The 117,021-nt window shown below is 44.4% G+C and overlaps 8 protein-coding genes across 12 annotated transcripts; 2 read left to right on the top strand and 6 right to left on the bottom strand.

Moving 5' to 3' along the window:
- Positions 1–17,307: 17,307 nt before the first annotated feature.
- On the bottom strand, positions 17,308–32,557 carry kcnc4 (potassium voltage-gated channel, Shaw-related subfamily, member 4; the record flags this gene model as incomplete). Its single annotated transcript, XM_084461601.1, has 4 exons — positions 17,308–17,375; positions 20,448–20,645; positions 21,077–22,013; positions 31,943–32,557. 4 exons carry the CDS (start codon positions 32,555–32,557, stop codon positions 17,308–17,310), a joined length of 1,818 nt encoding a protein of 605 aa, XP_084317727.1.
- A 1,727-nt stretch (positions 32,558–34,284) lies between these two features.
- Positions 34,285–36,207, bottom strand: hspa1b (heat shock protein family A (Hsp70) member 1B; the record flags this gene model as incomplete). The annotated part of the gene is made up of 1 exon (XM_084436272.1): positions 34,285–36,207. One exon carries the CDS (start codon positions 36,205–36,207, stop codon positions 34,285–34,287), a length of 1,923 nt encoding a protein of 640 aa, XP_084292398.1.
- A 1,833-nt stretch (positions 36,208–38,040) lies between these two features.
- ahcyl1 (adenosylhomocysteinase-like 1) lies at positions 38,041–50,557 on the bottom strand (the record flags this gene model as incomplete). Of its 2 annotated transcripts, XM_084436235.1 has the most annotated exons (16): positions 38,041–38,165; positions 38,457–38,535; positions 39,193–39,261; positions 39,565–39,663; positions 39,823–39,917; positions 40,068–40,138; positions 40,256–40,344; positions 40,434–40,497; positions 40,598–40,714; positions 41,011–41,117; positions 41,227–41,321; positions 41,661–41,763; positions 42,128–42,228; positions 43,285–43,428; positions 43,565–43,679; positions 50,366–50,557. In XM_084436235.1, 16 exons carry the CDS (start codon positions 50,555–50,557, stop codon positions 38,041–38,043), a joined length of 1,665 nt encoding a protein of 554 aa, XP_084292361.1. The 2 variants fall into 2 exon arrangements, with proteins under 2 accessions (XP_084292361.1, XP_084292362.1); XM_084436236.1 differs by lacking the exon at positions 50,366–50,557 and having other exon boundaries at positions 43,285–43,464; positions 43,559–43,574.
- Positions 50,558–53,258: 2,701 nt separating this feature from the next.
- Positions 53,259–60,506, bottom strand: nfyal (nuclear transcription factor Y, alpha, like). 4 transcript variants are annotated; one of them, XM_084436477.1, is made up of 10 exons: positions 60,417–60,506; positions 59,385–59,500; positions 59,094–59,180; positions 58,370–58,516; positions 58,132–58,263; positions 57,870–57,972; positions 57,584–57,732; positions 56,792–56,965; positions 56,181–56,288; positions 53,259–54,294 (listed from the first exon to the last, which is right to left on the bottom strand). In XM_084436477.1, exons 2-10 carry the CDS (start codon positions 59,463–59,465, stop codon positions 54,238–54,240), a joined length of 1,038 nt encoding a protein of 345 aa, XP_084292603.1. In that variant the 5' UTR covers positions 59,466–59,500; positions 60,417–60,506; the 3' UTR covers positions 53,259–54,237. The 4 variants fall into 4 exon arrangements, with proteins under 4 accessions (XP_084292603.1, XP_084292600.1, XP_084292602.1 ...); XM_084436474.1 differs by lacking the exon at positions 59,094–59,180; XM_084436476.1 differs by lacking the exon at positions 59,094–59,180 and having other exon boundaries at positions 53,259–54,288.
- A 407-nt stretch (positions 60,507–60,913) lies between these two features.
- Positions 60,914–65,618, top strand: ngrn (neugrin, neurite outgrowth associated). Its single transcript, XM_084436413.1, has 4 exons — positions 60,914–61,299; positions 61,387–61,497; positions 61,751–62,463; positions 65,487–65,618. Exons 1-3 carry the CDS (start codon positions 61,076–61,078, stop codon positions 62,451–62,453), a joined length of 1,038 nt encoding a protein of 345 aa, XP_084292539.1. The 5' UTR covers positions 60,914–61,075; the 3' UTR covers positions 62,454–62,463; positions 65,487–65,618.
- LOC311307587 (sortilin-like) lies at positions 63,086–78,373 on the bottom strand. The gene is made up of 20 exons (XM_084436412.1): positions 78,214–78,373; positions 76,053–76,112; positions 75,646–75,719; positions 75,432–75,534; positions 74,818–74,979; positions 74,267–74,340; positions 72,736–72,785; positions 72,412–72,539; positions 71,996–72,140; positions 71,502–71,657; positions 70,319–70,425; positions 69,893–69,995; positions 69,440–69,611; positions 69,005–69,195; positions 68,520–68,709; positions 68,179–68,295; positions 67,133–67,241; positions 66,782–66,894; positions 65,860–65,989; positions 63,086–65,389 (listed from the first exon to the last, which is right to left on the bottom strand). The coding sequence occupies exons 1-20, from the start codon at positions 78,307–78,309 to the stop codon at positions 65,375–65,377; spliced, it is 2,295 nt and encodes a 764-aa protein (XP_084292538.1). The 5' UTR covers positions 78,310–78,373; the 3' UTR covers positions 63,086–65,374.
- A 2,750-nt stretch (positions 78,374–81,123) lies between these two features.
- Positions 81,124–85,338, top strand: sypl2b (synaptophysin-like 2b). The gene is made up of 6 exons (XM_084436441.1): positions 81,124–81,262; positions 81,383–81,457; positions 82,637–82,758; positions 82,892–83,096; positions 84,142–84,327; positions 84,446–85,338. The coding sequence occupies exons 1-6, from the start codon at positions 81,245–81,247 to the stop codon at positions 84,566–84,568; spliced, it is 729 nt and encodes a 242-aa protein (XP_084292567.1). The 5' UTR covers positions 81,124–81,244; the 3' UTR covers positions 84,569–85,338.
- Positions 85,339–97,139: 11,801 nt separating this feature from the next.
- Positions 97,140–98,690, bottom strand: amigo1 (adhesion molecule with Ig-like domain 1; the record flags this gene model as incomplete). The annotated part of the gene is made up of 1 exon (XM_084461968.1): positions 97,140–98,690. One exon carries the CDS (start codon positions 98,688–98,690, stop codon positions 97,140–97,142), a length of 1,551 nt encoding a protein of 516 aa, XP_084318094.1.
- Between the last annotated feature and the right edge of the window lie 18,331 nt (positions 98,691–117,021).

Below are 117,021 nucleotides of genomic sequence, written 5' to 3'. Positions count from 1 at the left end.
GGCAGGTATGTAACTACAAGAAATCTAGGCTGGTAGGTGATACAGTACATTATTGGTGAAAGCATGTCAAGCCATTTACAAACCAATAATAAACATGACAAAGTTATTTGAACTTTAATAGTAAACACAACAATTTTTTTTTTTTTTAAACGTCAGTGATGATTCTGGTCACTCTATACATACACACACACACATGATTAGACATGATATTTGGCTCTAATATCTTGAAAGAGGTGACCAAGGACACCCTTGCGTTTTTTTTTTTTTCCAACTAATAATTCCATTGAATGAAGGTAAGGTTCTGCTTGAGCGTCTTCACTGTAAGGTTGCCTCTGTAGTGGTGGACGTCTTGTTTGAAGGATCTTCAAGCTCTCTTGAGATGCTGGGAGTGAGCACCTGTTATTGAGTGAACAAAGAACCTCTGGTGGTTGGGATTTTCCGAAAGATACTGTATAACCATATAATTACACAGAAACAGGTAAAGTTGCATTTTCCAGCTCAGATTCCACATTATTACATAGAAATTTCCACCACTGTTTCCAGATAATAAACCACGAGCTTAATTGGGATGTTAGGAAGGATAATAACCATATAATTACAGTACATAGAAACAGGTAAAGTTGCATTTTCCAGCTCATTTTCCACATTATTACATGGAAACTACAGGTTTCCATGTAAAAATTGTACTTTAAATAGGGATTAGGGGGTAACTATATGGTAACTACTACTAATAACTACCGATAACTAATAGTAATTACTTTCCTAGTAACATTTCCTAGTAATTATGTAGATTATTACATGGTTTATTAGTTGGTAACTACAGTACATGGTAACTACTCCTGGTAACTACTAGTAATTTGTTGGTAATTCCCTAGTAATAATGTAGATATTACCAGGGTATTAATATGTTATTACCGTGCTGTAATGTAAAGTGGTACCTGTTTTTTTTTACAGGACACATACTGTACATGAGCTATGATCACATAAGTTGATACAGTAGCTCAGCAGTCAAGCACCAAAAGTGCTACTAAACACAGCAAACTCTGAACTCTGTGGAATGAAAAAGTTGTAGAAGTTGCAAAGCAGAGGAACAGAGGCGTGCACAGTTACAGTACCTTATCTCTCCATTCACTCCTTACTGTACCAAAATGCAGCTTGTCCATTCTACTCAGACTCCAATTAGATGTTGAGGCATCAGGGGCCCCAGACTCCGACTGTCAAAAATAGTGGTGATGAATCCTTGAACCGTAAGCTGGAGAGCACCATGTGTCAGGTCTTCTTGGTTTCTCAGCAAACTGCCAGAGACAGTTCTTAGGGAAAGATAGGCCTTTTACAGTGTTACTGTAGCTCTCAACCAAAAACATAGGAATCAACTCAGATATATATCATGTAACTTATGGTTAACATGGCCAGCTTTTGCAGATCGAAAATACACTAAGTAATAACAAGAAAGAAAGAAAAATAACAGATCAAGTCAAACATTTTACTGAGTTTTGTTTGTAAAGTCAAGGACACTCTCTTGCACACACACCAGCACGCACACACTTCTCAAAGGTTAGCCTCAATGTCATCCCATTCATCTCAGACTTAAAAAGCGTGTGGCCAGTGGGCTTTGAGGGGCACAGGTAAACAGGATGGAGCATGAAACGCGTCAGGAAGACAGCGGAGGGTGCAGAGGTCAGTGGATGTTGTCCGGGCTGAAATAAACAAAGCTCAGAGACAAACGGTACCCTTTTGTCAGAGACAAACTGTACCCCCTTCCCTTCATTCGTCACTTCTTGGAATTCAGAATGGCTGGAGTTCATACTGTAGTCACAACAGGATAATAAGGAACATTGCCCGTCATAGCTGTGGCAGTGAGCAAGCTGGGTTAGGAGAAGAATAAATTGTGGATGAGTATGGGAGATTACGTGTATAGGGAGAGAACAGGATGTTCTCACACATGGATGTATTTCAAACATACTAATGCACAGTGCAGTGACTGGCTTAGGCTTATATATGATAAGATATTGATCTGACTCAACCAGAAACCTTGATGTAAATACAATATCCTATCAGGTGCAAATGCCAAGATAAATAAGCTGATACTGTAGTATACTGTAGCTCCCTCATCCATGGAGGAAGCCACTTTGAAGATGTCAGGAATTACAGGGTAAGGTTCAGGAAATTCGTTTTCAGCCATGCACCGAAAACACTGATGGACAGATACAGTGACACACTTGTATAGGGTTCAAAGGCTTGGGACCTGGCAAAAAGATGCCGTATTGCTGCTATTGCAGTGTAATTAATGTGACGCTTTCAATTGTTTGGTGAAAGGCAGACCTTAAAGGATAGTCACTGTCAGGAATCTGTACAGTATGGTCGGCTGACCCTGCACAAATGTAGAATAGCTGTATTTATTTGTGGGAAGGACATGGTTTTCATTTACTGCCAGTGTCATTGCGGCTTGATTTAGCTTTTCAGCTTTCTGCTTAACTCTCTGATCTTATTTGACAATCTTGCTAACTCATCTGACCTTCAGAAGTTCCAAGTTCTTCACAGCGCCCTCCAGACCTCCACACCAGTGACACAAAGTCTGCCCCACTCTCAACCAATCACATCACATTATTTCACTATCAGCACAAGAGGACCAACATTGAACACTCCTGATTCTGATTCCCCCAATGGCTGAAAAGAGGAGAGTCAAAGGCACTGCAATTATTCTTGAAAAGCAAGAAGCCTTAATTGTTACCCTGCCCACATGAGGAAGGCCTCATTACTTATGCATAAGCCACTTATTGTGTGTGCAGCCGGTGAAGTCAAATGGGAGTGATTAGACCGATTCGGCCATATTGTCGGAGTGCAGGTCAGACAGGCCTCTATCGACAGCTGCTGAAGAGTAAGAGTGGGCAATGGCACTGATTGGCCAGTTAAGACCGTTGGGAGATGAGATGCGCTCTCTACCTTCTCTATGATTGTAGAGTAGTTTGCATAAGTAATGAGTGACAGTAATCTCAGACAGTACTACTGTAGTGTACAGTGGGCTGAAGAAATTAAACATGAATGGGCTTTCATAATGGTCTTCCATTTGAAGGAAGATACTGTAGCAATGATGTTTCACATGCATTTATAAAGATGATTAGTATTCATGAGTTCTAATTGACCATATCAAGCCACCTTCAATTCATTTTGTATTTCTTTCTGATTTGACTGAAGTGTCTCCCTCTGGACAAATCTAAATGGGCACAGTGGGGCAGATGTACTAACATGTTAGTACCCGTTTCTGGTGTTATTTTGTCGCAACGTGCGCCTGGCAACATGGCATGGTACAGTATGTAGGAACAGACCGCACATGGGTCAAACCGCATTCTGCCTGGCGCAGGACCACAGAAGGGCAAGTTGCGCTTTCCTACTCATGCACATTCATGGGAGGGTCGAGGGAAAGGTGGGTGTGAACGCGCACAAAATGAGGAGGAGATGTGCTAGGAGATTAATATCCGGCTGTATGCACTGTATGAAAACTGCGGGGTAAAGTGCACGCCTGTTTCGGTGAAATTACTTTGCCTTTGAAAAGCAGGTGTAATCCAGGTGCGCATAACCCACCAGCATACACATATCCCTATCTCCTGTTAATAACAGTATAAACATACATTTTTATGAACTGCATACTGTACATGGTGGAGCAATTATAATTAAATATTTTTGATATCAGATATATTCGTGCAACACTGATATTTACGCAGTCACATAGCCTGCTAATCAAATATATGACAAATATATATATACACAGTATGTACGACCTATTACTTTTTTTCAATTAAAGATTAGGATTAAAAGGAGAATCCCCATAATGCCACACCAATTCCACTTCAGAGTGTTATCAGACCATCTCAGGGTGTCACCCAGAGACTTTCAGGACATTCTGGTGTGGCATTTCAAAATAAAGGCCTTCTAAAATGTCTTATACGACCTACTACTTCCTTTCAATTTCAGATTAGGATTAAAAAGAGACCCCCCAGAGTGCCACACTAATTCCACTTCAGAGTGCTAGAATAACACTTTAGGGTATCACCCAGAGACTTTTGCGACATTCTAATCTGGCCTTTCAAAATAAAGGCCTTCTAAAATGTTCTATACGACCTACTATTTTCTTCCAATTTCAGATTAGGATTAACCCCCCATAAGGCCACACTAATTCTACTTCAGAGTGCTAGCAGACACACACAGGGTATCACCCAGAGACATTCAGCACATTCTGATTTGGCATTTCAAAATAAAGGCCTCCTAAAATGCCCTATATGACTTACTACTTAGGCTTGTGGACATCCTAAACTTTAACCTTTTATCCACTATGTGCCCTTACAAGCCGACTATGCAGCTGTAATTATCCTTCATCAAATATAATGTCACATGATAGATTTCAGTAGGAAACAACACATCTAGTATTAAAACGTCTGCTGAGCCTTAAGGACTCAACAGCTAAATTACATCTGGAGTGGACAGAGACATGGAAACAATGGTGCCAATCTGCACTGGGACACGTCTACTCAGACAATGATATTCCAACAAGACCCCCATAATGCCACACCAATTCCACTGGATCACAAATTATCTGAACCTGTAATTCCATAGTCGGTAGTCCCTCTCCAGACTCAAATATTACATTGAATCGCTGCACTCCACATGATACTGTACATAATAGTCTGTGCCACTTCAAAAACCAAGCTGGTTTTATGAGGGCGTATCGATGGGTCAAATTTGAAAGAGTGACAGGTCATAGCAGCAAATGAGAGACGCTAGCCCAGGTTAGATGGGCGGAGCCAGGTTGGGTGGGAGCGCCAGCGATTGGTGTCATCGGCATTCTGGCACTACCAATGAATTGCCCAGATTTGAAAAACCGATGTTTGCATGAAGTGTCCCTGACCCATAGAGAGATCAGCAGCATTCAGTAACATAGTTAGCGTAGCTTACGTAGTTATTAGCGAAAGAGCTCTCATGGGTCTGACGTTGAGACTACAGAGTCGGTAACAATTGTTAAAGAATATTTAAAGGTAATATGTTAGAGTATGCTGAGAATCATCTTTGAGATTTACGCCTTTTGATTTTATAGATTCAGTGTGATAAATGTGACCGATGGTTCCATGTATAGAGCCTGGACATGGATACAGAAGAGCTTGAAAAAGCAAGGACAGCAACTTGTGCTTATAAATCTCATTGTTTCTCTTTGTACCCCTAAATGTGCTTAATATTTTAGTAGTATTAGTGTTAATATTGTTTTATATTATTTATTATTATTAAAGTTTTCTGGGTGATTAATAATATGTTTGTATTGTTTGTAACTGTAGTGCTATTATCAGTACTGTTAGTATTGTTATTATTTTTTTATGATCTCTTTTACTGTTTTACTGTTATTTTTTCCAAATAAATATATAAATGTATGGTATTGGTAAATGGTATTGGTATTGGTATGGTATTTTTCTGTCCTTTTTATATCTAAGTAGAAAATATAAATACATCTCTTCTAACAATGAAGTGGAATTTGTCTTTGTCAAAAAGTTTCCTTTAAATTCCTTTCTTTAATTTTATGAAAAATAATTAATTAAGGAAAATTGAGAGGGTCTTTGTTTTGAAATGCCATACCCTGAGGTGGTCTGTTAGCACTCTGAATTGAATTGGTGTGGCATTATGGGGGTCTCCATTTAATCCTAATCTGAAATTGGAGGAAATAGTAGGTTGTATAGGACATTTTAGAAGGCCTTTATTTTGAAATGCCACATCAGAATGTCCAGGAGGTCTCTGGGTGACACCTTAGTGTTTGCGCAAAGGGGAATAGATGGTGACCCATATGACTTGCATTTCTGAATTGATGGTAACAGCAATGACCAACCTAAAGATAGCCTACCACATCAGTCCTCATGAAGCAGTCAATTACACAGAGGTAGCCTAATTATGGACAAAGCAAGACTGCGTACTGCAAGTCGCTATATTTTCCCAGCGCACATTACGGTTTGAGGGTGGTGACATGCGCTGATTGCGCATTGAGGCACAGGCCTTGTACATCCAACGTTAACTGAAGACACATCGAGTGCACTTTCTGCGGACTTCCCAAGGTGCTATTTACGATAAGCTGGCAAACGTTAGTACATCATACACGTGTGTGTGTGTGTGTGTGTGTGTGTGTGTGTGTGTGTGTGTGTGTGTGTGTGTGTGTTTGTGTGTGTGTGTGGAATGTATAGTACAGTATATACTAATGGAGCCAGTAATGGACTAACTCTCTCACATTCAATAATCCACTCCTTTTGAGAAGTACTGTACCTCTTAAACGATAGTAAACAGCTTTATGAGATGGTCCGGCTATATATACATTAATTATGTTAGTTTGACTCTCTCTCTCTCTCTCTCTCTCTCTCTCATGGATGAAGAAAAAAAATGTATGTAATGTATTTGAAATGTATTTGTTTCAAATGTTGTGAAATAAATAGTAATTTCACCACAGAGATGAGACCAACAATCAATTCAAATCAAACTAGAAAGGGTGCTCAGAGAGCACAGGGCTCCACCCATTAATGCATTTTGTTGGTGTAATCGAGTTGAAATGTTTAAACTCACTGCTCAGTATAAATATAGCACACTTGCACCATTGAAGAGTAAGCTTTTTGGTGGTGTAACTGATTGTGGTGTTTATGAGAGGTGGTCATGTATGAACACGACTTAACATACTTGTGTACTTGTGTATTTTTTTCAATCAGCCATTATAGACAATAACAGAAGACATACGTTACAAAACTATATACAGAAATTAAGTCCAGTGTTCATTCCTCTGGGGGGTAAAAAGGACGGGCACTAGCCCAGTGTCCATGCCTCTGGCAGGGGTAGGGCACTAGCCCAGTGTCCATGCCTTTGGGAGGGGTAGGGCACTAGTCCAGTGTCCATGCCTCTGGGAGGGGTAGGGCACTAGCCCAGTGTCCATGCCTCTGGTAGGAGTAGAGGGGCACTATTCCAGTGTCTATGTCTCTGGGATGGGTTCTAAGTTGGCTTATGCTACACCCCTCCATCGAGTTTCGTGATAATCGTTCTGGTGGTTTTTGTGTAATCCTCAGATATTATTTTGTTTTACATGCATAGAAACATAAGATAATATTGGTTGCTTAAACCGCAAATAAATAAAGTTGATATCTAAGATGATATCTAAAGCTGACTTGATTCCTCATTGTAACAAAGAGCCAACGTTATATAAAGGGAAGGAAGCCGGTCCAATTACGGCATTATGTTGTTTTCTTTTCATTTGTGTATCCGCCCAGTGATTCTGATCTGCACCAAAATTGTATGCGTTCTAACTTGGCCCATGCTACACCCCTCCACCGAGTTCCATGAAAATCGCTCTGGTACTTTTTGTATAATCCTGCTATGTGACCAACCGAACCAACGAACCAACCAACGAACCAACTAAATAAATAACACACACGACCGAAAATATACCCTCCACCAGCGGTCGCTGGGCAGAGCCAACAAATCAAACTTTATTTGTATAGTGCATTTCATACACAGAGGCAACCCAATACGCTTTACAGAGAGCAATGGGGGGCGGGTGGGCATAGGTCCCACCCCTACATATTCCAGAGGGAAGAAAAAAAAAATGGTTTCACCCGGGGGCCAGAAAAGTGAGCTGGAAAAATTATTCCCTTACCTCTCTCAACAAGACGATTGAGCAAGCTCCTGGAAAAATGTTTGTCTATTGGCTAAGAACATATACAGAGCAGTAATCATGGGATAGATACTTCATAAGAGAGACATGACTAACAGGAGAGTGCACAAATAGTTACAGAGAAGTTGCCTACATGGTAGGCCATTATGTGTTAGCTATCCCTGTAGTCTCTAATATGATATTTAAGTGAATCATATAACAAAGCACAGTAAGCACTTAGCAGAACAGGCTCATATAAAATGCCGCAAAGCAGAGGTGTGGAAACAGAAAGCAGAGAGCCAATGGTAAAAAGGGGTGGAGGTGGCTGGATAGGGAAGGATCTAGTCACAAGGAGGCGGGGGGCCTTTCCAGGAGCCATAAGGTGGGGGGGGGGGGGGTTCTCCGGGACCTGCTACAGGGTGAGTCCACAGGACCTGTTTAGAGTAAAAGAGGGGGAGAGACACTAGGGAGGAGGACAGGCTTAGTGGTTGCACTGGACATCCACAGCAGACACAGGGGTATCTATTGCACTCTGCGGGTGGTCTGCGGGTGACATTGGGGCATCCACTGGACCTGGTTAGAAGATAGGAGTGAGAGAGAGAGACACTAGAGAGAGGGGAGGCAGAAAAGCAACACAGATATTAAAACAGAACGTGCCAGTTGCAGGGCAACCAGCATCTGTATTCACATCTAAATATACACACAGTGCATAACAGGATATACACCAATGTATACAGAGGATTCACAAGCAGGCTGGAGGCTGCCTTTCTGTGTCTCTAGGTCCTGGCTAGTGATTGTAGGCTAGACTGAAAAGGTATGTCTTGAGATCTCACTTAAATATTTCCATTGTTTCAGCCCTTCTTAGGTACTCTGGCAAGGTGTTCCAGCGGTTGGAGACATAGAAACTGAAAGCTGCCTCTCCTTGTCTCTTGGTCCTGGCTTTTGGAACTGTTCCGGCTGTTCCAACTGTTCAGAGTTCAGTACCTGGACCTGAGTGGTCTGTTGGGCATGTACCTGACAAGCATGTCTGAAATGTATTCAGGTGTGCGACTGTGGAGTGATCTATAGACTAATAAAAGTATTTTGAAGTCTATTTTAGAATTGACAGGTAACCAGTGTAGTGATTTTAAGGCTGGTGTGATGTGTGCCCTTCGTCTAGTCTTAGTGAGGACTCGTGCTGCAGCATTCTGTATCATTTGTAGTTTAGAGATTGCTTTCTTTGCTAGGCCAGATAGTAGAGCATTGCAGTAGTCCAGCCTGCTTGTGATGAAAGCATGCATTAGTCTTTCAGTGTCAGCCTGAGAGAGAAACGGTTGCGCCTTGGCAATGTTTCTTAAGTTGTAAAAATATGTTTTGGTAATATTCTTGATGTGGGTTATGAAATTAAGATCTGAGTCAAGTATGACACCTAGGATTTTAGCCTGGCATTTGGTGTCAATTGCCAGAGTTTTTAAATGTGCAGATACTGTAGCTTCTCTCTTTTCAGCTTTTTCACCAATGATCAGTACTTCTGTTTTGTCTTGGTTTAGCTGGAGGAAATTATTTGACATCCATACATTTAATCCATTATATACTTGACAAGACAGTCCATCGAGCTGCAATTACTGGGTGTTACAGAAATATAGAGTTGGGTATCATCTGCATAGCTATGGTAGCAAATGTTGTGCCTCCTGATGACATTGCCAAGGGGCAGCATGTACATGCTGAAGAGTAGAGGTCCTAGGATGGATCCTTGAGGCATCCCACAGGTCATGGGAAACTTTTCTGAGCTGTGGTCACCGAGGGCAACAAAGAAATCACGACCGGTTAGATAGGTCCTAAACCAATTTACACACACGCATGCATGCATGCACGCGCACACACACACACACACACACACACACACACACACACACACACACACACACACACACACACACACACACAGACTTGTGTTTTACTAGTGGGGACTGCCTAAACTTTACCCTAGCCCTAAACCCTACACTTAACCTTAAACATAACCCTTTACCCCTAACCATGTACAGTAGTAGTACATTTGTTCCATTTGTTTCAGCAGTCTTTGTTTGCCTGGCAAACAAATTTACTGTAATGTAATGATAAAATTAAGCTAGGGGGGGGTTTTAGGCACTCCGCTTCGCGTCGTGCCTAACAACGCCCCCTAGCTGTTATAAAATCACAATAACACACGGCCTCGAGTGGTTTATTGCTTAATTTTATCATTACATTACAGTCATAAAGTGTCTGCTGCTAAATTACTTTTTTCCGCTAAAGCACAGAATTGAGACATCGGCAAATATAATGACAAGAACTGCTTTCTGGCTTCAAATAATTTCACTGTTATTTACTGCGCACCAAAGCACAGAATAATGATTGGTTACATCAACAAGCGTGAGGATGCTGCTGGCTGACTCATATTTAGATTCAAGGCCTCTTGTTCTGTTAGCGGTGTTGCATGATAATGATGTGGTCGCCACTCAGGCATCAAAGCGTCCTCTGTCTCTTTAGTGCACACCTGGCTTTCGCTCCAGTCACGCATTTGTCACCACCATGAGTGGACCGTACAGAACAACAAGTGACACAGTATTTATTTATTAATCACATCCAACATAGTGCTGTATGCATTTATTTATTTTTTAACACAAACCCTGGCCGATTTGATTGTTTGATATTTGCTGTTGTTGGTGTTGGGGAAAGGAGCTGCTCTGTTTTTCATTATTGATATAACTTCCTTTTCCTCCCCTTCCCTCTGTTGATGTTATGGTTTGGTGGACGAGTGATGGGAGTGGTGGTGGTGATTGGAGGTCTGCTATATTGCCTCCCAACTGATGGACAGCAATGTCATCTCCCTGAACCCATTGTCTTCCCCACTCTCTCTCTCTCTCTCACTCTCTATCTCTCTCTCTCTCTCTCTCTCTCTCTCTCTCTCTCTCGCTTTCTCTCACTGACTCAATCTCTGACTGACTCACTCCCCCTCTCTCCAAGGGGAAGTCACAGAGAGGTAAAAACAAGTCATGTCCATTAGCAACTCCACAGAGACTGCTCTCCTGTTGAACACATAAGGTAGTAATGGCAGGAATTCCCTTTAGGTGTTATAATGTGCTGAAGGGGGCTGGAGAGTTTCACTGGCTAACTCCCAACCTGCTACAAGGCCTGGATATGTTGACTAGGCGCGTATGATCTGACTAAGTAACCCCCAGTGTCCTCCTTCCTGTCAGTGTATAAGAAAACACACATTCGTACCCCTTATGAAGATCTGAGAACAAGGGTAGCCTACCCGAGTCGTAGAGAGACCTGCGTTCTCCATCTCAGCGCCCGCGCTGGTCAGCATCGTCTCGGCCAGCCCTGTCCCTCATTCCTCCATTCTGACCCCATTGACACTCTCTCACTCTCATGGTTCTTCCTTTATCCAGGACTTGTCAGGTAAGAGACCACACCCACTCACAGACTCTTAATGGTACACCCAGCCTTCCACACTCTCTCAGAGGTACCGGCATCCCTCCTAAACCCACTAATAGACAATTAGATACAAATATATGAGATTTTGAAATATATTATTATAAATATATTATTATAAAAATAACTGACTGGCCGGCCTGACACTGCTGTGGCACTCTTAAAGGGGTAGTGTGCTTTTTTTGGACATTTATCCCTATTTGTGGTCTGTCGACCATGAACCTGAAACATAGAGATCATAATTTCACAATCATTCCAGTATTGAGCTAGCTGCAGTTTTTATGCAGGCTCTCATTGGTCTACAATGGATGTCAATGGGGCACCCATAAATGCATTGGAAAAACTATGATACATTTGCTTCTCTGAAACTTTTGAGAGGCCTTTGGAATGGATTGTTGTATTGTTTGTGTTGTACTGTCTAATATGGTCCTGCCGTCTAGAATGTCGTATTGTTGTATAGGACTGTCCACCATGTATTGTCTTGTTGACTTGTTGAATGTTTGTTGTATTTTTTTAATATGCCCCATTCCTTTTCAGAGTTGCAAGAACATCTGCCCAGGGACTGCAGAAAACTAGCCACACTGGCTAACACTGGCACATTTACAAAAATGTCAATTAATGTGCACTGTCCCTGTCATTTTAAACCAAATAAAGTAAAGTAAAGTAAACAGGAAGCACAGGGTGTAATCTTACTAGTCTCAGTATGCTCTCCTGGGAAATGTATCGCAATCCAAATATTTTTTCATGTTTGGCATGACATGGACATAAGCATGTGCAAGTCATTTTTAACACCTAATTGAGGTTTCAGTTATTTCTCTGTCGTCTTCCTTATGATCCATGGGAGATCATTTCTCACAGACCTACAGTGGACAAAGGGTTGGAAAAAAGAACAATGGCATTCAATCCTGGCTTTGCAATTTCCCCCCCGGGGATCAATAAAGTATACTACTACTACTACTACTATTATTACTACTACTACTACCAGCCCTACCAGGCTACTACTAGGCTATACTTTACTTTGTCCAAAAACAAACAGAATGGACCCACTGTGAAGACTTATGTTTGGATATATATTTGAAAACATATTGATTCCATAAAGATGCTACTATATCTCCTTTGTGTTTGATCGAGGTCAGATAGATCTCAAAGGCCTCTCAAAATATCATAAATACTGACTATTGATTGTTGATTTGATAGGATACATGTCAGCGGAGTGACATAGGCTACGATTCGAGAGCCCATGATGTGTTGATGTTGTTGAGGAAATGGTCACATCTCCACTCCAGAGACTAGATAGAGGCTAATAGGGATAGGCTCTCCAGGTGGGGATGATGCTCAGAATAGGGAAATAGAGAAGAAGAAGAAAAAAAAAAACACCCTGAAGCTGGCTCACCATGGCAACGGTGTCACACCTCTATTTTCCCTCCTATGTTTTCGTGTTTAGGAGGCACGGAATTGGTAGACTAGGGACGGGAGAGCATCAGAATACTGATTGGCTGGGGGGCGAACCAATTAAACCTGTGGATACTGACATGTGGCGGTGGCATGCTGTTCACCAGCTCTGTCAGTCATGTTTATTCATGTTATCATTCGCTTGCAATGAATTTACTTTTGTATTGCAGGATTTGAAAAGGGAAAACATTTCTCGGTCTTTTGATGATAAAATAATGGTATGAAAAGCAGTGGGATCTAAGGGTCTTGTTGCCAGCTCATGAACGGTGGTTAGCCTTGCATAGGAAAGGAGAGCTCTGCATTTGTTTGATGTGTAGGCTATTTCATTTCACTTTACAGAACATCCACATACAGATAATTAAAACATGTGGAATACAAGATAGAGGAACCTCATTTCACAGGTAGGCTACTGTAGGCTACATGAAAGGATGACATGGAGGTGCAATGAAATAAAAATAATAATAAAATGTCGACAGAAATAGAAAAACAAACCGCTTCACCTCTGAATGATAAGTATCCCGGAGGTTCCATCTCTGCCAGTGTGCTGTTTTCCCATTAAAACAACCCATGAAGACATGTCACCATGGTTGGCTGAAATCTCCATATCGTGTGTGTATTTGCCAGCTGGACAGCGTGTGGTGCGTGCTGCCAGGGGATCACTCTCTCTCCCTCTAAAACCTCTCCAGTTCTCCAGAGCCTGTTGTTGCTAATGCAGCTGTATAACGGTCCTCACAGTATCTACTCACCATTATCAGCCGTCAACTGTCACAGCGTGATTCTATTCTGCTGTCGTACCGGAGAGACCACGCCATGAGAGTGTGCTGTGATTCTCTCTGAAGGTGCACACTGACTGTTATTTAAAACCTAGGGTCCTACATCAGTCAAATTTTTCAATCAGTCTTTCCTAGTCTACGACATGCTATGCTGTGGTGAAGTGGTGAGGCTATAGAGCCTGATCACTTAGAGTTCAGCGGGCCTGCTGAATATGGAGTCAAGATGGCTGTCCTCTATGGGTTAAATGGCTACTATGTAAGTGGCCCTGCAGGGGACTAGCTACTGGGGGGCTGAGTAGGATGAGCCCATTTCTCTCCATGGAAACTGCGTTCGATATTGCCATGACAACCCTCGTCGGAGGGTAAAAATAAAACAACAAATGAAGAGAAACAATGAATGTGAGTAATCAGGGATGTCGGGCTGAGCTCCGGCGGTGTGGCGATGCCGTGCGTCAACCTCCAGGATGGATACGTTTCCGCCGAGCGCTGAACTTGGTTCATGTGTCCCAGTCCCAGCGGCCGGCCGGCCAGCCGATCAGTCAGTCGAGCATGCTTCCTGGGCCCCAGGGTGATGACCATGATGCTGCAGGTGTTGAGATTGATGTGTTCAGGTAAGCAACAGCATGTTCAGATGCTACTGTAGGCTATGTTGATGACAGTTTAGATTCTACTTTTCCCAGATGCAGCATTGAACCAGAACAGAGGATCAAAGTGGGGTAATTATACTGTAGAGCATTCAAACTAAAATAACCACGAGTCTGAATAGTAGAATGATTGTAATTGTGGAGTCAGTAAACTGTACATTTACTGTACATGATCTACAGTAGGCTTAGCAGGTGTTGAACAACAATAAGATTAACTTCACAATGATAGTAGCAATGAATGATCAAACAACACAAAGGGAGTTCTTGGTGAGTGGCTGAAGCATAAATCCCGATGATGATAATGAAATAGGTTGGCAATATGATGGAATATGAAATACAGGCAGGACATTCACATGCAATCACACTCAACCTGACAGACACATTGATATTCATAAGGCGTCCACACCATGCTGAATTCTTAGGCATTAATCTTTCTTACATACTGTACTACTGTATCCTAATCATAGATGAAGATGTTGACATTTAGCCAAACGTTTTGTCAGGTAAAAACAGTAATTGGCATTCATTTGAACAAAGTCTTGTGCCGAGAGATATGTACAGTAGGCTTACACGCCTCCTGTCTCTGAGACAATACAAAATGCACCCATTTATCAGTCCTTCTGCTGCCATCTGCAATTCTAACCCACCTTTGGTTTACTAAAAGACTATGGGGAACCTGTTTTAATATTCATAAACAGGCTTGATGTCTGTGACTCACTGTCACCCTGTTCTCCCTTCTGTCAGAACGCTGCTCACAGAACACTGTGCTCTTCATCTCCTCACATCAAATTCTGTTCCTCGTGGGCTGTTCCTCATGGGCGACAGCAATAATGACGATCACGCCCTCAGCTACACGATGTGTGTAGGTGTTTGTGTTTATTTGCTTTTGTACATGTACATTGTGTGTGTGTGTGTGTGCAGTGTGTGTGTTTGCATGCATTACATGTGCGAGATGAAGAGACAGGGAGGGGAACACTGAACAGTAATTAGTGTGGCCTGTCATCGCAGATCTCCATGGAGATGCTTGTGTGTTCCATCGACACCTTTAGTATGCTATCATCTAGGCTGAGGGGAATAGGAGACATGGGCATGACTTTCTTTACACAAACCCTACAGTACATGTAATGTTTGTTGGTGTACCAACTTAACAAAGCACGGTATTACTGTATTATGGTCACATTGTGCAGTAAATGGTACAATATGAAGGCTGTCGGCCATGACATACTGTATACAGCTTCAGAATCAGTGAGGGGAAAGCAAAGACTTGCAGAGAAAAGACAATTCCATCCTGTATGATGTAACATGGAGGGGGGGAATCCATTTTATTTGTATTCCTGCATAGAAACACACGTTTACATGGTACAAGATATCACTGCGTTGTTTTTAGACACAAGACGTCTGACAGCTTCACCGAGTTCCATTCCAAAACAGTCACTGCTCCACAAACAACCCGTGACCTCAAACTCTTCAACTGTTCTGTCTTTCCTCTATCAAAACACAACCGTAAAAGTAGGAAAGAAGGTTGTATAATATAGATGGATAAAACTAGAATATCAAAATATCTTATCTTATTATCTGATACATTTCCTTTCTCAGTGTTAGCTGAGCAGCCAATGCAGGGAGTATACTGTAGGTGACAGGGACTGGTGTTTTGTGCCTCAAAGATTTAGAGCGGTTCACACTCATCACAGCCAGGCTATTTTGCTATTAAGAGTATTTTGTGAGGTGGAGTTTTTTATATATTGAGTGACTTCAAAACTTCTAGTTTCCTAATATGTTAAAAAGAAAAAAAAAGAAAAAAAAAATCAAAAAGAGAGGGTTTTTTTATGAGTTTTTCAGCAAGTAGCTGACCCCGACTGGCGTGTTTCACCAGTCCCTGAGGATTCTGGGGTTGGGAATGCTTCAGTATAGTGTGCTACATACTACTGTGCTTTTACAAACAGTATATACAGACATTTTTGTCAGCATAAAAATGAGGGCTGAAAAACTACATAAAATAAAATGAGCTTTCAATTTGTTTATTAAACTTAAGGCAACTATGGTAGACCATGAGGAATATATAGTAGTAGACAGTATATTAAGTCACCTGTGAAAGAAACCATACTTTTCTGTAGTTGTTTTATCCCTAAGGAACACGTGCTGGGGCTGTTCTATCTCAAACCACTGACTGTTAAGGAACAAATCTACATTGCTGCACACACTGAAGCTCCATGACTCAACATTAGGCACAACCGGATTACAGTACAGTACAGTATGTGTCTTTACGATGCATAAAGATGCATTAACTAATGAAGGTTATGATCAACTTACTGGTACCATCCAATAGAGCCTACGTATTGTCCCTTTTCAATCAGAAATGTTGTGTCAATGGTGCACAGATAATGGGACAGTGATACACGGCACGCAATAGCATTTTTAGTCTATTTTGTACAAGACATTGGCAGACATTTTGTTTACTGTACCAGTGACAGTTGGAGCCCCAGTAGTCACATGCTCCCTCCTGACTCTGCATGTTGTCTCTCTGGGATGTACTGGCACGACACATGGTGAAGAACAAGTGCTTTTTACTGTTATGTTCTAATCAAAACAAAGCTGAACTTGGGATCCACTTCATAAGGAGTCCACTTGTAACAATGATTTCAAGTTCTAAGTCTAGTTCACAATAACTTTGTACTTGTACAATGGCATAGCCACACATTTCTGGTGCATTATTCATAATATTCACCACAATTAATGGATAGAGAAAAAAAAAACGGCATCGTAACTGACATCAAATTTTGCCTTCTCAGAATTGCAAAAAGGACTTTGAAGGACTGATCATATACTGTAAAACATCACTGTTCACAAATGCTTTGTAGCGATACCTTGAAAACGTCATTGGAAATATTGCTGCGTAATTGCAACTCATGGTAAGATTGAGAATGTTGGTGACATCAGATGAGTCACTTCAGATGTTCAGTCACTCCACAGGTCAGGTGTGTCTGTACATTATACAGTGATAGATCATGCAATACATGCAATGCTTTCAAACAGATAAATGTGTGTACTGTACAGAACTGAAAGGTTTAATTTCAAAATGCTATGCATTTTGGAATCTCCTAAAGCCACAGGTATTCTACCACGTGATGTGTGTGTGTGTGTGTGTCTGTGTGTGTGTGCGTGCGTGAGTGCGTGTGTGACAAGATGACAGATACAGTAGTGTCCATCTCCAGGAGAAAAATCTTTACGTTTGTGGGAGGGGCCAAGCATGGAGACTCCGCCCCACATATTTCTTTGCTCCGCCCTGGTTTACACCCAGTCGCCCATTCATAACCAATCAGCTTCAGGTCAGAGTGGTTACTTCAGGCTGGGCGTAGTTTCCCGTAGCAGCGAGGACATCTTTACAGCTCTCTATATAAAAGAAATACAGCAGTTGGAAATGAGACAAACATACAAATATGCCAAAGTATTTGGTGAAAAATCTTTTTTCCTAACAATCATCAAAAAACGATACATTTAGTACACACACATTTAGTGTAGGATCTGTGGTGAGGTTGACCCAGCCAGTACACTGTAACACTGTAGAAGGCCCTCAGGCCAAGCTTGCTGTAGATCATAACATGGACAGTCCGCCGGAAGCCTCGGGCCATGATCATGCTTCTAATGGAAACCTATTAGTGGCAATCAAGTTGAAGAGTCATTTGGGAGTAAAAGCTTCCCCTCGCCAACAACCCAGCCTCTGTATCTGCTGATGCTGTTGGCCGCTGTGAGCGCTGCTCGGTGGTGGTTGGGAGGCTCACCACAACGTTATGCTCCCTCCTTAGGAAATGAGCAGGCACTTGTCACATCGTAAAGCCAATGAGGTTTAAACAATGCAACATCTTATCTTGCTAGAACCAAAGGGAGACCGGGGAGGCAGAAACAGTGACAAAAAAAAGAGATTTTTATCAATAGATTAAAATAGATTTATTAGATTAGATTTTATTAAATTAGATTTATCACTAGATTTTTCATTTCAACTCAATGAATATTGGTACCAAAGGCCAGGAGTCAACCAATATCATATCAGCCAATCTTGATATCCTTTGTGGCATTTTTCCCCAGACATTCTGTCTGGCCTTTTCCAACTTCCTGCCTTATTGGCCCCCTGGCATATTATCCTATACACTACATCCCCTGTAATCCAAGAATTAGCCTGGTCCCATCCGCTATGGGGAGCCAGTTGGCCCGAATTCAGTTCCTGGTTTAAATTCAGAAAATGTCTGTCATTACCAAGCCAGTCACTTCCATATTATATACACGAATATTTTGGCTGAAGTGAATTCTGATCTAATTAATTGATTTAATATTGTTATGCAGCAGACAGAGCATATCGCTAGCAGACTCCCTGAGGCCAATGGGCACTAAAACGGGAGCGGACGTGTGATATTCCCCTTTAATAGGATGAGATGTTATTATCCACATACATCCGACACAGGATTGAGGGATTGAATTACCTCTTTTTCTCTTTCTCTCCCCTCTTCTCTCTATCCCTCTCTCTCTCCCTCCCTCCCTTTCTCTCTCTCTCTCTCTCTCCCTCCCTCTCTCTCTCTCTCTCTCTCTCTCTCCCTCTCTCTCCCTTCCTCACCCTCACTGAGTTCTGGGTAGGGTAGGGCAACAATTGTTTGTCTGGGCCTCTGGCTTCCCTATCTTCCCTTGTCTCAAGGAACCAAATGAAGAGGGTTGGCAATTGATCAATGCAACGCAATGTCATTTTGTCCTTTACTTGTTCCCACTTTCAAGGCATTGTTTTTGCTTGTTCAACGGGGTAGATCCAGTGTACGTACTTTGTGCTGGTTGGGTGGTGTGTTTGCAATGTTAGACTGCCATGGTACTGCAAGTCATGGTGCGTTCTTATGACAGAGTGGCAAGACCCTGGCTTAGGCATTCCATGTTATAATAATCACAGCTCATGTTCCCAGGAGTGGACTGACTGGCAGGATTAAAGCCTATCCTATTGATCTGTAGGATGTATCTGTCTTTGGGGTGCCAGGGGGGGATTTCAGGGCTTCTCATTTGACCCAATCATTACTCATCATACACATCCCCTGTTCCCTCTCCTGACTTTGGCTGACCTGGGATTCTTATCAGTTAACAATGGCCCATTTCTAGCTCTCACACATTCCACCATTAAAAATCTGCTAACACTCAGTTCTTCACAAGTCTGAGAGGTATTTTTAGTCAAAATGTTGAATGCTAATTTCCTTAAATGTTGAAACGTGTGTGGAAAATCAACAACAAAGTGGATGGTACATATCAAGGTTGAGCTGTAAGTGACTCACAACTGCTGGCTTTTCTCAGAATCAGCACTCTAATGAGTTTTGGCAAGAATCTTGTCTCAAGACAATATCAATGGTAAACAGCTTCGCTCAAGTTAGGCCATCTGTAGATACGAGTCAGTCAGGATGTCAAGGGGTGGAATGTTTACTCAGGATGTGAGAAATTAATCCATTACTTCCAAATATAGAACATCTTCTCACTCTAGGGCCCAGAGGGCATTGAGAAGCTGAGGTCTGACATTCAGCCATCCATGTGGAGAATGAGCACAGACTGACAGCAAGTAATGAGCTGAATGAGGGTTTGGATGCCAGGTTCTCTCACCAGCTCCCATATCTCCTGTTGCAAATCAAACCCTTATTATGATAAATAGCAATAAACTACACAACATTTGTGGGGTAGCACTGTTAGTGCCTAGTCGGGAAAGTGCCTGGTCGGGAAAATATTTTTTTGAAATTCCCAAAACAATTTCTTCATGTGTGTTAAGAAGTTCTACATTTGTGTGTTAAGCCTTTAATGTTTGTCGTAATGTTTAATTTAATAGGTAATGTGGTCATTTAGTGGTTGCTTTGTAAAGAAATCGTCATTGATCCTTTTTATGCAGGTATAAAAAGTGTACTACAGAGTTCACTTGTAATAATAAATAAATACAATTAATAAATTAATAAATTAAATTTAATATTAATAAAATAAATTTAAAAGGAAAAAAACTCAGGCATGGCAAGAGATAGAGAGAGAGAGAGAGAGAGAGAGAGAGAGAGAGAGAGAGAGAGAGAGAGAGAGAGAGAAAACGAACATGTGTAGTGTCAGGTGCTGTTTTGCACCCGTCTGCTGCCACACCTGGGAGTACTAAGTAAAATAGCTGCCTCATTCATCTAAGGTTGGTCCCTGAGAACACACAGACAGACAGATGATGCAATTACTACTGCAAAGCTCCTCCACTGATTTTCTCTTTGAATCTGCTGGTGAATCGTGATTAAATAATCTGTCTCAGTCACTCAGTTGGGGGTTGTAATGCTGTTGATACATGTATTTATAATGGACAAATTATCACATTCTTTAAGCATAGTGCTTTGAGCATCCAGAAAGGCTCCATATACAGATGACACGAAAAACCCACTTGATATGATTATGTAGTCACATCCCAGTGGTGTGCAGGTCACCTACCGGTGCGGATAGTGGGTTCCCCAGGGCAGGAGAAGTCCCCGGAGGTCAGCAGGAAGCAGGCAGCTTCTTTCTTGGCCTTGTTGTCACGTGCACGAGACCGTCGGAGGGTCCACTTGTCGCTGGGGGACAGGGGCTGGGTCAGGCTGCAACGCTCCTCCTCAGAGAGTGCCACGTTGGCGTCCCCATTCTGCTTGGAGTCTGACAGGAGGACAATACCACACACACAAGCATAAATGCCAAAGCTTTTACTCAACGTCCCCTCAGGTTCAGGGGGGAAAGGTAGAGTCGAGAAAACACAATTTTTCTGCAGGGAAATTCAATTTGACTTGAAACCTCTAAGGGTAATTGGATCAAGCTGTGCTACTGTCTTGGTGGCTTAGAAAGCCTAGTCTGTACGTGAAACATTAATAAGCCTTTAGGCTACACGATTCAGAGGAAAAGAACCCAATCTTAACACGTCTTAAAACCATATTTGAGAGCAAAATCACGGTACTGACCTCCATGAGCCACTGAGGTATAATTGGATTTAGTGAAGGAATGGGGCACATAATAAATCTACAAAGAGAAACACTAAGCATGTATGTAGTGATACTGATGTGGCGTGTGAATGAGAGCACTTCTGTTCTGACCTGAGCGGGTCCTGCCAGTGTTCTCCTCGGCTGCCAGTGGGCAAGTGTCACTCTGGGTGCTGTCCCTGGGAGAGTTACTACCGGACTTCCCAAAGGACACGGAGTCCGTCGGAGCGTCCGGGTTGGGATTGTGCTTCTTCTTCTTCTTGGGGAGCTTCTGCTTGGCCATGGCCAGCGAGTAGTACATCCCAAAGTTGTTGACGATGACCGGCACGGGCATGGCAATGGTCAGCACGCCCGCCAGGGCGCACAGCGCCCCCACCATCATCCCCTGCCACGTCTGCGGGTACATGTCCCCGTAGCCCAGTGTCGTCATGGTGACCACCGCCCACCAGAAGCTGATGGGAATGTTCTTGAAGTGGGTGTGGACGGAGGCGCTCGGGTCGTCGGGCAAGGCGCCGATGCGCTCGGCGTAGTAGATCATGGTGGCGAAGATGAGCACACCCAGGGCCAGGAAGATGATGAGGAGGCAGAACTCGTTGACGCTGGCCCTCAGGGTGTGGCCGAGCACGCGGAGGCCCACAAAGTGCCGAGTCAGCTTGAAGATCCGCAGGATCCTGACGAAGCGCACCACCCGGAGGAAGCCCAGCACGTCGGAGGCGGCTTTGGAGGACAGGCCACTCAGGCCCATCTCCAGGTAGAACGGCAGGATGGCCACAAAGTCAATGACGTTGAGCATGTTCTTGATGAAGAGCAACTTGTTGGGGCAGCAGATGATGCGCACCAGGAACTCAAAGGTGAACCAGACCACACACACACCCTCCACTAGGGTGAGCACGGGCTTGGTCACCACCTCATAGGTGATCACTTCCTTAGTGGTGTTGCCCACCTTCACCTGCTCTGTGTGGTTCACCAGGTCATTGAACGCCTCGTGAGTCTCCAGGCAGAAGTTGGTGATGGAGACCAGGATGAAGAAGAGTGAGGTGAAAGCAACACCCTGTGGGGGCAGGAAAAGACCAGATACGATGAGTAAGACAGCCAAACACAGACAACACGTTCCCTCCGTCCACCATGGTACCTTCACAAACAGTACAACAGGATGATATTAGCTGAGCAAGTGTTATCAGAAGTGGTTAAAGCTCTGTTGACCAGATACCATTAATGAACTATACAACTAATCATTGACAGGCAATGCCAATGGTTAATGTAGGAAGATGAATCTGGCTAGCATTCCCAGGAAACAAGCCACACTTTATACCGTACCGAGAAAATTTGCAAGCCAAGCAAACCGTTAGCGCCTCAGGCAACACAATTGCTTCTCAGCCTCCAGCCACATCCATTGGGCATCATCATCATCATCATCATCTCCAAGCCCTGAGGTGGGGGATGGGAGGGTGTGGGCCTGAGAGCGCGCCCGGGAGAAATGACCATGACAACCACAGCATGCAGCACACCAAGATCTGCAGCTCGGAGCAGGAGGAGGGAGAGATGGCCCCATAAATTCACCACAGAGCTGGGAGACACAGCATGTTTACATTCATCTGCCTGCATTTTGTTGGACTAGCAAGGAGGCACAAATCCACCAGATGCCTGTAAATAGTAATTTGTTGTTTTTGAGGTTTTAACATCACAAATAAGAAGTGCTAGTATAGAGAGCTTCGAGGCAGGTGTATGACCTTAAACTTTTAACCCGACAAAGAGCCTTGGGCCTTCACCTGATTTCCTGCCCATCACACACAATGGCCATGTGCCATGTCTGTGTTTGAGTTAGCTTTGTAGGCCACGATGGTGAACAGATGATCTATCATTAGTGCTACTCTAATATATGCGCGGACAGATTGTATTACATATCTGCTCATCTCCCAGCTGGTCAAATATGTACCTTGACGGTACATGCACTTAGCTGCCTTTTTCAGACCTTCAAGAAATCAGTCAGCACTGAACCAACATTGTTTTGAAAACAAACACAGTGTACAAAGTAGAATGCCCTGCTGTGCCGTTCTGAATGACACTGTATCTTTCTAAGGTTATAACATGACCTCATCCTGTGGTAGACAATAACCAACCATCTATAAACAACACCGGTTTCATAGGGCTATTTCTTTTTATCTTATCAATGAAACCAATTAATGCACAAGACGGCCCTTCTCTGCATGAAAGCAAAGCCATTCTATCATAACAGCAGCCTCCAGTGTGCTTGCGTGTGAGAGAGAGAGTGTGTGTGGGGGGAAGGGGGCTCCAGTCCCCTGTGTGCTAGTCTCTTGCAACCACGAGGCGAGGAGTGCTGCCAGGCCAGGCACCTCCAGGGAACCCAAGTGGCAGGAGACCAGCAGGGGGGGCAGGGAAAGCCTGTCCAGCCTCCCTGGCAGCATGCTACCCCTGGGGAAGCGCAGAGAATCTCTGGTCCCTATAATGATAAATGGTCAATGGTAAATGATCCCTATAGGCCCTTAGGGTTAGTCTAGGCCCAGGGGGCCTCTGTTATCTTCTCCATATTCTTCATTCAAAGAGACAGCGCCAAGAGTTATACTCTACAGTAGATGTAGATTACACTATAAATGGTTTATGGTTTAGCATTGTATATGTTCCCTGTCACTTCATCTGCAACTTGTACTTCAGACAGTGAGCTCATCCACACAAGAAAAAAGACAGAGACAGCGACGCTCCTGATAAACAAGGACATTTCCAGGGTTTTCAATATGCTCTCAGTGTCTGGTCGGGGGGGGCAGTCTGTTGGACCTCTCTCACTGTTCCCTGCATACTGTACCAGTGTCCCGTACCAATCTGGATAGCCTGCTGCCTTCCATAGATGCTGAACCATGTGTTATTGTACATTGTTGAACCAGTGATCTTTTGGTCACTGGTCAGCTGCTCTAACCACTGCGCTACAGTAGCTAGGCTACCTACTGGTTGAAGACTTGTTGCGCATTGAGTATTGACCTCACCTGCTGTTACTCTCCAAATGATCGCAACCGCATGGGGACCTCAACAGAAAGATTCAAGATCAGTTTATTTGACATGTCGTATATGGTTTACACATTATGGGGCGAATTCACTAAAGCGGAATTGCGGCCGTTAATTGCACCATTACATTGCGCGTCAGTTGCTCCAGCTATGTGCTCCGTTTTAAAAACCTATTCACTAAAGACATTGCGCTAATAATATCCCAGCGCAAACACGCCCATTCGGTGTTTGCGGCTGAGTGCAATTTGCTGCTGATATGAAATGACTATAAATACTGCGCATACAGCGCATACAACTCGTATGCATATCATTGGACGATGGCAGACAGAAAAAGAAAGATACGATTTTCAGACAGCGAACTTGAAGGCCTCATGGACGAGGTTCAAAAACATGTCTCACAGCTTTCTGCAAAAAATATCACGACTGCAGCAAAAAATCATATTTGGGGTTTAATTTCCCAATCAGTCAGTTTGTGTGTGTAAACGCGGAAGACTGCAAACGGAGGTGGAATGATTTGAAAAGACGAAAAAAGGAAAAATTGTCATTTTATGTTATGCAAGTTGCAGCACGATGATCTGGCATACTTTTGGGGGAGTGTATAACATTGCCCCACCGGTACGATCTAGGCATCTAAACGGCTTTTCAGGATTCCAAATGTGCACTCAATCACACCGCGCGTCCTGATGTGAGCCCAGTTGTACGCCGCCTCCAACGTTGGAAGGATTACGCACGGGAGTCATCATCCATGGCTGAAGATGATACCTGCCGTCACCTATGATTCAAAAGCAAAATATTTTCAAGACCATTCAAATAAAAAAAATATTGTGTGGGCTATGTTTTTATTTATTTATACCTATATCGGCCCCCAGCCGTTCAATGAACAGCTATAGGGAATGCGCAGTTTCGCGTATAGACTATTATACGCACAGTTTCGCGCTATGTAGGCTATTATAAATAAGTATTATTCATTGGGGGAGCTTGGACTCGCTGGGGACTGGTGAGAGACGCATAGTCAACTGAGCCTCCCCAGACGCGACTTCATCCTCCAGTTGGCTGAAGAGCTGCGCGCTCTGGCGTCCAAACAGCTACCGCGGTGGTTCTAGTGTTAAATCAAAAAGTGACCTTCTTCTAAATATTCTCTCACGAACAACATGCCTGGCGTTGCGATGCCGAATTCGCCTCGGAACAATCACTGCTGCCATGATCAGTGGAAAGGCTGGCCATGACACACCCCTTGCGCTTAAATACCACCACGTCTCTGAAAACGCAATTAATTTCACTTTAACTGCGTGAAGCAATTGGCGCTGATCTTTGTGAATTGGGCGGATTTTGCAATAATGTTCATTTGCATAGAAAGGGGAACATTCTCCGCCCATATTACCTAATTTAAATATCCGCTAATAACACCGGCGCAGAGAAACGCTATGAGGAAGGCAACGCAGTTAACACCGTATTTCACCCTTTGCGAGGGCTTTGTGAATAGCAAAGATTATTTTTGACTTATTTGCACAGGCTTTGCGTCAGGAAAAGCTGCGCAATCCTTTAGTGAATTCGCCCCTATGTGTACTAGGAATTTGACTAGGGTAATGGCATACACTGATTTTCATTTCATTTCATTTCAAACCTTTATTTATACTCATAAAGCACTGAGGTTTCCCTCATTTACAGTGTTGACGGGTTCACACAAATAACAACAGAACAAATACAATATAGCCTACATTACGATGGAGACAACCTAGGAAAGGGTGCAGGACAGGACAGTGCAAAGTCATGACAGTGCAAATACAAAATACAGTGCAAATACAAAATAACCAATAAAAAGAAAGGCACAAATGCAACTTACACAATATATACAGAATGGAGTGTGGTTAGCGTATGTATGTGCAGTGTGTGGCCAGAGAGTAGTATGATAGATGAGCGATGTTTTATATATACAGTACAATGTTTGCAATGTGTGTGCCGTTGAGATACTGCATGTGGTAAAATCAGAGGTCGTGTGCAAGTGGTACAAAGGGTATAGAGTCAGTGTGTGTGTGTGTGTGTGTGTATGTGTGTGTGTGCGTGCGTGCGTGGAGGAGGGGGGACAAGCCTGGTTGAGTCTGATGACCGTAGGAAAGAAGTTGTTGTGCTTCTTCTGACACAGAGCCCAGTCTTGCTAGCAGATGAGGAGCAGTTTTTATTTTAAATTTGATCTCACTTTTATTATTTATTTACCCATTGTAAAAGACCTCACAGTTATTCTTACTGTATCTCCAGCTTAGCAGTGGCTTAATGATGTCTTTTTTGGATGGTGTTCGTACAGTACAGCATAGGTTTGGCAGCTGCTGTTACAGTGCAACACGATCACTGACTACTGTGTGCTCCAAATCCTAATGGGCGGCAATGAGAGGACCAGGGAGTAGTAGCTAACCTAAACACGAGCATGACCTGTTTCTTTTGGACCGCCAGAGATTACATCCATCTCTCAGCTAAAGGTCAATGGGCTATAAAGCAAACGGTTTCTCTGGAGGACTGCGGCTTCATACACACGCACGCACGCACACGCACGCACGCGTTTCTCCCTGGTTTCCACTCCTTGTTGGAGTGGCCTGTGTGAGGAGCCATTGTGCTACTTTCGTTGCTTTTCTATAGTGTGTACACTTTCCGAAGTGTACATAAGTGTTCATGAGATTGAAATCAGAGGGTAGGGTATTCATGTGTGATCTCGTCACCTTAAAGGAAAATGCTCGTTTTTGACAACCTGGACCTTATTTACGACATATTATAAGAAGTTTGACTCACCGAGATCACTTTTGTGTTGTTCGGAGGCCTGTAGAAGAAATTTAAAATCCAGCGCGAGCCAGTATATCCATGTAATGGCGTCGGACGGGGCAACGGAAAGGCAGTTTCTCAAAATCCATTTTCGGCCGCTAAACGGTTGTTTTCATCAATCAGATTGGATGAATCGACAGTTGAGATTCCTCAACGTGAGGCATTGTTTCGGTTTTCAAATACGGGGTCTTTAGCCTCTGTAATATGATCTTTACACGCCTTTCCCCACTTGCTCTAGCACGCATGCGCACAGGCCAGCGCGCAGACTGGCTATTCTCCGGCTCACATTCTCTGCGCTACGATCGTTGTTGGTGCCGAGAATAATGTCGTCGTCATTCGTCAGCAACAATCCGATCGTAGCGCAGACACAGGGTTTGGACTGGCATAAAAATCTTGATCAAACGAATGCAGCAATACCAAATGTGCATGTGCACAGGACCACGAAATGCATTCATGGGCGGAGGTCTTTGCTCTTTGAGCACAATTTATTGTTCTGTTTGCACATGCTGCATGCTCTACACCCAGTTCTTAACAGACAATAACATAACCAGACAGAATAGAATTATAAGGCCTCTAAGTGAGTGAGTCTGTAGGAGGTCCAGACGCCAGGGCCGCAGATGGCATTGCTAGGAGTGGCATGGCAGACCCCCAGAGAGTCAGCGGAGGGCTGGAGTCTCTCTCACGTGGCGTCACCTCCAGCTGTTCAGCATCACACTGGATCATCAGTAGCACGCCGATGTGGTTCCCTACACAACACCAGGCAGACAAGCCTGGGCTTTTAGTCCATTTAACAGCTGCGCACCCTGATGAGAGCAGTTACACTGGTGATTCGGCCACCGGTCTTTCTTCGTTCGAGTGAAACCGGATCATGTCTTTGTGGGGTTACAAGTGAATGTCACTCGTAGTTCCTGGTTCTCTCTCATCACCAGTGAGAGTTTGCATGGCTCCCCAGGGTGTGTTTACAGTGTCACCTCACCTACTGTATACTGTGACCCAGCTGAATCATTAATGGTTACCAACTGTTAAACTGAGAATTAGAATGGTGGGGATAATTACAGTAATGGCAGTACATTGTATTGTGATTTTGAATAGAGCTTGGTCAGTTTGCTGAACTCCAAAGCTGATAAAACCATTTTATAGGGTTACAATAACAAAGAAAATGTGGGGTTTTACTTTGTGCAGAAATCAGGCTTACTCAGTTAGCCAGCTTTGTGGAACACTCTCCATGAGTGTCTGCCTTGGCCAGGGTTAGGCTGTTCCTAAGGAAAGTGTGCTGGAGGGCTGGCTCATTGATGTGTTCCATAACAAATACAACTCACAATCCTGTACGAACCAGTATTGCTTTTGGACTCCAGAGTTTTGTCCACCAGACACTTTGGAACAGTTGATCCCCCCCCAAAGGGGACAAATATAGTGGAAAATAACTGGCCAATAATGTCCAGGTCTGGGAATAGCTGCTCAGATGGTTCAGTAGATAGGGAGCCCCTGTGGTAGATGTATTCCAAGCTCAAACGCATTTCAAATACGTGAGGCGGAAATGTCACGACTGACATGCCTGCCATAACTTTCAGAGAGACATTACGTTGCCTGGGAGCAGGAGCTGCTTTTCCAGTGGGGTAATTTCAGCAACGTCAGTCAAGAGTGTAGTCATACAGACTTTATTCATTCTCGCTCTGGATGCATAGAAAAAACGATTTCACAGCAAGAGGGCCAATTTAGTTCGCTTGTCTGCAAACAGCTGAGAGCATAACAGAATAAACAACAGAAATAATCACACAGAATTATCCATGTAAGTGTGGTGGGGGTTGCTGTACTAAGGTAGCCAGGTCTGCAGGGGTCCTTGTGTAACCCTTATGTTTCGGCATGTCCAGGGTGGGATTTGAATCTGGGTCTCATGCAGGACAGACACCGTTTTAACCAGCTATGCTAATAAAACGCTAGCTCTTCATCGATAAAGATGGACGGTATTTTATAATGGGGGAGTAAGTTTAACCAACAACTCGCTGGTTAACTTGGACTCACGGGGACTCTGTTTCACTCAGTTACACCGTGTGTGTGTGTGGGGGGGGGGGGTAGGACTAAGCTCTTAACTAATGTGTCCAGAACCTTTAACCAACAATTTAACAACAATTAGAGAACGTAATTAACATATTAGATACTACAGCCTCTTGTCCTCACCCTTAAATTGTCTTTCACCAGTGTTAAATTCATATATCATTCCACCTCAGAAAAAACACCTTGCTTTTGTCTCCCTATGTAGGCATGGGAGAGCAGCATGCATGTCTCCCTCAGCCAATTACCAGAGGGGTGATTAATTACATCTAGGCAGGGTTTTTAATGAAATAATGACGAGTAGCCTGCTAAGAGATGTTTTGCAAAAGGTGCAGGGTTGTATTGCCTGATTCAGAAATAAAACACACACCAGTATCTATATTGAGGTTGTGAATGTCGGGCTTTATGGCACATTATTATCGCACATACTCTTTCATAATAATGTATTTTGTGCACCTGTCTGACATACTGAACAAGAGTAATGGTATGATACCTGTTATCTCAACTATTTAATCTTTGGTCGGGTGGCCTTCGTATGCCTCTCATTATGGCTAATGGTTGGAAGTTACAGTTTATGCCTATAAGTTCTGCCTATAGCCCAATCACTAGTTTAGCGTCATACTATATGGTTGAGATCCCTAATGCTTGGATCGGAGTCTGGGTTCAAGGTAATACAATCCTGGATCAGTGTTCAGAGCTTAACATCCATCTCCTGCTCTGGGGCACTCAGCTCTCAGTCAGTCAGAGATGGTAAAGATTGTATAGATGCATCATGAACGCTACCTCCATCAGTGCTCAGCTGCTATGGAAGTTGATGGAGTTTATGGCTCCTGTGATGGACAGATTGACCGCCTCTCAGCTTTTTAGAATTACATTACCTGGGATGGACTAAGGAGCTCTCTGAAAATAAAAAATGCCATAAAGGTACTGTAATGTAAGTCCCTCAATAATGCTGTTTCATTCTAGCATGTATATAGGGAGCATACTGTAGACGTATGCCACGGGAATGAGCCGAGATTTTTTTTAAACAACAACAAAAAACAAACTAGAAATGGTGCTCAGAGAGCACAGACCTCTGCCCCTGAATGCATTTTGTGGCCCCTGTGCACGCCAAAATGTAATGGGTTCTAAATTGGCCCATGCTTCACCCCTCCACCGAGTTTCATGAAAAACAGTCTGGTAGTTTTTGTATAATCCTAGTCCAAAAAGGAGGTGAATGGGTGGCTTTATTTGACCGGCTCTGTCGTTCCCCCCTTGGGTCACAGCCAGTGGGGGGCAATGCGGTGCACTCCAGGCTCTCACCCACACACCCCAGTCCAAACCCTGTGTCTCTAGCACGCCCACACAGGGAGCTGACAAAGTTTTGTTTTCATTCGTTCGTGCATCCGGCCCATGATTCGGATCTGTTCCAAAATGTAATGGATTCTAAGGTGGTGGTGTTTTGGTAGTTTTTGCGTAATCATAGTTTAAAAAATGAATGGAAGTGAATGGGAAGTCCGGCTGTGTTTGGGCAGCCTGTGGACCCAAAACGTGATTCAGATCCACTCCAAAATTGAAGCAGTTGTAAGAGGGCCCATGCTACACCCCTCCACCAAGTTTCATGAAATTCGGTCAGGTAGTTTTTGTATAATCCTGCTTCAAAAAATGAATGGCCGGCTGTGTTTGACCGGCCAGTGGACCCGACCTGTTTTTCAGATCCGCTCCAAAATTTAATGGGTTCTAAGTTGGACTATGCTACACCTTTCCACTGAAAATCAGTCTTGTAGTTTTTGCCTAATCTGGCTTACAAACCCGCACACACACGCCAATGAAAACATAACCTCAACCACTCGCCCAGTGCTGTCACTGGTGAGGAGATAAAAAACCATGAATACTCAGGCCTATGCCTGCCTGTGTTCTGGCTGTGATACTGAATAATTTGTTATCTAGCTACCACAGGTTCCTAAAGGTGAGACCCTCTTCTCTCGAATTATCACCAGTCAAAGGAAGGCCTGATGCCTATTCCCTTGTCAGACATACTGATTCAGAAGGCATCCATCTTAATTAATCAGACAAGCCTCCAGCTGGCAGAGGACAAAAATTATTAACTGACAAGCAGTGGGTTGGTCGGCTTTTAGGTGGCGTCAAGACAAAGGCAGCTGTGGTTCTCCTCTGATGAAGGAAGGCTGCTCTTCAGTGTAACAGCCAGCAAGTGCCACGGGGAACTGCACATGAAGAATGGTATGTTGAAATAACTAGAGCTAAAATAATCATTATATCATATAGATATGGCTCTCACTTTAATTGTGATATTTCCATTACGATAGACAGAAGACATAGCTAAATGGACCCCTATACTACAATATAGACAAATGAATGATCAATCCCAATATAGACACATGAATGATCAATCTAGCAGGTGAATCCAGTTCCAACACAATGCAAGCGCCAGACTAGCTCCCACTGAGGACAGACAGCTGCTGTAACCTGATAGCAACCTTCACATTTGCCTCAATAAGCTCCCTGTTGCTTTTGTTGGACAACCATTAGGTGTGATTGCGAAACAAACTGCTAACTGCCTGCTATCTCCCCAGGCAGTAGCCAGTAGGCCTACATAGAATCCAAAAGCTATCCAAATGGCAATATATGGAAATATGCTTCCTGTTAAAATACATAGTCATTATGAAATTGAAAATATAGACCTAATTCAGCCTGTGGAAACTCAATTATGTAGACAACACACAAAACTATATAGAATAGGCTACTGTAGGCTAGATAACAACTGGCGCCATGATTGGCTGCACGTTTCAAATTAGATGTCTATTGGACTTGGTCAAGGTCATGTGGATTTCATTCACCAAACATTTTGATTAGTGTCTTTTAAATGTACGCTTCTGGTAGTTATCCCATTTCAGTAGCATCGTGTAAAAATGGAAACATTAAGTGGATGGAATCATGGTAGATTGGAGAAGACACCTGTTGTGGGTGCGCAGCGCGCGCCTTTTGCGCGTGAATAGATAAAACACATTATCACATTATCATGTTGATTGATGAATACTTTAAAGAAATCACTTGATGGATTTGAAAAAAAACGAGTTTGACTATAAAATATAAACTTACTCTAGCAGCCCTGGATGAGTATGGGTCTTCAAAGAGGGCCCATATCTTTGGTTGCCAAACTTCGCAGCATCCTCTCGACCTGTCTTGGCAGTCTTCGATGCCGAACCGCCTGGGTATCTCTTTGTCATCATCGGTGTCGTCAGGATCGGGGGGTTCGAATGTATCTAACGCTTCTTCTGCATCTCGATGCTGACGGTATGTCATCCAGCAACACGGCTCCACATCGGTTTCATCTATTCCCCAAAAAGCCAACTCTTCTTCGAAAAGAGGGCCGCACACATCTGCGGGGCAATGTAGCTTACCAGTCCTATAGTAGTTTAACACATAGGCAAATATACCAGGGTGCCTGTCAAAAAACAACTCAACTGTAGATGCGGCCACAGGGTCCGTGTCCGAGTTGACCTGCGTTTCTGGGTCGGCCAGCCATGCTAGGCGGGTACCCGGCAAGGTCCTGAGGGTGCTTTTGTAGGTTTCGTGTCGTGTGCCACCGACATTGATGATTATTTTGTCTGAGTCTTCCCCCCTGGACATCTCTTCTTTTAGACATGTTTTAGACGGAGGTTTGTTGCCTGACTTGCGCCCACGATAAGACGAAACACACACCGAGCTAATCATAGATTTAGATGTAGAGACAATCCTGAATATTCCGTTGGTTGTGTTCACCGATGTCCTTTATTGTCAAATTAAACATACGGAGAGTTAAATGTCGAAGCTAAGCAGGATGTGGGTGAACTGATCCAAAGACGTCCGAAGTGCGCACGGTTGGCCTTAGATGAAACCACCTGTTAAATTAAAACTCCCTGAATGACAGTTCGTGATGCCATACATTTGGCACAGACCTTCAGCTTCATAGATTATTCATTTGATTTTCTATAAGTGTATGATAGCAATATTGCTTTGAAACAAAAAGCTTTGCCACAAAAGCCTCCAATGATTATTTATGATTGTAGTTTCTCTTCAGACAGGGAAGCCTACTTCGCGACCTTCAGAGCCAACAAAATATGGCATTTAGAGGAGCTGCGGTAGATTCTATAATATTGTAGTTTAATTTAATCCCATTTTCCCCTCACCTTTTTTAGTACAAGGTTACCAATATCCAAAATGAACAGTGACAAAATCCATCTGACCAAAATGCAACAAGTTTTTTTTTCTTTCTTTCAAGATTCAAGTTCACCCAACAGTGTGATCCAAACGATTAGGTGCGCGCAACGCATGCATCGAAATATTCCATCCACCTGTTTCTTCGACAACGCAGCTGAAGAGATGAGGTTGTTTTTAAGCGGAGCTGTCGCTTCCACAGATGTATCCTCCCTCACCATAGCCAGACGACACAACCTCACGGCGAGTGCAACCGCCTCGATAAATTAACTCTTACGGTACTGATAGGCTACTGAAGCGCGCTATATTGTTCCAAGGTTTATCTCTGTTCCACTGTTTATTTAAATTGTGTAATCAAATCATAAAGTAGCCTAATTACCAGTGACCAATGCATGGAATATCTATCCGTATCTGTTGTTTGAGCTACATTATAGGGTGTGTCAACTGGATACTACTGTAGAGTAAGTGAACAATCCTATACTGACTATTTTGATGACACTTTTGGTGATATTTGATCATGTGTATTCAAAAATTAGGCTGTTGAATGGTTGTTCTCCATGATATATCCATCTTCAAGAAGGTCCATAAATTCTGTTAAGTCCACATAAAATTATAAACTTTATATAGGACCATTTCTCAGGAGTAGGCTATATAAATGAGTCATAAACCAATAAATGTTACCTAGAAAACAAGGGGCTATAACTCACATTAGTATTAAAGCTCTTTAAATGTTATATACAACTTGGTATATGGCCCAACAGGTTTAACACGCAACAACTGTTTACAGTACAGTTGCTCTCAAGCCTAACCAAGTCATTGGTTACCTAAGATTGCCATCTAGTGTTGTTTTGGGTGCACAACATCTTAAGACAGCCTAGGTTCTGTACCACACAGGTCAACAAATAATCTTGAGAGAATGTGGAGTAAAGCTTTTTATTATAATGAATAAAGATAATAAGTTGAGTGACAGATCATACTGATATAATACATATGTAAACATATTTAATCAAACATGTTCAGCAGGGTTTCAAAGGTATGACCAAAACCATACTATTTGCAAAGCAAGACAGCACTTGAATAAATCTATAGACTCTTCTTTCCAATACAAAAACAGTGTTGCCTTCCCAATTTCTTGTTTTGTTTGATGTGTTGACCTTTTGACTGACATTAAAGTATACAATTTGACATGTGAAAACAAAATGACATAGATCATGCTATGGATGAGGCCATATGTTGTACTGTATTTAGTCCACCTCTTCAATAGTAGGCCCCTGAGACGAGCTGGATCCTGCCCGACCTCCACAGCTTCCTGTGGGGGCACCTCCCTGGTAAAGCTTGGAGACGATTGGGTTACACACTTTCTCCAGCTCTTTCTGGTGGTGTTCGTACTCCTCCTTCTCGGCCAGCTGGTTGTTCTCCAACCAGGAGATCGTCTGGTTGCACTTCTCAATGACCTTCTTCTTGTCATCCTCACTTATCTTCCCTTTCATGTTCTCGTCCTCCACGCTGCTCTTCATGTTGAACGCGTAGGACTCCAGCGAGTTCTTGGCTGCTATTTTATCCCTCTGAATGTCGTCCTCGGCTTTGTACTTCTCTGCGTCTTGCACCATCCTCTCGATCTCCTCCTTGCTCAGACGGCCCTTGTCATTGGTGATGGTGATCTTGTTCTCTTTGCCAGTGCTTTTGTCCACAGCCGACACGTTCAGAATGCCGTTGGCATCAATGTCAAACGTCACCTCCACCTGTGGGACACCTCTTGGGGCCGGAGGAATACCAGTGAGATCGAACTTGCCCAGGAGGTTGTTATCCTTGGTCATGGCCCTCTCCCCCTCAAACACCTGGATTAGAACACCAGGCTGGTTGTCCGAATATGTCGAGAAGACCTGAGTCTGCTTGGTAGGGATGGTGGTGTTGCGTTTGATGAGGGCCGTCATGACTCCTCCTGCAGTCTCGATGCCCAGGGACAGAGGAGCCACGTCCAGCAGTAGCAAGTCCTGGACGTTCTCCGAGGTGTCACCCATGAGGATGGCAGCCTGGACGGCAGCACCGTAGGCGACCGCCTCATCCGGGTTGATGCTCTTGTTCAGCTCCCTGCCGTTGAAGAAGTCCTGCAGGAGCTTCTGGATCTTGGGGATTCGAGTAGAGCCACCGACCAGGACAATGTCATGGATCTGACCCTTGTCCAGCTTGGCATCTCTCAGGGACTTCTCAACTGGTTCTAGGGTTCCCCTGAAGAGTTCAGCGTTCAGCTCCTCAAAGCGTGCCCTGGTTATGGAGGTGTAGAAGTCAATGCCTTCGAACAGAGAGTCGATTTCAATGCTGGCCTGGGAGCTGGAGGACAGGGTTCTCTTGGCCCTCTCGCACGCTGTGCGCAGCCGCCTCACTGCCCTCTTGTTCTGACTGATGTCTTTCTTGTGTTTCCTCTTGAACTCCTCCACAAAGTGGTTGACCATGCGATTGTCAAAGTCCTCCCCGCCCAGGTGAGTGTCCCCTGCCGTGGCCTTCACCTCGAAGATGCCGTCCTCAATGGTCAGGATGGACACATCGAAGGTGCCCCCGCCCAGGTCAAAGATCAGGACGTTGCGCTCCTCTTTCTTGACCTTGTCCAGGCCATAGGCAATGGCCGCTGCTGTGGGCTCATTGATGATCCTCAGGATGTTTAGGCCAGAGATCACTCCAGCATCCTTGGTTGCCTGCCTTTGGGAGTCATTGAAGTAAGCTGGCACTGTGATAACTGCATTGGACACCCTCTGGCCCAGATAGGCTTCAGCTATCTCCTTCATCTTCACCAGAACCATGGAGGAGATTTCCTCTGGGTAGAATGACTTGTTCTCCCCCTTGTACTCCACCTGGACTTTGGGCTTCCCGCCATCACTGACCACATTAAAGGGCCAGAGCTTCATATCAGACTGAACAATGGGGTCGTCATACTTCCTGCCAATCAGGCGTTTGGCATCGAAGACGGTGTTGGTGGGGTTCATGGCCACCTGGTTCTTGGCAGCGTCTCCAATGAGCCTCTCTGTGTCTGTGAAGGCCACATAGCTGGGGGTTGTCCTGTTACCCTGGTCGTTGGCAATAATCTCTACTTTGCCATGCTGGAACACCCCCACACAGGAGTAGGTGGTGCCCAGATCAATTCCAATGGATATTCCCTTTGCTGAAGACATCTGGATTATTTATGTTGAGCCCCTGGGTATAAGGTAAGGAAAATGTGGGAAAAATATATTAATATATTTTAAAAATATATTAATATATTTTACATGGCCATAATAAAGGAGTCTATACAGTAGCATTAAATGTAAAAGTTATAGCACATACCGTAGATGCAGTTTGATGAATAGAAATGTAAAAACATATTTCAGAGACATTTCACTTAACATAAAGATTTGCAACTCACAGCAGCTGAAAGCTTGTTCTCTTCTGTATGAGGAAGAGTCCTTCTTAAAAAGTTTCCCCTGTAGCCTATGTTCAGGTATTGCTCCTGAGTGGGTTTGTTCTCTCGTAAGTCATACCACTACTGACTGAAGCCATTACTTTTATAGGCTAGTGGAAGCTGCTCGTCTACTCCAGTGCTCACGAGCACACTGTTATTATTAGAAGCTGAGGCAGCTGGGGCAGCCCTGGAAAGCGGATGAATATTCTAGAGTGAGGGACGGTCCCGCAATCTCACTACACAGGCATGCTGTGTATACACAGGACGGAGGCCGAACGTGCTGGAGAAAAGGGATTTGGCTGATTCAGGAAGGTACGGGAATGTAGGCTACTGTGTAAAGAAAAGACAGGAGACATGAAAACAATGTTGAATAACAAAGTTGCTCACTCTTGTGCTCTTTCTCGCTCACACCCAGACAGATACAAACGACAGTAGGCTACATTTAGTCATTGTTGTTTATTTGCTTCTGTTATATGGTATTTATTGCTGATTTACATTCATTTACACAGACGTACAGTAGGATAGATGCTTTGTAATCACACTAAGTATGGATCGAAATAAGACAATGAAAGCAAAAATGAATCAAGTGGCAAACGACAACTTCAATATAACTATGAATAACAAAAGCAGAAGTAAGTTTAAACAGGTACATACAGAGGACAAATCACAACACTAGTAGGATTCTAAACTTTGGTATTTCGGACATAAGAAATACCAATTTAACTAACATGGATGTTCCTGATAGGTCAAATGAAGCAGCTCAGAAGGCACAATAATACTGTACCATAACCTTTATGCACACACCAGTCCATGGGCTTCATCCATGCATTATGTGATAAATGCAACACTAGTCAAATACAGTAGCACACACAAAAAGAGCTCATTACTGGGTCAAACCTGGCTCATGGAATGTACAATTTAAAATGTCAGTTGCCTGACAGGAACACATGCAGCGTCTTCTTCAATCGTTTTGCCGTATTTTGGCACCAAGTATAGAATTTAGAGTGAACAGACTAGTGACAAACTGACAACATTGTGATTTACCAAATACACTTAGAGATGTGAACATGCAAGCAGGCCTTTTTTCTCCAACTAAGTGACAGACATTGTAATGATTACTTGGTCACCACTCAAGTCTCTTAATACAAGAATCATTGTTTCTAACACTGACTTGTTGATGTGGTTAAGCTAAAATTGTTAAAAATAAAGAGTTATATTCAGGCAGTAAAATAATTCAGTAAAATAATTCTTATTCCTTTTGGTAACAATTTACAAAATAAAATAATATCTTTATCAATCTCTTGTTCTGTGTTGAGGGTCAAAACACCAGCCACCACCATTAATACCTGCCAACACACACCCATAAAAATGTGATTGTAACAAACATTTGTTGTAAGATTTAACCACTTTTCTTACAAAAGCAACACATTTAACTGCAAGGCAATACCACGCTGCTATAGACAGACATCTGGTTAGAATTACAACATAGCACTAAGTCACTGTTTCATAACAAATCTATGAAACCGTTTCATAACAAAAAAAGGTGAGGAGGGGGTCATAGAATGTCCTACCTGTAGTAGTTGGGTTTAAAGGGGCCATTCTTGTTCAGGCCCATGTACTTAGCTTGCTCGTCAGACAGCTCTGTCAGGTGGGCATCAAAGTTGGGCAGGTGCAAGCTAGCCACATACTCATCTGGAAAAAGCAGACAGATTGACACACACTGTGCATACTCATGGCTTCTCCATTAGCTTGCAATTTAGAAATGCACACCTATGTTTCAAGCACTAGGTGGCAACATCGAGCCATATACTATGCGTGAAGTGAACCAAGCTTTCAACACTTAATCAAATTAATACAGTACATCAAAATCCTGATGTACTGTATTGGTTTATGCCCTATAGGATCACTCATTGCTACAGCACTCATTCACTCATATTAAGACACAGTCAAAGTGAAGTGTGTAGCTGTGTGCCAAATCCTTACCCATCTTCTTGGGTAACAGATAGACGTCCTGTTTATAGCGGCCTTCTGGGGCATTGAAGAGCTCAATCAGGGCCAGAGCCTAGAGAGACACAGATCAGAGTGAAACATCTTCCACAGAATGATCTCTCACAAGGGATTGAACATATTATTATTAGTAGTATTATTATTATCACCATTATTAATAATAATCATTAATATTATTAATCTTATTAATTATTATTATTATTATTGTTGTTGTTATGATTACTATTATTATTAATATTAATAATAATGTGTGATAATTAATAATAATAATAATAATCTTACAGTGCACATTAATCAACATCGATATTACAATATGAATAATAATATGGATAGTAATACAGCATCCATGTAAATGTGCAGGGGTTAGCCAAGAGCTAATTTGTACCCATAGTCCCTGGTAGCCAGAGATATCATAGCTCTACTTTTATTGAACCTCACTACAGTAAGAAGTAAGAATACTATACATGCCCTTAAGCAAATCGTAAGAAGACACTATATTTCATCCTCCTTTTAGAAAGGCACTTTATAAATGAAATGTATTATTATTATTATTATTAATAATAATAATAATAATAACAATAATAACAATAATAATAATAATAATTATAATTATTATTATTTATTAAGTAGTAGTAGTAGTAGGAGTAGTAGTATTATTCTCCTCGATTGCCTTCTCATTCCCACGACTGTCCCCTGAACTATCATGTCTCACCTGCGTTGTGGCAGTGATGGACAGAACAAATGTGGGCACAGTGGAACAGCTCAGGTTCAACAGCCGACCCTGAGAAACAACGACACCGAGTCAAGCAGTCAGACGCTGCGCACGCTGAGTGTAGCGGCGCACTATGAAAACCAATATCACAAGCCTTCAAATCCAAACAGGGAAACAAGGAATAACAGTCGATGAGAGCGATACCGAAGTACACCTAAGAATAACACACAAATGTCTAGCTGTGAGAGTCGACCTGAGGGCTCGCAACAGGAGGGGGGGGGGGGGGGGGGCGTGGTGGAGAAACAATGCCTTGAGTTACAGAGAGACACCGAAGCGTGGGAAGAGTGAAGAGAAGACGCGGCTGCCCGCTACCTCTGCCAGTAGGACCACCCGCTTGCCGTCGGGCCAGATGACGTGGTCCACCTGAGAGCGTACCCTCTCCCAGGTGAGCTCAGGGCTCCTCAGGCTGGCCTGGAGAGACAGCAGATAGGGAGGCCACATCAGCGGTGACACACCGGCACAGACAAACGCATGCACACGTTTTTGAAATGCTACAAATCAAGCGCACACACACACACACCAAGCCTACATTCAGAACACGTGTAAACCTCCATCCACAACATGACTCACCACATCGATCTCAGTGTTGGAATGCCCCATATTGCACACGATGCAGCCATTTTTCATTCTGTCCAGCTGCTCTCTGGTCACAACATTCTTATTACCTGTGAGACACACATCAACTCTCATTCATGTAGGCGCAAATCCAATGAAATATAGAATACAAATAAAAGACAAATAAATATGATTTTGGAGACCGAAGTCATCAGAGATTTTAAAAAGAAAAAAAATATAGAGAGAGAGAGGTTATTTACCTGTGCAGGTTATGACTAAATCCATTTGGCGAATGACCTCGTTCAGCTTGACCACTCTGAATCCATCCATGCTGTGTGGAAAAATAACAATGAATAAACAATGACTATTGATATTCTGGTGGTTTTGGACGTGGCACCGCAGCCATGGCAGCGTATTGGTGTTCTAATTGATCAGTCGGGTCCCTCACCACGCCTGGAGGGCACAGATGGGGTCGATCTCTGTGATGCACACGATGGCTCCCAGGGCCTTCAGGGCTGTGCAGCAGCCCTTCCCCACCTAGTGGAGACACACCAGTATTACACTCAACCCAGAACACACTCTAGCCCAAACAACTACGATGCCTCTGAGATGAGCTGTCGTCTCACCTCTCCATAACCACACACCACCACTTGTTTCCCTCCGAACATCACATCAGTGGTCCTCTTCAAACTACACGGCATCAGGGGAAGTATGTATCCCATTACATTAGATGGAATTTAAATCAGCTTAAAAATGAATTAAATAAATATGCCAGACATGTGATAATCACCCGTCCAGGATAGATTCCCTGCAGCAGTAGAGGTTATCGAACTTCTGCTTGGTGACCGAGTCGTTCACATTCATGGCAGGGACACACAGCTTGCCAGCCTTGGACAGCTGGTACAACCTGAGAACACCAAAACCGCACACCATCACACATAAAAATCCAATGACCAACAAATAAAAAATAATTATAATTCTCTATAACGATCCCCCACAAAAGCACTCAAGCTTAGCCGCAGGATTTTAGAGGATGTATTAAAATAAAACACTGGTATCATTATGTGACTCTTTTTTTTGTTTCCCTGGCTTCTCTGAGTGTTCTATTGTGAGCGGACCACGGATGTATTAATAGAACGGATGCACCCTGAGAGCTGCTGCAGCCCGTCTAAATCGGCGCTCCCAGCAGTGCTCCGGTCCTACCTGTGGACTCCGGTGACGCTCTCCTCCACGATGCCCTGGGCCTTCTTGAACACGCTGGGGTACTTCTTATACACCCAGTGGGTCAGGTCCCCGCCATCGTCCAGGATCTAGCACAGACATAGGACGGGGCTCAGACTGTCCGCGTGGCGCAGAGAGAGACTATCCGGATTGATACAGTGTCAGTGCGGGTCGAATGAGTGACTGAGGTGCTGGTACCATGTTGGCCTGCCAGCCCCCGGTGTTGACGCAGCGGTCGATGCACCACCAGAAGTCGTCCTCCGACTCGCCCTTCCACGCAAACACAGGTACCCCTGAGGAGGTAGAGAGACAGAGAGAGGCGGGGAGGTGAGGAGAGAGAGGTGGCATGAGGGAGAGAGAGAGGAAGAGCACCTTGGACACACAAAACCGTTGTCTGGTCGCTAAGAGTTTTTGTTACAGTTACGCGATGTCCTCTGCATACCTTTCTGAATCCGCATCACACTACTAAACAGAGAGAGAGTGACAGTACGAGAGAGAGACAGAGAGGGACAGAGAGATGAGAGTGAGAGACAGGAAAGAGAGAAATAAGAAGGAGAGTGGGGGGAGAGAGAAAGAAAGAATAGAATGAGAGAGGGAGAGAAAGAAAGAGATAGAGAGACAGAGAGGCTCACCTGTTTCTGCCAGGGCGGCAGCCACCTCATTCTGAGTGGAGTAGATGTTACAGGCAGTCCAGCGGCACTGAGCACCCAGGGCAACCAGAGTCTCAATCAGGACCTGAGGGCAACGGTAGCACGCGCACGCACACACACACACACACACACACACAAATGAATATGCATACAAATATTTACAGAGGTGTAAAAACACAAAGAAACACTAAATTAATACAACGACTGACCCAACTCAATATGATGTACAGATGAGAAGAAATGCAAATCAGTCATGCTTGGAGTTTGTCCTGTGTGTCTGGAACCACTTAAAGCCATACCACGAGCCACAGCTACGTTCACAGAGAGCTGACATTTCTGGCGTGACATGTCGACAAGGTGCTGGGATCATGTCTGACGTGACGTGTAGAAAAGACGGGTGTGATGGCGTCTGACGCGACGTAGACAAGGTGGAGGCCAGGAGAACCTACCGCTGTCTGGGCAGTGATGTGGGTGCAGCCCGCCACCTTGGCCCCCGCCAGAGGCTTCTCACCCTGGGCACGTTTCCTCAGGGAGACCAGCGCGGACATGTCTTGGTGGACAGGAGGGAAGGAGGAGAAGAAAAGGGTAAGAGAGAGAAGGATTCGGAGAAAGAATAAGGCAGAAAAAAGACATGGGTTGTAACGGTCATTATGTGAGGAAGGGACACAAAGGTACCATAGAAATATGAAATAGGAAGGTCCTACCCAAAGTAAGGGGTTAATAATGAGGTATGATTCAGAGGAACATAATTCATTCTGGCTAGCTATTGAAAACGTCTGCAGGCTGGTTGAACAGAGCCGCCGGCAACAGCTGTTGAGGCCCATGCAGAGGCTAGAGGGGCACTTACACAGCACTTACTCAACAGGCAGCAGAGAGAGAGGGAGAGGAGGGAGTGATGGACAGATGGGGAGGGTTAGAGAGAGAGAGAGGGGCAAAGAGATAGAGATAGAAAGAGACTGAGAAAATGAGAGAGAGAGAGAGAGAGAGAGAGAGAGCGAGCACACTGACACAGCCCCAGGTCGCGGTGATCTCTGGGTTCTGGGAGTCAGGAGGACCTCCGTATCAATGGTTAACTCAGACAATGCAGAGCCAGCAGAACAGAGGCCATGTGACGATGTACTGTATGTATCTGGGTACACACTGCAGTGTAGAGGGATCATGTGATAATGTATGTATCTGGGTACACACTGTGGAGAGATCATGTGATCACATCTGGTTACACTGTAGAGGGATCAGGGGACTGTGTTGTTGAAGACCAGGGCACGCTCCAAGCACCCTGACTCAGCCATCTTAGATCAGAGCACTCTGAATCATTCACTGTGAAGTTGGATGACTTTACCCTTCACGGCTCAAGGTCTTTAAAAGATAAGTTACACCAACACCGACCCTGATCAAATCAGTTGGCGCATACTGTGATAACCTAAGTGTAGTCGTTTTGCATGTTAGTATTTTTCTCTAATTTTCCCCTCAGGGATAATACTGTACCTACCTACCTGCCTACAGTACTTACCTACCAAGTATGTGTGTGTGTGTGTGTGTGTGTGTGTGTGTGTGTGTGTGTGTGTGTATGTGTGTTGCAGCAATATTGAAGACGGCGATCCCACACCTTGTTCCGCAATCTCGATCTCCCGTCGTCCGAACTCGGCCTGTTTGATGTTCTTGACGCAGAAGTCGCTGCTGGCGTGGGAGTTCACCTGGGGCTTGTCCCTGGGAGAGGTCTCATCGTCCGAGCTGTCGGAGTACGAGGCAGCTAGGCATTGTGGGGGAAAGAGGGGGCAAAGGGCCACTGTTATGACGCAGCATACAAAGAGACAATTATGAAATGAATACGAAACCTAAAATGGCTTTTGTGAAGGGTATATGTGTGTGGGTGTGCGTACTAGTACCTGAGCTGTAGCTGTCTGTTGAAGACTGGGAGATGGAGCGAGAGAGCGATCGACGGCCAGCCTTAGTGGGGTACTTGCTGAACTCCTGTTTGTCCTCTGTATTGGCAAACTGGATCTGCAGATGCCACAATGTAAAGACCAGATAGAAAATATAATGTTAAATAAAATGGATTTCAATAGCACATCATAACTTTTATACATTACATTTATCTCACGATCTCCGATGTTACATTCGATACGGCTGTTTTGTATGCTTGACAAGGGCATAGACAGTAACTGGACACTGATGGGTCTTGGACTTGGTTGAGTTATTCACCCAAGTCCAAAAGAGGGTTAGGACTTGGTTTAACTGCTGAAATCATAGAAGATATTTAGGCGCCCCTGCTTCAGGGAAGTGTGAAAGCTATTTGAGACGTGCTACCCAGCACAGAACAGGAAATAACCTCAAAGACATGAGCGGAGGCACTGCAGTCTCTGTCACGTACTGTCCTGTCTGCCAACCAAAATGCTGCTCAAACCATTTAACTAGCATCCCCAATTCAGATTGGTCATGGTCACTTTGGACTGCACCAACACCTCACTTCTCACAGACATGAGTGGAGGCACTGCAGTCTCTGTCGCGTACTGTCCTGTCTGCCAACCAAAGTGCTACTCAAACCATTAAACTACAGTAGCATCCCCAATTCGGATTGGTCATGGTCACTTTGGACTGCACCAGAACCTCACTTCTCACACGTCCTCATTAAACACTGGAGCTGAGAGTCCCAGGGGTAGGTTTCACTGGAGTCCGCTAGATTCACGCAGAGTACATAAATCACAAAGCTGCTTTAAAAGAACCTGTGGTTGGGTGGGACTGAAAACTATTTTTAAACGCTCCCCCTGGATAGTGATTTACGCTTTGTTCAAATACAAAGTTCAGCTGCCGGTATGGATCACCGTCACATCAGGGTATCTTCTCAAACGACCCAGGTTTTAAGGGGCTCGCAGGAGAGTGCCAACATACTTCTGCTTTGACCCTTTGCTCGCATGTGTACTGTACACTCAGTATCAAGACTGAAGCAGGACTCAGGAAGGATATCCTGGCTTTACAGCAGCAACAACAACCAAATTGATTCGCATGACAAAAGCTTAGCTCCAAAAATAGACTCGGAACTATTTTCAACAGCAGCGAGTGTAAAATTAGCAGGGCGAGCACTCACTTAGCTAGGTTTAACGCAGAGACCTGCCAAATCTGTAGACGTGCTACAATCAGTCTGGGCATGCTGGAAGCCACAGTCAGGTTATCAACATTGGAGAGATTAAAGAGAGCAAACTGGATGTCCAATGATGCCTCCCGAACTGGGTCACCAGACGCTGAATCAAGCGATACACCCCCGTAGGGACGCTGGTGACGGCAGGGTTGGCATGGAGACGGTGCGATATCTGGTGACCTTAGCGCACTGACACAGGAAGCTCTGGGGGCTGGGGCAGGTGACAGGTCTGGGGCCGCCGATGACATGCAGGGAGAGACCCTTGGCTGTAGTCGGGCTCGGCAAACAGGAGAGTGTAGGATCCAGTCCCCATGAAGGACTGGATCATCCTCAAGGCGCTGATGGTCCTCCAATACTAATGTGATGTAACCGCTGACTGTGATGAATGAGATTAGTCTGGAAACAGACCCAGACAAAGCCACTTGTCTAGTGACTAACGGAGGTGAAAACAGTCATGTGTAAAGATATCACTCAATGATAATGTGGTGATAACGTTCCATCTTTTCATATCTACAGCAACGGTAGCCTTCCACAAGCAGTGCCAGGCCTCCCGGTCCCAGGTAATCCTGGATCTACTATATCCAGTATCATGAAAGGAGAATGTTTGGGTTGGTTGATTATTTGGCTCTCTACTTCTTTGTCCCCCCGGTCATTTAATTTCAAAAGATTCTGTGAGCGTCTTCCAACAGCCACTCCCACAATCCAACAAAGCGGCCCTAGATCAGGTTGTGGTTCTAGCACTGACCCCCAGTAATCCATGAACTACTGTAAACACTTTCATAAAAATGCTATGTCTGCTCTATTCATCATCCATGCAGGATCAGCTGGTCTGATATTTTAGATGTCCATAGATCAGTGTTTGGACTGAAAACGGACGCGTGAGGCCGCAGGGTTGACACAACACACAAGGAAGTGTGGACGTCCAGACAAACAACAGACAGATAACATTTAAGTGCACGGCATCAATGAATGGTCATCCAGATGTTTCCATACATTTAAGTGGTAATAAGCACTGAGTATTTTGAGTTGCCTGAGTATTTTGCAGAGGTGTTACAGTAGTAATGACGTGTCTTTTAATGTGAAGTGCAATGACCTTACTGTAGTTAAAAGGTTTGTTTAAGTTGACTGGCTGAGTCAAGCCCCAAGCAACATCTACGCACTGTACAGGCCTATGTTAACCCAAAACATAGCCCAAAGTCATATGCTGACACTTGGTCAAGTTATCTTCCAAAACTTCATGGGTATTGATTCCGTAAATTAAACAATACACCAGTAAGAGATGTAACTAAAGAAGCTCATGAGACAGCATGAAATAATAAGCTTGGCATGTTACTGTTTTAGCAACCAGCTGTGGGCACAATCTCACATTTTTGCAGAATAGCATTTGGTGTTTGCTTTGCATCAGCACGCACTTGCGAGGATTCAGCTTGAGGTCTACGGGGAGAGGAGAGGGGGGGGGTCGCATTTCAATGTTGTTCTTCCCTTCAACAGAGAGTGCGGAAAACCATCTCTTCTTTGTGTTCCCAACGCATTGGAAAATAAAAGGTGCTGTGTAAGGGTTGATGATCCAAACTATCTGAAGACTGCGCATAGGCCTACCCACACAGATACAGTATTAGAGGGTTGTAACCCCGTCTCCAGATGTTTGTCCTGTTCATAATCTTGGCCTTGACTGTCACTAAACGGAGGATTCTGATTCTTCAATCTGCCGTCAATCACCCCTGGTTTGGTTAACTGAAAACACATTAGAGCCAGGATAGGTGAATAGGTACAATCTAAAGCTACAGTGGTCAGCACCACACAGTGTGATAAGGAGCAGCACAGACAACCCTTGCGGCCTCGGCATAAAATATCCCCGAGAGGAAACACATCCTGGGGTACCGTCCGGAACACCTGTGACTCACCCGTTCTCTCCCAAGACCGGGTCTGTAAGCCATGGCTGCAGGTCCCTGGTCTCTCTTCTCTGCCTGCTGTGTCCTGTGAGTGATGGTGCTAGGTGTCCCTGATGCTATTATCACTGTACACTCCCCAATAGGGGCAGGGTTGGGGCTGGGGACGGGGCAGATTACCACTGTCTCTAGTGGCCAACCTGGGGTGTCCAACCTGACCAAGCCCCCCCCCACCCCCGCCCCCATCTGTCTGTCTGTCTCTGCCCAGCCCACAGGTACGCAGAACACAAAAACAGACACAGAGACGAAAGTGTGCGCGCACACACACACACACACACACACACACACACACACACGCAGACTCACACACACACACACACACACACACACACACACACACACACACACACACACACACACACACACACACACACACACACACACACACACACACCTTCGCTGATTAATCCACAGTACCAATGGCCACAGCCTTCACTTTCCTGCTGCAAGTTCAGTCAGGCCCGCTAATAAAAAGGGATTGAGGGAGATTTAAGCTTTCATCTACTGGCATCCAGACCCCATCTCATCATAACAAAAAATACCCCCCGCCCCCTCCCTCTCTCTTTCCCTCCCCCTCTCTGGTCTCAAATGGCTGGTCAGGCCGCAGACTGGCTCTCGTGTGATTGTGAATCGGAGGGATAAGGAGTAAGAGTGCAGGTCGGGCGTTAGGGGAACATTATTAACCACTTAGAGTGACACCACTAATACCTGCACACCATCTGACAGGACCTCTAATCCACAGGCTCACCTCCCAGCCTTAACCACAGGTCTATGCAAACTTAAATATAGAATGTTCTCTGACTAGACGTGAATGACAACCAATCGGTCTGCTGCTCTGGTTGAATGTGTCAAAGGGGACTTCTGGGATAGTTCAGGGGGGAGCTGTGAACCCAAAGCCATTGTCCCCTCACCAACATGGTGACACCATAGAATCCGGATGTTTGGAGCATGTCGATGTTGTACTGTATGTAAGGTTGGAAAACTCAGCTAGTCTATTGCGTAACTCTGGGCTGACAGACAGGAGCCGTTGGCTGCATTTTACTTCCAAGGGAGCGTGGCAGCTTACAAGTGTTGCGAGAAACAGGGTGATAATCCCCTCTCTGTCTGACCTTCAACATAAACCTGTGACCTCTATCGACAAGCACATACAGTCGTACAGTAGGCTGCATCTTGACTGTACTGTTCGGGAACCCTGTACTGTGCTAGGCATACACTGCAAAAGTATTGCAGCTATTAGCCTAAGGCAGTTAGAATACTGTTGCCAGTGATATTGGCTATTGTTGTTGTTGAATATGTCTTTTATAAATAGATCCGGAGAACATCGAAGAGTATGGAAGCAGGCTCAAGGTCAAGAAGGTGAGCAGCACAGAACAGCACAGAGCAGAAACAGGGGGCTAGAACGGAGCCAAAGTAGGTGCTATTAGCCTCGGTGAACGGCAGAACATGACTTGAAAGAAGCATGGAAAATACTCAGGATGAGTCGGTATGGATGTGTCATATTTCTCAGCTGAGAGATAGTTGTTCCCAGGCAGTACTGTCTCACATGGTTATGGTCACACCGGAGCATGAGCATGACACATTCACTGTTGTTAGCAAATGTAGAAAAGTGAAGAGACCTTTTTCAAAATAAAACATTTTCAACAAGGTTTAAATTTAATTGTGTGAGTTTCACAATTTTTTTCTCTGGGGATATGTTACACCTACAGTGACATGTTTCACTTGATGAAATCAAGTGTGCACCTGGGCATCACCTTGACTTATATAATAATAATAATATATAAAAGTGTGCTATGAAATGCCAATTTCTATGAAAAATGAGAAAAGTGCTTGTTTATAGAGTGGCAGACATAGGGAGACATTGTACAATGTCTGTTTCTTCACAATAGCCTCCAGAGATCAATTCAAAAGGAAGATTATGCTTGAATGAATACAATTACACCCAGCAACATCGTCAGACTCCCAGGAGAGGGGAGCTATTGTGTAACTGTTGGATAGATTTACACAAAGAGAAAGTAGGCAGACTAGAGGAGCTATTTCGCCAACACACACACTAACGCACACACATACACACATGCACGCACATGCGTGCACACACACACCCACATACGCGCACCCTAGGGTAACAATAACCGGTATAATGATAAATCGTGATAAAATTTGATTACATTTATCGCAATAAAATTATCATTAAAACTGTGTCAACCAAAGTTAGCAACAGTCTCCAAGACGCATTATTTTAATGTTTATGCAAACAAAAAGTGCTTAGTGCTGCAAATTTTAGTTGTGGTTTTCAATATAAAACTTGGTGAAATTATTTCAGTGTGTATATCAGTCATTTTTGAAAATGCTCAGCACATTTTATAATACCGCAATAATACTGATAACTGTGATCATTTTGGGCACTATAATCATGATTTGGAATTTTTGTACCATTACATCTCTAGCACATGCCCACATGTGAGAGTAGAACTGACTTACAGTTACAGAAAGATAGAACCATATTTGTTAATGTGACACTGAAATAAAAAATATCCCTAGTTTGCTAACTGACCAATATTAGCCTACTCAATGTTTTGATGTGGTCAATTGGGGAGATTGCTATGGGAAAACTTTTCAAATCTCTATTGGAGATGTTCGAATTTTGCTGATGGAAGTTTATTTTATCAACCCTGATATCAAAACTTGGTCAATATGCCTGCTGCCCACTGCAGCTAAATAATAATAATTTCAGTAAGGAACTATCATTTTACATTGTAAACATATGGCCTTCAGTATTTAGTAGTATTATGATCTTCACTCTTCGGTATCTAGAGTAGTTTGACCAGGGCTAGAATGCTCTCACACTGATTCCTACCATGGAATTTTGTTTTCCCATGTGGGATCCACATTCCCAATGTGTTTAAGATCAGACTCCCTGAGGCTGCCTCCAGTCCAAACATATTGTCCTGCCAGATGGGGGGTGAGCAATGTTCTGGCTTTAATAAGCAAAGTCCTGGCCCAAGGGCCACGGCACAAACCTTAAAGTCGCTTATCATCTCATCTATAGGTATTTACCTGTCTTCAGATTCACAATGAACCGTGCAGTGTGCCTCTGTGCTGTAGTGATGTAGCCTACATTCATTCTGAACTGTCGGACACATGCTCTGGTTTTTGTGGGTTTTACAAAAGTCTTATGAACCAGTGGCAGTCTATGGAGGCCACACGATCCCCACAGTGTGCCTTTTCTTGAATTTGAGGAAGCACAGATATGAACCGTAATAACCTAACTAAGGCTGCACCTACTAAACTGTCACTGGACGGTACATGTTGCTCTGTAAGGATTACCCTAGACACTACATTACATTTGCATCTACATTTACAGTAGGCTAGTTAAGCAGCCAAGGACTCTAGCCTAATCAAGTTCAGTTGGGACCCTGCGGTGCTGTGCACTCATGGAATTTCCAGAAGGCTATATTTAAAAAATAAAAAAATAAAAAGAAGAAAACAATCAATCTAATATTGGCAATTTATTTTAGGTTATAGCAAATGCTGCAGAAAATAGACCCGTGCTTTACTGCAGTGTGCCATCTATCATACAGACAGTGGATATCACATTGACCTACCTTCTTGACAGATTTCAGAGTGGGGACCGCAGTGAATGCGGCGGAGGGCAATTCGCCCACGTTCATGTTCATGTCGCTGTTCTTGCTTACTGTCATCGCAGAATATTTCTCAGCAACGTTTTCGCTCTCTTTGACATATTTAGTTGCCTGTTTAACCTCCAGCAGCTTCCCATCCACAACCGAGTCAGTCATTTCATTCAGGTGATGCCTCCGACCTCTTCCAGGAGAAATTCAAATGGTGTCCGGCTTGCTACGCTGCTGCTGCTGCTTAGAATTTTCTAACGGAGAACGACAGCCGACCGTTAGCTGTAAAGAATAAAATGCCTATATTTTCTCCGGTCTTGAAGCCGTCGTCACTTTATAATAAGCAGGTGTTCCCACTTCTTCTGGTTCGGGTCGCTGGGATCCTAGATTCCACACAAGAGGACAGCAGCATCTGAAGGGGCGGTTCGCTGGAGCGGTCACCTGAACAAGTGGGTGGAGTGGGAGAAACTGGTCCAATCAGCAGCAGAGGAGAGGAGGATGCTTCGCTGTCGGATGTTGCAGAGAAAAGAGCCCACTTGTGGTGATCACAGTCACACGCATCCACTGTAATGTCTTGGGCCTGATTGAAGATTGTCTTAAATTAGGAATATATATTAGAGTATTTAATGGTACTTCACTCTATGCTTTCTAGCTCACTGGGGACAAAAACACATGATGCAAATCAAAGTAAACTTTATTTAATTAAAAATTACATTATATATTCTATGGCTGCAGTCACCCACTGGATGGTTAGGATCCTTAACGTTTCCATGCACATTTCCACAGGGAAGAGAAGCAGCCAGAAGTCCTAGGAGAGAAGAAGACAGAGGTGACTTCATTGTTTGTTTGTTTATTTGTTTGTTGACCAGCTCAAGTTCAGTATAAACTATAGGCAAGAGTGAAATGGTTTACCCTACCTGGATTCCCTCTTGGGCTCTTCCTTCATAACTGGCTCCTTCAGTCCTCTCAATGTATCGATGCGTTCCTCCAGTTGTGTCACCTTGATGAAAGTCTCCTCCTAGGACAACCAGAAAAGACAAAACATTCTAGTGGGCAACTGAATTCAGAAAGAGTTATATGATGACAGTTCATCCTTCAGTGGATGCTGTACATGTTTTACCTGAGCACAAGCGCTTAGATGCAGCTGCCCGGTCTGATCCCATAAGCATCTAATAATCTTGCTATTTTTATGCTCCACCTACGAATCAAGGTAGAAAATGTGTGAAGTTTTGAAGGCCAGTAGAACTATTATCATGGCTCCCAGTAGTGCTTTTGGTAGCAGCTCAATGTTATCTTACCCGAGCATACATCTGAGCCAGTTTAAAGTTTGCCTCCTCCTGAGAACTCTGGAGAAAATAAAGAGAAAATATAAGATGGAACAACTATTATACAAGGAGTAGTGCTGAACAAGCAATCTGATTGGTTTATAGAGATAACCATGAAATATTGCTGATATATCACTCCACACTATATACTGTAGATGATCAGTAAATGGTTATCCTGATAAAAATGCTGGTAAAATTCCCTACATCTTTACCGGAAGAAAACTAAGTCTATAATCAAGGCCTTTGGAAAAGCCCTTATTGGATTTCAAAGCCAGCATTTCAGCCGCTGTTGAATATCTTACCTGGGTAGAGATGCACCACTGTATTTGTCTGCTCTGTTCCTCAAAAAGCATCTTGACTATGGAGATCTCCATCTCCTGAGAAAACAAGAAACATCAATAAAATAGTCACGTCTCTACAGTAGGTATACAATGTAGCATTGTAGACACTCTTACCAGTATTGTGGTCCTTATTTGTAGGTTGCTGATCACGTGAAGGAGGGTGTGAAGAGTCTGGGCAGGGGTGGCGTCCTGGGCGGTGGGATTGGGAGCTGGAGTCAGGGCAGGAAATCCAGGAGGGGGTCTGACAGGCCTGGATGTTATTGCTGGAGGAGGAGTACAGCTTTCAGTCTAATAGTGTACAGTAGTAGCAAACTTGCTGTTTCTACCCGACGTTATAATGACAAGATATCATCTGTGGTTTACCTGTGGTGGCCGGAATGAAAGTAAACTCTGGGGCAGTGGTTGAGGCTGAGAAGCCAGGTGGAGGACTGATAGTGTTCGTCAACTCTGTAGTGAGAAAGGGGAAAGCTACTCAACTTCAATCAACACGACAAAATCTGATGCAAAAAAAAAGTTAAAAGATGGAGCTGAAGAAAAGTGGTGGGTGCTGAAGGCCCTGGCTCTGTGGCTGCTGCACAGAATCCAGTGGTTTGACAGACAGCCCTGTTGTAAAGGAATCGTTTTTTGATTCAATGTCTGACAACATCAGTTAACAAAGATACTGGCAAATTAGGTTACCTGCAGTTGGAGCAGCAGTTTCTGTGACAGAATCCAGGGTTGCAGATAAAGGCGGTGAAAGCGCCACTGACATCTTCAGAAGTTGAAACCGACACTCAAAATTGGTTATTCCCTCTAGTATTAAATCCTAGTCAGGAGATGCAATGCTAGGCAGACTACAGATAAACTAGCAGATTTAAGCAGAATAAGTAGAATAATAAAGCAAGAATTCCGGCAGCAGTTGGTGAGATTGTAATGTCTTCAGTGGGCAAAGTCTAAACAGTTTGTTTTTGAAAATAGCTGACAACCATTTTTTGTTATTGTTGAAGATGCAGTGTTACCATGAGCACAGAAAATGCAATAGAACTAGAATTGTAATTAGAATTTGACCTCAAGCCACATAGGCCTAAAAGATAATATTCTAAAACCAAGGAAACCAACACATATAATATAGACAATGATACTGTATGTTTGTGTAATTCATTGACAGAAAACAGAAATCAACAGAAGTCATCTTCATAGAATTTAATGAACATGATCTGTCAAACAACTGGTCAAACACAAAAAATACATCTATTAGCTTATCCCATCAGAGGGGCAAAATTGATATTTTTCAAATAAAAAGGATCCCTAATTAAAGAAATAATGTCACATGGATCAGAGAGCAATGCGTCATGGATGTTTTGGCCATTATTCTACAAACATCTAGAAAAAGATCATATAAAATACATTTCCCAATAGAAAATTGGGCAACGACAATTGAGTACACACATAGATGACAACAATGCTTCCAAAACATTTAAATTGATGAAATGTAAATTGATGCCAATGCCTGACTCCAGAGTCCTTTTATATAAAGGCCCCCAATATCAGGCTTCTGTGTTTCATTTTTTGAGGTTAGTGATTTAAGCATTAATTAGCCTAAACAAAAAAGTGCTCTGACAAATATACACAGCAAAAGTGTAGAATAACTGAATCCCTACCAAGTAAATGTGTAAACTCTCCCTGCATTTTAGAAAGAAATACGCTATTCTCTGGGATAACTAATGATAATTTGCCTCTTAATAATTTGAGACTCCTTCAGCAAACAAAGCAGTTGATCGGGACAATGGCGTCTTAACCCTCCCTCTCGTCTCCTGGGTGTACAGACAAGAGAACTTATGCTTTAGTTCCAGTGAAGCAAAAGTTCAATATTTTCACATTTTCTCCCAGTGATGACAATGACGCATCCTGGTTATCAGCAAGTGTCTCTGTGCTGGTCAGGAACAGCGAAGGACAGAAGCTCGTAATTTATCGGACGAGAGGAGCAGAGGAGAATCCACAGATTCGACCACAGAATCGGCTCTGGAAGACTCAAGTGACTCAAGAGGGGCTCAAAGGCTACAAATCATGGTGATCAGTGGAAGAGGAGTTCTGGATCCAGGGGGGGGTGAGGTGAGGGCTTGCTGGGTTGGGTGCTGGCCAGGTATATGGATGAATGGATGGTGTTTGGTGGCGGATGCGTGATGTTGGAGGTGTGTCGGTGCTACGAAACCCGGATCATCTGGGCCACCGTATCGTCTCCGGCCTGGGCCTGCTGTTGCTGGCGGAGAGAGGGTAGAGGAGGGACACGGTTAAACCCTAAACCCTAACCATGTGTTCTGTACAGCATCATTGCTCTACCACACACAGTAATCACAGTGTTTCCTGTGGAATTGATCTCTTGGTGTGGTGGTGCCAAGCTCAAGACCGCCAAAATAGGGAGGATTTCTATACCAAAGCGGGGGTCTGGAGGTCCTCCCCCAGAAAAAAAAAAGTTTCAGGGTTAGTTTCCTGTATTCTGGTGACTTTTAAAGAATGAAAATAACAAAATCGTAAAATGTATACTGAAAAGTATACTGAAACAGCATGTTTACATGAAATATGCTTTCTTTAATTGGGGTGAGAATAATAGATAGAATGTTTAATTTAATAAAAATTTGTGTTTGATACCCATTGATGCTTAACTGCATAGGCTACTTATACCATCTAAATAATCAGACTGTCTTTCTAATCTCTCATCTTCACTCTCTCCTGTCCCCTTCCTTCTCCTCTCTCTTCTCCTGCTCTCCTCTCAACAACCTCTATCCTCTCCTGTCACTTGTCCCTCCAGTCTGTGCTGGTCCTGTCTTCTCCTACCACAATCACTGCTTTTTTTTTTGTTTACATACCTTACATAAATAATAGGATGGATTAGGCTATGCTTAACTTGCATTTGCTGTTGCTTTGACTGGCACTTTTTAGGTGACTGGAGGAACATTAACGGAAGCTAGTGTCGTTAAACTTTCGGTTCAGCCAGCCAAAAAGACGGTCGTTCAATCAGTCAGTCAGTGCCTCTGATTCGCATTTTGTAGGCGACTCACGCTTGTGGTGTGGGCTGTCTCCTTGACAATGCTTGCTGACTGACAGAAAGCAGCGCGCAAGCTATGTAGATGGAGGCTTCGCTTCGGCTCAAACATAGGCTAGGCTACTGGGTGCATGTGTAGCTCCCCGTCGTGTTTCTACACTACATTTTTAGATAACTTTACATATTTATCACACTTTATATTTTTTCACAACTATATTTTTTACTTGTCTGATTAGACAACTGCACGAGGCACTTGCCCGAACAGAGTTTACTGGTCCAAGGAAAGCAATAGGCTAGCCTACCTGACTGCTCTCAACATCATTCTACTTTCAAATATTGTCGTATGTCCATCTGGAAAATGTAGGCTTTAGGCTTTAAGATCTGCCAGTTATCATCAGCGAATGATAAGACCAAATAGGCCAGAGATGGGCAGGAGCTGTCGGCACTTCTTACTGGAACATTATCTAGCTCTATATCAGTCCACTTATTGATTACAAACATTAATATATTTTAAAGTGCTATGTACCCTATTGAGGAGTAGGCTAGGTACAGGCACATTTTGGTCCAATTCAAACACTGGTTAAACACTAGCCTACATTATTTTGTAATAGGCTCGCTAAAGAAAACATCCCTTCACGCGTAGTCTTTTGAGTTGACCACAGAAAGCAGCATTCACGGAGCGCGCGGCCCAAGCTATTGTTGAAAATAAAAATGTGGGCACAACCTTATCATGGTTTTGAAAGTGCCTTTAGGCAGAAATATTTAGAAAGTTTAAGATTTTTAATTTAAGACTTTTAATATAAAGTATATAGCCTAAATTGTATCATTATTTTTTGTATCAAATGTATGGGGTGGCAGAAATGATTTTGCAGTGGCGTGGCTCCACGGCAAAACCTTACCAGCGGAAACATTGAATCAGGATGCTCTAAAGTTACCAGCATTGTCACGTACAGTTACTTAGCTTTACTATGTTTCTGAACTGTTCAAAGGCTCCCTTTTCGATACACACCCTATAAAGCCCCATGAACCCTAATAAGGACTGAAGAACTTGTACTCAGCGGTAGCTCTTTGAGGCAGTGGTGGGATGGACGGAGGCGTCTCACCTGCAGGGCCAGAGCCATCTCCTCCTTCTCCTTGGGCGAGAAGAAGCGACCTCCGTCGCCCCGTTTCCGCGCCATGGCGTGGCGGTGACGAGACTCGTGCAGATATTTCTGACGAGAGAGAGAGAGGGATTAGTTAGACCGTGACCTGTCAAGCTGACTTAACCTGACCAAGTCCCTCTTAAAACTCTTTGTTAGTACCTCCGAGTACCTACATTACATGTATTGATTGAATAATATGCAGCCTCTCAAATACTACAAATCTATACATTCCATTAGTCATTTAGCAGACACTTTTACCCAAAGCAACTTACAATAATTCCATTTAATGTCGGTAGCCAGTTTACTACTACTCGCCAAAACTCACAAGTACATCTCATTTCTAAACAAGTGACTAAGAGCATAATCCAGCGCAAGCGAGCTATACCACTGCTGTTATGTGACAAACAAATTGCCCCTTGGCAACTCAGTTCCTTCAATTCAAATCAATAGAGCAGTACATTACTTAGTGTATTCATCGGTTTGGAGATATTGAACATGTGATATTGAATATGTACAAGATACGGGGTGCCATGCACAGTGACATCTTCAGTGATGGACGTGACGCCCCTTACCCTCCTCTCCTTGGGGATCTTGCCCTCGGCCTCCAGCTTGGCGCGGGCCTGCCGTCTCTTCAGGATGCGGTGGTACTGCTTGGCGTTGACGTACAGAGGCTCCTCCTCCAGCATCTCGGCCCCGGGTAGGGGGATACGCTGCATCGCAGGCACCGTGCCACCGCCAGGTACCATCTGAGAGAGAGAAGGATACACACACACACACACACACTGATTAGAGCCTCTGGAGAGAGAGAGAAAGAGAGAGAGACACACACACACACAGATTAGAACTTCTGGAGAGAGAAAGAGAGAGAGAGAGAGAGAGAGAGAGAGAGAGAGAGACAGACAGGCAGACAGACAGACAGACAGAGACGCACACGCACACAGACAAAGCACTGCCTCTGTTAAATAAAAATGCTACAACAGAAGCACAATTTTTATCACAATTATGCACAGGTAATACTAATTCAATGTATTCAATCCAAACATAACACATTATTCTATTGCATCATTCTTCTAATGCATCACTGATTAGCGAAGCATAGATAATGACTTTTTTTATACTCACAACAAAAAAAATCATTAATTACCAACAAACAGACACAATTAATTGATTTATCCAACCGTGTTCCTTATGAGGTTGAGAAAACATCCAATCAAAATACCTCCACTCGCAAAAAGGTGCCCTCATTTGCCCGGATTTGTGTGACAGACCGCTAAAAACACCACACACACACAGACACCCACCCCCCACGTGGTGAGGGAGGCTAGGTAAATAAGATGCTGAGGTACCTCTGCAGGGGGTCTTACCATGACCATTCCACCTGCGTTGACCATGTTGCCCTGGACCGGCAGGGTGACGGTCACGGTGCCCTGGCCGCTGCTGCTGGTGGCGGTGTTGCCCCCCGCCTGCAAGATCTGCGCGCCTGCCAGGCTGGAGGCCGGGATGGTGATCATGCCTGTGGGACGGCGTCAACGTGATCGTCAGAGAACGATCGTGTTCAGAGATCGCCTTCTCCCTCCTCACAACACAACGCTAGAGAGGTCATAGGGTCGCGGCCGGCCGCGTGTCAAACTAGACCGCGTCCGAACGTACCCTGCTGCAGCACCGTCCCGTCCGCATTCACAGGCTGGTAGACGATGGTCTGTCCGTCAGCCGTCTGGGCCAGCTGCTGGCCCTGCACACTGATCTGCTGGCCCTAAGGGACGACAGGACAACATTCAACCATTAAGATTAAGATTAACCATTTTACGGTTATAGGCTAGTCTGTCTAACAGAAGAGAACCGTGTTGGTGAGAACAGGCCCCCTGGCGGGTCCATCCAGAGTGGGTTCTGCTGGCCTGGTTCTGGGTCTGACCTGGTTCTGTCCGGCGGTGATGGCCGTCTGGGGCTGTTGGATGATGATCTGCTGGGGCTGACCCTGCTGACCCTGTAGCTGCAACGTCTGGCCTCCCTGTAGCTGGATCTGGCCTGGCTGCAGCAGCTGAATCTACACACAGACACACACAGATACATGAGCAGATAGGTGCTATGCAGACACACACACAGTATCAATTCACTATGGTTACTGATTTCAGTGTGTCGCTGTTCCTCACCTGTTGGAGTCCCTGTGTCCCAGACATGGGCACCTGCATGATGGTTTGGCCCCCGCCCCCCGACATGGCCTGTACCATGATGGGTTGCCCTGACGATGTTATGAGCTGCCCTCCGCTCACCTGCACCATCAGGGGCTGGCCCTGGACCTGTGGAGGAGGGTGGGGGGTTATACTCTTATCCTCATCATAGAAATGTAGCCATAGCCATAGCTTCATACAAAGCTAAGCATGACTCAGGTCTGTGCAGCTTCAGAGCTTCACATTGAGTGACATCTAAGGCTGGTTGGCTGTCATTCCTACAGCTTTAGGACATTAGGACAACAAGGACATTAGCCTAAATTAATTCAAAATGCCAACGGGAACAACCAACAGTGTTGTTTTGCGATCACATTCAGCAGTGTGCACTGTGATCATGATCATGAGCACTGGAAACGGCCGAGGGGGGGGGGGGGGGGGGGGGGGGGGAATGATAAGTATGGATCCAATGTTTTGAATTGACACCAACTCAAAGAAAAACAAAGATGACAAGGCCCTTCCCAACTCACCTTTGGGGAAATTATAGACATTTAAATTTAACATAAATTTAACAGAATTTAGAGCACATCTCTGGCCAGCATGCAGCCATAACAGCCATGGGGCGGGGCTCACGTCACTGAATTATGGGTAATGATGTCATGCAGCAATAAGACGACTACACTGTGACACGAGGCGACGGTCACACCACTACCTGGAGTGTCTGCACCTGCTGGCCAGAGGCCGTCACCACCGGCGCCTCGCTCTGCAGCTGCACAGCTGTCACTGTGCCCTGAGTCTGTAGACAAGGCAGTATACAGCTACAGCCACAGGTAACAACTAACATGAGTAGGGGTGCTGCAAGTACTCCAAACTAACATGAAACCACTATGTTTTAGAAGTTAAATCAACTATTTGTGTGCAAGCCTGTGTGGGAGGCTACAAGCCTTAGATATTGGTGTTATATAAGCTTCAGAGTCAGTACCTCACATGTGGCACCCACCTGCTGTTGAATCTGCCCATTGGAGGTCTGCACAAGGATCTGCTCCCCCGTGGTGGTAGTGGCAGTCGTGTACTGCTCCATGGTTGGTTTATGCCCTCACTGTACTTAATGACAAACTGTGAGACAGGAGGAAATTAATGATGTCATATTAACACTCCAGAACCTTTTCCAGCTGCTAGCTAGGCTACTGTTTATGATGTGATTTTTTCGACCTATAGATTAGATTGTACCATACTTGAAGTGTAGTTTGTGATATACAGTAGGTTAACTCCAAACTGGGTAAATTTTGTGCACTGACATTCTTTGCTCTAGTTTAGATAAACAGATAAGCCTGAACTCTTATTTACATTATAACAGGGGGCCATATTTATACCTGTGTATAAACAATTCCTTTCAATATTTTTGTGCCGTTTTAGCTAGCATAAAGCCACCCTTTCACGTTGTTAGTGTTGAACGCAGGGCCTATGGCAGGGGAACATCGACTGGACAGAGGTGACGAAGCTGCGCTACTAGCTACACGTTAGGGAGATGTCGTCAGACAAAGGCGCAAATACAGAATGGCACAAAGGCTATGCTAAAGCTAGCAAGTAATATCATATTGACTGTTGTGTAACCATGACCGTGCATTGGCTAACGTTAACTGAACCTACCAAGTTAACTGAACCTACCAAGCCAAAACCAAAGTCGATGCTGCGAAACGCAGTTGTGTAACATTGGTTTAGTGCTACATGCCATAGCGTTTCTTGAGCTAACTAACCGTAGCTGATAACATTATTGGCAGCTTACAGCAAGCTAACATTGACTAGCATAGCTAGCTAGCCAGTTAATGCATGTGACATTGCTTTGTCTTCATCCACGTTTCCAGAGAAAACTAACTTAGCTAGTCGTTCTCGACTACAGTATTTGTTGGTGCGGTGTTAAAATTTAACTGCCATTTGATTCCTGCATTTTGATGGGTTAGTAATTTGGTTGGTCAACGGCAAACCAATCCGTGCTGACAACTACCAATGCCTTCAATCGGGCCTCCCTTACCGTTTCTTCGCTGTCCGGTTCCCCTCTGATTGGCTCCAGTACAGCTTTCTAAACCCAATCACCAAAGTCAGCAGACAAGATGGCGCAAATGAAACAACAGCGATGGAGGAGGTGCGTGTAGCTGTTACGAGTCCTATCAATGTCCACTAGATGGCGGAGTTTCCTAGTTGATGCCATGCATGAATGTATTAATAGGTTGATGCATGGTTGAAGCGCTTCAAAGTACCGTTTACCAAAGATGCATGATGACTCTTATTTTGTGCGTATGTGTTACAAAAATAAAAAATTCTAACGTCAATGGCAAGTTATCTCTGAGGTATTTTAAGTCAATTTCATGTTTCGTCCTCTTCTTGGATTTTATAACGACTTAACATTCCACTCCAGCAGGTGGCGGTATTATGTAATTCAGCACTCAAGATAATGTTTACGGAAGTTATTTTATTTACACGTGACAGGTCACTTCTATGCTTCTACTATGCGACCAGAGCTTTGCTAGCTAGTCCGTCTACAAATTATGCGATCTTGTCGTTTTATGTTCGAAAGCGAATCATAATGTGAAGACAGCACTTGCTTACCATGACACAATAGCCAGACTGCAATTTTATTGCTGTTTCATTTCCAACCATGTGGTGCTAGTTAGCCCTGCCCCTGGCTTCAGCATGTCCGTCAGGATGGTGTCCTTGTTGGCCTCTCGGCTTGGTTTCCTGGTGCCCAGCGAGACTTCAGGGAGATTTCGACAAGCAATCAGAGATGCTAAAGTTTGGACTGGACAAAGCTACGCGAACGGGGTTGCAGACCACAGACCAAGACGACAGCGGAACGAGGAGTTTGAAGATGAACCAGACATGGAGGATGTTGAAGAAAAGCTTCAAGTCTTGGTCGGGTGAGAGGCCTAACAGTATGTCTCATATTGACTCCGTAATGTGGGAGTGCCCTACTTTCTCACAACTAACTCTCTGTCCCTTTTCAGAGAGGAGAGGAAAAAGCAGAGAACTGTGAAGTACCATCAGATCAGAAGACAGATGTCTCCTAAAGGTACGCCAGAGAGACAGCTGAGCCGGGATGCGATGGAGCAGATCAGGTGAGGAACTAAAGAATCACACTGCTTGCATGTTGTAATTTTCTGTTGATGCTGTAATTGATTCTCCCATCACTTTTGTTTAGACAATTTTAAACATTTTAAATCTCAACAGTCAGAGATCTGTCCTTTTAGAAACTGTCCCTGATTTTAACTTTGTGAAATCAACATTCCCTGTTTCTTAAACTAAAACGCTGCATATAGGAAATAGTTGCAGAAATCTGTATTTACCACTGTCCTGTAAATGTCTCTCCAGGTATCTGAAGCAGGAGGAACCTGAGGAGTGGACCATCGAGCGCCTGGCTGAGGGCTTCTCCGTCAGCCCTGACGTCATCTTCAGAGTCCTCCGTAGCAAGTTTGTCCCCACCCCGGAGAGGAAGGTCAAGCAGGACGCCAAAGTGCTGGCCAAGCTCCGGCAGCAATATCTACCCACGGCTGCCAAACCAGGCCAGGGCAGGCCGCAGCTGCCTGGGCCCGTGACGCCAGCCACGCTGCCTGGGCCCATGACGCCAGCCACGCTGCCTGGGCCCGTGACGCCAGCCACGCTGCCTGGGCCCATGACGCCAGCCACGCTGCCTGGGCCCGTGACGCCAGCCACGCTGCCTGCCGGAGGCGCCAGCGGTGCCCTGGTCACTTTGCCTAGCCAGAGTCTGATGCCCAGGGAAGATGGCATAAGAGCTCTGGCTACTGCAGGTGGCTCTCTTGCCCCTCTGCCTACCAAGAATAGAGTTTCACTTCCTGTTTCCAGTAAACACTCCTCTCTGACAGAACTTTCCGGAGCAGAGGAGGATGCTGCTGCAGATGATGTGTTTGAGGTGGAGGAAGAGGAGGGCTGGGATGGATACGTGTTTACAGAGGAGCAACTGGAGGATCTTGTGCGTTCTACTAAGTCCTCCCCGGTGACTCAGCATGGGAATGAATTCTTTGACAGTGATGGCATCTTCTTGTACAGAATCTGAGTCTGAGATGGTAATGATGTTTATTTTACTACAGTGTTGAAAATGTCAAAAAGACTTATTCTGATGAAAACTAATAAAGCACTAGCCTGTGTCAACTAGTTAACCAGAGTTGAAGAATTTAATTAATCATCTCTGCAAACACTGTAAAATGCACTTAAATTATAATTTGATTGATTGACTGAAGAAGAGAGTTATGTTCCTATTATGATTGAGTTGTCCATTCCAGGCTCAAATTATTACTTAGGTCCAGAAAAACAGTTGAGAGAAGGGATCAAAGTTAATTTATTGGTCAACCCAAAGCAAATGGTCTCAAATATACAGAAGAGAAAAACAGATAAAAAATATGTAATAATTGTATATGTACAGTACATAGGCCATCACAATGAATTAATTTACACATTGTTTTTATTCATAAGAAAAAAATTGTCAGGCCTCAATTCTTCAAATCTTCATTAAATAAGACTTCAACAAGTGTTTCCTGCAGCAGCTATAAATTCAATGTATTCCACTTATTACTTCATTTAGCAAACCCTCACAATTGTATTCCAGTACAAGGGAACTATTATACAAATCATGTAGGAGTTGGATTGTTTCACAGCAAGAGCTGAAAAATGGTATCGGGGAAGCACAAATAGAGCCTGTTTGGGTTTCTGTTTTATGGGTTGATTTTTTTTTTTTTTACTGACAAAAATATGATTAATTAGCCTAGTACCGCATATCATCACGCATTCAAGGGGAGCTTCTATGAAGCAGTCTAAAAAGATATTTATTCATTACTTTTGTTGAGTTAACATAAGCAGTAAGTGTGCCACAAAAGGGTGCCAACAAGACGGATGTAACTGATTACACAGGGGTGATGCCAGACAATAGGAGAACACACCCGCCTCTCATTGGGAGGGCACACTTACTGTCCCCATACCAGGCACTTGTACAACCACATTCACACTAACTAACACAACACGGTTACTGCACTCTGAACTTGCTCATTGCAAATAAATAAAACCTACAGTATGGATGACATGAGAGACAAAGACAAAAAGGTTGTGCAACAAATGTAGAAAGAGCAAAATCCCCTTTGAGCGATCATGTAAAAGGATAACATGTACCTGTTGTAAATATCATGTAATATTGTACCTTTATTCATGATATTTCACTAAAGCCTATTCATTCACCAATTAAATTCCAAAACAAGTGCATGTAATTATATATCATATAGTCAGAAAAATACAAAATTGTTAGAACAGCCTAACCCAATTAAATCTACCCTTAATGTGAGAAGCTAATTCCATGACCCTGTCACCAAATCAAGATGTGACTCAGTAGTATTTGTGACTCAGTAGTATTTGCTCATCATATATTCACTACAATAGGTACAGACAATAGCTACAGTGCAGAACTGCTAAAATTCCATAAAACACCTTAGATAACACCTGTTAGTAAACTCATTTCTTAAATTCTATCAAACAGACTACATTTAATGTACATAAATACACAGTTGCTCTTTGTATCTGTGACAAGGTGATCATGCCCTATTGCCCAATGAAATTCATTGCTGTATGTTTCACATTTATTTTTATTACTGTAGAATTAGCTTATTCAACTATAATTATTAAAATTTTAAGAAACAAAAAAGTCTAACTTAAACTACAGAGACGTTTCACATACAAATGACCTTGTGCTTTAGGCAGTTAATACTGCAGACAGCTTTTCTTTAGAGTCAAATCAGAACTTGATATGTGAATAACTCAAATTGTCTTCCGTGGATGTCAATACATGACAATTGGGGGAAATTTGAGTTGAGCAATTGTATTTCAAGTTAGGATTTGCTAATTAATTAAGAACTAACCGATTTGGAAGGTTAATAATTGTTGCTATGAAAGCTTGTGCAGATACACTTAAAAAAACATGTTATTGCCATCAAACATTAATGGTATATGGACATTGCCATTAGTATTTAACATATATATTAACAAATACTTAAATAGCAGTTTCCAAGTAGGTGTCTCAGCAGAATCATTTGTCAAGCAACAGAAGTTGACAGCAACCTATTTACCATACACCCAAAGACATACATCAGAGTAAAACAAAGCTATTCATGTACTGTACAAGTAGAGGGGTAAGGTAACGGGGAGACACATCTTCGATGGAAGCGGATATCAAAGTAGGGAGAGGCATAACCCATAATGCAATGGTGTTTTAATGCTCTCATGCTTTAAAAACCAGAACCCTACATGTCTATTATTTTGACTTCCAGTTTAAAGTGCTATCCTGACAGTTGTTCTTAAAACTGTGCTGGTAGGTCTAAAGTTTAGCTGCTAATAATTTATTTGAATTCTGCAGTAACCACACCCTCTTGTTTGGGTGTCTGTGTTTTTTCGAGGGCACCACAATAATCAAACGAGTCGCAGTTTGTATTTTCATAGGCCTTCACCCACAGAAGTGGAGCAGCACATTTTGACTGGAAATGAAAGTTACAGATTGTAGCTTTAATAAAGCAGAGGTTCAAAACACGGACTAGGAAGAAAGAATCTCCCAAGGATCCAAAGGATATAGCATTTATGCAGTAGTTCCATTACGCCGGGTTTGTCAACAGTCCAAAAACCACCGCGTCACTCCACTTTTCCCAGGAACAAGAAAGTAAAAACTCTCAATCAATTAGTCACAACACCACGAGCCCCTCCCCCTGGTCGGTGGTCCTCAATGCTGGTTGGGTCTCAGAAAGACTCTGTACATTCATTGGATACCTCATAATGAGCGGGTGACGGAGGCTCTCAAGCAGGTGCTGAAGGCCAGAGATCACAGTGAAGGGAGGGAGGAGGAAGTAGCAAGCTTTTGAAGAAGTATCAGAGTGAAAGGATAGCATCCAGCCGCAGGGTTGGGCTGGGGAACAGATTCCTCTGTAACACCGCAGGTTCCGTCTGTTACTCCAGGAGGTCCTAAACACAGAGAGCAAACAACATGGATGTATTGTTCTTTTTGATCATTATCAATTGTTGTACTGGTTTTTACACATTGTTTGCTGATCCCTCTCAGATTCTCCTGAGCACCACTGGAGGAGACCTGTGGTACTACAACTGTGACAGCAGGCCCTCTCACCTGTGGGCGGGGCCCCAAAGCTATAACTTCCTCCCTTTGTTCTCATTGTTCTCTCTCTTGTCTAGCACACTTTGAGAAAGGCTTCGTGCCGAAACATGTTGGTGTTTTTAATGTTCTTATAGCCCAATGAAATAAAGGCTTTTTACTACTTTATCTGAGTGCCTGGATTTGTCCTTTTTCAAGTCAACATTCCTATGGAGTTGGTCCTTTACGAAAAACAGACTGCATGAGACAACAACGGAGGCAACTGAAATGTCAATAGAAGCCGATGTGTGTGTGTGTGTGTTCATGTGTGTGTGTCTGTACAAACCTCATCTGAGTCGTCGTGGAACTCCACCTTGCCGTTGTGAGTATGGCTGACGTCCAGCGGTTCGTCCACTCCCTCGATGCCGTTGGCCTCTGCGTGCTGCTGCAGCACAGAGTACCTGTGCACCAGGAACCTGCAACAGTGGGACACACTGTAGCACATAGTGTTTTCCACTCAGTTTGTGTATGTGTGTGTGTGTGTGTGTGTGTGTGCAGGCCAAGGTTATTATAGTTAACGAAAACTAACTAAAAAACGAAAACTAGGTGTGAAAAAACATTTTAGTTAACTGAAATAAAAATAAAAACTAGACTTTACAAAAAAACGATAACTAACTAAAACTGCATTGTGTGTTTACAAAACTAACTAAAATAAACTAAAATTATAGAGAAAATGTCCTTAGTTTTAGTCTTTTTAATTTCATACATAAGCCTAGTATTTTGGGTGGATATGAAATCTATCCTCCATTTTATTTAGCTGTGTTTCTGCGCAGGAGTAACCTGACGTGGTCCAGATGGTTTGTTTCACACGGAGTGAAACAACGTGAGCTCACGAGATCAGGATAGTCTCACAAGGCTAGCACAGAAGAAGAAAAAAACTAAAACTAATACTGAAACTAATAAAAACTAAACTAAAACTAAGCATTTTCAAAAAATAAAAACTAAACTAAACTAGCAAACCTGCTTTAAAACTAATCAAAACTAAACTGAAATTGAAAACAAAAAGTTAAAACGATATAAAAATAAAAACTAATGAAAAAAGCAAAACTATTATAACCTTGGTGCAGGCGCATGTGAGTGTTAGTGCGAGGCTAAATAAAATTGCTTTATTCTAATACGCACATGGTCACGTGGTTCTTTGTGAAAGTGCAGACAAACACTCTTTGGATGGTTTGGATGCACTGATATGTAATGTGTGTTGTACTGACCTTCCACCACAGACGTACTTCTTGACAAAGAAGACTCCAGCTACACAACTGAGCACCATGATGATGATGACCGTCACCACTATAGGCACCCGGCTGGAGGTATGGATCTCTGTCTGAAGAGAGGAGAACAGGATCAAGAGAGAGAGAGTGAAAGAGAGAGGGAGAGAGAGATAGAGACGACATGATGAAGATATGCAGTAGAAATAAGAAAGGAACAATAATAAAACAACTAAAATAGAAGTGAGTCCTCACTAATCCAGACGTTCTACATGCTCATGCTCACCCAGCGCGAGCGGCTAGGCAGCACTGGTGAACTGCAGCAGAACCAGTGATAATGGTGTTGGTACTCACCAGTAGTTCAGGGCCCAGCAGGTCACTGACACACCTCTTTCTCAGGTCAATCTCCTTCCTCTCAGGCATCGTTCCTCCCTGACACTTGTCCCCAGGGATTTTCCTATAGCTGAGGACAGGGAGTGTAGGATCATTATGGGTATACATATCGTATAGTAGGAAAAATACAAATCAAAGTCTTTTTATTGTTTAAAGGTACTATAGATAACATTTTTATACAAATTATTTTTTTCCCCCTTTAAAAAAAAAAAAACTTTTAGAAAGGTGGAGAAATATTTCTTTTTGCATTACGGGGATAAAGATGGACTCGTTGAAGCATGTGGGTATGACAGACCGGGCCAGCTAGTGTTGAATATCAGTTGAATAAACACTGTGAACACTGGTGCCAGTTGGTCAGCCCATAGCTGACATAGACACATAGCTTGACACTTTCAAGTCTACCCCTTTATTTATATCTTAAGTCAAAAATGGATGGGTATCACAAGGTTCGAGCTGGTTGTCTTTACACAACAAAGTAGTGCAGGCTAGGTTTGAGTTTGTTAAAGGTGCAGTGGTTTGGCCCAGATGCACTTTGCTTTTTTGTTTTATTTGTTGTTGTATTTTTTCCAATTCTCATTCCATTACAACAGTGATCAAAAAATAAGTGCAAATAAATCTGTCATCTGTGTAAAGTGCAAATAAATCTGTCGCAGGACTAAGTAATAAGTGCGTCCAATTATTTTGAGTGGCCAACTTGAAATTATTGGATGGCCCACCTGCCTGTCAACCTACCTACCTGCCTACCGACCGAGTGTCATTTGTTTTCCCAGTTTGGAGGAGTGGCTTTGGAAGGGGGCCTGAAGGGAGGGACGGGGATTTTGTCGGTTGCATTTTTCAAAATCTTTCAAAAAAAAGTCTAACAAATAAATAAACACTAACCACATACAGCACCTTTAACTCCCCCTTGATTACAGACAGAGCTTCTATACACCTCAGTGGAGGTGAAAGGAACAAACCTTAGTGTTAGAGTAGCAGAATAGTGGCCAGCTACCGGCTGACATCCTTACCCACTGGTCTGCAGCTGTTCCTCCTCGCCATGCAAACAGAACTCCAGAACCTTGCCCATCAGGTCCGGCTGCTCCACACACTCGGAGCTGTTCTCTTTGCGGTAGTACCCAAAGTCACTGCAGGGGGGCAGAGTGGAGCAAAGACAGCAAGGGGTCTATCAGACAGTCCTCTACACATGGATATTTTGCGAAACAAGCAATATTCAGGCCACAGGTAAACGGTTTGCTAAGAGTAGAAAGAGATGTTACATAGGAGGAGTAGCATGACGTCCAGTAATTGGACTTCGAACTTATGCGTATCGTGGATATGTTCTGCGGGCAGGGGAGGGGGGGGGTCTCACCACATGAAGTCGTCCAGGGTGCAGGAGCAGGGGGAGTGCTGCTTGTTGACCGTGTACTCCCGTCCGTTCCAGCACACCGAGTCCTTCCTCATACGCAGGAAGCGCTCCTTGTAGCCCAGCATGCAGCCGTCGTTGGGGTCACTGATATCATCAGAGTGAGCCAGCCACTGCACGTAGTCCTGTTCAACGCCTGAGAGAGAAATTAAGTGAATATTTTATTATTATATTAACTTAAGCCACAAACATGTCCAACTTGTATCTCCTCTTGAAGATCTTTAAACCACCTTGTCCAGACTAGGGCAGGAGGTAAGAGGCAGGATTTGACTTTGTGCACAGAAAACCACCCAATTACGATCTACACTCAGTCAATCTGCCTTGTTAAAACAAGGTTAAATAAAATATACTTTATCACTCAAACAAGGTGATTCTTGTGGCTGGGGCCCAGGTACAGTATAATAGCTGGAACCTCCCAGCTGGGAACTCACAGTCACGGGTGAGCAGCTCCCTGAAATCGATGGTGACAGAGACCCAGTACTGGCTGATGAGGGAGTCCCTGTATCCCCAGATGCTGACATTCATAGAGCGGGCGCCAGGCTCCGAGGCCAGGCCGGTGAAGTGGATGGGGTCCTTGGTGAAGTTGTACACGTGCCAGCATTGACCCTCGTCAGTGGAAAACCTAGCCAGAAATGAAGAGATTGCGGAGAGTTTCACAAAATGCGATCGGGGTATGGTGTTTTTATGAATAACACCAGAGGAAGTCCTGTCTATCTGGGTTTGACGATTTTTTTGAAAAGAGTCTGGGTATGAACTCAGAAATATGATCAGTTTTGAAATATGAACAGTTTTGGATTGGATCCATATTTCTCCATCTCAAATAAATATAGACCCAGATGACCCTCAACTCTCCCGGTATGACTCACTTGATCTGGTTGATGGGGTGGGCGACGGAGTGCTCCACAGCCACCAGCAGACCCCCGGAGTCCAGGATGGCGTAGTGATGGGGGCCCTTGAGGGCCTGAAGCCAGGTGTAGCCCCCGTCATCAGACACATACACATCCGGCTTCATCACCGAGATGGCATCGCCCACACTCCCTGGGTAAGGGTCACAAAAGGAAGAGGTCAGAGACTAGAGAGCAAGGCCACACCCAAATCAGGCGTGCAAGCTATCAAACGCCTCCGAGTAGACCGACGTCTCAGCCTGCTGACCCACGATCAGCTCTACGTTAACAATATAATTACAAACACACCGGCCGGGATCTGATCCTCGTGTAAACAAATCATGTGAACAACACTGTGGATATCAAGGCCTCTCCTTCACTGTGGTTCAGTTGAGCTTAGGCTATGAGGTCAGAGTGTGGGAGGAGTTGCTGTACCGTGGGCTATGATGAGGCCTATGGCGTTAGGCTCGCTCAGAGGCAGCATGGGGACGTTCAGCCTCATCGCAGTGCTGTAGGCCGCGTGGATGTGGAGACTGCACTGGAATGGCGAGACACAGCCGGAGAGAGGGCAACATTTAGGATCTTGACATTTTTTATCAACGCTTGTTTTGGTCAGTCGGTTGAAAGTCACAACCGATATGACGCAAAGCCATAACATGATGATTCCGTCCTTAGGATCACACCAGTTCAAGATGTTGGTATACGAATGACAAATAAAAAAAATAACGTAATTTATTGATCATTGTATTTCGAAAAGCCTGATGGAACGTTGTTTCCATCAAGTCTTGAGAACTTTTTCCTTTCGCAACCTCATGTAAGACTCTCTCCAGAGTCCAGACTCACCCCTGATCCACTGTTTACCTTGTCGGGGTCTTTAGCTGTGGAGTCACACTTGGTGTTGGCTGGTTTCTGCAGCGGCAGCCACTCCCCTCCTTGGTCGAAGGACACCACTGACTGCACTGAGCCATCTAGGGACACAAGAGGACCAGCTTGTAATGGGCTCTCTCTCTGGTGTACACACAGCTCCTCACACTGCACAGCTAATGAAATATTCACACCCCGCTCTGAAACTGAGAGGCCTCAGACATGTTCACACCTCACATGTGCTGTGTGTGTATGAGAGAGAGAGATAGAAAGAGAGAGAGAGAGAAAAATACAAAGTGAGAGAAAATCCTGTAAGTTAGTCTGCATGTATTTCTGTGTGTGTGTGTGTGTGTGTGTGTGTGTGTGTGTGTGTGCGTGTGTGTGTGTGTGTGGGGGGGGGGGGGGGGGGGTATGTGTGTGTGTGTGTCAAAGTTATTATAGTTAACAAAAACTAACTAAGAAAATGTCCTTAGTTTTAGTCTTTTTCATTTCATACATAAGCCTAGTATTTTGGGTGGATATGAAATCTATCCTCCATTTTTTTTAGCTGTATCCCTGCGCAGAAGTAACCTGACGGGCGCCAGATGGATTGTTTCACACGGAGTGAAACAACATGAGCTTGTGAGAAAAAAAAAACTAAAAAACTAAAACTAGTACTGAAACTAATAAAAAACGAAACTAAAACTAAGCATTTTCAAAAAATAAAAACTAAACTAAACTAGCAAACCTGCTTTAAAACTAATTAAAACTAAACTGAAATTGAAAACAAAAAGTTAAAACGATATAAAAATAAAAACTAATGAAAAAAGCAAAACTATTATAACCTTGGTGTGTGTGTGTGTGAGTGTGTGTGTGTGTGTGTGTGTGTGTGTGTGTGTGTGTGCGCGCGCGCGTGTGTGGGGTATGTGTGTGTGTGGTATGTGTGTGTGTGTGTGTGTGTGTGTGTGTGTGTGTGTGTGCGTGATCAAAACTAAACTGAAATTGAAAACAAAGTTAAAACGATATAAAAATAAAAACTAATGAAAAAAGCAAAACTATTATAACCTTGGTATGTGTTTGTTTGTGTGTGTGTGCGTGTGTGTGGTATGTGTGTGTGCGCGTGTGTGTGGTATGTGTGTGTGTGTGTGTGTGTGTGTGTGTGTGTGTGTGTGTGTGTGTGTGTGCGTGCGTGTAAGCCCACCCTCAGCCAGGACGCTGGTGATGAAGACCCCGTGCAGCGAGGTGATGTTGGTGAAGTCAGTGTCGCCCCCTGTGGTGGTGTAGAGGTGACGCTCCAGAGACTTGGAGTAGACCGTTCCCCGGTCGTCCGACGCATAGATGGTGCCAAAACCTGTGTCTGAAACACACATAATGCACACAGCGCTCTAATAACATGCCAGGACCATATGATTAGGCAGCAGTAGAAGACGCAAAGCCAAGTTACGTCGTTTTTGTCGCAAACCCTGTGTGCTTTGTGTGTTTAACTTGTCAGTGGAACTGACTAAAGTGTTAAGTGCTGTCTAGTGCTGTGAGCAGAAAGCAATCGGGAATTGTAGCATGGTTGGTTAGTGTATATAAATGTGGAATGTTGGTTAGTAGCGGTGTGGAATGTTGGTACGTGTACTAATTAAACAGGGCTGATAGCTATAGATAGACAGGGTGTAGTTGTGTAACATAGGCCTACTATTGACTGACCTCCCGGTTGATCCACGTGCATGAACACCATATCGTTGTTGGCTGCCAGGATGGAGTAGAACTGTTCATGACCAACAGGGGGCAGCTGGGCCATGTTCCACACCTCGCCCTGGTCCACCGACACATGAATCATCCTCAGAGTGCCCTGGGAGAAGAGAGAGAGGGAGGCAAAGAGAAAGAGAAAGAGAGAGACACACCGTCAGTCATGTCCCCACGCTCACACACAAAGATATGCAAACAAAGTGGCACACATGCAAAAGAAACCTGTTTTGAGGACACACACGCACACTGTATTCCAAATAATACCATTTGTTTACTGATACACAAACACAACCACCCACACCCACATCCACAATGCACATGCACACGCTCTGTGAGACTTGATAGCTAGCTAGCTGATAGCCGCTGATACTGACCTTTCCAGTCATGACAGAGGCAAAGAGGAAACGCCCTCCCAGACCAAAGGAGAAGATCTTACTGGCAACAGTCTTGATGGTTTTCCCATAGTCTGTCGTCTTCATCAAATTCAACATTCCCCTGTCACCTAAAAACAGACAGAGATGGACACGCACACAAACACACACACGCACACACGCACACACGCACACACACACTTAGCATTCTTCTCCTGATCTCTTTGATTTCTTATTTTTAAATTCCTTAATTCCTCCTGAAGAAACAACGGCTATTCTCTATCCTATTCTATTCTTGAATAACTGCATGAGCGGTGTGTTACTCACTGCAAGATCCATTGAGGTTGGTGGTAAAGAAAATGGCATTGTCCATCCCCCTAAAATCAGACATAAGTGACAAACACGTCAGACAAGCTGTCACCCTCATATCAGCTCACAGGCCATGGAAACATTTACTATCTACACAGACATTCTTTGTTGTTATACAAAGTCTAAGAAACTAGGAGAACATGTCCATGATATGGTTTGTAACAAACAGACATAGCTGGGAAAGTTACGTTGACGTGTAACTGATCACATTTCAGAATCTGGAACAGGGGGTAGATCTATGCCGTGGAGTCCATCTGGGTTACTATGCAAAACACACTTCGATAACAAGCTCAACAGCCTTGAGATACCCAGCGAGAGCGTCACGTTTTATTCATGCTCGATCTCTCCGTTGCATGGAGACGGCAGAGGGACAAGCAGTGCCCTGCTGGCACACTCCCCCGTCCTGCTCACCTAAAAGGAACTTGTGACTGGTGTCGTCACCCTTATGCTGAATATCGTGTGACTTGACAGTTATTATCGCACAGCACACCCTCAGCATACGGTCATGCCCTTCCCAAATATGTACTTTGCCTGAGGTTGAGTCTGAGGTTAACTTGAGAAACTCACTGCCCTAGTTAAGCTTGACCTATTTTTCTGGAGTGGACTGTTCACATCAAGGTTAGGCCTCGTGGGACAGCTGGGACTGTGTCGGGGTAGAGAGCACACAGCTCTCCTTTTAAAACACCATCTTGGTGCTCGCAGCACTGGACCCAGAGGGTAAACAAACCTGTAAGGCAACTGAAGCCATTTCATGATGCACACCAGGAAGTAAGTCACGTCTAAAATAGAAGACTTGCCGGACAAGGGCTCGGCCTTCTATTTGCAAACAGTCAAACAGTAACACGCTGCAATGCGGTTCTACTGCTTCACTGTGAAGGGGGAGGGAGGGATTCCTACCACTTTCTGCTCAGACATTCAAATCCTTAGACTAATCAGTAGGCTGCCTAAAGGAGAGTAAGGCAAGCATAATTCCAGAGAATAAACTGCAGGTACCCATCTATCTATCTCTCTTGGGTCAGCAAAGCACCCCCCCCCACACACACACACACACATAGATCACAATGGTAGCCTCAGTCATTATAAACAGAGCATGACTACCCTACAAACTAACTAACTTATCCCGGTAATCCCAGAAAGTCTCCTTGAACTCTCTGACCCTGTGACAGATGGGAGAAGTTGAGTTTAACTGGGCCACAATCACCTATACCATTAGTATATCCATGTTGAATTACATTGAACAGACCGTTTCTCAAACCCATAAGGAAGCAGTACAAATATTATGGATGTTGACACAGGTGAAGCCAGGTCCTGGATTATATTACATCTTGTCTCCATTTCAGGTTCTTTTTAGTCTAGGAGAGAATCTAGGTCTGGGAAATTGTCCCTTTATCTTTGGAACTGTCCTTTTATCTTTGGTTGAGAACACTCAGGCTTTTGGAATGGGGTTTTAGAGAGGTCATGTTAGCAGGTGCACTCCTGGGTTTCTCACCATTTCACCAGACACACCATGTCATGGAGCTTCTTCCAGTTCTCCCCGAAGTCCTGCGACAGCCACAGCTCATTCTGAAGCACAGAAACAAGATTCCTATGTAAACATTGTACATGGTGTTTGCCATATCTACAGTGCTGCATAAAGAAATTATACAAATCCTTAACATGAGCTGTCTATGGTTGCTATCGAGAAGTCAAAACATGTTTCACATAACCACATTACCATAAGCTGACATTCCATCCCAATGGAAAATGTCAAATGTTTACCTTTTCTAAACACACATTGTATAGGACCATAAAGTGATTCAGATAAGGAAGCATGAGAGCCTCTTTCTAAATAAAGTCCAGGCAAACGTATTCATGTGTTGTGTGCTAATGTTGGAGGTATTAGGCTAATGAATGTAGATAGACCAATAGACCTTTCTAGCTAGCTATCTACATTCAGTACCCTAATACCTCCAACATGGCCAACTGATGACAGGCTGTGAAAACACTCTGTAATAGGTCTTCTTGGTATGAAGACCAGTATGAGCACACACACAAACTTACCGAGCTGCTGAGGACCAGCAGCACGTTGGAATCGTGGGGATTGTAGATGATCTGCATCAGCGGGTTGAAGGGTAGGTCCTGGTGGTTGAAAATGTTCCCAAAGTCCTTGGAGACAAAGATACGAGAGCCGTCCCTTCCAGACACCTCTGCTGTGAGGATCACCTGGGACAGAAAACAACATTTGTTTTTTCTTTATTTCACCAAGGAAGCCCATTGTGTCCAGGGTCTCATTTTCAATGGTGCCCTGGTTACGAAGCAAATATAAAAACATACATTAATACAAAATAAAATACAAATACAGAATACAAAGACATCATAGCTGTACTCACTGATCAACTAAAAACAAAAACATCATACACATTAAACACAAACATTAAAATTGGTAAAACTGATAAATTGATAAAACTGATGAACTGCTAAAACTCAAACATCATTTAAATCATTCTAAATCATGCTTTTAAAACTGCCCAAAGAGACCACGCAATCACATGATCACATAATGATGAGATATGAGCTCATGTAGTACTGAAAGACTCTGACCACATGATAAAATCAAATTTAACAGGCTAATAAACGGTCATTGAGCAGACATATAAAATTTAAAAAAGACTCACCTTCCCAGAGTTCTCAGGGCCGATGGCAATCCCAAACTCAGTGCGGATGAAAGTGTTGTTGATGAGGCCGGTGATGTCCTGGAACGACTTCCCATAGTTCTCGCTGACAGAAATGGAGAGTTGAGGGTGTCAGTCATAGTCTGCACTCCCCATAAGTGTGGCATTTAATAATAATAAGACAGCTGTAGAGGGCCATGTTAACATATTCTCTTACCTTCGATAAAGTTTGGACTGGCCGAATCTTAACATGAAGAATGGCACCTGAAATGTTGTCAAAGCCAGGATGACCTGTAAAGAGGAGCATGGTACCTGCTTAAGAACAAGATAACTGAATATTTTATTCATGCTTCCGAGACCCTGATTTTAAAGAGCTTCCTCTGTCCCAAACCAAAGGTGTAAACACACAGTTTTCACATAGAGCAAGCGGCTGAGATTCACACATCTCCATCAAATATCCGCTACTGAGTCATCTTTTGAAGTCTGTCCAGTCATCCTGTCACAGCTGAATAATGTTATTGCAGGGATGATTTGATTACGTATATAAGAGGGCATATAAGGCCTCTGAGGAAATATCAGGCCAGGTGAATGCAGACTCAGGACCAGTAGAACAGTAGAACTCACCCCTGAGGCGTCTCCAACCCAGGCTAGTGATACAGAACCACTCAGATCGTTGAAGGCAAACTGAAAAGACAGAGAATGAGTCAGATCATCAGGTTGTACACCTATTTAACGTGGAGAGGTTTAAGAACTAGAAAGAACAACACAGGCTAAGTGTTTTATCATTGCAGAGACATAACAGCCCAGCTGGTGAAAACATTTTGTCTTCCACGTTCTTGTTTTTGTTGCAAACATAGATGCGAATCAGTGTTGAGCATGTGATACCATCATGTGAATATACTCTGAATCGGACACGATCAAGCAGGGAAGAGGAGAACTCGTGAACGTTGTGCAAAGTCAACATACTCATTAACTGTTCCCATCAGCCCTGTAGTCTCTCTCTCTCTCGCTCGCTCCCTGAGTGTCACAAGCATAGCTTGTGTGCAAAAAGTGAAGCACCACTTCTAAGAATGGATAAATGCTTTGTATGGACAACAGGGCCTCTAAGCAGAGAAGGCTGCAGCTATGACTAACCACTGCCGGCACTGTCCAATCACCAGTCAAACACGGACTTATGAGATCAATTAGTCAGTGAAAACTCACTCTCCTACAACTAGTTAAACGACATAGTCTAAGACATTGATACATATATACTATGATCTATACTACATGGCCTTAGACAATGATCTAAATACTTCCCTTTCCCTGAACACGCTTCCATTCCTCTGAATTAAGACACTTAAATCCCTAATCTCATCTAGCTGCCCTCCACTCTTTCACTATGAGGACATTCAAAGATTGTGTAAGAGCAGACCAGATCCAGTACCTACAGTAGCCAAAGCAGCTCTGGAGTACAAGAGCACAAAGCGAGCTTCTTGGAATTCTTCCTTCATCCTTTAGATTACCTTAACCCCAATTGCTGCCACAGAGTTCTGGGTCTGCGGAAAGGAGCTACACAAGTCCATCACATAAGAATGGCTTTGGATGACAAGCTATGTAATACATGACATTGGTATTTATCTGGGACGCGATGAGTGCAGTATTTCTTTTTGTTTCGTTTTGGAACTAAAAGCCTCAAAGGTCATTGTGTTGTATTCATGGTCAGTTCTGGGTTCACTGTGCCATCAATATGTTTCTATGGAACTTACTGTCACTTTGCAGAAGTTTGCTACTTCTCTATTCTGGCAGTTCCAGTTCATTAAAGTGTATGATCATTTAAATATACTGGAAAACTATATTGTGTAGCCAAAAGTGCACATTCTGAGTAGCTGGAGAAATTGAACAAAATGGTCTGGCTGTGAGTTTTTTTTAGGGGGGGTGTTGCTGTACAATCCTGTGCTGATACAGTGAAATCCTATGCACATCCACATTTAGACTACACTCTTCTCACTGGACTTTTTAAGGATTTTGGCATTTGAGGATCATATCATTAAGACAGCAGAGTAGACACGATCTCTGAGATAGCCTCTCATGCAGGGTATTTGAACAGTAGTCTACCCACACAAGTCACTTTCTCTTAGGCTATACACCTTATTTTACAAGAAAGTGACATTTCTTCACTGAAAAGGAGGTATAGTGGCAGTCACTATGATATCCATGGAAAAATATAGGTCATAGCCATTAGAGGAACATTTGAGATGTGTAACTGAGACACACAGGCATGTTTACAGACAGCTCAAAGGGCCTTGAATAGAGAATGAAGAGTGACGTTGTACTGGTTTGTGACTGGCGTTTGAGACATAGGCCTAGGTAAATAGGCTACCTGCTCAAAAACTATTAAATTGAATTAAAAATTAACTTCTATAAAACACTAAACATTGTGTTGAACTATACTGCGACCCTTTGAAACATCAAGACTGATACTTTTTTTTTTTGTTTGGAGCTGTAATTCTAGAAGATCCACTTTCAAGGAAGTTGGAGCTCGCACAAAGCTCTGATGGGTGTTTTTACAATGTGTTTTAATTTAGCATTTTCCTCCCCTTAAACGAATATTATTGTGATCACATAAGCTATGAAGCCGAGTAGTACATTCTGGCCCATTGTCGCAATAAAGAAAATAAATCTACAGCTAAAGCTATTGTCACCCATCTGCTGGAATGCACTATAGGCTATTTAATAATATTATTTGAGAAGATGTGTGACACTGAATGATACTTGTAAACACAGACCGGTGAGGTGAACTTACGTTGTGTGTGTTTTCAGTTAACTTGGTGTCGTATCCCTGAAGGGCTTTACAGGTGTCTCCTTGATCTGCACTTCTTCTTCTTCTAACGTTGCCCATTGATGGGAGAAAGCGGGCTGGAAAAGATCTCTTTTCAATATTCAAACCTGTTAGAAGGTTCTTCTTAAAAACGGATACTCCATTGTGTGAGGCTCTCTGGTCCAAACCAAATGTCAAATTGATCAGAAACATTAAAACGCAGTGCACAAGAACCCCCATGTTAGCGGTGTGCCAAATCTAGAGTTTAATTCTTTGTACGTCCTATTCTCGCTCAGAAATTGACGGTCGCTCCAGTGCGGCCGCTGACGACATCAACAACAGTAGTCCTGACAGCGCGTATGCGACGAGCTTTGTATGCGGGGTCAATGATGATTCGAGGCGGTGCGCTCGAAATCGCAGTGGGCAATCCTACTCCCGGTGCAGTGCGGAAAAACGGTCTCTCAATGAAATTACAGACGGGTTAATAATTGTCTTAAATGATCCCACTTCTATTCCTCACTGTACGACTGCTAATCAATTAATAACACAATGCAACAAGGATAAAGGAGCCTTATGTGTGTGGGACGGAGCCTACACCTTTGCCGACACACCGCTGAGATTGGCTACTCCTGCGTTTACACTTCCATTGGATGCTCTGATTGGTTGAAATCCAAACATGCAGAGCAAACCCGCTGCGTCTCAGCTGTCAAAGCATTTTCAAGCTTGGTTGAAGGCACGAACACCAGTCATTAAATAGACAACGCTGAAAGCCTTATTATCATATTGTGAACTTTTAGAGCGTTAAATACATAATTATTATCATACTGGCCTATTATTATTGATATTTTAAATATTGAGTCTTATGAAACTTATGGTCATGAAAGCCATGGAATGAAGCATAATGAAGCAAAATCTATCAGATTTTAACTCAAGTAGCCAACTGTAGGCCAGTAGGCCAAATCAAATATGATGATGAACTGGCAGGTCCTTAACAACAACCTGAGAGTGTATTGCTACATCAGATTAATGTCAGTGTAAACCATATATACACGTGTAGCTTGTGCCACAGAGGAATCAAAAGTGCACAGTGTTTTTCGTGGATTGAACATCTGTACCCGAATATTATGAGCCTGGTACACTATGTCAAGGGATTATATGATGTTGTGGAATACCCCTTCAGGCTTTCTGGTCCAGCAACATTAGGCCTAATCTCTGTTTACATGTGTGTGCATGTGTCCTTTCTTCAAATGACAGTTAGCCTATACTGTAATTGTGGGTTGAAATCGGCCTATTTGCGTTGCTTCTTCCTCATTAGGCTGCAATTTTATCTCAATGGGCTTAAGTAGAAACTGTCACCAGCCATACAGACTGCCGGGACACCAATACGCATGATGTCCTCACATTTAGGATATACAGTAGGATACAACCTTACAATGCCTTTTAACACAGACATATTTTTTCAATTCACTGGGGTTTGGGTGAGGACACAAATTAACCCTTGGGTAATTGGCTCTTCCATGCTATCCTCATGTATGTGAATAGGTGGCATGAGAGTGTCATTTGTTCACCAATGAGATTTGTCCACTTTACAGGCTGCGGTGAGTCAGATTCGGTTCCTGATTAGATTTTTTTTGCATGTGATGGGACAGGAGGGTCTTGGAGCCAGGAGCAACCCATGACTGATGGTCATGTGGTTTTAGGGTGGGGGAGAAAATAGCAGTCTCCCTGCAGCTTAGGCTCAGTGGTCAGCACACGCCAGACCCTCGAAATACTCTCTGGAATCCTTTCAATCACTTTCCCCTTTACTACAAATAGTATTTTGACCCAGATCTGGAACATGCTGAATCATGAGATCCTCCCCTGAAATAGTCCCACAAGAAAAAATAGGACATCCCAGGTGACTACCACCCAAGATGTTATGCTGCAAGTACAGTTCTGGCAAAATGACAACAGGCATGTTATTATCTGAATTTGTTTGACTTTGACCTATAGTGGTCAAAATGTACCTACATGTCCATGCCCTGCAACACTAACCATAGGCTACACATCCCTCTCCAACCCTTTGAAAGCCAACCGGTCTGGTGAGCATTGGTCTCTGCAGAGCAGCATTCCTCCACTGGGACTGTACAATAAAGCCCCTCCCCCATGGCAGCCCAGTCAGCTATCAAAAGATGGTGAACAAAGGCACTCTTATTCCTTCGAGATGTGCTCGGTGATATAGGGACGATTGTGCTGCCTTCACACAAACGCATGACGCCTGCGCTGGCCACTTGGTGGGTTTCAGTTCAGAAAGTTGTGAATTGAGGTATGGCGACAGGAGCATGGAGGTATTGGGACAGTCACTACACCCCTTGGCCAATTACCAATAAAATATTCTTATTAAGTTGTCAGACTCTATACATGCTGTGAGAGCTGCGTACGTGATTGGGATCAAATTACTGTCATAAAATACACGACGAGAGTAACGATAAATGGCCTACTGGGGCCTACTAGTCGCCTTCCCTACCGGAGCAAAAGGCACATTTTATGACACACGATTTATGAAGGAATGGCGACCTCTTGTGGTGGAATGTGCGCTATACATCCACGGAAGGAAACTAATTTTGATACTGCAAATTCGAAAACCTTACACCCAATTTAAACTAACAAATATCTTACATTAGTCTACCTGGGTTTTGTCTAGAACTGGAACGTTTACAAAAAGTAGGCCTACCGTAAATCAACTAATAGGCAGCTGTTGTAGTTATCGTTAGCCTACACGTCACTTCAAATGTAGCCTAGCCCTAGGCTACTTGTAGGCATGTCTGCTTTTGTAGGCCTCGCCTATACTTCGAGCGTTCACTATCGCTTTAAGAACGTTCGTGATCACGTGTACTATGAATCGCTTATGCTGAAGTTCGGTGGAAAAGTTTAGAACTAGAAGGCGACTACTTTCCCCTGTTAACTTTCCCCACGCCGTTACCAAACAATTCTAAAGAAAATCTTTATAACTGTTATTATAGGCTGAAGAAACACGATGGACGGAATTGCTCAGGTACCGCGTTGAGGAAATTATGATCGAGAAGACTATTCAAATTCTACAGCACGAAATGACTTGTTTAGCCTAAGATCGTGGCAATGTATAGGCTAAATACCTTTTTCTTTCCATCATTAGAAAATTATGACAGGATTCAGTCTTGACTTGGGACCATTGAAAGAGCCTTTGGCATTTATTCGAGTCCTAGAATGGGTAAGTCTGTCTTTCTGTTTTCTAATCTCTTTATGAAGGAATGTATTTACATGTGTAGCCTAAATGAAATAAGCGTCCATGTCGCCCACCCCAGTTGGGGGGTTTCAAATTGATTGAGTCAAGCTAGTCTTGTGATGTAGGGCACGTTGTGAAAAAGTCTATAATCCTCACTTTTGGAGTCTATAGGTTCAAGTCCTCTCCCCTGGCTGCATGTCCAACTTCATACTATATTGTATCTCCTCAACTCCCAAATTGCAACTTTAAAGGCCGTCATAAATGCAGCCCACTGTGTAAAATCATGTTCTTCTGTCGAGTGTACTTCTTGTGCACATTCATTGGCTCTATTGACTGACCTCAGGGATCAGGATGCAGTTCACCAGCTTGTTACAGGTGATTGGGTATTTCCGGATACTGCGGTAACTGAAGAAGTGGTATAGCCTACTGTGGTATAGCCTACTGTAACAGGTTTTAAGTTAGTGGTGTTCAAAGAACTGTGTGCTGTGGGTCCATAGATATAGAATTAGGTATTCTTGCGCACAGCCTCCACTACAACACCACTGTGTGTATCTTGCCAAAATCGGTACTGATGAGGTTTGAAGAAAAAATAAACTCCCTCTCACCACACTTTCAATAGGATGTGGAAAAAACATCAACATCCTTTATCATGTGAAGTACTGTAACAAGTTGCTCTTTGGTGAGAAGTGATTGAGACAGGTATGAAGATCTGACAGTTTTTTTTTTGTTTTTTTTACAGGGACCTTCCTTGCAAACATGCTTGTAGCTCAACAAGTTTTATTTTATAAAATGGCTGTTATTGTCCCATGTAGTCTTCATTGCATAATCTTGGATTAAATGTGACTCAAGTTGACCTCATTTCCATGGGAAATGGTAAAGCAATAGCCGAAATCTAGTACATGTGGGTGCGGCTACACACTTATGTCAGCGTGTGGGCTAGTGTGTTTGTGTGTGTGTGTGGGGGGGGGGGGGGGGGGGGAAATGTCACAAAGACATGCTGCCTGCTGGTATTGCAAACTAACAGCTACATGAAACATGCAGAACAAACTGGATGAAGCATATAGATCCATGATATGTGAGGTATTCATCTGTCACGTCAGAAACAGGTCTTTCTATATTGTACTGCTTCTAACGTTCGTGTCCTTATTTGGTCTCTGGCTGCAGGTCTTCTCCATATTTGCCTTTGCTACGACTGGGGGTTACGCAGGATCCACCAGCATCAGTGTGCAATGCACGGGGAGCACCAGCGGCCAAAACGTATCTGCCATCTTTAATTACCCCTTCAGGTGCGTGGAACAGACATGCATTTAATCACTTATAATGTACAGCTGGCCTTAGAAATCTCATCATAGGTTTTAGACTAAGAGTTGATTTAAGGGAGTGTTCTTCTTACCCAACTACATACTTCCATGCATACAGGCTGATGGCACACGCATACAAAGTCCCCAGCTGTAAGACCAATGACACCAGCACCACTGATCACTATCTGATGGGAGACCACAGCTCTGCAGCAGAGTTCTTCGTGTGTATCGGGGTCTTGGCATTCCTCTACACCACTGCCAGCTTGGTGCTTTACCTGGGCTACCAACATGTGTACAGAGAGAGCAGCCGTGGCCCAGTTGTGGTAGGTATTTCCCAGAGTATGTGCTTCCTGTGGTGGTTCACCTGTAAGAGCAAAACATCAAACGGGCGTATGTTTGTTTGTTTATTTGTTTGTTCATTAGTTCGTTCATTACTCAACAGGATTACGCAAAAACTACCAGACCAATTTTTTATTTTTTTTATATCTGAATCATGGGGCTGAGCCATGAATTATTTTTCGTTACACTTACAATTTCGTTATTAATATTGCGAGTGTAGTGAGAGGAATTATTACCTCTGACCGACCACCAGAGGGCAGCAAAGATATAAACATACTTGATCAACCAAAGTTTCTTTAGTTTAGATTAGAAACATCAGTGAGATAGGACATTTGTCCTTGTTATATTATGCACCAAGGTCCCATCTGGTGTTTATTGATATTGCGAGATGGGCCATTTGAGGGATCCACAAATAATTTTTCACTTTTGTTAACATTGAGCATTCTGTTAACTAGAAAAGCCCACTCCACTTAAACATTCAACAACCATATATGCTGATGACATGCATCGTGGGTGGAGGTCTGCGCTCTCTGAATGCCCTTTTCTTTTTTTTATGGTATGGCAAAGAACACTTTCACAGCAGCATTCATGAGAGTTTTAGGGAAGCAAATGGCCTTTTTGCTTACTACTACTACTACATTGCAACGTAGCCAGCATGTGTTATCAAAGTTTGTTCCACAATTCACACAGCCATTTTACATTTACACACAAAGTTTTCTTCATTGAGAACTCGGATTAAAATGGACTGCAATCTTTTCCATTTTACTTTATAAAATCATTCCTAATTCTATATCCAAAGATGTTCCTTCTGCTTTTACTGTTGGGGGTCATACAGCAAAGCTGTGTACTGGAGCCTAACACTAGTTCAGAAAGGCACTTAACAGTTCTGTGTTAATGAATTGCTGGGACGGGCGCATTCCTCAACAAAGGTGGGAGAGGAAAAACAAGTCTACCAGTAGTGGAGTTCTTCTAAAGTCATAAGATGCCTCTTTTGCTTATGGCCTTTTAAGTCTCTCCTCCTGCCAATAGGACCTGCTGGTGACTGCAGCCTTTGCCTTTATGTGGCTGGTGTCCTCGTCCGCCTGGGCCAAAGGCCTGACTGACGTCAAGTGGGCCACCAGTCCCTCCGTTCTGGTGGACCTCATCCCTGTCTGCAAGAACAACACATGCGAGCCAGGAGCGGTTCCTCACATGGGCCGCCTCAACTCCTCTGTGGTAGGCAGCTCACTGCCTGCGCTGGCATGCCCAGTCCTCATTGAGTGTAGACTACTGCAACTTGCAACTAATGTAACTCAAATAATCATTGTTTAATCATTATCCTCCCCTATTGCAGATCTTTGGATTTCTTAATCTCATATTGTGGATCGGCAACTGCTGGTTCATCTTCAAGGAGACACCCTTCCACAAATCAGATGTCCCTCCTGCAGAAATGCAGGAAGGGGTGCAGCCAGCCTAACTGAGCAACCCTGTGTGGTCAAGTATGTTGTAATGTTGCATGACTCATTTGATTTGTAGCTAGTAATGCCTTCTTACAGTAAAAAGAAAAAAGAAAAAAAGTAATTGTTACTGTTTCCTAAATGCATTTCCAAATTTGACAGGATCAAAAAGTGTTCAAGGTATTTTAAGTCAAATGTGGCTCAAAGCTGTTTTTCATCTCACACAATTGAACTTTTTCAATGTTACAATTGTACTAAAAACAAGTGGTGCATATTTCATCTTAGAGCTATTATTCTCCAGAAATTGAATGAGGCAGAAAGTGAATTTCTAAAAGACATTAGATATTTCAATAACTATCCCTTAACAAATAGCTCTTAACATAGTCTTTAAAATGTCTTTCCCTGCATGGTTTCTATTATTAAATGTGTTTTAAATTAACAAGTTTTGTTAGGAAATGAACCAGCAAACTCCATGACAGTCACATGGCAGTCGCAGTGTAAATGGCCTATCACTCATTTATTCAAAATTGAATGTTGACAATTAGTTGCAACTGTATGTGACTTGTGCTGCTTCTACCTCAGTCTTGTGATTAGGGAAGGCATAACAATTATTTGTGGCTATAACAGCACCTTATGTAGAGCATTGACATACCACAATGGTAGCTTTCATACACCATGGTTTTGTCGAAAGAAAGGTAAAAATTGTTAAGGTTCGATATTGTGTAATGTGCCATCGTAATTATCAGAAAGGAAATAATGTAATGTGTAACATTCAGTGCTGTAAATTATTAAAGGGAAGAGCTGGTGATATTGTGTTTTTACTTTTCCTAGGTGTAAGAATGGGATGTAGAGAGTAAGGTTTTACACCTTGTGATTGGAATAGGGTGTCTATGAAATTACAGAGAACGTGAATTATTGCTAACTTTTTCACAGCGGGCCCTTTAATTTGATGCACTACCAGTTCTATTTATTTCAACGTGGGCACGAGCATGATAACGCAGCCGGTACGTGCGCGTACTGATGGTGTCGATTCGTGAACGCGGTAGGGGCAGCAATGGCCGCTTTGGATCGGCGAAATCCTAATCTCGACGATTTTATTGGATTAAATTGGAGCTCTTGGATAGATAGGGCCAATATTCTCCCTTCAGAAGGTGAGTCACATCCCGAGCTCCACAAGCACATTTTGTCAACTCACGATGGCATTTTGCAATGATTTATTTTTTGCTGTAAACCAGGCTCCCCATAAATCGCAACCCAAACAAAAGACACGCAGGGTCCTAGTGCGGAATGGGTTCCCACCTCACTGGCTAGCTAATTGGCAAACAAACTAAGCAACTTCATGTTCATGAATCCCCCCAATCACTGAACACCGTATACGGATAACTACAAAGAAGAGTAGCAAGTGAAAGAATGTCATCACACGTAGTCGCTAAATTAGTGTCCGTTCTGCCGTAAATGTGCAGTATTAACTAGCTTGCTAACATTAGCCTGCTAACTATCGAGATGGACAACAAGGAAAGAACCCGGCCAGCTCGTAATCTCACGTTTTTTATTAGAGTGGGTGTGGGCTAGACTAGAGCAGCATGTGATGGCCAGCTCATGAATGTGGGCCGGCCAGGACCATTGTATGTTATCTGGCTAGCTAGTGATGTATATCGACAATGTGAGGCAATATATCGGTAGGAAGTCAGCTAGGAGGCTAGTGCTCAATTAATTTCAGTTTCACTTTACTCATTGTTATTCATCACACAGGTCGTCCACAATAAAAGTTCCTGATGTCAAATTAACTCGTAAAACTCAACCGAATCACTGACTGTTTATTCTGAAGGGTCTATCGTGGAAGAATGCAACAAGTATGGGAAGAAGAGAACAGAAACCATGACCCTCAGAAAAGAGGGTACGTTTTTCATGATGCATTACAGTAACACTTACAGCTGTGTCCAGCACACCAGTTGTAAAACAAGTTTCACTCTTGTTTACCCTATGTTACAGTGCCCATATGTTGAACCCGAACTGCTGACATTCTGAAACACGCCTGACAAGATGTGTGCCAATTCTCGACTCCCTTTCTTCTATAGACATGTCCATATATGGCCATTGTCCAGCTCATGACGACTTCTACCTGGTGGTGTGCAGCCGATGTGGCCTTGTGGTGAAGCCCCAGGCCTTCGAGAAGCACTGCGAGAGCTGCCACGGCCCCCCGGGTAAGCTCTGCGGTCCGGCCTCCCCCTCGGCCGCCCAGCAGCGGCCGGGCCGTCCCCCCTCACTCGCCCCTCCCTCCCGAGAGAGGCAGGACAGCAGGCACCAAGGGGCGGCGCCCCCCTCAACGACGCCCTCTCTCCCCCAGCACAGACCTGCCAAAGCACAGAAGGAGGGAGTCGGGTAAGGAGGAGAAAATCCTTGGCACTACACACAGCCTGGAACATACCAGGATGACTGGTGGAAAATAAATGATTTTTCCATAAGCCGTGGGGAAGTTTGTACACAGTTTGTACAAACTGTGTACAACCCCCCCCCCCCCCCCCCCCGCAGTTATTTATTCATTATTCATATCCATATATAGCATGTACATAACCCATCCAGACCGATATCTATCTTCTTACCCTTTTTATACTGTATAGAAATTGTACGTATTGTGTAATTTGTAAATGTATAACTTGTAAATTGAGTATTGGAGTCTTGGAGTCTCCGTTATTGAGCATCTTGGAGTAGGCAGCAACATTTCACTGTGACTGTACATATACGTTAAATTACATTAGATTACAGTCATTTAGCAGACGCTTTTATCGACTAACAATAATTGCATTTAACGTAGGAAAAACCAATGTAGTACTACTTGCCAGAACTCCCAAGTGCATCTTCCCTCTAAAACAAGGGTTTTATTTGACAAAGAACTCTTGAATCATGGAGATTAAGAGTTTCATTATCCGTCCGCATCTTGCCTTCTCATCGTGGCTCCTGCATCCCTCCCTCTCTCTTCTCAGTTTGGCCCCTCCGGCCCAGGAGAGCCCACCTTCGCCTTCGCACCCCTCCCCCCGACGACCTAAGGTTCCTACCTGGCACTCAGGACCCCAGCCCCCCGATGGGCCCCCCTCTTCCGCCTCAGAGAAGACCTCAGCGCTGCCGAGGGTTGCGACTGGGCAACCCGAGGACACACATACCAGCCCCCGGGGAACAAAGACCTACAGCAGAACCTTTAAGAAAGTCTACAGTACGTTTGTTACTTGATTGTTTTTGCACTGTATCCTCATGTATTTCTGACGGCATCACATTTTTTGTTATATGTAATGTAAGCAATGCATGCCTGATATAGTAGCAGTCACAACTGGACACATCTGTTATTAGATTTAATGTAGATCATAATGCAAATTTGTAAAGTAACAATGCAATGCACATGTCCTTGGGTCATGTGTTTATCACATGATGTGAGTGTCATGCATGCTGCCCTATCAGTAATGCTCTTTCACCATAGCTCGTCTGTTTATTGGTGCTAAGCGGTTACTGTGTTTATCTTCACCCAGAGAAAGAATGTGACCTGGACAAGCACTGTGGAGTTCTGGATCCAGAGAGGAAGAAACTATGTACCAGGCAACTCATGTGCAATGTAAGCTCTTATACACACACTAGAGGACTAGATGTGTCAGAGTGGGTAGCGTTCTCACACTCATCACTTCCCTATATTTTTTGCAGATCCACTCCATCCACCAGAGACGGAAGGTGGTGGGGAGGAGTAAGACTTTTGACCAGCTGGTGACAGAGCAGAGGACAGGCTCCAAGTGCCGGGACCTGGAGAGACCCTCTCCTAAAGACCCCTCGCCACACGGAGAGGCCCCCGAGGACCCCACGGGGCCCCAGCACAGAAGACACGCCCTCAACAATTGTGCAATTCTCAGGTGGGGGAATGTTTGATCGTAGAAACTCTTGAATGATGGAAGAGCTAAGCGCTAAGCTCTGCGGTTTGGCTGTGGCCACAGCCGGTCACAAATGCCACATAGCAGGCAACACACCAGCAGTGCATAATCCTTGTATTTTAGTAAACCATATTCTGCTTCTCCTCCAGATCCAGGGAGCCGTCAGAGAGTGGAGGTGAGGAGGAGGAGGAGGAGGGGGAAAGTGCGGTGGAGGTGGAGGTGCAGCCCCCCTATCCCTTCAACCAGAGCCTGCCGTCCAGCGAGGGGAGCGACTCGGAGGACCAGGAGGAGGATGGGGACCTGCCCGCCACCCCGTGGCACCCCAAACCTCTGGGGGTGAGCACCGCCACTGCCACCACACCACAGCTGGGACTGTTAATTGGCTCCTCCATTACAGTTAGCATGTTTAGATTTGTGTCTAAATGTTTTCGCAGATCAGAGCATCTAAATCAGAGTTCTCACAAAAATGTGACTGAGCAAGCAGCCCCGGATATTGGATATTGGGTTGTGGTAATCGTGTTATTTGCATGACCGCAGTAGTAATAAGGGAAAATTGTATCGCATTGTTTGCTGATGGCTGATGGATTACTGGAATGAAATGCAGACAGTCTGGCCATAAATGGTAAAGTCGTTGACACAAGTTTGTGTTGACACACATTTTTCAAATCCTTGCTCTACTGAATAGTATGACGTTTACACTGTGCTGAGTAGCAAACATTGAGAGCTGTGGCCTAGATTTTTATGACAAGACTTTCCTTTCTATTCGCATAGTTTGCATGCTGTGACATGCTGCGCTTTATTGGATCACCTACAGTAAATGATGTAACTGATTTCAATCTGATGAATTAAATCTGTTCTTTGTGCCCTCAGCTATGCACTTTTGGAAGCCGCCCACTGGGCTGTAGTGTCTTCACCTTTGACCGGAGATTGCACCACATTCACTTTGCCCTCAGTGCCATGGTGGAGCACCACCTCAGCGCCCACCTGTGGAAGTGAGAGCCTCCACCATTTCACTGTCCACCATTACTTCATGCTGCACAAACCTATATATATCGACACAGTGTTATAATGGAATGTAAAGCTCATGGTAATTAATTATCATTTTTTAAATAGGAAAATACCTCAAGTGACTGGTGTGCGGTCACGCCAAGCGCCGACCACGGCCTCCACCGCCACAGGGTCATCTGGAAGGGTGGGGGGTGTGCCTGCCCCTCCCACCGGCCCATCTCTCAGGTCTCCTCCACCCTCCCTCCCCCACAGAGCCGCCGGCAGGGAGAACTGCTCAGGACAATCAGAGACCCAGAGCAATCAGCGCAAACCACCCAGCGCCAAGCCCCTCTCCTCCACTCCGAGACCCCCCGCCCGGCCTCGCAACCCCGTGGGCAGACCCAGCAAGGCCCGCTTCCGAGAGCAGGAGAGGTCCAAGCCTCCCCACGGCGAGGCCCAAGCCCCGCCCAAACGCGTCAGGGACCACCCTCTCCAGGAGAGAGGCCGGCCGCAGGGTCCCGCCCGCGTCTACCCCTCCCCTTCGTCTCAAGGACCAATCAACGGCGCCGTCGCGCTAGGAAAGAAGCCATGCCCCCCGCAGTCGCAGCCCTCGGGGTGCCGCTTGCCCTCGCCGGGCCAGGGGAAACGGCACCAGGGGCCCCCGCTCCGTCCACCCCACCCGCCCCCCCGGGGGAGAGGCAGACCACCTGGGCTGCACAGGAGGCTTGTCGGCTACGACCACAGGGACCTGGCCAAGAAGCGCAAGAGTGGCGGTGGCGCCTCACCGCTCCCCGTCAGCCCCCCACCCACCCGGGCCCCCAAGTCCCGCTGCCTGTCCTCTCCCTCCCACTCCAGCCTGCTCTCCTGGCGGGGGGAGAGTATGGGCGGAGCCCTCGCCAGAGGCCTGGAGAAGAGGAAGGACCCTCAACGAGTGAGTGCTGCAGTCATTGGACGGCATAGGGCTTGTCTCATTTTCCAACATGTACCGGAGACTGGGTGTGTTTCGTGCTAGAGTTGGACCCAGTGTATCCTTGCTCTGCTTAATTATAGTATATAGTATGTACTTGATAGATCGCCGTGTATGCATTTGCTCACAGAACACATTTCTTGTTACACAGTGCGTTGTCTACAAACACTTCTTCACTAACAAACGGTTCTCTGAACTAAATGTTGACGTTTACCTGAGAGCGTTTTCTAACAGCCGTTTCTTTTCTCTCTCCACAGCCAAAAGTACAACACTAAGGAATCCTGCCTTATAAACCACTTGGAGAAGACGCCTACTGCAGTGGATTGTTACTGCCAGCACAGAACTGGTGTGTGTTTGTGTGCGTGTGCGTGCGTGCGTGTGCATGCGTGTGCGTGCGTGTGTGTGTGCGTGTGCGTGTGTGATGGTGAATGTCTGTGTTTGTCTGTGAGCACAGGTCATCAGGAATGAGTGTTTCTTACAGTTATTAATTTGTCCACATGATGTTTTGTTTGTGTACGTGACTGAATGTATCAGTTGATTACCTGTGTTTGAACATAGAAATACCTCAAGACCTACCCCTTATGCTGCTAAAATGAAATTAATGGAAAATGTATTAAAAACAACTTGAATGCTATTTTTCTTGTGGTTTTACGTCATCCGTTTTTTCTATTGTCTCCAGTTTTAAATGTAGATACTGTATGAAATGTTTTCTACATTTTCTACAATATCTAACGGTTACGGTTTACAAGCATTATACACATCTGTCTACAGACAGTTAGCAATTAGCAATAATGAGACCACTATTTTTATTAGAGCTGTGGTTTTGAGCAGCAAGTAATTGAATGGTGTTGGTGTACACTTGCAGCTTAGTTTTGAAGTTCTTGAAGTTTTGAAGTTTCTCAGCCGCTTCATATAGGTCTGCTGATTGTAATCAGCTCAATTCCTGTTTGTATTTGTCTGATTCTCATAAATCAGAACTTGAAACTGAAAGCTTGTTGAACCAGAAAGCATATCCTAATGCATCGCAATGGCATCATGCCGCCAGTAGATGGCACTAAACCATTAGACTTTTTTTCTGTAGGACTGCAAAATGAACTACAGTGAGGCACCTATGACTATGACAAATGTAGTCTTCATAAAATATGACATCAGTTTCCTAGCTTATCTCAATGTAGGGAAATACTTATACAGTCATATTCAGGCACCGATGAGATGATAGTGAAGACAAAATTAGTTGTGTTTTTGACATTTATTATTTCATAGACATCCTCAAGGAATTCTGATATCTCCCGGTTCACTTTATTGGAAAAAAACGTTTTGACCCTTAGTCTTAGCTAAGGGTCAAAACGTTTTTTTTCCAATAAAGTGAACCGGGAGATATAAGTGTGCGGATCTTTCCTCTCCTCACGTATGTACTCTAAGATCCAGCAACTGGCCTACTAAGGTTGGATGTGCACACAGCTCTTTTGCCTTTTATCCTCAAGGAATTCCTCATAAAACTGCCTGAATGACAAAATAAACTAGTAGAGTGACTGACCACAACTTGCGCTATCATCATGTAACACCATAAAATCTCTATGTATCTCACTAAGCTGGTTATAACCAGCAGTATACTCATATAAAAGCTGTACTACATTTTAAGCATTCTACTTTTTTTTCTTTTTTTACATCCTCTAGGATTATGATTATGAATAGAATCAAAGGCCTACTTTGAGTATCTCAGAGGTCTCCTTGAGCTGGAAATGGGAGTCAGTCATGTAATGTGTCCCTTTGTGCTTAATACAGAACATTCAGATGGATTTCAACCAATAAACATGTTTCAGCCCTGTGGGAAGGACCGAATCTCTAAAGAATCTAATATTGAACATGAGTTGGAGCATGACAATGTAGCACACCACAGCAGAGCAGTAGCAAGTAATCCACACGTTGTTTTTAAAGGAAAACCCTTCTTATATTTTATTGAATCAAAAGTAGTCATCATAACACATTCTCTACAGTACAATCTATAATCTTTTGGATTACATTTTCCTGCAGTCAGATAGGGCACATTTCCTTACCATGCAAAGCCATTCAACTTTATAAGCAAGACCTCTCTAATTCTATGGCAGGACCAGGATACTCATTATCACTGATGCAGCATCATAAACTCAGCGTTACAGGGCGTTCTGAGAGGAGTGGCTTCCATCTACTGTTGCCACTGTGGCTGCTTTAGTTCACCCTCCATGAATTGTGCATGGATTAAAACATTGTGAGAATGAGACAGGGAATGGAATGGTGTGCAGATGAGACCAGTGGAGTCTTGTCATGTAAATGCTCCTCTTCATGAAAAATGCTAATCTATACAGAGACTATTAAGACATGAGATGACATAAAAAAGGGAGTCAATATTACTGACATGGTTTCATCTGAGGGTTTGTATTATCTGATACAAATTTTATGGCTGTGAATGATTTGAGGAAGCCCGTCATAAATACCCCCTCCTGAGGTGACAATGTGTTTCACACCTGAATAGACCATGGTGATTCATCTTTCAATCGCCTGCCAAACCAACTTGCTGTGTCACAGTGCAGTTATTTCTGACGCCTTACCATAGCTTAGTGTCGGTAGCAAAAACAACAAGTTAAACACCCTGACCCTTCAATAATCACAACGGACAAATGTTTTAAACTGGTTATGAATTTGTTTCATTAATTGTACCCTTAACAATTTCTAGATCATTTTCCAGTACTCCACCCTCAACTTCGAAGTACACTTAAAAGAATGAGGACCAACATTGGAACAACGGACAGTAGCACAGGTCAAGACGAAATGCCAAATGGTCAACAACACTGGATCATACGAGAACACTGCGAGCGCACTGGTAAAAACGTAGCAATACACAACAAAAGACTTTTGAACAGATACCCCTTCAGAGACCTGGGGTAGTAAGAGGGCTGATGCATCTGTAGTGGAAGATAGTTGTTGCTTTGGAGAGCTCAACACATTAGCTTTTTCTTACCCACTGTAGGATGCTGCACAGAAGCACTTAGTCATTTGGTGTAGTGGAATGGTGAAGCATCACTCCCTTATATGAGCTATATAAGGGCTATAAACAGGTGCCCAGATTCTCATTGGAATCAATCAATCAGAGCCATGCTGACATCCACTCCCATAATATCTCCTCAAGGCTTTACTAGTTATTAGCTCAAGAGAGACATCAGGTTGATGCACCTAATACAAATACTGCTATACACAAAATATGCAGCTATACACAAATAGCTTGAGCACCTATTGTATTTGTATCGTGCTGCTCTTGCTCCTACGTTAAGTAGTATCTGACCACAAACTCCACTATGACAACCAAAGCCGGTTCACACAGCATTTGAAATACTTTGAAAATCTTGGGTTTACACGTCAGAGTCAATTCCATTGGTAAATAATTTAGCTAAGCAAGCTCGATCAAGCACAGTTAAAGTAGCCTATGGGAAAGGATTAGGCTACTATTTGACACTGGAATAACTGTACTGTAATTAATCTTGGGTTTAACAACACTCAAATCAGATGACTCAGTATGAAAACAAATGTTGTTTGTAAGCGCAGGCTTTTCCCGCATACAAATTACACAGCACTTGAAGGGCATTGTGTTCATTTACCTCACTGAATCGATTGCTTTAAAATCAAACTAAGGGTGGCCTCTTAAAATACACATTAAAAACAAAGCAATTCAGACTGAATCAATGCTGTCAGTGGACAGGGGGAAAAGAATGGCTTTATGTTAGTGTGGCTTGGGAGAACATACTGGAAATATCCCTGTCTGTGCAGGCAGACAGACAGGCAGAGGGACGCCTTATCCCATCAAAAGATGTAATTAACATTTAGAAATCCATAGCCTGGTCGTTGTCATGACAAAGCCGCTCACTATAATGAGATCGCCCCTTTTGGTTTTCGCAAAGACACGGACATCTGCTGAAAACCTGATTCAATCTGCCTCCACCGCACGTCAGCCACTGCATACATTTGGGTCCAACATGGGTCCACAAACCAACAGAGGAAATTAAGAAGATTGCTATCTTTTGACTGGCTGCCACATTTACAAAACAACCTGGAGCTCAGCGCTTTTAAGACAGTGGAGATGGTTGTGGACTTCAGGAAGAAATCAGCCCCTCACCCCACCATCACCCTGATTGGCTCCCCGGTCGCCACTGTGGACTCCCTCCAATTCCTGTGCACCATATTCTCCTGGGACCTCAAATGAGAACTAAACACCAGATCGCGAAGAATACACAGCAGAGGATGTAGCCTACTCCCTGAGGCAGCTGAAGAAATTCGGACAACCAAAGAAAACTATGGTACTCTCTTCTACACCTCCATCCTCACCTCCTCCATCACCATCTGGTACTCCGCCACTACGGCCAAAGACAGCGCCAAACTGCAGTGTGTCATCCAATCCGCAGAGAAGGTGATCGGCTGCAACCTTCCCTCCCTCCTGATCCTGCACAACTCCAGGACCCTGAAGCAGGCCAGGAAGATTGCGGACGACCCCTCCCGCCCCGGCCATAATCCCCTGCCACTCCCCTCTGGCAGGAGGCTGCGGCCCATCGGGACCACGACCACACACCACAGAGGCAGCCTCTTCCACAAGGGCAACAGCATCATCAACAAGGCTTGTGTCCCCCTCTGACTCCCCCCTGCCCCCCCAGCCCCATCCAATGACCACCGAATGTACTGTAAAGGACGCACCGCACTCACATATCACGCTGCATACACCATACACACACACACACACACACACATTACACTCTGCACACTCACTATATATACACTGACCGCACAACATTTTGTATATTGTTTTTTATCTTATCCTATTTTGTACTAGCATTTTCGACTTGCTCTTTGCACTGTCCTGTCTCTTCCCTGCACCCTGTCCAATGTTGTCTCCATGTTATGCACCACGCCCGAGCGCAAATTCCTAGTACATTGAAAAACTACAATGGCAATAAAATGAATTCTGACAACTGTTTCCACAACACGGTGGTGCACAGTTCATTTCTGCTGGCAACTGGGAACTCAAACATCCTTCCGTCAGGCACATAGTGCTATGTACAGCACCTCATACATAATCATGAGCATCGGCTACTGGAGAGACTGGCGGTTATGTAATTTTTTGGTCCTCTGCACTGTATGTTTACCTACCTAGATTATATTTACTGCAGCATGAAACATAACACCTGTAATAAGCACTGGCATGGTAAGAAGCTATGTAGAATGCAGACCCAAGTAGGAGGACGCATACAAATCAACAATATATCTCTATTAATTTACATAGAATTCTGATGGTCTACCCCTAGAAACAATAACATGTAATTTATGCAAGGTGCAAATTGATTTACAAAAAAAAAAGGAGAAAAAATAGTTTAAGAGATGTTTCCACCACTGATAAGGCATCACATTCCTATGAAACACAAACGCTATGAGATGACGAAGTCTGACCCTGCAGAACATGGCATTGGCAACTCAGTGAACTGTTAGAAGCAGACAGACAGCACTCAGAGCTGGCAGTAATATCCTTACTAGACTACTGGGGACCACGGCACCTGACGTTGGGCAGGAAAACACAATAATATTATAATACTTCCCAGCAACCTGTTTTCCCTGGAACTATGCCTCTAAGGCTTTGAACATAACTCTAAAGTTACTGTTTACGATAGATAAATAAGATAAGATGACACAATTCATAACCCAGTAGTTGTCATATCAGCAATACAGATATTTGCTATTATTACTGTAGAAATCTTAGCTCTGCAACTGAACTCTATAATAAATATAGGAAAAAACATTATTGTCTTTTCCTAATGATGATTATATGATTCTATGTGAGAGTCGTAGATAATATGAATTGAATACAAGGGTTGAACTCATCAGCATAATAACTTTCCTTAATTGGGGACACCTCAAATCAAGCAACCGAGCACGAGTCCAGATGAACATGTGGTGACCTGCCATGATGTTTAATGACAATGTTTTATACGCTATCTCTATCTCATTATGACTAACTATCTAACCTAAGCTATCTAGTGGAGGGCACAGCCACACTGATTTGTGTTATATTTCCTGTAGCCCACTCTGCCTGGTCTTTAATATGATGTTTGAGGCATGCTGCTGCGCTCCACATGACTCACCCACGATGACTATTCATAACCCAGTTCTAGAGGTCCCTGTCTGTCAGAGCAGAGGGCTAATGTTATGTGCTAACGACTATAGAAGATGCTCATCTTCTTTCTATTAAATATAAATATGAGTCAACAAGGCTCATGCTCACAAGTGGGTTATATGAATTACTCTCTCTGCCAAGCGTATCCATCTCCGCTGATATCTAATGGGGCATCTTCTCCTTTTACCCATCAATGTGCCTCTTCCTGAGTAACTGTTGTCCAATATACCCTCTGTTTTACACTTCTCATGAGAACAGTGTCCACTTTCTTACTGCTGGGCTTTCACAGTATGTATACTTAAGTGCTACAGATCAAAATGCTGGAATAGTTCTGTGTATTGTCCTGGTCAACACCAAGGCAATTGGTTGAATACCACCCTTTGGACCTTTGAGTGCTCAGGGTAGCGGTCCGTAGAATGGAACAGCCGTCTTCCTGAGAAGTCAGTTTAGCTTTGGCAGCACGTGGCTGACATTGCGCCACGGAACATCCGGCCACGTCGACGCGCGCACACACCGCCACGCCGCCTTGTCCCGTCTCAGACCACCATGGGCGTGTCCGAGAACACGGAGCTGATCGACTCGGCCACCGACTTCTTCCTCCGGTCCCTCCCTAGCATGCCCACCTCCTCGTCTGCCTCCTCCTCCTCCTCCTCCTCCTCCCCGTTGGGGTTGACTTTGCCGTTCTGGCCCTGCTGCAGCTCCTTGGGGTCTATGAAGGCCACGTGCCTGTTTAGCTCCGCCTTGGCGCCGGCCAGGTCGACGCGCGTGGGCGTGGCACTGAGCACGGAGGAGCGGATGCTGTCCTCCCGTTGGTTCTTGGCGCTGCTGGGGCAGCAGAAGCAGCGGCAGGGCGTCAAATACAGGTAGATCAGCACCAGCACCACGCTGCCCAGGCAGCCCACCAGAGTGGTGTAGGCCGTGTTCAGGGTCTCGCCGCTGGCGCCCATGGTGAAGTTGTGCACCTTCACCAGCACGTAGAGCGTCTCGTTGAGGGCCTCGCTCACGGCGAAGCAGGTGTATGTCCCCGAGTCCTCCGACCGCACCGGGCTGATCTGGAGACTGCTGTCCGGGAGGACTGTGGCACTCTGGTTGCCGCCGGGCGTCACAGCCACGTTGCCGGGAAGGACCCAGGTCTTGGACATGTCCCTGTGCTTGGTGTCGCAGCCGAGGACGAGGGTCTGCTCCAGAAAGGCTTCCTCGTCTACCTCTTTGAAGGTGCTGCAGTTCATGTACTCTCCGTTGAGGTCGAACGCTCGCACGCTGGTTTTCTGAGGGCCGGGCAGGATGCAGGTGTACTCGTCCTTAAAGTCCAGGGCCGAGTTGAGCCGGCGGAGGTACCAGTGGGCCAGCAGACTGTACAGGTCACAGTCACACAGCACGGAGTTGTTGTGGAAGTAGAGTCCGTTCTTGATCCAGGCAGGCAGGGCCTGCAACTCCGCAATGGGGAGAACTTTGATCTTGTTGGAGGACACGTCCAGCAGGCTGAGCTTCTCCAAACGGCTCTTGTCCTTGACCAGCTCCAGGGGGAAGCGTGAGATCTTGTTCTGGCTCAGGTAGAGCTTCTGCAGTCTCATGAGGCCCGTGAAGGCCGAGCGGTCGATCTGGCCGATTTGGTTGTTGTAGAGGAGCAGAACCTCCAGGTTCACCAGGGGCTCAAAGATGAACTCGTCCAGCTGGCGCAGGCTGTTGGAGGACAGGTCCAGGTAGCGCAGCTGCCTGACGTACAGGAAGGCCTCCGAGGACAGGAAGAGGAGGCCGTTGTGGCTGAGGAGGAGGTTGTGGAGCTTCACCAGCTTCACGGGGGTCCAGTCGGCCCGTAGCCGCGTGATGCCGTTATAGCTGAGGTCCAGCACGGCCATGTAGAGAGGAAGCCCCGTGGGAATGACGGTCAGGTTCATCTTGGAGCAGCTCACGATGTTGCTGGCGCAGATGCAGGTGTTATGGCAGTTGAGGGTGGACCCTGCTGCCACGGGCAGCCAGAGCAGAGCCAGGGAGAGGGACATGGAGAGGAGCCATCTCACCTGGCTCCTCAGACCGGGTGAGGACTCCAGCTGGCTGCCGCCCACTCTGCTTCGAGGTGACAGCATGCTAGCAGTGGGTCTTAGTCAAGGAGGAGTCTCTCTATAGTCTCTCTCCTGTTCTCACCAAACAGCATGGAACAGCAGCTGGAGGAATCCCAGGCATCTTGAATTGAAGGCTGCAAAGAAAAGCCATAGTGGGTGACTTGTTGGAAATAAACATGGTTATTGGATGGAATTGAATGTCGTTATGGTTACATGCCTTGTAGCCTACATTAGGCTACATCCGTCCCCTAAACACACAGACACGCACACACACACAAACAAACAAACAAACAAACAACAGACAGACAAACACACGTGTGGCACAAGATGTCTAATGCACCCCTACAACATAGCCGGACCCTCCAATATGCCTGTATCCATTCAATATTGGACGATTGAGCCCTAGCCTACCGATAAACTGTAAAGCACTGCACCATTCTCTCGAAATCAGAAGTGATCAATTCGTGGATATGTTGATCATAAACGTAGCTTACCTTCACACGAGATCAAGCAATCTTCATTAATTGTCTCGAGGGTTATGTTTATAGTTTGCAGTACCCTACGCCGTCACTCCAGTAAGACTATAATGCAAGGACAACTGGATGCATGGATGGAGACGCGCGCATGAGAAATCCGGTCGCCAAATATTCCACTATTTGGTAACCAAAAACTCGTTTTAAAATTATGCAAACTACAAGACTAGCCTACGTAAATATAAGCGAACACAAGTTCCCCGAACTGCTGCCACGCGCCCTTTAGAATCTAGAATCCGTATCAATAAGATGAGTCGCTTGTTTTCGTAAAGACGAGAGTCCACGCGGCCTTACGTCTTCTGCAGCAAATCAGTGCGTTGTGAGCGGGTCCGACTGCTCCGTCCTCACAGTCACATCAGCATCCCTGTGAGGTAAATCACTGGAGCGCATGAGCGGTATTGCCAGACAAGAGAACGCCCGTGGACAGCGGCTATGCAGTCAAGATACAGGAGCCTGCTATGTGCTACGTGGCTGGGACGATGTCGGTTATCGGATATGTTTTCAGTAAGAGCACAACAATAGCCTTCCTGTTTGGCAAAGCCATATTCAAGCACTGAGCGGCTCGAAGTTGCCTAAAAAGCTGCGCGGTGGATGCTAGTGCGGCACCATTACCAATAGGCTACTAGCCCATTTAGGGAACCTACCCCTCCCATGTGCGCATGAAGGAAACATCCCTAAGATGGGGGGGGGGAGTTAGTCTTGTTATTGTTTATAGACAACACACGAAGATAGGCTAAATAAAATATTATATTCAAGTCTTCTGCCTTTTCATAGGGATATGTTTAGCAAGAATTGGGATATCAGTAATGCGTCTGGTCCGTTGGTTGGCGATAGGTGGGTGGGTAAGTATCGTGATAATGTGATCTTTAAATTGATCTAATAGCACCCGTAAGCATGTATTATCCCCCGTATACACCCAAGCCCAAGAAACGAACATTTTTCAATTATTTATTTTTATCATTAATTAATTAGCCTTTTTTTATAAATCTAATTTAATGTCTGTTTGTTTAAATGGGTTGATGGATGCTTGTAGCCTACTTAAAATACTTCAAATCACGTAGGCCCTATCCATCATTTACATTTTTCCTATCTTTGTTGGAACTCACCCATCTTGTCTATAAGGAGATTTGCAGTTTAGTCACAGTGGTGCGTCGTGTTGCTGATGGAAGGAGGGTTATAAATTGATGCATATGGCCCACCTCTAAGTCTAGCCTGCAGGCAGCATCATCAACCACCAACCTGCTGCCTCCGCCTGAGCTCAGGCGGTCACACTAATCTGCCCACCGTCGACTTCCTCTCGGCTCCGAACGGCACGCATCGCCAGACTTGCCAAAGCTGCTTACTATGCAGACTCTGTTTACACCGTGTGAATGGGCGCAGTTAGGTGCTTGTAATTTTATTCAAGCGTGTCCGCTCATGGGCAGCTCTTATGAGGTTTTTGTCTTTATTCTCAGCGCTGCCACGACAGCGGGCCTCGTTTGGCAGGGCTAGGGGAGAGTCTCCTGCCAATGGAGAACTACTGTGTACGGCTCCTCACTCCACCTTGGCGGCCTCCTCACGACCCTGATCATATCATTTAATGTGATAATTTAATTCATTAGGTTGAATGAGAAGTCGATTAGAGGCTGGCATCTCTGTGGTGTAGACTTTGCCTTGCAGTGGACAGTGACTAATATAATGTCCAATTTAATGTCGTGGTCATTTGAATCAGGGTCACCTTGGAACGCAACACTGAGTGATGGCTGTATTTTCCCATGTTCTGTGTGTGTGTGTGTGTGTGTGTGTGTGTGTGCTCCATAGTACTGCTCCATAGAGCTCCTGTCCAGGTCAAACTCAGGTGACCCGGGACACAGTAATGTGCTGGAGCAGGAACAGGGCAATCAAGGCAGATGCCTGCCTGCAATCCTCAGTGACTTATAGCTCTTTGAATCGCAAGTAGATTTCACCCGTTAGCCTGAACATAAATCTTGCCCCTGTTGCTGTCTATGCTAGAACTCCAGAGCTATTTGCTGCTGCAGCAGGATAGCCGGCTTCTTCTCTATCAATGAGAGAAGAACAGGGGGCTCTGGTGAGTCATTTTAGGGAGAGAGAAAAAAAGGTAAAGAATGCAGTGCCATTTATAGCACTGTGTTCAGGCAGGTTTCAGGTTCTACTGTGCTGTACTGTAGCTGGACTGTGGAGAGAGATGATAATAGTCTGGCCATTGTGAAAATGAGCTGAAGTGAAATAGCCCAATTTGCATTCCAATGGACACTGTGCTGCACATGTATTTATTCATAGCCTACAGTGTTTCTTCATTGGGGTGCTGAATGCATGTCATATTTTTGTTATGTAACTTTTCCACCTCCCACCTGCCTTCTCCATAGGCCTGTCTCTTCCTATTTAGCCAATTGGCATTGCGTTAACGTAGATGCCATGAATGGATGTCAGCATGCTTCTGTCTGACCAGAGACCACTCGCGGCAGACACACACAGTGTTGTGAGATGGAGCTCAAAGTGATTTAATGTTCTCTGCCACTCCTGCCTCCTGCTGTGATAGGGATAGCGTTGCCTGGCAACCGCCTGCGGCCCTTGGTTCGCTGTGGCGGCTCCGCAGTCCTGTCCTTCCTCTCGCTCTCTGCGTGCACCTGCTCAGACCGTCTTTCTACCGTACGGGGCAGAATATTGACCAAACACAATGCCTCCCTCAGCCAGAGAGTTAGCTAGAGCCTTGCTGGTGAACGCGCAAGCGTTGAAAAAAATGGCTGAACAATCTAAAAAGGACTGTCCTCCTATTCCATAATGCATAAGTGTGCATTTAAATATTGACGAGTGTGACAGAATGTCTTTATTTTTCCACCACGACACTGTCATCCAAGACAAATAGTGGAGAGGATTTGCAGAACGCAGCTAGTTAGTGGCAGCGTTGTTGGCAGGATGTTGTGGTGGCCTCGTCCTACCCTGCCTCACTGACCCAGACCCACACCTCGCAACCAGGAAGTCCCAGGGTGAGGACAAACTAGGGCATTCCTGTTTTAGCGTATGATAATGGTGTAGGGAGTAGGCTGAGAAATGACAGGATTTCTGCGTCACTGTTCCCATTCCACCGGGCCCGATAACTCGGCTGTGGATGATCTAATGTGTGCATTTGATTCTCTTGTGAGCCACTTGGCCACGTCACACACATTGATAAACACATTCTCAGGTCTCCAGGCAGCGTTGGTTTACACAACACACAGCTGGGGCCGGGGGAGGATCCCCGCCATACATGCTTTGCACTGTCTGCAATGTTGCAATACTCACTCTCTGCTTGTCAAAGCCCATCAGGTGGCACTACGTGCCCTAAAGAGGACAAGAACCCGTTCACTTTGTGTATTGCAAAGTTTCGGACATGAACAGTGTGGGCCATAGCTTCATGGTCTGATACATCAGGTCTAAGAGGGTTTAACTTGGGGGATTTGTAGCGTGGAGCTCCACAAATAGAGGTAAACAAAGATGATGGATAGCATCAAAGACAATAAAGTCACGATAATGTGAATAATGCATTGCTCTTGAATAAATCAGTCCAAGTGGTGATTAATTATAGATTAATTGGGCTGGAGAAAAGTGTAGGCCTAACAACAGCTAGTGAGGTCTTTTGTTTGAGGCCATTCCCACAGTAGTTACCTCTTTCTATCTCTCTCCAGAAAGTCAGAGAGTACAGATGTACACTATTTAATTGGTTTGTTTAGACCCATCAAGTGAGCTCAATATTTTATAGTACTGTATATTGCATACCCCAACCTCAGATGCTCCTGGTTGCCATGGAGACTCCTATTTTACCATCTCTGCCCGGTATCTCCTTAGTATCTCACACATTTGTTCATGCACATGGAGCTGTGTATATAGTGGCTATGGGCAGCACACGCTGCCTGATGGTGATGGAGAGACTGTTCAAACAACACTGTTTGGAATCCCCAGCACGTCCCTTTCTTTCATTGCTTAGCAACAGGCTGTCGAGTGCTTCACCCATGTGTGCTTTGACGGGCTGGACCACTGGTCAAAGCCAAGGCCAGAACCACAACAGGCGTCCACCTCCACTGTTGTGCAGCAGTGATGGATAGTCATCATAAGCATAAAGGTGGCCTCTGTAAACCGACCAGTTTACAAGCACTCATTAATCCTGCCTCTAAAGCAATTAAACGCTTTATTTGCAATGTGATATGCACTCTGTGTTGCCTGGGTGTTTTTACTGGTTTGAGGTTGAGAACCTAGTAAATCAGTTCCAGATCAATAGCTCTATTCTATTTCTGTATGATATGTGAAGAATCCCTCTATCTGCATCATTATGTGAAGAATCAAGCTATCTGCATCATTCCACATGTGATATTATATTAATACCTTCCAGTAGTAGAGAGAGAGGAAATAGAAACAGCGAGAGAGTAAAAGAAAGAGAAAGAGCGAGCGAGCAAGAGAGAGAGAAAGAGAGAGAGAGAGAAAGAAAGAGAGAGAGAGAGAGAGAGAGAGAGAGAGAAAGAGACAAATGGAGAGAGAGTAGATAGTAAATAAACAGCATGAACTGACATTGTGGGCATTTGCCAGTCCACCTCACTAATACCTGATAATCCTTGCCTCGGGCCTGGGATTAGAAGGGTTGATTCATGCAGCCTGTCAATACTCCCAAGAGACATGGATGATTCTATAAACCTAATTATCTATGTGGGAAACAATGATAATCCCTTTGTCCTCTGGGAATAGGAGTAGACTCAGGTGAGATGAGGCCCAGTGGAGAAGGCACTGTATGAACCGGTGCTCCAAATAACGTGTGACTCACACAACAACGCCCTCTGGTATTATTTTCACCGAGTGGCTATACCAGAAGGCTACATCGAGGAATCTTTAGAGCTGAACATACCATCTGCAGTCCGGTATGTACTGTATGCTTTCTAGGTACCAATGGTCAGATATACCTGCACTGTAGCCTACATCATATATTAAATGTTTTTCAAATCGTCTTTTCAATTATTCAGTCGAATCGTCCAATATAGAAATAAAATGTTGCAAATTCATATCAGACATAGGATTCATAAAAAAAAACTAGCAATGGTGCTCAGAGAGTACAGACCTCAGATGAATGCATGATATGTTTGGTATTGGTGCATTTGTTAGGCTGAGAGTTTCATGCCAGTCCAAACCCATGTCTCTGTGACCTTCCCAAGTCGAGATATGGCTGTTTCAAGACCCCCCCCCCCCCTCCATTGACAGTCCAAGTCCAAAAAATGAATGGAGGTGAATGGGAGGCCGTGTTTGGGCGTCTCTCTGGCGCCCTCCTCGGGTCGGATCCTCTCCAAAATTGAATGGGTTCTTAATTGGCCCATGATACACCCCTGGTATCTGGTAGTTTGCGTAATCCTGCTAAGAAACCAATAAACACACGACACCGAAAACATTACCTCTCGCTATTCGCTTTCGTTAATAGCGAGGTAAGCCTCTGGGGCAGAGGTAATAACTAGGCTCAGTAGTATATTAACCTTCTCTTAACTGTCCCAGCCCCCTATTTAGAACATTGCCATACAGATATGCACTGTGGAGTATCAGAGAGACACTGCCAGTGCCAGCGCACCATACTACCGGTAACAGCAGACATTACTTGGCAGAGGACTTCCCCTCTGTCCACAAACGACTAGGATATCATCCGCTGATTGGAGCGAGAGAGGGAGTGGAGGAGGGAGCGAGGGAGGGAGTGGAGGAGGGCAGCCCATATGCTGCCCAGGTCCTGGTGATTATTGCTGCTAAGAGGCCATCCACATGTGAGAGTGGACAAGTTCAAAAGCAGACCGTCTGCACTTGCTTACTCACGCCTGCCCTTTTAACAGTCCCTCTTCATCCCTGTCTCTCTCTCTCTACCCTCCCTTTCTCTCTCTCTCAATCGCTCTCTCTGTCTGTCTCTCTCTCTCTCTCCCTCTACTCCCCCTTTCTCTCTTTATTGGCAGGTGAAAAAATGTTTGTTACAGAACGTTTCCCTTAAAGGACAATGCTCGTTTTTGACAACCTATACCTTATTTACGACATATTATAAGACGTTTGACTCACCGAGATCACTTTGGTGTAGTTCGGAGGCCTGTAGAAGAAATGTAAAATCCAGCGCGAGCCAGTATATCCATGTAATGGCGGTGATCGGGGCAACGAGAATGCAGCTTCTAAAAATCTATTTTCTGCCGCGAAACGGTTGTTTTCATCAATCTGTCTGGATGAATCGCTAGTTGTGCTTACATAGAGAGCATAGGCCTGTTGTGGTATTTCCAATGCCTCTGTAATATGATCTTTAGAAACGTCGTTAGACACGAAATAGCTTCCTAACTTGCTCCAGCGCGCATGCGCACAGCGTGCTGGAGCAACGATTGCGCGCTGTGCGCATTAGTGCTGGAGAAAGTGAGGAAGCTATTTCGTTTCGAAAGACGTTTCTAAAGATCATGGCATGTGAAAACCACAACAGTTATGCTCTATGTAAGCACAACTAGCGATTCATCCAGACAGATTGATGAAAACAACCGTTTCGCGGCAGAAAATAGATTTTTAGAAGCTGCATTCCCGTTGCCCCGATCACCGCCATTACATGGATATACTGGCTCGCGCTGGATTTTACATTTCTTCTACAGGCCTCCGAACTACACCAAAGTGATCTCGGTGAGTCAAACGTCTTATAATATGTCGTAAATAAGGTCCAGGTTGTCAAAAACGAGCATTGTCCTTTAATGTTTCCCTTTATCTCTCGCTCGCTGTCCCTCTCTCTCTACCCCCCTTTTTCTCTATCTCTATCACTGTCTCTGTCTTTCTCTCTCTATTCCTCTTCTCCCCCCCCCCCCCCCTCTCTCTCTCTCTCTCTCTCTCTCTCTCTCTCTCACTGTTGCTCCGTATCTCTCAGGCAACATAGGACAGGGTGCAGGAAAAAACAATGCAATGTACAAATTATCATATACTGTTAAAAAAGGGAGGCACAAATGCAATTGATGTACTATATACAGAATGGAGTGAGGTGAGTGTATGTACAGTGTGTGTAGAGTGTAGTGTGATAGGGATGGCTGTCTGCAGCCGATCACCCTCTCAGCAGAGCGGATGATGCTCTGCAGTCTTCCCTTGTCCTTGTCTGTAGCGGTTGAGAACCAGATGGTGATGGAGGAGGTGAGGATGGACTCGATGATGGAGGTATAGAAGAGTACCATCATTGCCTTTGGCATATTGAAATTCTTCAGCTGCCTCAGGAAGTACATCGTTTGCTGTGCTTTTTTGGTGAGGGAGCTGATGCACAGCTCCCACTTGAGGTCACGGAAGATGATGGTGCCCAGGAAGTGAAAGGAGTCAACAGTGGTCACTGGGGAGTCATTCAGTATGATGGGGGGGGGGGGGGGAGGGGGGCTGAATTCTTTCAGAATTCTACAAACATCTCCACTGTCTTGTGAGCATTGAGATTGTTTTGGCCACACCAGGACAGCACCTGGTCGAACTCTCACCTGTAAGCGGACTCTTCGCCCTCAGAGATGAGACCCATGACCCCTTTCTCTCTCTCTCACTGTCTCTCACTACCCCCCTTTCTCTCTATCTCTCTCCCTCTACCCCCTTCTCTCTGTCTATCTCTCGCTGTCTCTGTCTATACCCCCCTTTCTCTCTCTCTCTCTCTCTCTCTCTCTCTCTCTCTACTGCCACAAGCACTGGTCACCGGTGGCCCACCAGGCTCTAGCGGACTCTTCAGCTAAATGTCACAGACCTCCCTCCAAAACGGTAAATGGACTACACTTATATAGCACTTTTCCACCTTAGTGGCACTCAAAGCGCATTACAATGGCCTCTCATCCACCCATTCACAGTAGCTGCCATGCAAGGTGCTCCCAGCCGGAGCTGGGATTCAAACCGCTAACCCTTCAATCATTGAACGATCCCCTCTACCAACTGAGCTACAGCCGCCCCGGCACATTTGGCAATTGCATCTGTGTTTTTGGAGTGAGAACGAGGGGAGAGGAAAGCATAATGCGTTGATGTTTGTCTCTTTGTCTGCATTCAGTATCAATAATAGACAGTTGAGTGGGTGCCACACACTTACAGTAATCAACGCTAATAGGTTAGTAGTCGCCTTCATTACTCACCCATGGTTTATCACCTTATCTGGTGAAATGTACCTACAGGAGCTGGCCAAGTGCCAACATTTCTAATGAGCTTGTCAGAATGACTGCATTTGATTGATATTGCACCTCTAATGAAACCAAACGGAACAAGCATTACTCTCTCAAGAACACTCCGATCCCACTACAAGATGGCACAGAATACTGTAATAGCACAATAGCTGTCCGATAATAACCCAAGGTGATAGAGTAGCTAAATAAATGTACTGTAGGAATACATTTTAGCACCTCATCACTTGGATTTATCACCCAGTGAAAACTGGGAGCCTCAGGCCTGCATAAATCTACTGTAGATCAGGATGGTGAGATGACCTCATACTGCAGGCTCCACTTAGGCTATACATCTGCTAACTGGTTCCCAGGATAACAGACACAGAGGACAGAGGAGAGTAGAGGGAAATTGAGAGGACAAGAGAAGAGAAGGGAAAGGGGAGAGAGGGGAGAGGAAAGGAGGGAGAGAAGAGGAGGTGAGAGGACAGGAGGAAATGACTGATACTTCTTTCTTTATCAATCACACACTTACTCTGGAACTTAAGACACAATGTGCACAATCTGAACATAATTTACCAACTCTCTAAACCAACTCTGCTGAACTACACACACGTGTACTGCTTTACACTCAGATTTTAATTCGAAATCACCCTTTTGTCAAAGCATTACACACAATTCTTTATATTTTGCACAATCTTACTGAATATAATCTCATTAAGTTCACCTGGAACGCATTGCCATTCAAATGGCTACACTTACATTTCCAAGCCTGTTGTGCAATTTGCAATCAGAGCTTTAGCAATACTGTAAAAGGGCCACAGATGAACTCTTGGTTTGGAGAGCCATATATGGCAACATTGAAGAGAGGCAGAGGAGTGAGAGTAAGGGCCCATTCATATTCTACACAAGCTAAAGTACGCTAGCGTGAGCTACGCAAGGTGACGTTGACGCGTCCTTGCGTAGCAGAGTGTCATGCAAAAAAATGTACGCAAGCGCAAGTGCTATTTCCTGCAAACCGATAGGGGCGCTGATGCAAGGCAGTGACCCCTGCATGCTCAGAGTGTACCAAAATACTAGTGTAGAGCCCTTGTTCACAGCCACGTCAGCGTAGCCTGTGTTGAGTATGAATCAGGCCTGAGGAAGAGCAAGAAGGGTTCAACCCAACTTGAGCTGCTTCTCAGTTGCATCCATCCAGTTGCATCCATCTCATCTTTCAGAAATGAGAATAGGTAAGAAATCTACTTGCCTTGGGAACTTTATTTGTACTTTGTCAATACACTAATCTACAGTATTGTTACTGCATAGTATTTCAAGTATTTTACTGTATTTGTATCTTTTGCAGACCAGCGAGCTTACTGTACTATGGCGTGGGGGGATAGACTGAAGGAGGAACTGAAGACAAGATGCAGCCTAGTTGTGTTTTTTTTTCCTCTACAGGCCTATTTTCCTGTGTTCTGTTCAAATCATTTTTACACATCCAGTTCTGTGTAATCTTACCAGTCTCAGTATGTTGTCCTGTGAAATCTATCGCAATCAGAATATTTTTACATATTTGACATATAAGCATTCCCCTGGCGCTTGTTTTCACTGCTCCCATGGAGGACTATGTGGAAGTCATACCAAACACCTAAAATATTCTGATTGCAATGCATTTCACATGAGAGCATACTGTGACTTGTAAGATTACACCCTCTGCTTCGCATCTCGGGAAAAGGCATTTATCTTAGTTTTGCAACGCATTTGCAGGTGCCCCATTGACTTCCATTGTAGCCCAGTGAGAGCCTGCATGAAAACTGCAGCTAGCTCAATACTGGAACAATCAGTGAAATTATGGTCTCTATGTTTTAGGTTCATGACCACAAATAGGGCTAAATGTCCAATACAGCACACTACCCCTTTAACTCTTCACAAAATGAAACTTTGTATGCAAATGACACAGCCATCATATGAGTAGACATTTCTAAGCACCAGTTGAACACTGGTGTGCTGAATGGAAAACACTACTAGTCTGAATGGAAAACACTGGTACAGTATGAATAACTTATCAGGAGAATGACACATTTGCATGTGCAGTCTTACACTTTCTCCTGTTACGTAAAATAATGTTTTATACTCAAATCAAAAAAGTATTGCTGTGTAATATTTTTATACTCAAAACAACACACAAATATACAGTAACTTTATTTTTTCCAAAATACTGTAACCTATGCATCACAGCAAGCACAATTGGATGAGTAAAATTATATCCCTATCCCACCACGCTGTAGTACAGAAATGGCACAGCAAAAGATACAAATACAGTAAAATACTCAAAATACTATGCAGTAACAATACTGGAGATTACTGTATTGACGGAGGTAAGAATACAGTTCCCAAGGCGAGTAGATTTCCTGCCTATTCTCATTTCTGAAAGTCCAAATGATGGATGCAACTGAGAAGCGGCTCAAGTTGAATTGAACCCTTCTTGCTCTTCCTCCTCCTCCTACTCTTACTCTCACTTCTCTGCCTCTCTTCAATGTTGTCATCCATCTCCAAACCAGGAGCTCCTCTGTGTTGCAGTACTGATGAAGCTCTGATTGCAAATTGAACATTGGAAATGTAATTTTAGCCATTTGAATGGCAGTGAGTTCTGTGTAAACAACAATGAGATTTTATTCAAGAAGACTGTGCAAAACATAGAGAATGGTGTGTAGTGTTTTGACAAAAGGGTGGTTTAGAATTGAAATCTGAGTGTAAAGCAGTAAATGTGCTTGTAGTTCAGCAGAGTTGGTTTAGAGGGTTGGTACATGGTTTTCGGATTATGCACATTGTTTCTTAAATTCACGTGTTCACTACATGGAAATTTTGGGGGGCAGGTGCTCAGTGAAAATTTAGGGCATCTTGCGCGGCGAGATGTTGACGGGGGGGGGGGGGGTGCTGACAGATAATTTGTATTTTGATTGTCGCGCGAGTTGTTGACGAGGGGGGGGGGGGGGAATCGATTGATGTCACCATGGGCCACATACAGTAGGCCTAAACTGTTAAAGAAAAAATTAACTTTCAAAAGGGTACTTGCCTTGTCCAGAGGGCAAAGGGCAGGTGCTCTAGCCCCACCTCGTGTCTATCTGTGCACGTCCCTGCCCGTGTTAGTGTGTAAACGATTGAGAAAAACTGTTAAGCCACACTGGTTTATTACGGCAGTGTGCTTGAAAAAACCCATAATCTCCAAAGTACTCAAGCATGCACCCTCCAGTCTCACAGTAACGTAAGTAGTAATGCTGCTGTTCTAAAATGTAGTCATCCTCCTAAAGCCTAAAACATCAGTCTTACAAGAACTCTCACTCCTACAGAACTCAGACTCCCACAGAACTCTCTCACTCCCACAGAAGTCTCACCCCAAAACAAAACCCGAGCGTCTCTATTGCATAAGTCACATGAACGGCTCACAGACCACTGATGCGTGTAAGATATGACTCATACTTTGCAACTGCAATCTCTCGCTTTCTTTCTTTCCTTAATCTACCCCTTGACACACGCCTCCCTCCCTGCCCCCCCCTCCTCCTCTTACTCCCTCAGGCCCAGCCTGTCCACCTTTGGATGATTGGCACGGGGGGGGGGGGGTGCCCAGGAAGGGGGGTGCAGGAGCGAACCAACCCGGAGCTACACACCACAGAGACACAGAGACCCCGTGGTCAGAGCCCAGAGCCAGCTTTAGCAGTGGTTATGTAACGGTTCCCTGTGCATGTTGCATGGCTGTGTTGGGGGAGGAAGCAGGCCGGGCCAGGGCCAGGGCCTACAGGATGTACTGCTCAGGCTTAGGGTGCCTCAGGTGCTTGGAGCTCGGAGAGTGGGCACGGTTTTCTGCGGCGATGCCATCCGACTACACATCCGTGGTGACGATGCCAGGGAGTCTCATCAAGAAAGGGCACGGTTGCTGGCAGCACACGGACACTGTGCTCTAGCTGGCTATTATAAGAACATACATTATAGATTTGCAAAATCTGATGACAGGACAGGAATAACATTCTTCTTGTCGGTATGAGTCACCTGATCCCTGGAACACCAGGAGTAAATCCTATATAGATCCTATAGGCTCTCTCCCTCAGGTGCTTGGAGCTCGGAGAGTGGGCATGGTTACCGTGGCAATGCCGGAGGTGATGAGGATGTTCAGAGGAGGTGTTGCATCTCTTTCAGGGACACCTTGCTCCCCCGAGGGGCAGAAGCCCAACTTGTCAGACAGTGGGTGTCGGGTATCTCAGAGAGAGGCTTGCTATCTGCCATGATTCTGGAAATAGCTCTTTTTCTTTTACCTATAGATTCAGTGTGGTACAGGATGAGAAGACTTGTTTTATGACCTGGCATCAAAACAGATCATTATCATAATTTAATTTGTCCTCAATTCCCCCTGTCTGTGTGATTTGGTAAAAGCCTCCCACGGACGCATCAATAAAGTTATTTTTAAGATCTTCAAGGATGTTTATGTGTCTTACGTACAAAATACAGGTACTGTACCATATAATTATCATAAAAATCTAAGCAGTTGCTCTGTTCTGTCAACTACACACATTTACAGTAACACCACAGCCCAAAGAAGCACTACAGTACTGACATGATAACAGGTCAGTCTTCTTCAGATCAGATGACTAAAAAGAGAGGCACCCTGTGTGCAAGCTGCCGAGATGATTAGAAACAAGACGTTACATAAGCCAGCTACACACACACACACACACACACACACAGCGTTGTGACAATATTTAGGTAGTGTTTACGTGCTGCAATTATGTCATTTGACTCCAGATAGAAAGCAGAAAAAAGCAGAACCAGACACGTTTGTATCCATCCTTTGTCTCTTTTTTTTTTTTACCGCATCTCTTTTTTCGCTGACGAAGCATGTGGGGATTTACTCCTGGGGTCCCAGGGATCAGGTGACTCATTCCCACAAGCAGAATGTTATTACCGTGCTCTCATCAGATTTCACAAATCTATAATGTATGTTCTTATAATAGCCAGCTAGAACACAGTGTCAGCGTGTTGCCAACGGCCTCGCCCTCTCTAGATGAGAAGGCCACTACTGTAAATTTAACAGATTCGTGTTGAATAGAGCCCGGTGTCAATCTGTAATCATTTGGCGCGAGAGAAAGAGCCTTGATGAGGTTTAAGGGGATTTAAGGGGCTCTTCTCCTCTGGTGGCTGCCTCGATTAATCTTGTCCTCCCATAGATCTGAGAAGCAGAGGTTGTAAGCATCTACTGTAATGCTCAGTCATTAACCATGATTGCATCCTGCTTCTGGGGCTTTTGACTCGCTCGTTCACACATTCAAGAAGACATAAGCACACACGCACGCACGCACACACACGCACACACACACACACACACACACACACACACACAGCAGCCGCCAAACATCTTAATTCTCTCTCTTCCAAAGCAGTGGTTTCCTATCACTTACTGTCCTGTTTCAACGCTGTGCTGTGGATTTTGATTTCCAGTGTCTATATTTGTGCTTTTTTGTGCGTGGCTGTAAGCCAGCGCACCTAGTATAGCGTTTGTCAACACTCCCTCCCTCCCTCCCTCCCTCCCTTCCCTCCCTCCCTCCCTCCCTCCCTCCCTCCCTCCCTCCCTCCCTCCCTCCCTCCCTCCCTCCCTCCCTCCCTCCCTCCCTCCCTCCCTCCCTCCCTCCCTCCCTCTTTTGAATGTTGACCTGCATTTCTCTGTTGGCACCACAAGAGGCAGTAGTCCCAGCACACCAAAATAAAGGACACCAAAATCAACCCGCCGATCTCCACTGCACAAGTAGAGTAGCGGTGAAAGCAATGGACTCCCACGTGGGAGATGACGGTTCAAGGCCCCGGTGGGGATGATTTTATGGGACTATACCCCAAACCTCCACATGTTCATCCTTTCACTCCAACCTTTACCCTTTGCCTTATAGGTCAGATCCTGTCACAACCCCAACCCTTATTCTAACCCCAATCCACATGAGGGACTGGAAGAAGGACACCAAAGCCAACCCGCTGATCTCCGCTGCACAAGTAGAATAGTGGTGAGAGCATTAAACTCTCACCCGGGAGATCGGGGTTCAAGGCCCCAGTGGGGATGACTTTATGGGACTATACCCCAAACCTCCACACATTCGTCCTTTCACTCCAATCTTTTTATCCCTTACCTTTGTCCAGAAACAGAAGTTGAACCAATTGCAGCAAAATAGCTAACGTTACAGGAATCATCAGTGTAACTGCTTTAGCCACTGACCGCTACCATTAATATTATGGAAGCTGCTGCTAGCTGTTGTGAGCTCATGAGCTGGCTGTCCCGCTCTTATTGTGCTGGATTAGCATTGGAAGCATTGAAACTGATGTGTCCAGGTGACAACACCTATCTTAATTTATCAGACATTATTTTGTGTCATTTCAATTCACATCTATTTCAGTGGCATGACTAGCTTCCATCCTACCAGTCCTGAACAGAAACAAGCCAGCCACGCACATAATCCAGGCTGGACCTGGTCTGGTGCCTCTATTGTTTGATGAGTCCCAGATATGAACAGTATGATCAGTCAGGTGACCGCGATTGCAAGCTCACGTGGCCTTGCTCTGATGTTGTCAGAATCGGGTCTTAGGGGTACCTCACAACTACATCATGGCCCATATTAATGATTGTGCACAGAATCTAAAAAGCAATCAAACATTGAATACAGTTCTCTTTCTATGTTTCCTTATCCTTAAGATGTTTGTGTGCCGTGACCTGACATAGGCTTTCTTCCTATAGACCAGGTGGTTTAATTCCTTTAGACCAGGTGATTTGATTGGTGGGGGCAAAGCACACCGAAAAGCACAGAAGCACAAGATGAGAAATGACAGTGAGAAACAAGAGGATTAGGCTTATCCTTCCTGCTAGACTGATTTGATGGTGTTCGTCAATATCATATTGGTTTCACTTCCTTAATCCTTAAACAACTTTCAGCAAGTTGTTTAACCTCTACCTTCTGTTCACTTTGAAGTCATTTCTGTGTTGTTCCAGATTCAGATAAATCATGTCATATTAGCCAGAAATTAATATTCAATCTCTTCAAATGATATCCCACACCAGTGAGCAACTGTCTCAACAGATTGTGTACGTTGTACCATTGTGTCATGTTTTTTTAAACGGGGAAGACACAGTAGATTCAGTAGTTAAATGTTGCAGTAATTATGAATTTTTCATACAGTACACACAGTGCATTTTAAGCACATTATGTAAAGTATACTTGTACTGTATATTGTGCACTCCAACAGGCAGGTCGGCTGGAGTCCACCCTTGTGAAGGGTGACATCTGGCTTGGCGTTCCCTGCCTGGGAGCCAGTGTTTATTTATTAATTATTTATTTATTATTACCATGCAGCATCTGTATGGGGTTAACGGTATCAGCCAGCTCCAGGACCCAAACCCTGGGCCACACTAATGAGGAGGAGGAGGAGGAGGAGGAGGAGGAGGAGGAGGAGGAGGAGGAGGAGGAGGGCAGACTGGAGCAACATTCAGAAGATGGAAGATGCTGTGCACGCAGGCTATTTATCCTTTGCTGTGCTGAATTAGCATAAATATGTTTTTGTTTTTCTCAAACATGAAAATGAACCGGAGGCATGATGTAAAAAAAAGGCATGCCAGCCTTTTTCCTCCTGCTGATATTTGCATTTTACAGGGATGCATGTAGACTGAAGAAATCCTAGTTTGAAGCAATACAGGATCTACAGTATAATCTTATTATTTGCTAGTGACTAAAATGACTGGAAGATGATTTAAAAAGAACAACACAGGAACACTATTCTGAGCTGCTGCAAATCAATTTATGTTTGATTTGGTTTTACTAAAGACTTTGTAATATACTCACACAGATAATACGGCAACCTTTCAAAAACCGACAGGATCCAGCACCGGATGGAGGAGCAATCTTTTCCTCCGTCTGTCTGGCTGCCTCTCGTCTGGATCCCCGAGGCCCAGGGAAATGTCACACTGCCAATGATGGAAATATCACACTCCTGACCCTCGACCCCAAAGTCTGTTTCATCAGCTGAGGTGTTACTGACTGTTCCTTCCATGCTCGGTCCCACGGCACCGCATCTCCTGTACATTCTAGACAGACACGTTATTGAGAGTGACAGCGCTATTCAAGCGTGGAATTAACCAGCTCATCACCAATCTGCTTCTTTTTTTTCTTTTCTTTTAATATATTTTTTCATATTTTTGGATGCTTGTGTCCAGGGAAACAAAAATGAAAATCGATGATGTACATTAGATGCCTATATAGGTTTGGGTTTTACTGTACTGTACTGGTTGTACTGGTTAATCCTCTCTCTGTACTGGTTAATCCTCTCTCTGAGCCGGGTTAAAGATCACAACCCTCGCAAGAGTCAACATGCGTTTGTTGTTATTTAATTATATGGGCCATGTTGGAGAGGCCAGATACGAAAATAAAATCATGGAATCATTCCTTAATTCATACAGAGGTTGAGCCAAAATTGAAAAGAAAAGCTAAACATGACTGACAACAAGCAGCACACAGCTGTCTGCCCCACCCAGGCCCCACCACACCAGGCTAGTACTGGGCTACGGGAAAAATCCTTCAGCTCTAGCGCAGCAAGGTCAGTCCATGCGGGGGACAAAAGTTCATGTGTTCTAACGGAAGGTCAAATGTCTTATCACTTAACATGGGATGATGGTCACAATCTCTGGCATCGTGACATTTTGCCTGTGTTCGAGCCCAATCATAAAGACTTACTGTACCGTAAATGCATATGAGACGTTATGATATGGCTATGAAATCGACATGGGTGAAACTACAGCCTTGCTCGACTTATTCATCATACACACGGTGTGACGTGTGTATAATGACCTTGCATTAGGAGATGCATGTTCCATATCCTCCCGTCCGTCTGTCGTCTCTGGCCCTGGGTATGACAGATGATAGATCCGTCCATCACTTTACCCCTACACCCCTTCCCGAAAGCCTCTGGCAGAACTATACCAACACACACACACACACACACACACACACACACACACACACACACACACACAGACACACACAAGCGCAAACACTCTTCTGAATGACAGGAGAGGTTTATAACCTCATGTAAGGTGGTTTTATACAATGTCACTGAAATACCGACTCTTCATTGCAGAGAGAGAGCATTTACTCCCTGGATGGGATCTCTGGTTCCAATTTCTATGTTTAGAATCCCAGAGGAAGGGCAGGTTTTTATTTCTGTTACTAGCTACTTAGATAGAATGTCCTCCCTTAAGAAAAAAGTATTTTGGACTCCCCCTGAATTGCGCATTCTTTTTCAAAATTGACACTCAGTCTATTAAAAGTCTATTTATAAATAGACTTTAATTAATGTGTTGTTTAGTGAATGAGTATCCTGCTGGCCAGGTTCTCCATTACTGACAGCATTTGAGGGTTCTGTTTCCCTGTACCTACTGTACCTCTGAAGGTCGTCCCAGGCTGCAGAGAATTGAGGTCTCCTCTTGGGTCCCAGTGATTCAATCTCAGTCAAGGTCACCACGCTATACTCACAGAGGGTAAGCTCTCAAAGACAAAGGAAAGCAACCTAAACTTCTGAAGGCCAGTGCAGTCCTCTGCAGCAAATGGGTGTGCTTAGACAAAAATACAATGCTTGTTCAGAGGCAAATGCTGGTATACACTGAACTCAAATTTGAACTCATGCCAAGTTCACAAA

The sequence above is a fragment of the Borostomias antarcticus genome (genome assembly GCF_949987555.1).
Source record: "Borostomias antarcticus genome assembly, chromosome: 3".
NCBI lineage: Eukaryota > Metazoa > Chordata > Actinopteri > Stomiiformes > Stomiidae > Borostomias > Borostomias antarcticus.
Note: the sequence above shows the minus strand (reverse complement) of the source record. Positions and strands in the feature narration are given on the sequence as shown.

What these genes read in the sequence shown, in the direction of transcription:
- nfyal (XM_084436477.1), bottom strand. Translation starts at nt 59,465, where the DNA reads ATGGAGCAGTACACGACTGCCACTACCACCACGGGGGAGCAGATCCTT. An exon ending in ATGGGCAGATTCAACAGCAG is followed by an intron (nt 59,181 to 59,384) that starts GTGGGTGCCACA and finishes CCTTGTCTACAG; the next exon opens with ACTCAGGGCACAGTGACAGC. An exon ending in GGACACAGGGACTCCAACAG is followed by an intron (nt 58,264 to 58,369) that starts GTGAGGAACAGC and finishes GTCTGTGTGTAG; the next exon opens with ATTCAGCTGCTGCAGCCAGG.
- LOC311307587 (XM_084436412.1), bottom strand. Translation starts at nt 78,309, where the DNA reads ATGGGCAACGTTAGAAGAAGAAGAAGTGCAGATCAAGGAGACACCTGT. An exon ending in CAACCTCAATGGATCTTGCA is followed by an intron (nt 72,540 to 72,735) that starts GTGAGTAACACA and finishes GTCTGTTTTTAG; the next exon opens with GTGACAGGGGAATGTTGAAT. An exon ending in GAACAGCTGCAGACCAGTGG is followed by an intron (nt 67,242 to 68,178) that starts GTAAGGATGTCA and finishes CCCTGTCCTCAG; the next exon opens with CTATAGGAAAATCCCTGGGG.
- ngrn (XM_084436413.1), top strand. Translation starts at nt 61,076, where the DNA reads ATGTCCGTCAGGATGGTGTCCTTGTTGGCCTCTCGGCTTGGTTTCCTG. An exon ending in AAGCTTCAAGTCTTGGTCGG is followed by an intron (nt 61,300 to 61,386) that starts GTGAGAGGCCTA and finishes GTCCCTTTTCAG; the next exon opens with AGAGGAGAGGAAAAAGCAGA. An exon ending in GATGCGATGGAGCAGATCAG is followed by an intron (nt 61,498 to 61,750) that starts GTGAGGAACTAA and finishes ATGTCTCTCCAG; the next exon opens with GTATCTGAAGCAGGAGGAAC.
- sypl2b (XM_084436441.1), top strand. An exon ending in ATCTTTAATTACCCCTTCAG is followed by an intron (nt 82,759 to 82,891) that starts GTGCGTGGAACA and finishes CCATGCATACAG; the next exon opens with GCTGATGGCACACGCATACA. An exon ending in GCAGCCGTGGCCCAGTTGTG is followed by an intron (nt 83,097 to 84,141) that starts GTAGGTATTTCC and finishes TCCTGCCAATAG; the next exon opens with GACCTGCTGGTGACTGCAGC.